A 144,179-nucleotide genomic window follows, 5' to 3' on the forward strand; every position below is an offset into this window, starting at 1 on the left:
GCGGCGAGGGTGCTCGGCGGCGGCACACGGATCCGGACGGGCTTGGTTTGCTGACTTGAGCGACTGCGCTGCGGGAAGGAATTGAGCTCGTGTTGAGATCTGTATTTCGTCGGATTTACCGTATTACCCCTAACCATTTCGTTTCTTTCTAAGCTCAGAGTGTTTGGATCGCTTGAAAACGTAATAGATTAGGCTATTTAGCTTAGATCTGACATTCTATATTTTTTTAACTCATAAATAAACCTATCTTAAATTAATAGGATGGAAGATAGAAATATATTCTATAAATCACTATGCTATAATTTTATTCTTCAACTTGTAGCACACTCTCCAACTTACTTTCCTACAATAGAAATATAACATATAAGTATGTCCCTTATACGTCTAATAATAAATATACAAATATATTCCATATATAACTATATTAGCTTAAATTTGCTTTCAAGTTCGGTCTTTTAGATTTTGGCTAGAGAATTCAATTTTCAAGTTCAAACTTGCTTTAATACTAGAGCAGACTAGCAACATGGCGTGGGGCAATATGGTCATTTTATTATGAGGTGGGTTATTAAAGTAAAACCAATTCGCTTTGGACCAACATTTTAGTCCATTGTTACTCTAGTTTTTTTTTTTTTTGAGCAAAAGTTGATATCTCTAGTTAGAAAAAGAGTAAAATGCACCTCGGGTCCATTAACATTTGGAGGGGTGTAATCTGGGTCCATCAACTTTCAAAGTACATTTTCGGGTCCCTAAATTTTTTATGTTGTGCATTGTCGGTCCATAACCGTTCGGTTGCTTGGTAATTTTTCATTAAACCCCTTCAATTCAATAACTCTATCTCAAAATAGCCCTCATTAGAACTGGAGCCGGCGTCGACGCCGGCAGCCACCGTCGCTCAGTGAGCGTTCGGGGCCAGCGACGCCGCCGTGTCAGGCGCCCAGGCCAACAACGCCACGGCGCTGCAGGCGAGCAGGCTAGTGCCCTTGCGGGGCCAGCCATGCCACCCCCCGCGTGAGTGAGCGGGCGGGTGGGCGGCGCGAAGCCACGTCGCCGCGGGGCGGGCGGGCAACCACACATCGCCGCTGAGCACACACATGGATGCCCCAAGCAGCGCCTCCATGTTCCGCTTGGCACTCTTCGTCACGTCGTCGTGTAGCGCTGCCTCGAGCACGTTCCGCATCGCCTCTGCCTCGCGCACCTCTGCTTCATGTTCTTCATCGTGTTCTGCGGCCACAACGTCACCCGATCACGAGTGTCCTCCTGACGGCTAGCACGGCAGTGCCGTGGCTGGCCTACGTGGCCGCCCGCCCACTTGTGTGGCGGTAGCGTGGCGCGGGCACCTGTCCGTTCACATGGCGTTGTTGGCCTGGCGCAGAGGCGTGGCTGGCCTATGTGACCACCTACACGCTCGCTGAGCGACAGCGTGGCTGCTGGCGCTGACGCCTGCTCCTGTTCTTCGTGAGGGTTATTTTGAGACAGAGTTATTGAAGTGAAGGGGTTCAATGAAAAATTACCAAGCACCCGAATGGTTAGAGACATGCAATGCACAACATAAAAAGTTTAGGGATCTAAAAATGTAATTTGAAAGCTAATGGACCCAGATGACACCCCTCCAAAGGTTAATGGACCTATAATGCATTTTACTCTTAAAAAATGTAAGCCTTGGTCAAGAAGGATTAAAACAGTTTCATATACATCTGCACCTGTATTGTTGACAAGAGTTAGCTTGCTCGGCAGCACTACTCGCAGCCCTATCACTGTGGCTTGTACTGTTCATGCTACAAATAAGCCGCAGCCGTAGGACTACAGTATCTTTTTCTCCACCTAGGATCCCATGAATAAGATTAGTTAACAATTTAGTTCATCTCGTTAGGGCTTGTTAAGTTAATTAATGTTCTAGTCCCGGTTGGCCTGTTAAGGAAACAACCTAAAAAATCTCTTCGCTCGTTTAGCTGTTGAGCCATCTTGTTACACCAGTAGAGAATAGATTTTTGATTTTTGGCTTTAGTCCTGGCCAAAATTTGGTCCGAGAGTAATCGGAGATTTAGTCCCGGTTGGAACCATTAATCAGAACTACAATCCCCTGCCCAACAAATAGTGTAGCAGGCTTTTGCAGCAGAGACCTTTAGTCCTGGTTTGTACCAAATCAGGAATAAAGGTCGTCTTTCAATGCCGGTTGGAACCACCAACCGGGACCAAAGATCCCGCTAGCCTTTTATCCCGGATTTTGGCTCCAACCGGGACTAGAGGTTGATCCATTAGTCCTAGTAGGCTCCATCAACCGGGACTAAAGATCCACACCTATATATACCCGCTTCCACTGTCCTCCAGCCCAAGACAAAGGTCAAATCTTTGGTCTTTCCTTGCGCGCGTGTGTTCATCTGTGTTCTTGCTTGGGGGAGCAAGTTCTTACTCTCGGCCGCCGGCTTCATCTCTTCAATCTTCTAAAGGTTAGCAACTTCATCATCTAATCTTTCATTGCTAATAATGTAGATCATCTCATGGTTTAATAATAAGCATAGAAATATGTGGTTTTTTAATTAGGAATAATAATGGTGGATTTTATTTTTATTTATATATCATTTCTACATAACCTTAAACATTTATAGTTTTCTAGATCTTTGTTAGCAATATTATTTCTTGGTGAGATTTAATAATCGTTAAAAAATTATGTGCAAAATGTTTAAGTTTACTCCATGCAACAAACATATAAAAAATAAATTATCAATATATATATATATATATATATATATTGTATATATATATATTGATAATTTATTTTTTATATGTTTGTTGCATGGAATATTTATACGGGGTTCTATATTTATTAGGATGTTTTTTCAGTTTTTTTGGTTACGATGAATGGCGGCGGACTTCCCTAGCCACAGGAACCAGGTTTCCACCCTGACAATCTTCCATTCGCGCCATCGCCAGATAGGGCCGTTCCGCGTCACCTAGACCCATCAATAGTATGGAATATTTTAAGTTTTGCGTGCTAATATAATTTTTGCATATATACATTCATTCATAACATGATTGTTGCATATATCACAGACTATAAAACTGGTCAAGTGGTTGGAATCAACATTATAGCTACTCGGGGTGTGGGACATCTTTGAGACGACGACAAGTGTGGCCGTGAATGATGAAGGAGTCGAGTTATGGGTGTGCAGTCTCGCCTTTGACATCCCCACTAGGTACAATAATGAGGTGCACTAGGACATCGTGCAGATTGGACGACAGTAGTCAACTAAGATAGGCACCTAGATCGATGTTGTGCTGCTTTCTTTGCAGGAAGTTGAGCGAATTGGCTACCGTATGCCTGAATTCTTATCCTTGAAGATAGAAGCTTTACGTCAGCATAGTCTGGATGTGCCACGAGTAAGTGAGAGGCATGCGATATTCAACCAAATGGATGTGTTACATCGTGTATGATATGAGAGTATTGTTTATTTATAATTATTATTATATGAGGGCTTCCTAATATTTTTTGTTTGTCCGCTTACAGATTTTGGTCTATGATTTCACCTATGCTATATGTGGCTTGCAACCCATTCTCACGCAAGCTATTAAGTGACTGGGGTACGCTTGGGACTTCGTGGAAGCGATGGGCCCGAGGATGACAGCTGGTATCTAGTATTGCGTGAGATTTAGGCAGAACCAGGCCATCGATAGTCCGTCAGTAGGCTACATCTATGGGATACCATGTCTTCGGTGTTGTGAGGCAATGGAGAGTGTTTTAGTGCGGGCCTTGCATTACATAGACAATGACCGTGGTTACACAATCTGAGACATACACTACTGGCAGTGGAGACAGGCTAGAGTTGCGGCCGGTTTGTAAGGTTCATGTGTTAATTAGGTTTATTCGTATTGTTATGTTTAATTAGGATTATTCGAACGGTTATGTACTTTAATTAGGTTTATTTGTATGGATATTTTAATTATGTTTGTATGCAAGTTAATTATGTTTCATTTGGTTTATTTGTATGGACATCATAATTATGTTTGTACGGATTGAAATTTAACTCGTGTAGGATTGAAATGCATATGCAAATAAAAAAATAGAGAAATAAAAACAAAAAGAATTAAAGGGTACTGCCAACCGGGATTAAAGGGTACTTTTAATCCTGGTTGTCGTTACAAACCAGGACTAAAAGTCCCCCACTGCTCCCACCTACCACAGCGGGCGATCACCACTCATCCCAACTACCACTGCCGTTGCTCACACTTATAAAAACCAGCCACTCCGGGTGCCATTCATCTCCCACGATGACATGGAGTGTTGTGTTGTACCCAATTCATCCGTTGTTGTTTGCCCAATTTCCTATCCACATATATGGCCTCTCTGTGGGAGAAATCCCTCCACATATAAATTTTATTACGCGTAGTCAGCAATGATGCACACAAGAGGTATTAGAAGAATGTTTTTGAAGATGGAGTAACGCCAAAGCCTGGAGAAGCTGGGTGTGACTTTCGTGCAACATAATTGTTGCATGGGTTGTCTTCTACGTTGATGGATCCATCAAATGTGATGTGCTCTGAAATGTTTGCAGAGTGTCTATCCATGCAAGGCATGAATGGGTTGTCCATAGGTTGATGATCCATCCAAGGCATGAATGTACTGTCTTCCGAGAGGCATGGGTTCATCAGAGCTCGCACAACCGCCCCCTTCATCTCCAAATAGGCGTAGTTCGTCATCCACCTCTGGTATCCTCTGACACCTATTTGACCATACTTTGGTGCTAGAAGAATGTTTTTGAGGTGGTTATTCTATAATGTGTTGGTACACTTTGATTGTAACATTGACCTACTCAGAGAAAGGTCTTTGTTATTGTATATGTAATTTTATTGTTAGGTCTTTGTTATCGTATATGTATCCCAAATATTTATTCTAAGGTTCTCTAAGATCTTTATTATTGCTTTTGATGTCACATGTGTCTCATAAACGATCTTGAATGGAGAAATGTCCAAAATAAAAGTTGTAGATCTTAAAAAGTTAAACAACTTTGTAGTTGACAACTTTTTCATTTGAAGTCATCTTGTCAAGGAAAACTTTGTTTGAATTTCTCAAATTTAAAATTTAAATTTTTAAAATGACCTCAAATGGAGAAATAACCAATACGAAAGTTGTAGATCTCGAAAAGTTATGCAACTTTGTAGTTGACAACTTTTTTATTTGAAATCATCTACTATTTTTAAATTCTGTTTGAAATTAATTTTTTTAAAGAAGTTTGATTTTCCTTTTTAATCTCTGGGTAAAACTTGTAACTAGTCTTTCTCCGTCATACTAACTTCAAATTTGATGATTTTTTTCTAAAATTTTCTAAAATCATGCTCTATAAATTTATTGTGTTCTTACAGGTTTCATTTTGGTCATCTTTTCATGTGAATTTGTTTTATCAATTCAAAATTTGATTCTAAAAAAATGGTAACTTCAAACAACATTTTGAAGTGGTAAATCAATTCAGTTGGGAAATTCATGAACATAAAAGTTGTAGAAATAATCAAGATCTACAACTTTTATTTTGGTCATTTCTTTATTCAACAAATTGGTAGTAAACATTGTTCCAATTTTACATATCTCTCATATAGTTTATGACTATATGAGAGATATGTAAAGTATGAACAATGTTTACTATCACTTGTTGGATGGAAAAATGTCCAAAATAAAAGTTCTAGATCTTGAAAAGTTATACAACTTTGTAGTTGACAACTTTTTGACTTGAAATCATTTTGTCAAGCAAATTTATGTATGAATTTTTTAAATTTGAAATTTGAATTTTTAAAATGTCCTCAAATAGAGAAATGACCAGAACGAAAGTTGTATATCTCAAAAAGTTATGCAACTTTATAGTTGATAACTTTGTCATTTGAGCTATATTTTTTTACTATGCAATTTTCAATTTTTAACATATTTATGTTAAAGGAAATATTTAAAACTATTGCATGGGTGGGAAATGAAACTGTCGTGTAGGCAACAGTTTCGCTGCATGCCAAAAATTAGCTTTAGTCCAGGGTTGGGCCAACAACCGGGATTAAAAGGCCTCCTTTAGTCCTGGGTTAGGAACCTTTAGTCCTGGGTTGGGCCACCAACCGGGACTAAAGGCCTTTTAGTCTGGTTGTTGGCCCAACCCAGTACTAAAGGGTACGAACCCTACATATACTCGTGTTCTCTCTTCTTCTTTCTCCTTTCAAGCGTTAGATCTGCCACTCCACCGCGCCGCCACCCCTGCCGTGGCCCCGTCCAACCACGCCCTCTTCTTTGGCTCTAGCCTCGCCCTCGTCCCTTGGCACCAACGCGCACGGCTCACCCTCTTCTCCGGCTTGCATGGTGGGACCTCATCCTCATCTCCCCAACGGTCGGCCGGCCTCGCCCTCGTCCTCGGCTCTGACACGTGCGGCTCACCCTTATCTCCGGCTCATGTGGTAGGCCCTCATCCTCATCTCCCCGACACACACGGCGGCGGCACCCTCGTCCTCGTCCTCCAATGACTGGCTGGCCTCGCCCTCGTCCTCAGCTCTAGCGCGTGCGGCTCGCCCTCATCCTCGGCTCCGGTGCGCATGGTGGTTCCCTCGCCCTCGACTCAATTCGGCCGCCATCCACCTCATCCTCATGACGCGCGCGCGCGGTGGCACCCTCATCCTCCACTACTAGAAATATCCACTTCTATGATGAAAATGATAATAACGAATCTGAAACCATCATAGAAGAGCGCTTTTTTGACGAATATTTCTATTTTGTCATAGATTGGTGGTGACAATCCTGCAACCCTCCCTTTCTATGACAAAATCAGGCATTATCACAAAAAACGTCATAGAAGAGCACTGGGTTTTGTCATAGATCACTCGTGTGACTCATCTACGATGATGTCTTTTAAAACTATGACGAACAGGGCTTCGTCAATGAACTAATTACACACTTGTGATGAACAATATTTGATCTGTAATGAATGGCTTCATCATAGATCTGATGGGTTATGAGGATGCTACGCTAGCCGGAAAACAAAAATTTTGACCTCATAAACTAGGATCTACTGCTAGTTATAGATCACGGGATTACCACTAGACGCGTAGGTGCAGCGGAAGTGACTCGATGTAGTCGAATGCATCGTAGCAGTGTCGTGCAGTTGCGAGGTCATCCGTCCATCCGTCCCCTTCATGTGGTTCGTCCTTGTGCTCCAGATGCAGCACCTCTGAGGTATCCACACGTACAGGGAGGAAGCATTGCGCCTCTGGACTGCTAGGTCCGTGAGGAGCAGCAGGCGTGGGCATAGGATGGGCGCGGCGGCTGCCAAAAGGCGTGGATTACTTAGCCCTATTGCCCACCCCACATATTTATAGGTGTCTCTAATGAGCTCCTGAGTTGGAGGCCCATTAGTAACCCTAAGCCTTGTCTAACTCAGATCCAATCCGAATTAGGCTTCCAGCCCCTTAAGCGTGCGACCCTATGGGTTCACGCACACATAGACATGGCCCGAGTACTACTACTCAGCCATTAGTTGATAGCAGCCTCTAGCAAGGCATGTCAACTCCTATGTGTACGCAAAGATCATATCAGATGAACCACCACAAACCATATACTTGTTATTCCCTTGCCTCACGATATTTGGTCCAACTCATAGGTTAACACTTAACCCAAGCACGGCGCATTTCTTGATCTAATCATTAGAGTGATCTAGTGATATCTCTCTCATATATAGAGAGGGGCAAATTCTATCTTGATTATCTATGTCTCATAGCATGTTTCCCGATAAACCCGAAAACCACCTTTATAACTACCCTGTTACGGAGTAGCGTTTGGTAGTCCCTAAGTAGGTCGTTTCACATCTTGAATACATACAACAATCTCAGGTCTAAGGACATAACGTACATGACGTGAATAGAGATAATAACGACATCTCACGTTGGGTCAGTCCAGCCCCATGTCATACATGTGCCCACATTATTAGTTTGACATCTCCATGTCTATGACTTGTGAAACATAGTCATCAACTAATAATGTGTTGATCCATTATTTATGTGTATCATCACACAAACTCTGACCAGGGACTACATTAGAATAACCATACAAGTAAAAGAGTTTCATAAACGATTCACATAATTGCTAATCGATATAGGTTATCTTTAATGGAAATTCAATGAACTCATAATATATCATGGATACAAGGCAATATAATCATCTCTATGATATCTCTAGGGCATACTCCCAACAAGATCTCCACATGGTATTTTCTCCATCCGACATGTACCTATGGGGCCTACAGTTACTCATCTGTGATGCTTGCAATTCATCATAAAAAGTCTCCACTTGATCATGTCTCCATGCGACGTGTACCTGTGAGACCCTTCTCCATCCGACGTGTACCTATGGGACCTATAGTTACTCATCCGTGACGCTTGCAATTCGTCATAGAAGTCTCTGCTCGGTCCTTTCTCCATCCGACGTGTACCTACGGGACCCTTCAGCATCCGACCTATGGGACCTGATGGCTTATGTGTCACGTGTACCTATGGAACCATTCTCCATCTCCATCTAACCTGTGGGACCCGACAGCCCATCTCCATCTAACCTATGGGACCCGACAGCTTGCGTGTCACTTGATGCTTGTAATTCATCATAAAAGTCTCCGATTGGTCCTCCTGCATCCGACCTATGGGACCCGATGGCTTACATGTCATGTGTACCTGTGGGACCTTACTCCATCTCCATCCGACCTATGGGACCCGACGGTTTGCGTGTCACTTGTACTATGTGTGTCGTCGGGGTTTAATTTCTCAAAAAAAAGATCTAATACCTGGGAGTCAAACACGAGATCTGGACCAAGGATTGGAGCATCTTTACCATTGCGCTAGACACCTGGCTATGCTGACATCTCTTTAGAGTCGCTATAGTATCCTATTGGATGTGTTATAGGTTGACCTAAATTGGATATATCCCTGCAAGTGGAAACAAATCTGTGCCCGCTGGACTGGCGGCGGCGGCGGAGGCAGAGGATCCTCGGTCTGTTGTGGTGGCTCAGGCATCCTTTTAGTGGCATGGTAGGGCTCTCCTGGTGGAGCGTGGTGGCATTGGCATCCATGTGATCAGGTGTGTGCCGCGGCAGAGGTGGCTTGCAGCCGAGCCGTGCCAGTTCATAGAACAAAGGTATGAGTACCTTCTTCTATGATTATAGCACTCCATTTTTTGTACATGATAAAGTAAAGAACACATAAAGAAAGGCTATTCTGTACGAATTTTATTTGAAATCAATGCTTTTGTCACACAAAAATAGAAAACCAGACTATCCCACAGTATGATATGAACAAATGCACAAATTAGTGCTCTCGAACATTGTATGCTTTGTTCTAATGCTAGTTTTGCCATTGTGCACCCAATGGTCGAAACTCTAACGGACTTTGCATACTTTTGCTGCAACAGATGGACAGATCCTGGATTTCTAATGGGAGACCATTCTCACTGACATTCATCATAGGAGTTGAAGAGTTCATGGATATGGTTAAACAAAAATACCCAGAGCAAAACATCCCTTGCCCGTGTACACATTGTCTTAACCAGGTGGTTAAAACTTGGCTGGAGGTGAAGGACGACTTACTTATAAATAGAATGTCACCCACATACACCACATGGATTCATCATGGGGAAGAGGGAGGAGGTACTGACATTATAGAGCCATCAGATGTGCATGGATCTCATCATGATGGTTGGATTGTGGAGGAGGAGCAGGAGGACCGCGATGATAACATATTACCATATTTTGATGATTTAGTTCAAAACCTGTTGACATCTAAAGAGCAGGCTAGAAGAGTCCCAAAGTTTGAAAGTGTGTTGGATGAGTTTAAGCAATCAGTTTCTTCTAGATCTACCTTCTCAAGATTCTCCTTCCTTGTCACGTTGCTCTATATCAAGTCCCACTATCGAGATAGCAACAACTATTTTGATACGCTATTGGTATTGCTGTCAGATGCATTCCCTAGTAGCAACATACCAAAATCATGTGAGGAGGATCACAAATATATTCGAGAATTGGGACAAGGTTATGAAAGTATCCATGTGTGCAAGAACAACTATGTGTTGTTTTCAGGTGATCGTGAGGAATTGCAAGCGTGCCCAAAATGCAAAGAGTCTAGATGGGAGGATGCATATGGTAGCAGGCAGGTTCCTCATAAGGTTTTGAGGCATTTTCCTCTAATACTGAGGTTGTAGAGGATCTTTGTTGCTCGAGGAACAGCAGCAGACGCCGAATGGCACGAGACTAAGTGAGAGAAGAATACCGGTGAAATGAGACATCTAACAGACGAGGAGGCATGGAAGGACTTTAATAGAAAGCATCCAACTTTTGCAGATGATCTAAGGAACTTGAGGTATAGCATTGTTGACCACAAGAAATCCCTGCATACACAGAATAGTGGTGTCATGACCGCCGTCACAAATGAAGGCCAATCAGTGGAATTTTATGGTGTCCTTAGAGAAGTTATTTAGTTGATGTATAACTCTAGCGTACGAAGCCATAGGACGGTGGTTGTTCTATGTTGTGACTGGTACAATCTAGATGGCACAACAAAGTCTATAGGCATTGACGATGATGGACATTATAGATTCATCAACATTAAATCATTCTAGTACAAGGATGACCCTTTCATTCTCATGACACAGGCAAGGAAGATTTTTTATCTACAGGACACCTCCTTGAGCAAAGATTAGCGGGTCGTGCAGAAGTTTGAACATAGGGATATGTATGACATGAATGAAACAGAGCCCATAGTACACCAAGATGATCACTGTTCTAACAACGAGCATGAAGTCCTGCTGAATGATGGTGATCAGGTTATGCACGAAGCTAGTCATGGTGGAGAAGGCACTATCATTCAAGCCAATTTAGAAAACCTTCTAAGAGATAAGAGGGAAGCAGTTGGCGTATTTGAAGGTAGCGAGGATGAAGATGATACTGGAAACCAGTATTGCAATGACAATAGTAACTGTGGTGGCAGAGATCACATGTCTGGAGATGACGATGACTTGTAGGAGATTTCATGTATAATCTTTGGGAGAACAAGTATTCTAAAATTGCACTTTGCTTTGGATTTCTAGCTTTGTATTCTGAACATATTCGGTATGCTCAGTTGTTATAAACTTGTGCTTCAGCAGACACATAGGCTTTGTCCACCGGGGTTAGTACTGCACTATGCAGACTATCTGTTGTGTACATGACTATTCCATTCAATTGCAACTAGTACTTATTATAGGTTCATATGCACTGCATAAGCCATTGACATAAAGCATTCCCTTCACACAGCATGCTTCAACCACTATGGCGAGATCATTAATCAGTTCAACTAGCATGCCAAGTACGTATACTGATACGTGTCTAGTTTACCAAACTGAGGAACAAAGCAACCCTTGCGCGGTTGCTAATAGTGAATTGGATACAGGAGGAAAGCCTCTGTAGTTATTTCACTCCAAAAATATAGTCACAATAGTCTAGAGGAAGACTAAAGAGTGAAGAGGAGTTGCTTTCGTAAGCAATTTCTCTTGGTTGGTTTTGCAGAGGCATACAACAGCTAGCTAGAGATGACTACACTTTTTATTATCCGATGAGAGATCAAATGTATAGCAATGAACTTTCTGGCGTGTGTAGTAAAAAAATGCAACAGCTATGCCTCCTCCATTGTGCATTAGATTGAGGCGACACTTATTCAGATGAACTCATCGCTGCATGGTTCTTGCAAATTTAACAAATTTTATCAAAGACATGAGTTGGGTTCACCACAGATCAACCACTGATACATTTTTTGTTCACCAAATCAAGGCACAAAGGTATCCTTACGCGGTTGGCAATAGTGAGAAGTGTCCAACCCAATTAGATGGACGATGCTCGAACCATCAAGTGCGCACAAAGATAATGGTAAATGTTACTTTGTGAACCGAAATGTTTGCACAAATGCACAGTGCCATCTGACCATAAGAGGAGAGCAGTGCCATCCCACTACTCAAAGGGCATCTAGCTATTACCTAGACATACTAGTTCTAGCTACAAATGATTAACATGACTTCACACGAGGCAGCATACTAGACCTCTCTACCATGGCGAACCGGCACAACGATACCAAATGTATGGCCATTGAACTTTCTGTCTAGACGAGACTTGTTCACATGAACACCTCACGGCATGGTTGTTGCAAGTTCAACAAATTTTATCAGATACATGCAAACAAGACGAGTTGGGTACACCACAGATACGTGCATAGTAGAATTTCAACACCTATGGCTACTCTGTTTTGCATTTAGGCCAGGCTTGCTCCTCTCAAAGAAACCTTGCGCGGTTGCCGAGAGCGAAGTGACAAGTTGGGTTCAACACAGATCAAAGCCACTCATGACTACTACTACCACTACTGATACATGTTTGGTTCACCAAACCAAGGCACAAAGCAACCCTTGCGCAGTTGGATTGAGATATGTCCAACCAGTTTAGGTTTACAATGCTCGGACCATCATGTGCGCACAAAGATAATGGTAAATGATACTTTGTGAACGAAAATGTTTGCACAAATGCACACATTACATACATAATAAGAGGATATCAGTGCTACTAGATAGAAAGATAAAGGCAAACCAGACTTCATATATATGTGGATTACAACAATGATACAAGTTTAGCCTACATAACCATGCCTTCATCTGCCATAATAATAAGAAGAGAGCAATGCTATCACACTACTCAAAGTCATCTAGCTACTACCTAGACATACTATTTCTAACTACAGATGATTCATATGACTTCATACTAATTCTAACGGCACCTAACAACAAACTTGTCCTACCTACATATGTTGACATGACTTGATACTACTAATGAGGAGTGCCATCTCACACCTCTACGCAAGTCATGCAACAAGGGCACCAATAGGTGCGAACAAAATCCAATGCCTACAAGGTAAATCAGCCTTGGTTGAAGCCAGCAAACCTTTGCCAGCACATGCGCCCTACTGTCTAGGGGGAATGTGCCCTCACCAGCACATGCACCCTGGCGTCGGCCTTACGATTGGGCAGACGGGGCACACTAGGCCGCCATATGGGCTGACACGCAAGAATAGATTTAGGCCTTGGAGAATAGGCATTGCGTAGCCATGCAGACGATCATCCTTCGAGTCCATCGTGACGTAACCCAGAGAGCCGTCAGACTCGAACTCAGTGTCGACCAAGATGTTGGCCATGGCCATAGCCTTGGCCAAGATGTCAGCCTCGCCATCACATCGTTGGCCTCGATGGATGGCAAGGGGTACCGCAACGCTACAGGTGACCCACCCACGTAGGCAGCAGATCCAGCGACAGTGAGCGGGACCGCACTAGGGCCGGCTGTGGCGAGCGAACAACCAGTGTTGATGGTGTTAGTGTCATTGTCGAGGGCAACAGGGAGAGCAGTAGCCTAGGAGATGGCATGAGTCTCGGCGATGGGAATGCCGATCTATGGGGACTAGACATCGCCGCTGCCTCCATCGACACCAACCCGGGGTGCACCATCGTCCCCGCCTTCGTCGAACCACTGGAGGAAGCGGGGACTACAGTAAGCCACCGACGGCCTTCATGGCAACTAGTGGGGTGGTGGAGGTGGGGGATGAGGAGAGGGCTTTTGCGCAATGGAAGGTGGAATGGTAAACAATATGAATTGGGGCAAGGCCAGGTTTTATGTATACATAGGGATGCTAGGGCTTCTAAGGCAAGATACTCCATAAAGATTTATTTATATAGAGGGATGTTAAGGCTTCTAAGGCAAGATACTCCATGAAGATTTATCTTTCTTGGTGGTGGGTGCCGTCGTGCTCCCTTGGGAATTACAACCGTATTACACCGGCGGTTGCAAAAATAGAGCATGTCTTCTCCATTTACGCTGATGAGATAGCGTGAGTATTGGCATGACAACATCAATTGTGCGGCTGGCGGACTTTCTAGTGTGCGCACTAAAATTTCATAGTTTGTGATCGACTACACTCACTCGTCATTTCATCCAATATTATTATTACTAGTAGTAGGATCGTGGTCACGTGACCGTGTTCTCCTTGGCTTTTAATATAATAATTCCTAAAAGAATGTAATGTTTTTCATAATCTATGACATGGGGCCGAGATTACATTTGCACAAATGCGTATGACACGTACACTATCCGACATGTTCAAATGTAAGGCGGCATGACTTGCGTGTGTAGTAGAATTTTCAACACCTATGGCTCATCTATTTTGCATTAGGCTAGGCTTGCTCCTCTTGAAGAAACCTTGCACGGTTGCCGAGAGTGAAGTGAATGCAGGATGAAAGTTGGATAGGAGTGAAAATTTAAGAGATTTTGACCACCATGACACGGTTGAGACTTGAAAGCCTGGTGCGGTTGTGATAGGTTTTCACTCCTATCCAAGTAGTCACAATAGTCAAGTGGCAGATAGAAGAGTGAAGAGGAGTTGCTTTGGTAAGCAATTTCTCTTTTGAAGAGACATGCAGCGGCTAGCTAGAGATGGGTACACTTACTATCCGACAAAAGATCCAATGGACAGCAGGGGACTTTCTAGCATGTGCAGTAAAAATGCAACATCTATGCCTCTTCTGTTATGCAGTAGATCGAGCCAAGACTTGTAGAGATGAACTCCTCGCTGCATGGCTGTTAGAAGTTCAACAATTTCTATCAGACACATGCAAATAAGATGAGTTGGGTTCACGACAGATCAAAGCCACTCATTTTGAACATGATCAGAGCGACTCATGACTACTACCACTACTTATACATGTTTGGTTCATCAAACCGAGGCACAAAGCAACCATTGCGCGTTTGGCAAGTGTGAGATGTGTTCGGCCCGGTTAGATTTACAATGCTTGGACTATCACGTGTTCAACGAGATAATGGTAAATGTGGGGGTATGGCCCCTGGTATCTACAAGACAAGACATGGGCCGCACCATCAGAGGTGGCCCGGCCCACAAGATCAAGGCGTGCACGGCGCTGCTCGGCGTGCACCATAAGCTATTGTATAGTACCAAATAGGATACTTTCCTTGTAACCCTGTCCCTCCAGACTATATAAGGAGAGGCAGGAGTCCCCTAGTGGAGACGATCTATCTACTACATCTCAATACAATACACCAAAGACACAGGACATAGGGTATTACGTCGATCAGACGGCTCGAACCTATCTAAATCGTTGTCTCTGCGCCTTGTGTCACCATCCGGTTCCTAATTACGTGCACTCCCACCAACAAATCTACCATCACAAGATATCCCTCGGTGGACTGCCAAAGATATTCTGTTGACAGTTGGCACGCCAGGTAGGGGTGTGCGCTTGACCCCTAGCGAACCAGATGGTGTACCTCAAGATCAACATCCTTCGCGATGACTCGGCTGATCGTGTCGACATCCTTCAACAACCACGGCGCATCTCTGAGCAGCACATGTCACCAACTCTAAGTGCTGCTATCTCTACAGCAACTGAACCAATCGGCTACTGGTGGCCAACGCCTGATAAGATCAAATCAGTGTTTCTGGTGGCGGGTGTCAGGCGTACTACTGGGTGCCCTCAAACGCATTTGGATTACTCATCATCAGCCACCACGATGGCACATGCAACGTGTACATTGGCACATGCACGCGTATGTTGGCCTCAAGCAGATAGAGGAAGATGCAAGCCACGCAAGCTATTAGGATGTGATTTGCATGTACGCATCTACTGCTTGTGAACTGACTCCAACACGAAGTGAGCTGCCCAGACAGCCAGTCGTCCAAACTCCGTTCATCTACTTGAATATTATGTCTCGCCGATTACACCGCGACCATCCCAATCTAAGCTCAACTTCATCAACGCCGACTAGACGCTCCGTCCAAAGCTAAGTCATGCTTTAATATTCTTCTAAATATTCTCCAATCTCCGTATATCGCCATAATGTTTCTCCGAACTGTTTTCTCCATATTTGCTCTCCAAACGATTTTTCGAACCCCCAAACAGTCATGTTGATGCTCGGATGCCTCCAGAGACGGCCCTGTCTTCGGCTCCTCCCTACACGTGCTATGGGCTCCGCACTCTGCGTTATGGGTGGTCTGCAGTGGCTCCTTGGTCACACCTGTTCCTCCTACACGTGCATGAGCTCCGCGCTCCGCGTTATGGTTAACGGGCTAGCTAGGGCTGGAGACTCCGCTACACACTAACTGTTCGGGCTGTTTATATTAAATATAAATATATCTTCACGCCAACTGATCATCGAACTACATACGCCGTTTCATCACCATTGTTGATTTTTCTCTAGAGTTCATTTATTTTTACATCATGTACTACCCGTTCTACATGTTTGTATTGCAGGATCATCGTCCAGGTGATCGGACCACCTGGTGCTCGGACTTCTCCACTGATCAATAGATCGGACCACTTGGTTCATGGACTCCGTCGCTGACTAGTTGATCGAACTGTTTACCAGTCGCTTCTACTCAATGCTCACATCGCCACTAACCAGTTGACTAGACTGTTCGTCGCTCATGCTTCTTCGCCAGCTACGCCGGTTACTCCTCGGCGCATGAATACTTCGTGCTCGAGGACTAAGTGGGCACACTTCACCGTATGGGCATCATCAGCTACGTCGGTGCTCGGACCTCGCCGCCTACGCCGAGGACTCCTCGGTGCTCGAACATCGCCAGCTTCACCGAGAACTCCTCGGTGCTCGGACATCGCCGCCTACACCGGGGACTCCTCGGTCTCGGTCATCGCCGGTGACGCTGGGGACTCCTCACTCCTAGGTGCTCGGTCATTGCCGGTGACGCTAGGAACTCCTCGCTCCTCGGTGCTCGGTCATCGCCAGCGACGCCAGGGACTCCTCGCTCCCCAGTGCTCGGTCATCGCCAGCGACGCCAGGGACTCCTCGCTCCTTGGTGCTCGATCATCGCCAGTGACACCGAGGACTCCTCGCTCCTCGGTGCTCGATCATCACCAACGACGTCGGGGACTCCTCGCTCCTCGGTGCTCAGTCATCGCCAGCGACGCCGGGGACTCCTCGCTCCTCGATGCTCGGTCATCACCAGCGACGCCGGGGACTCCTTGCTCCTCGGTGCTCGATCATCGCCAGTGATGCCAAGGACTCCTCGCTCCTCGGTGCTTGGTCATTGCCAGCGACGCCGGGGACTCCTCGCTCCTCAGTGCTCGGTCATCGTCAGCGACGCCTAGGACTCCTCGCTCCTCGGTGCTCGGACATCGCCAGCTTCGCCGAGGACTCCTCAATGCTCAGACATCGCCGCCTATGTCGGGGACTCCTTAGTGCTCGGTCATCACCGGCGATGCCAGGGACTCCTCGGTGCTCGGACATCACCAGCGACGCCAGGGACTCCTCGCTCCTCGGTCATCGCCAGCGACGCCGGGGACTCCCTTGTTGCTTAGATCTTGCTATGTCTCATCGGTGTGCTATTCAAGCTATTCCACGCTGTTCGGGTCAGGGTGTTGATCTTGGGCAGCATGTCCGGGGTCTTGATATGTGCATGTCAGATGATGTCGGCAAACTTTTAGACTTCTTTTTCTCTGACCCTACTACAAGATTCATTCTTCATCTTCCAGCAGGCTCGGGGACTAAGTGGGCACACTTCACCTTGCGGTGAATGTGCTTGTTCTTATCTTGAGGCTACGCCTGGGGACTGGCTGCCTGCTCGGCTGGTCTTCTACTTTCTGACCCTGGCACCATGCGACTACATCACCTACTGTTAGGCTCAGGGACTAGCTATGGGGGTATGGCCCCTGGTATCTACAAGACAAGATATGGGCCGCACCATCAGAGGTGGCCTGGCCCACAAGATCAAGGCATGCACGGCGCTGCTCGGCGTACACCGCAAGCTATTGTATAGTACCAAATAGGATACTTTCCTTGTAACCCTGTCCCTCCAAACTATATAAGGAGAGGTAGGGGTCCCCTAGTGGAGACAATCTATCTACTACATCTCAATACAATACACCAAAGACACAGGACGTAGGGTATTACATCGATCAGACGGCCCGAACCTGTCTAAATTGTTGTCTCTACGCCTTGTGTCACCATCCGATTCCTGATTACGCGCACCACCACCGACAAATCTACCATCACGGGATACCCCTCGGTGGACTACCGACGATATTCTGTCGACAGTAAATGTTCCTTTGTGAACGAAAATGTTTACACAAATGCGTACGACATGAATACTATCCGACACGTTCAAATATACGACGGTAGGACTTTCTAGTTGCCGAGACTTGCTCCTCACAAAGAAACCTTGCGCGATTGTTGAGAGCGAAGTGAATATAGGATGAAAGCTAGACAAGAGTGAATTGACCACCATGACATGGTTGAGACTTGAAAGCCTGGTGTAGTGGTGATAGGTCTTTTCACCCCACATGGGCTATTGCACTCCCTTAGGAACCTCAACCATTTGTACCACAGAAGGCGTGTTCGACTAGAGATGTAGGAGTATTGATGTTCCCAAGCGTACACTAATGAAAACAGAGCACGTCTTCTCCATTTACGTCGATGGTGTCATCATTCCTTACCTGAAGCGCGAACTTGGAAATATCTGCAACAAGTCATCGCCGAGAGGAATGGCAGCTATGGACGTGCAGGTTGACCACCTGATGAGGTGGGCGTCCAAGATTTCGCCCTAGAAAATGCTTGACCTCCTACAATGTGTTCCCTAGAAAAGATTGGTAGGGTGCTCTGTGTAGGTGGTTCTTCATGGTAGATTGCAACGACAAGATGGTGTTGCAGTATGAGCTCGCTTTCGGTGGGACCGATTGGTGGATGCCATTCATCGACAAGCTTGTTGTACCATGCTTGGCATCCTAGTTCGTTGCCATTAGTGTCATCCCATCGATGAAGAGTACGACGTGTTCGACATGCTCCTCACCAGGTGGAAGCCGGTTGTGTCGCCAGAGTCGATGATGAAGAAGGTCCTAAAGCGCTTCATGGAGAAATGGACTGATGGGCTATGCCGCTGGTTGTTCGATGCGTAACCCACAAAGGAGGAGGTCGTGGCCTAGTGGCAGGAGTGGATGCGGCTCCTGAAGCCGGATCTGCTTGCCATCGACAGTGAAATGCACAATGGCCTCCAACTGATCCACAAAACATATGAAATACCGTAGGTAACTTAGTAACTTATTAGTGTATTACTGTTCTAAATGATTGCACCTGTGTTAGGCATTGTAAATGTTAATCGTTGGCACAATGTGTATTACTCTTTTTTGAATGCACACGTGAGAAAGTCCGAAACTACGTGATTGTAACCCGCTGGACAATGACTGAATGCTTTCACCTGCGTCAGGCATTATATAAATGTTAATCGTTCACACAATGTGTACTACTCTTTTCTGAATGCACACGTGAGAAAGTCTGAAACTACATGATTGTAACATGCTAGACAATGACTGAATGCTTTCACCTGCATCAGGAATTGTATAAATGTTAATCGTTGGCACAATGTGTACTACACTTTTCTAAATGCACATGCGAGAAAGTCCGATACTATGTGATTGTAACGTGTTGGACAATATCTATTACTCTTTTTCTGCCTGCACCCGCTGCAACCTGTTGCTTGGAAATCCATAGCAATTAAATTTGTATTAAATTTTCATAAAACCTAGAGAGCCCAGTGTGCCTAGTTTAGCCATAAATCTATGAGAGAGGTAAGAGCGCGGTGGCCACTCTTCTCTGTCTTCTCTGTCTTCCGCTCAAAGCGAGTGAAGCCAACTAGTCCAGTAGAGTTGCAACATCTTGTAGTTCCAACTAGGTCACACACAAGGAGAACAAAGCTCTATGAGGGACTGGTCACGTGAAGATGATCTTAGCCATGCCGAAGAGGAGACTCCACCTCCCCACCAGCAGAATGACCAAACTTGCGAAGGTTGGTACTACCTTAGACATGTCTATAAGTCAAGTCACACTATTTGATATCCATGTTACTTTTCTAACAATCTGAATATATGAAAACTGTGTAGTACCATTGTAGAGAAGAGTGAGGAAGTTGAGACAAGCAACTAAGGGGGTTGGGCTTCACAAAACCACCCAATCAATGGGAACAAGGATGCCCATCTCGGTTGTTAAGGGAAACAGAAAGCCACATGATCCATTACAAGCTACCAAGTTTGCCTCAGAGGCAGGTGTAGTAGTCAGGTCTCATGTACCAATTTTCCCGCACTAGAAACATTACAAGCAATGGATCGAACTTATCAATGGATTTGTGGCCAAGCTATTTGTAAGTATGTATATCCTTTGTTGACATTCAACTCTGCCTTGAGCAACCTAGTAATGGATTTAATTTGCATTCACACTTCTGTAATTGAGGCTGGCCATTGATGACAATGATGAAGCAACAAAAGAAGCATACACGAGTGTATTATAGTATGTTGTACGATAGACACGGTACAGTTCAAGCGATCTTACTTCAACGACGTCCCTGCTAGTTAAGTTCAAGCGATATTACTTCAAAGACCTCTCATGTGTCTTGCATGAATGACACACAGTGGTGTGCACTTGTCCATATGTGGTTAAGTTCCGAGAACAAAGGGGATGTGTGAACTCATTTATTTCTTGTCTAGTCTTTATGTGGTCTACTTGTGATGCAGTCTAACACAATTGTGGCTATAGGCAGTCTAGGAGCAGAACAAGCAAAACCATGCAAAAGTTAAGTGCCACCAGGTTATAGGATCTCACTCCTATATTGCTCACCTACAAGCATATGTAAGTGATGGTTGTGTTACTCTTTTTATATCAAATACGCAATGCCTTTTGTGTCAACAGAAAGGCATGTGCAATTTTAACTGAAGGACAAAAATAGGAAGGACGTAGGACACAATCAAGAAGTGATCTTTGAAGAACATGATCAACCTCATTAAGATGTTGATGCAGTGGGAATCTTCAACAACTTGATGCTACAAGAGAAGCAGTGGTAAGTACCTTCATTTGCTTTCCTTCAAATCTATTGAAGCTATTGGCATAACAGAAGGAAAAGTAGGAGGAGCCTAAAGTGGCACCATCATTTTGAAGTTGCAATATTACAACAGTTAATATGTTACCTATGCATTGTGCTTATGAATCTCTGTCGGCAGTAGGCTAAGGAACACCTAAGCATTGCTTGTACTGAAATAATCTCTTGGTTCTACAATTTAAGTCCTCTTCCTAATATTTACTCCTTGATTTTCGTAGGAAGCTATGGAAACTATACGAGCAAAACCTGTTGCTGATGTTGTTTCTAAGGTCCTCTCCTAGACTAGCTGCAACACCTTTTCTTTGAAGAATGCTGGTATCAGGACAAACTACTCCAGACTTCGAAAACGACTTGCTGCTCATTAGGAAAGTTCAACTGTCCTCACCAAACAAGTGGATCAACTGAAAAGGAAGATAGAAAACACTGATAGTGAGTTTGAGAAGTTCAAGAAACAGCAACAGGAGAAGTACAATAAGCTCTGTGAGCATATCATGCTCTTAAGCGCTGATAACTCTCAGTCTTGTTGATGCAGTGAACATGTGGTTTGTTTGTTGTTTTAATGTGAATTTTTGACCGCTTGATATGTGAACTCTGTCAGTGGTTTGCTGCTGAGCTGAACTGCTGTTATTTGATTCAGGTTCAATATAATTATGCATGTAGTCATTTTGTGTAGCAGTGTAGATCTGAAATCATTTCCTCTGATGTAATGATTGGTGTACATGTGGTAGATTTGGCACAGGCATGTTGTTCAATAAGATCTAACACGTGGACGAACCAGTGAATGACACGTGTAACAACCATGATAGGGCACGTGGGCCAATACAAATAAAATACGCGGTACAAATCCATCCTACCACGTGATCGAATTAGAAAAAGAAACGTGGGTAGCTCAGGGTGCGACATGTGGTCCAATAAAATACTAACACGCGGACGTACAGCATCGAGACACGTGGTCGAGTAAAAGAAAGGCACACGGGGTATTGTGGTCACGCCACGTTGACCAATAAAAATACGACACTTGGTCCAATGAAGAAGTGATACGTGACCCAACCGTAATACGACACGTGTGCCAATAAAACACTGATATGTGGAACAACAGTGGCCGACACGTGGTCCATTAAGAACCTGAAACATACAAGAACCAGAGATTACCACATTGTCCAATAACAAGGTGACATATACCCAAACCATCTCCAATACAACCGGCTATAGCATGTACACGTGGAAAGCATCTCCAACGGAAGCAACCACCAGCGTGGCTACCCCTGCCACGCATGCCAAAGCAATTCTATGACGATCCATTTTCGTCATAGATCTATCCAATTCTATGACGATTTTCTAGAATCGTCGTAGAATTGCAAGAATGACGTGACTTTTATGATGAACCGTTTTACGTCATAGATTCGTCATAAAACTGAAATTAGAACGAATTTGACTCCTTCAGTGACGAAAGTTGATCGTCATAGAAGTAGATATTTCTAGTGGTGCTCGTTTCCGGTTGTGCCAGCCTCATCCTCGTCTCCCCGGCGTGCGCGGCGGCGCCCTCGTCCTCGTCTCCGGCCGACCTCGTCCTTGTCCTCCTCCCTGGCGCGCCCTCGTCCTCGTCTCTGGCCATCCTCATCCTCGTCTGCCGCTAGGTGATAATACTCGTTTTGCAACCCCTTCTCATCCCTTCATGTTGTGTGAAACCAAGCACTCACCCCTAACTTAAGCTAATTTGCTAACTATTTCTACTCGATCTGATTTGCTAACTATTTCTACTCGATCTGACTAGTATTTGCTTTATGATTTATTTTGATACAATTTGAGATATATATATATATATATATATATATATATATATATATATATATATATATATATATATATATATATGCGCGGAAAGATACTCACTTTGGTGATATTTATTTTGGTATATTGACTTTAGTATGATATATTATATATATATATATATATATATATATATATATATATATATATATATATATATATATATATATATATATGATATGCATTTGACTCCGCTATTTGTAGCGCTACGCTCTAAATACTGTATAGCGCGCCGGCGTCGCGAAGCCTCGGCTTCCGGCGATTTTTCCTCGCCGTTCGAACGGTTTTTTTCCTCATAAAGTAGAACCAAATATTTATTATAGTAACTAATCCTACCGTTGTCGGTTACCAACTGGAGGTCATGCATGTGCATGTGTCTACTGCCACGCGCTCTAATTAAAGCCTATAATTAAGGAAGTTGCCGGGTCTCCAAATCCCGCAACCGCAAATCTCTCTACTCCAAATCTCGCACACGACCGTAAATCCCTCTCGTCCAAACCATCGGACATGCTGACCACGTTTTCGCACCTGCAAATGTAAATTAGCCGTAAAAGCTGTGCATTCTGCAAAAGCACCGCGGCATGCAACCGTAGACACATGCAAAGATCCTCTCGCACAACCGCAAAACCAGTTTGTTTCTATTTTGGGGGTAAGTAACGTAGGGCCTGTTCGTTTAAACTTATTCGTCGACTTATTAGCTAGAATTTATAGTATTTTTCTCTCATAACAAATCAGCTATAACTGGTTGTTTTTCTATAATAACAAATCAGCTACAACCGGTTTATCAGCCGACTTTAATACCAGCCGAACAGGCTCAGCCTACGTGTCCCTGTATCCCTATAATCACGTGATTTTATTTAGTAGTATTTTTATATTACCATACACGTTTCATCAGTTACCATATATATGTTCTCTCCTATATATAATCACGTGATACTGTATTTACCACATGCATGTGTGTCTAACATTAATTAAAGCGTTTACCACAACTGTGAGCTCCTACAATTAAAGGATTTTTTTGAATCTGCAATTAAAGGAAATTAGTGATTAGTGATTTGTTTATTTCTAATAATGATGAATGCATTCGAACTAGTAGTAATTTCCTTCCTCTTGCGCGAGATACCTAAATCTCACAACCGTAAATTTCCTTTACTCTGCTGGTAGTAATTCCTCCCGTATAACCGTAAATCGTGCATTGAAAAAATGAATACAACTACGTTATTTAATTTTTCGTTAATTTATTTTTATTTGATTTGAATTACCGCTGATGTCTCCGTACCAGCAACTTGTACCGCTCTGCTCTCCGTGAAACTTGCACTCAGTCAAGATTCCCAACCGTAAACAATAGAAGCAATTTGTTTCCAAAACCGTAAGCAATTTGTTTTCCGGCGCAAAGTCTGGCGTGTCTGCGGTAAAGGCCTATAATCAAGGAAGCAAGTGATTTATTTCTTTCCCAAAATTCAGAAAAGTACATCGCCATTTAAGATTATTTATCAAATAATTTACCAAGAATTAAGGAGTAATTTACGGAATTAGTCTCTATACGTTCTTGTACTAGTAGTAATAAGAGCTTCTTTCTCAAGTAGTAATTTACAGAATTATTAGTGGCCATTACGTTCCCTATTAGTAGTAAGATTCTTTTGCACTCTAATTTGACGAAATCAAGCAGTTTGCACAAACCAAGCTATATTGGCAATGTAATTACACAAACCAGATCACATAATTTTAGCAGTAACTACAAAACATCACTTCCGCACAGAATCATATTACAAAATCACTTGCTCTTGGCAGTGATTTAAATGACAGGATGAGAGTAGCATCAAATCCATCCATGTATTCATCAACCGACGTCTGCCACAGCGTAGTGATTTCCCCTTCGAGCAGCCAGATCCATGAAACGGAGACCACAGCGGCTGCCGTACAAGCACATCAGATTCGGATCTGAAGCTTCTTCTCCTCCTAATGGAGACACTGGAAGTTCTTTTTCTCCATTTCCAAAGCTGAGAAAATTACCCCAAATATTACAAAACAATACAGCAAGTAGCCCGAGCCAAAAATCAACCATCTTGTTTTCTTGGAGTATAAAGTAGCAACTGCGACATTGTAGCTACTCTGTCCACACTACGTCCTCACAGACTGCGTGCATCACCAACATGGCTCCAGAATCTGGAAAAACAAAAGATAAAGATCAACTTTGATGTTTCCCAGCTTGTTAATAAAATTGATAATAATCATTACTGCTACAAGAGAAGAGTGGACAATTCTGGGCGCTAGTAGCTCTCATCCAGAGCACTAGTCATATAAAAAAAAAAAGAGGAAAGCTATCAAATTGCAAATACACTACAAGAATTGATCTAATTTACCTTGGATATTCACATAGGACTAACCTGACAATTCAGACCATGGTAATAATAATATAGTAATAATTTTCCTTATTGGAATTAGTATTTTGTTGATTTAGAGTACTACTTGTTTTGGAATAAAATCTTGTTTGATTGTACAATGTTCATGATGATTCTGTGATTTTAATTACTACTTGCTTTTGTGATTTTACTTCAAACTTTTGGTTGCAAAAGTCAAATATTTACCACTTGAGTGACCAATAAAAGTAATCTTTCGCATTCTGTACAAAAAAAGCTATCTAATTTAAAAATCAGCATTTTTATTATGGCAGACACCTCCAGTGTAGTAGTGCATATTACTACTTGGATCCAAAAATATTACTAGATAATCTTACTACCTGAGTAAACCGGAGAATCTAGCTGGCAGTTATAGACTACTGTGAGGTATCTAGGAGTAAAAAATGATGGTTTTATGGTTGCGCAATGGGTATTTACTCTCAAGGGGTTTGCTCCACACTAGGTCCTCACAGACCTGTACATGCATCAACATGGCTCCATACTACTAATGCTACTAATACAAAGTAATTAGCTCAAACACCATGTGTTATACTGGTAAGACAAATCCATCAATACTACTAATGCCATGTCTGAATACTACTAATACTAGTAATGCCATGTTTCCTATGAAGTTTTCGGTCACTACTAATACAACTAATTCAAAATAGTATTCAATATGCGAGAACGTGTCAGAGGTAAGTCTACTATGTTAAAAAAAATATACCACCAAAAGTGCTACTAACTTAATAAGCGTGTGCGTCTGCCACTCGTAAACAAATCATAAATCTATTACTACCAATTTTTACAGCTATCTTTCTGTATATAATCTAGGAGGTAATTGCAGGGCACATTTACGACTACTACTCTTCCTAATCATACCTTGTGATTGGTGTTCTACATTTTGGGCAATAGCAATTTGTGCTTGCGAATGCTGAGGGGCTGTGATGTGTATTATCTTCAGACTCCATGATACCATGCCCTGCATTGTGGAACAAGGAACAGCGTTGAAACTAAAAAGGTCTCAATATGATACAATGCATCATCATAATAACACAGTCGAAAATGCAGTATCAGCAGCCATACTACTAATACTACTAATACAAAGTGAAGAGACTGAATGGCATGTGTCATACTGGTAAGACAAATCCATCAATACTACTAATGCCATGTCTGAATACTACTAACAATACTACTGCCATGTTTTTCCTATGAAGTATTTGGTTCCTACTAAAACTACTAATACAAAGTAGTATTTCGTTATGTGAGAACATGTCAGCGGTAAGTCCACTATGTTAAAAAAAATACTACTATACCACCAGAACTACTGCTAACTTAAAAAGCGTTTGCGGCTAGTCCAAGATGGATCTGCAGTAAATAAGTGCAGTACCACCGGTGGTAGTAACATTTGCAGTAGTATGAACCAAAAAAAAAAAAGAGTACATCACATTAGTACCAGGCATAAGCTGGGTTTGGGTTGGGCTAAATTCATCCATTTGTCAAAGCTGAAGGAAAAACTAATAGAAGCAAAACTTGGAATTTCCCCTGAACCTGAAAACATTCATAGGAAAAAGAGATTAACAGTCAAAGAGATAAACAGTCACCAAGAAAATACAACGAATCAGCAAGAAAATACAGGTAGTATCATTTTCTTGTCATAGCAGTATATGCAAAGTAAAACTACCAGAAGCACTAGTTATAATACTACTAATATTACTGCTATGCTCAGTAGTACTAATATAGCTCCTTTCTCTAGAAGTAATTTTCTTATAATCTGGCAACTAGTCAGTAGTAAATCTCTAGCTTAAATGACTGGTACAATGTTACATTCCCATGCCACCTTCTAATTTACCCAGGTGGATTTCATGATAAAATTTTGGATAACAAATTAAGAGATAATTACTATGAACAGCTGCACCACCTTGAGCATGTGCAAGGAATTCAACTAATTAAAACCTGACGATTTCTGAAACTAACAAGAGACTCACTACTTTGCTGACGAATTAATCGATGATGATGTGGAGACATGCAGCTTCAGCCATGAAGTACAGACGCCTTGCAATGACCCCCATGGTAGTCACCATCAGTGGGAGGGCAGCTCCATGGCCGGAGAGAAAGGGAGGTGTCGCCATGGAGATTCGCCCAGATCCAACCGTCGGAGATCCACCCCTGGGGAGGGCGCTGCCGCGGGCAAGGTTGGGACAGCCAAGGGAGCGGCCGTGCGCGCAGATCGGGTGAGGCCGCGGCACCGCCGGTGGCTGTCGTGTGCACGGAGAGAGCCGCGGTGCCGCCGGATGCAGGTCCCCCTGCCGCCGCCATCACCGGAGGGAGGGGAGTGGAGGGGAGGGGGAGGGCGCAGCCGCCGGGATCTACCAGCCTCGCCCCCCGCCGGGCGAATGTATGGGGGAGGGGGGCGCAAAGGTACTCCCACAGGGCCGCCGCCAGTGGGGATGACGGGGTCGACGCTGCCGGTGGGGATGACGAGGTCGACGCCGCCGGTGGGGATGACGAGATCGACGCCGCCGGTGGGGATGACGAGATCGACGCCGCCGGTGGAGAGGCCGAGGGAACGCCGGTGGGTTGGGGTGTGGAGGGTGGCGCCGGGGAGAACCGTGGGGAAGCCGCCGCCAGCACCGTTTGTGTCGATGCATGGGGGGAGAGAGAATAAAGGAAAGAAAAAAAAATTAGGGCCCGGGTTCTGGCGGCTCTGGCGCCCGCATGTTAGTGTTGAGCCGCTTTTCTCTCTTCTCCTCTCCTCCTCTCCTCTCTCCTCTCTCGCTGATACAATCGGAGCCGGAGAAGTTCGTTTTTCTTGCTCTGCGGCTCCGGCTCCTGTAGGCATCTGTCGGCTATTGGGCGGCCAACACCGGCTACAGTGCAGGAGCCGGAGCCCGCGGAAGCCCGACCAAACGGGGCCTTAGGGTTAGACTGTCTCTGGTGACCGTGACCCAAAATATAAGACTCATTCGTCCTTTAAATAGTGCTACAGGCAAATGGTTCAATACCTATTTTTTGTCTTCTCCAACAACAAGACTCAAAAGACAACCATTTCTATAAATGTGTCTTCATGAGAGAGTATACTCAGATTTAGATTATGCCTCTTCCGACATCTAAATTGGATCTTCTATATAGATACTCTGTTTGAGACTATATATATTATGTTGGAGACCTATTTTGAGTTTGGGTTTTGCAATGGGTCTCCCGTTGAAAACAGCCTTAGGCTATCTCCAACAACAACATCCAAAATATAAGACTCATTTGTCCTTTGAATAGCGCTATAAGCAAAAATGTTTAATACATATTCGACATCTTCTCCAACAACAATATCAAAAAGAGAATCCTTTCTGCAAATAGGTTTATAGGAGAGAGGATGTCTATATTTGGGTTGTGCCTCTCAGACAACTCAAAATAGACCTTCCATATAGATACTGTGATGAAGACTGATTTTAAATCTGTTGCTACTCATTTTAGGTTTGATACCTTTCTCATTAGAGACGGTGTCAGATGGTTATATATTGGGGGTCCGACTTTTACGGTTAATATGATTAGAAGGTGTCAGTTGGTCATAATTATCGCCTGTTGAGTTAACCGTCAATTGGTTGGCCTGAAATTACTCTTGCGGCATTGACTATTACAACAGTTGGTCATAATTATCGCCTGTTGAGTTAACGGTCAATTGGCGTGAAATTACTCTTGCGGGATTGACTATTACTACCTTGAGCCTCGTTGGCTGCGTCCTCGTCGGAGCTGGGATCCTGAACAGCAGTTATAATGTATTTGGTGTGTGTATATATATATAGGGTCCAGTTAAATAGGGTTTATAAATGTGAATTTTGATATATAGACTTTAGTGATATGTATTTTGTTATATGAAAGAAATTGACTTTAGTAATATATATGAATTTTGATATATTGACTTTAGTGTTATACATTGTATATATATATGATATGTATGCATTGTGTAATATATAGGATCCAGTTATATGAATTTTGATATATAGGGTTTACAGAAGTGAATTTTGATATATAGACTTTAGTGCATGATATTTTAGTATATGAAATTTTTTGACATCAGTGATATATGAATTTTAGTGTATGAATTCATATATTGACTCTAGTGATATGAATTTTAATATGTTAATTTTAGTGACAAGAGATGGCTAGACATCTCCATCGTCCCAGGTTGGGGCTATACAATTACTCGTGGATTTGATCCACTGTTGTCGAATGTACCGTTCAATCACCCTAGCATAGTAAGCAACGATATATGTTTTCAATAAATCAATATATTTTAATTACGCTTGTACACAATATATTGTTCTGATATGTATATATGTGTTTCTAAAATGTACCGTAGGTAATTGACTCAATCATTTGGCTTATCTCGAATTTTGGGTTGAGGTTGTGGATGTTGAGAGCTTTGAGGTTGATAATGGTTGATTCATCCGATGTCGAGTTGACTTTTCCATCGCCGCTAGGAGGGGTAGAGGTGTTGTACAAATCTCGGAGGTGGGAGTAAAGGCACCTGATAAGGCTGTTGCACAAAAATATGCTGTCCTAGCATGTGTAAATAAGCTTGCGAATATTGGGTACACCCTGCCTACTTATTCCTCTGTGTCGATACAAGCTATGGATGCGGGCTCTTATCATGATGTTGCGAGCTTTTGTGCAAGGATGGCTCAAAAAACCCGGAATGATGTGGTAAGTTGAAGTCGAACTCATAGCTTGTATCCAGATTTGTTGTTATTGGAAAGCTTGGTTCTCATATCCATTTTTTCTGCTAACACTTAATTACAGGTTGAGGACTATGACTTAACCTATAAAGGTTGCAACTTTGAAGCCATTCTAAACCAAACAATGTATGCATTGGGTTATGATTAGAAATATGCAGATAAATGGCCAACACGCACTACAACAGGATTTCAGGAAAAAGTTGCTTGCGGCTAAGAGGGGATCATCTGACCCACCGACTTCTCAGCCACCGCTAACAGTCGTTAGTAGACCCTGTGCTCGTACTTTTAAAGCCAGGGAGAGTGCACTATTCAATGCCATAAATTACGTCAATACCATTTGTGGATACCACATCGGCGATCTACATTTCGCCGAGTTGAGAATACGAGAAAGTCAAAGGCATTTCTAGCCACTTTATGTTTGCATGAACTTTGAGATGTACTTGGACATCTAGTATATAATATTTTAAGTTGGACATCTAGTTTTTAATGACTTGTTTTAAATTATTGTAATATATAAGCTCTTACATGGTTAGTTTCGTCCTTATTTATGGATGACGTACAATAGTATAGCATATAATACGTGTACAAAAACTATTTGAAATGAAAACAAATTGAATGGAAAGAAACTGCAAAAGAAAAAAAAGAAAAAGAAAACAAAAAGAGTAATATTTAGTCCCGGTTGGTTATACCAACCGGGACTGGAGGTGCCCACCCTCGGGCTCAGCCTAGAGACCCCTTCAGTCCCGGTTGGTATAACCAACCGACACTAAATGGCGGGCTTTTAGTCCCAGATTGGCAGTCCCGGTTGGAAAATCGGGACTAGAGGGGGTTTCCCAATCGGGATTGCTACCCAGTCCTGCACTAGTGTTAACAGCTATCATCAGTGCATAAATTAGCAACTACTCCGTACTTACTTGTTCAAAAGCTCCGCCGACCCTGCCCAACCGCTATCTCCCACTGTCCGACAGGCGGCACCTCGCCGCCGTCTCGACCGCCACCACCGCTGTGTCATGGCCGTCGCCCCCTGTGCCCCTTTCCTTCTAAGCCCACCGGCATATATGAACCCTAACCTGTCGGAGATGGAGACGAGAGAGGGAGAGGAACCTATCGGAGATGAAGACGAGGGCTGCCGGAGATAGAGACGAGGGAGGGAGAGGAAGGCTGGTTGATGGGTTTACGGGTCCTGGGCCGTCTTACGCTTGGTCTCCAACGTGTGGGAATAGCTGCCGCGGGAATCGTCGGCGCGTGATTCCGGTCTGAGCGCTTGGACCGGAAGATTTCCACAAACTATGAGCACCAGATTGGTGGGCCTTGTTTCTTTCTAGCACGTGGCATCATGGGTTTGTTCGTGTTCGCACAAACTATAAGCACCAGATGTTGTATTACGAAGACTCGACACCAGTGGAGTGATACTAATGGTTCAAAGCTTCGTTAGACCATTACGGACCGAATCCCAACAACATTACCTTTAACATCCTTGCAAAACGAAGTCAAATGATGAAAGCTCTTCTAGTTTTTCAAATAAGAAAATTACCGTGCCACCACTGTCCACATGCTTCACTAAACTGGCAAACATAGGATATCAACAAAGAGGTCATAAATCTTCCAAAAAAAATAATGAACGATGCACTGATATATGTACATTTTTAATTGTACAAACAGGATTAATTTAATAATTGATTCATGTATTATTTACACAGAAACACAGCAAGCATAGACACCAAGCAGTCAAGTACTCATCATGTACACGAACAGCTTGCTGACACCTCGGGCAATGGATTTCTTATTAGCTGGCAAAATAATACATAACCACCCAATAAATGAAGGAAAGACTGGAACGCTATACACTGACCTGTAACTCTGATGCATCACAAAATGCATCCAGTTTATCTCTTATTCTGCTTGATTTACATGCCCCTCACTCGATCAGGGGTGGTAGTATCACTCTGTTCTATAGACTATATTTCTCTTCACATAGATGCAGGTCCAATATCTGAGCTTCTTTCTGCTGTTTATGTGCACTTCTACTGAGTATAATTTAATAATTAGTCCAAATCTCCAAGACATGCTTATCTGCTGTCTGCAGGTGGCATGTCAGTCAGCCCTTGGAGTACTCGTAAATTGCACCAGTATGATTGAAGCCGCATGATACATGGACTGCTCTTGCATTCTTGCCAAAGGGAACCATCATAGGTTCAAAATAGTCTACGTCGCTTCCATGTCCCTGCAAGTAGCAAGGCAGTTTGACCATATGACTGGCGTCCTGTGGGGATTATGCATGCTGCACATCATCGCCATCAAGTAGAAACGGTTGTGGCAGAAAGCAACTCACCAACTGTCCACCAGAAGAATGCCCCTCTTCAAAAAAAGTTCCATTGGCGCCTCCCCAACCCCATGTGTAAATGTCATCACCTGGATGTTTTGAGCTGCTCAGAGCACAAAGCGATAAAGTATAACTGAAAAAAAATCTATTGATAACTAAAACTACCAATACATAACACAGGCAATCTTGTCATCCATTCACCTTAAAAAGCTAGACCAAAAGAAAAAAAAATGAACTTCACTTAATACTCTGCCCCAAAAACCTTACATTATCCATATTGGCACAGTTTGGGCCACTACCCAGAACCCTGACAGAGCCTCCGATGTTTTTAATAAATTTACAGTCCTTTTCATACCTAGAACTATGAGTTCAGAAGATCCAATATCAATTTTTAAAGATACACAGTTAATCTGATTCAACCTGCAAATGACCTTTAGGACCTGTGGGGGGGGGGGGGGGGGGGGGGGGGGGGGGGGGGGGTTGGGATCCAAATCTTTGGGATACAGTTCAAATTTTGACCTAAATCCAAGAAATTCCTAGACCAGTTCCTTGCAGTATGTTTGTTAAAAGGTTAACACTCACCATAGTAGGCACATTGCTAATCTGACCCTCAGACAGACAAGTGTCAGATTATAGTGAACACAAAAGAATTCAACTCAAAAGTGTCACATCAAAGTATAGTCTAGTCTACTGTTCTATATTATTCTTGCTAGAACTTTTAAAACAACCTTTTTGACCTACAAGATACTATCAAAACAAACCATGTATGGAGCCCTTGATTGAGACAGCTGTTGTCAAGACTAAAAAAGGAGTTTCTGTTAGCATTTGCTACTAATTAGAACCAACATACTAGAGAAAAAGAAGCATAAATTATAATACCTGAAATTACAGCTGTGTGCTTCCAACCACAAGATACCTACAGAGGGCAAATGGTCAAGGACTCTCATGTCCAGCATACATTTTAGAGCTTAAATGTCCAACATACATCAAACAAGAACTGTCTTTAAGTGGTGCAATATATAAAAAAATGAGATAGGTGCCCAGAAGCACAAACCTTAGATACAGGAAGTTTAAATAGCGAGCTTTTCAAAATTTCTGGAGAGCGAACCATATCCGTACCTCTGGTTAGAGATAATCATGTAAGAATACAACTTCGGCATTGGATGCACACTGATATATGTAGGATACAAGATGATGTATGAAAGTTCTTGAAAAAGTCATAGATGAAATACCCCAGACCAAGGCAGCCATTTTCATTTGAACCCCAAGAATACAGATCACCGTTATCTGTAAATGTATCAGCGTATATGTTTCAAAATTGTATGACAAGTTAACAGCTGAAAATTTTGATAATTCCACATTAACAAAATACAAAACAAAGACTGCATCAAACACCAATACCTGTTACAACACAAGTATGGTAACCTCCACAAGCAACTTCTTCTGAAAATGGTATCTCTTCAACAATATTTGGTCTGAATGCTTCGTTTGATCTTCCAAATCCCTAAAATGTTTTGTTAAATCCAAGGAAATGAAGGGAGATAAAAAAGTATTTTAGTAAGGGAAGGGAAAAAACAAATGCCAAGGTGGCCTGATTGGATACCACCTTCTCAGTCTTCTCCCCAAATATGAACAAAGTACCTTTTTCTGCAATTTTGACAGGGGGAAATCATAAGATGGGTAATTGTGATTTGTACAATTTGAATATTGCTTTTCTGTATGCTTACCATCAATGCAAGCTGAGTGCAACATTCCTGCAGCTATCTTTTTAATCTAGCCAATGCATAAACAAATAGAAATAGAAGACAATCACTACATGACAATAAGAGAACCTTTTCTGATTAATAGGCATGTTCAGTTTCAAGTCAAAATACCTTGATACCATCAAAGTTTTTGATCAATCTTGGAGTATATTCACTGCACAAGTGAAGATATAGTTATCAATCTATTATCTTTCAAACAATTTAAAACCACATAGTACAAACATATCCAGAATCATCAGACCTATTTTACCCTAAGATATCCGACAGAAGCCTTCCAAGTTTCAAACTTCTATATCTATATGTCATCAGTCATTTTACTCAAAACTCACACTACAATACTACATAATCTAACAACCTTGTTCAGTTTAAGGAGCACAAACAATACCCATATATGCCACACCAATTCATTCGTCACAAGCTTTAACTGCTTAAGATATTTAGAAGGCCCATTCCCTCTTAAAATCATGCACATAGCTCTCTTGTGTACTTAGGCACGCCAGCTTGTAGTAGAAAATTTTCCATCTCTTATGGTTATGGATTTTCTTATCTTCTTAATAGATGACAATGAATTATTCCATGACATAGAGTACACACACAATTAAGGTCCAGCACAAATTTTTTACAGAGTAAGTTTTTACGAAATATATATTAACATACCTTGAGGTCAGAGAAAATCCCAGGATGATAGATTGACGGCCATGTCCGAGCCTACCAGAACCAGCAGCTCCCCAACTCAAGACTTCACCTTCCTCTTGAGAAGTAAATGATAGCAGAGATTCAGACTCTCGAAGGTAGAAATATTCAAATACAACTGGTATAAAGCACCAATTTCTTAGTCACCTGTAACAGCAATTGAATGCTCTGATCCCAGAGCAACCATTTTTACCCTGAAGTCAGTCAAACAATCAACCTTTGTTGGGGTAGAAACTACTTTACCTGCCCCTAAAGAAAGAAAAACTCCATCTCAGAAATAAAACTGCCAAAAGGATAATTGATGGAAAATTTTCCTTAGCACGATCTACCATAGTCCCTAGCAAAATCTTAATAGAAACATGATTATGCTGCGTGAAAAATAATATAAAGACATGTATAGTGAGTTGAAACAGTGGTCAAGTAATACCAAAGAGCTATGAAGCTATCTATTAGGATTTCCTAAACTAAAAAAGGCAGACCCAGTGCCGGAGGCTCCCACATGAGTGGGGTCTGGGGAAGGGATAAACCGAGATAAGCCTTTCCCCCGCAAAATATGCGGAGAGGCTGCTTCGAACCCACGACCTGGTGACTCAGTGAGACAGCTCTCACCACTGCACCAGGCCTGCCCTTCTCATACAGAAATTTTATTATGTTTTGTGGGATCAAGCACTCATCAATGTTAGTAAGTTGCTGTTGATAGTGTCAGAGTATAAGAGATACCAGAACAATTCAATTATGATATCACATTAATAGGTGGCATTAAGGAAATAAAGACCGGGCATGACACTATTACCTTTACCAAGGCCAAGCTGGCCACCTGAGTTTCTGCCCCAAACAAAGAGCTTACCATCTGCTGTTCAAGAAAGTCAAAACACAAAATTTTAGTGGAGATTGGTAATACAATTATTACAATGCAAATATGTGCAGCACAAATAAATTTGGGAAAGAAATAGAAGAGATGGTAATCACACTTCTTTTCTGTTATACTTATCCAGATATCAGTAAAACATTATTATGGTGTAATGCGTTGTATGCTGCAGTGCAGCATTCAGTGACAATAACCTTAAAAAAATAAATACATTTTACAGAGCATATCACAGCTCAATTAGCAAATGAGCAATAACATATTTCAATTAAGGTGCGATCGCACTTAGGTCTAGGGAGAGTGTACAAATCCATATGGCCCTTTTTGCTTGAAAGTGCAACCTACCCAATATGTATTTTGGTTTATCAAATCCGTTGTCAATATCTAGTAGAGTAACTGGGGCCATAATAAATATTATAATGAACTTATTACAGCACCATACCCACATGTAGCTTCCACGCGATAAATGGCAATATTCCTGAATCATGAAGACTCAGCACTAGATCAATATTCAAACAACTAGAAAGGCCAAAAAAGTTTATTTCCTCATCCCGTACTTGTGTGTTTAGGCCCACACAAACAAGAAGCAAGGAAGCACAAACTTCTACACCCGAGAAGCTTGAACTATCTGCTGCTCCATTAAAAATCTATAGTAACATAGAAGATGGCTCCCTCCATTCCGTCTGCTATCATCAGTTAATAAATTCACCTTATTATGGTGAATAAAATCAGGCACCTAGAGAATCTAATTATTTTCTATTACCGGTAACTGCACAAGAATGATGGTTGCCAGCTGAAACTTCTACAACTCTCTCGTGAAATCCAGAAACTTCAACAGGCCCCTACATGAAAAGGAAAAAAATAAATTATATACTGTAGACAAAGGAAGGACACAGTATGTGGAATAATCAGATTCATATGGTTCGTAGCTTATAGAAAAAAGCATCAAATTCATTCAAAGCACAGATAGGAAAACCAAAGCTAATTGAAGTTATACAGAAATAGAGTGTTAATAAATGTTGTGAATGACCAGTAATACCTGCTTTGCTTCTTAAGTCTGATGTATCTACCAACTGATGTAAATGACTAAACTTGACTCTGAAAAGTGCCAGTAAAATAATATTGTCTACTTCGAAGGGTATCCAAGCCCTCGCGGTAATACCAAATGTACTTTTTTACTGAAATGCACGATAAGTCCTAAGTAAATTGGTTAGCGTTGTATGAAATAGGAGACACGATTGTTCCCCCCAGTTAAATGTTAATGCATGCAGCTTTCAATTACTTAGCCAAGGTTTTTTCTTCCCTCAGCTAGGATCCATGCCAAAGCTCTGTGCTAATAGACAATGTGGAAGCAAACATCTGAAATACGATGGGCAAGAACGGTACCAGCGTATGTGTAACAGAGGATCCTATCCCGAGCTGCCCAAAGTCGTTCAGCCCTGTAGCAAACACTCGCCCACTTTCTGCATAAAAACAGAAGGGAGGGCCTCTGCCGCATTACGACACCACAATTCAAACAGAAATAAAGAAATGCTGATTGTTCACTTGCTTATGCTAATTTAGGCCGGAAGAGCAGGGTACAACTTTTATCACTCCGACTCAGAGCATATGGTCAAAATCAGCTCATTACATATCTAGCAATGTTATTATGGTAGGTAAACAAAATCATTTAACTGCGTGAACCAAGACAACGAATTAGCTCTAGGACTCTAGCATGATCTCCGCTCTCGTAGTACTAGACGGGCAGATGGTGATATTAAGTGAATGAAGATGAAAAGGTGGGGAAGGAAAGCGGGGCATACGGGTTAGAAAGAGGGTGTGCGCGCCGCCGCAGGCGAGGGAGGCGGGCGGGTCGGCGGCGCGGGCGAGGAAGAAGGGGCAGACCGTGGGGCTCCACCGCGACTCCAGCGCGCCCAGCCCCAGCCGCCCGTAGTCCCCGTTCCCCCACAGCGCCACCACCCGCTGCCGCCGCGGCGCCTTGGAGGCGGCTGCGTCCGACGAGAGCCACCGCAGCAGCGGCGGACACCGCCTCGTCGCTCGCCACATCGCGCTCGGGCCGGAGCGGAGAGAGGAAGGTGGAGCTCGCGGCGACGGCGAGCCCACGTCGGCGACACAGGACCCAAGACAGCGTTCTCTGGAAAAGACAGAGAGGCGGAGCGCAAACGGAGCGAGCCCAAGGTGTGATGGCCTGATGGGCTACAGTGGGCCGTAAGCGTTAGGATGATGCAAAGATCCCTGCGGTTTGGTGAATATTGGGCTTACAATGGTTTTTTTTTTTGTTTGGCCTTGCCCATGTATGGATGAGGTTTCGCTCAGAAAAAAAATGTATGGAGGAGGTTGAGGTGGCAGCTGTAGATTTATGTATTTGATGCTCCATTAGGCATGTCTCAATGGTTATTTCACGAGGTTTTATGCATATTAAATAGGGTGTAGTAAAAATGAAATCTTTGTATGTTTTTTTAAGGTGGAGAGTGAGGGGAAACGTTTCATCCCCACGAAAACGAGCGTGCACCGTTTCCAACTCCTTGGAAACCATATGAAAGCAGCGTTGAGGGAGAAAGTTTCATCGTCGTCGATCCTGTGCGCGCGCCTGGCCATCCTTCCCGCACCCCGCCCCAATCCATCCCTGCGCCCCGCCCCATCCTTCCTGCTCCTGCCATTCTTCTTCCCCAATCCTTCCCGCGCCTCCGCATGTGCTCGTTCCCTCCCGTGCAGAGTCGAGCCGAGCAGCTGGGGCGGAGATCCAGCGCCCATGGATCTAGCACCGGTTGAGAGCTCCGGGCGGCGCGCATCCCCTCGCCGGCTCCAGCCGGCTGGCCATCGCTCCCGTCGACCCCACTGTGGCCGCCTCTCCCATCGTGGCCGCCGCTGGTCCAGATGCAAGCACGGCGCGGCGCATCTCCGGGGGAGGAAGCAAGGTGCGTGGCCATGGAGGCTCAACCCGATAGTCTTCATCCAGTGGGGATCCTCATCGGCGCAGGTATCACAGGTTATTCCGCCGCCACCACCACAATCTGCTCTGCCATCGGCACAAGAAAGCACCAGATTTTGGCCCAGGTTTAGATGCTGAGTAGCGTGGGAGGACCCTCCGTGCTAGCTTTCTCCGTACTTTGATAACGTGTTCGTGCGTTGCTATGGGACAACTAAATCTTTTGTAATAAAAACATACGGATCGTATGATAAGATAATAGTACTGTTAAATTAAATACCGACGTTAAAGTGACATTTAATTCAAAAAGCAAAGCTCGTGAAATTAACACAGTCATGGAGAGCGCGACGTCGTAGACTCACAAACTCTACTATATAGATATTTTCCTAATATAGCTAAGATAATATTTTATATCGGCAGAAAGAATTCTCTGATATCTATTTCTTTCATGCGCCAATAAATCCATAAATAAGTTTCGCTGCATCTCCATATAATCCTGTACACACAGGTTCGAGTATATATGTAAATATTAGTGCCTGTCACATGGATAATACTACGTATCTTAAAAAATCTCTCATAAAATTTTAAAATAAAGTATGTTATACTCACTGTATAAATATGTGTGGCTTTAGAACTATTCCACACATACATATATTGTAGAATAAGGTATCCACTTGAGTGTCTATTCCAAGATGTTGAATTAGGTGTTATAATTTTTAATTTCGACATATTTTTTAGGTCAAAGCAACCAATGGTGATATTTTTCTTAGTGGTGCATAATTTTATGGTGCACCTCTTGACTATCTGAGTAAGGACAAGTTAGCACTGTAAAGGCTCAGAAAAGCTGTTAAGAAGGCTAAGGTTGAGTTTTCCTCTACTATGCATACTAAAACCTATGTCCCCATTTATCATTGCCGATATTTTTTATGCAAAGCAATTCAACATTACCATGATCAGATATAAGTTTGAATCTCTTGTGAGCAATCTCATAGAGGGACTCTTATCCTTTATGTGATCTGCCTCAAGGATATTGGCAGGACGATGGACCCATGTTAGAATATCGCACCAAAAAATGTCCACATTTTGTCTACGATTTATTTCTCATAAATACATGCGGGTACTATGATAACACTAACTACACCAAATGAAAGATTAGAGAAAATATGTATTGCCTCCAGAAGAATTTATTTATTAAGTTCTTTGGACTCTATAGGTAGTTTTGAAATATCAGTTTGCATGTCTTACCTTGTATCCTAATTCAAAATTTTGTAGTTTAATTAGAATATTTAGGTGATGATATATATATAATATTCAATACAAGAATAATCTATGCATGATCTTCTTGAAAGATTTTTGTAGTATAAAGACATCTTCGTTTTCATGCATGCCCATGCTAACACTACGGTAAAAATAAAAGAACAATATATCAATTAAAAAATAAAAACAAAACTCATGCTCAAAGTCAAAGAGATAAATTATGGATGCTTGAATTTTGTCATCCATTATCTACCGGCGTACCTATAAAATAGACTGAATAAACAATTAAACATAGATAGAAAACTAAATTAATGAAAGGATCATTGTAAGACATCAATTGTCTCATAGCTTCGGACAATATCATAAAGCTACTAAAAACTTTAACCTTGCTCTAACCTCAAACATTGTCCAGATAAATGGATTACAATGAAAGAAATAGATATCAGAAATTTCTTTCTGCCAATATAAAACATTATCTTAGCCGCATCACGGAAAGATCTATAAAGTAGAGTTTGTGAGCCTGCGACGTTGCGCACTCCGTGACTGTGTTAAATTCATAAACTTTGCTTTTTGGATTAAATGTCACTTTAACGTTGGTATTTAATTTTTACAGTATTGTTATCTTATTATGCGATCTGTGTGTTTTTAGTATAAATTGTTAGTTATCCCGTAGCAACGCACGAGCACGCTACCTAGTTTAATCCAAAAAGAAATGGTGTCTGGTATCTACTGTCGTGATGGACCATGGATTGGGGAACGGGGATATGGGGAAAGGATTCAAAATGAACAGACTCAAGGGCAATTTCAGCAAGAAACAGCAATCGAGGGCGATGGAATACGTGAGCGTGAAACCAAATGAAAGGAGAAAAAGCTATCCCTTTTGCAAATGCAAAGAGGGAAAGTAATTAAATATAGACAGATTTGGCAAGGTTCTGAGAAATGCAAAGATGTTTCTTTTGTCTTAATTCTCTTTTCTTCTGTGTTAATTCTCTTTCCTTTTGCTCGTTGCCATGTATGCTGGTGCATGCAAACATGCAATGTGTATATGGATAACACAATAATTTTCTACTTCCTATTTTGCTGTGATTCCTCTATCACGTGACATGCAATATTCAATCAAGGAGAATGACACGATCAAACAGTAATTAAGATTAACCTGTAATCAATGTGCATGCAGGAGATGTCGTGGGATCGCAGGCATAGGCAGACGGACGAACCAAAATAAATGTCGCACCAAAAAATATCCACACTTTGTTCATTTTAGTCGTAGGAGATTAGTTTGTCCATACTGATTAGTTCTTCTTCATACCCCCTTATTATCATAATTATTTCATACGTTTATGGATTGGGATAATGAGAGCTTAATCCAGTGCCTACTGCAGATTGTACCTTTAGTTCAATATTTGGGACAATGGGACTTAATCCAACGCTTACTCCGGATTGTATCTTTAATGATTTACAAATTTCGGTGTAAAAGAATTTGTAGATCGAAGTGTGAAATGAAATTTTAGCGTGAAAGCTACTGTGATAGCTATTGTTAGAAGTGAAAGTGGCAACATATTTGTATGGCACATTTGATCACCATACCATGCAACAATTTAGTATTGTGGCTAGTCTATGAAACTGTGAGATGAAACCATGCAACGAGAGAGGGGGTTTCGTTCCGCAAACCAAGTCTACAAAACTGAGGTGGCACCTTTGGAAACCATGAGATGAAACTCCTTATTGAGACTGGCCTTATGTGGTACACCTTATTCAAATTGCTTATATCCTATATCTTGATTCCTAATGCGTTTGGACCATTTTATTCCTTGTAATTAAATCTATGATTTAATACCCGTGTTTTGATGATTCTATATATGTGAGATCCACCTGTGTAATGGTAGTAATCCAGGCACTTCAATTTTACTACTACACCCTCCATTCCAAAGTTTTGGCTTTTCTAGATATTTTTTTACTATGTATATAGATATACGCTATGTTTAGATATATATTCCAAACAATGTAAGTCAAAACAACTTATAATTTAGAATGGAGGGGCGTATTTTTTAAGTCTTGATCATGACTGACTTTAGCATTGGCTAAATTTCAGTTTAGCTTAGTGGATGTTAAAACTAAACATACCATGTTTCCTTAAGGGTCAATTACCATAAAGGCGCATCGTGATACTTCTAAGATATACTAAACCAAGGGCATATTTAGATCACCTATGAATAGTGAATGATATTATTACAATCGAGAGTTCGGATAGTAGCAATGTAGTCTATTTTGATCCTTAGATTATATATTGTTGTTGAGTCGCTAAACACCAATAATCTCCTATTAGACAGGCGCTCGTAGGTCACGCCCGTCATAACAGATAGACTTATCATTGGTGTCTCATGGGTACCACACGTGTTGTCTAGAAATAGCCACGGTTGCGAGATATATGAGATGTTTTTTTAGAAAAGGAAATATATTAATATCCCAGCCTCTGCATCGACCAATGCATATAGCTGTAAGATACATGAGATGTTAAACCTAGAGTTTGATCCCCATATGTAGGACTTATGAGTACAACCATTGCTGCTATGTATTGCTTGGTTCTCAACCTGGGGAGACATTTGGAATTTCAAATTTTGATTTCTTAAACTATACAACTAAATATCAATTAGAATTGATTTCACATGATTTGTATTTTACCAATTTATTTGATAATCAAACAACATAGTCGAATTAGAACCATTTCCATTTCGTTATGTATTTTTTTCATTGGAACCCAGTTCAATTCATGCAATCCAAATCCGAAAACCAAATGGAGCCTATAGTGAGGTTATATGAAGTAGAATGTGGTCTATTTTAATTTTGGGTACTAGTAGTTTTATCTCTATGGTAAGTCAAAATTGTGTACTAGCAGCTCCGGTCAAGCAAACAGGATATGCGTTCTCAAAATTTTTAAACTGCACTCTAAACGCCGCCGACACTGCCATCCGGCCTTCCCAGGAATAAAAGAATGTGGCAAAACCAACAGTTTCTCCGATCCCTAGCCGCGTCGCGCGCCGAGACCGACGGCAACGCCGAGCACCTCACGTGACTTGATCACCGCCCGCCCACCGGGGTTGCATGCATCGCAGTCAGCCCCCGCGCGCACTCCTCGATCTCCTCACTCGTGAATCCCGGTCCACACTCACACGCCACACTCCTCTAGTCCCATGGCCGCGCCGGACGCCGCCGCTTCGGCGGCGAGCAAGAAGGGCGTGGCGCCACCGAGGCCAAGCAGCCGCGCGCGCGACGCGGTCGTGTTCGCGACCGGCGTGGCCGCGGCCGTGCTGGCGTTCCTGGGGCCGGCGTCGATCCTCGTGCCCGAGCGCACCGGCCTCGTCGCCTTCCCCGTCCCAGGCCCCGCGGACGGCCCGCGCACGTTCTACGACGACCCGGATCTCTCGTACGCGCTCGGCCGGCGCGTCACCGATTGGGACGCGAAGCGCGCGCAGTGGCTGCGGTCGCGCGGGCTCGGCGGCCGGAACGGCGGCGGTCCGGAGCGCGTGGTGATGGTGACCGGGTCGCAGCCGGAGCCGTGCAAGGGCGCCGGCGGCGACCACCTGCTGCTGCGGTTCCTCAAGAACAAGGTGGACTACTGCCGGCTCCACGGGATCGAGCTGCTGTACAACAACGCGCTGCTGGAGCCGTCCATGGTGGCGTTCTGGGCCAAGATCCCCATCGTGCGCGCCGCCATGCTGGCGCACCCGGAGGCGGAGTGGGTGTGGTGGGTGGACGCCGACGCCGTGCTCACCGACATGGACTTCTCGCTCCCGCTCGCCAGGTACCGCCCCTACAACCTGGTTCTGTACGGCTGGCCCGAGGAGGTGTACGAGAAGCGGTCGTGGGTGGGGCTCAACGCCGGCGTGTTCCTCATCCGCAACTGCCAGTGGTCGCTCGACTTCATGGACGAGTGGGCTAGCATGGGCCCGGCCTCGCCGGAGTACGCCCGGTGGGGGAAGACGCTCAGGGACACGCTCAGCAAGAAGTCCGACGACCAGTCGGCGCTCGCGTACCTCCTCCTCACGAACCGGGAGCGATGGGGCGACAAGACCTACCTCGGCATCGACTACTACTTCCAGGGCTACTTCGCGGAGATCGTCGGCAAACTCGACGCCATCGCGGCGCGGTACGTGGCGGCGGAGCGGAAGGGTGGCCCGGCCCTCCGGCGGAGGCACGCGGAGTGGGAGCACCTGCGGTACGCGGCGGCGCGGAACGCCGCCGTCAGGGCCGTCGTCCCGGGCCCCGACGGCGGCGGGCAGTCCGGGTGGCGCCGCCCGTTCGTCACGCACTTCACCGGGTGCAACCCTTGCGGCGGCAAGCGGAACAAGATCTACACCAGGGAGATCTCCGAGGACGGGATGCGCCGCGCGCTCGGGTTCGCCGACGACCAGGTGCTCCGCGCGTACGGCTTCCGCCACGCCGCACCGCTCAACGACAGCGTGCGCCCGCTGCCGTTCGACTACCCCGCCGCGCGCGCCCGCAACCATTGACGGCGACCGCGGCGAGGTGCATGGAGCGCTGCGGATTTCTACGCGAAAGTATAAAGGAATTGGGCCTTAGGTGTATCACGTTTTCTACCTCTTTGGATCGTTGATAATTGATACTTAAAAAACCTTTTTAGTTTGATCGACGAAAGCTAAACAACGATACTACAATAGAGTGTGTGTTTATCAACCTCGCTCCAGCACCCGTTTTCCTGTTTGTTCCATTGGCACTTGATTTGAGCTCTCTTCGTTTTTCTCAGCATTGGAGTGACGAGCTGTTATGGCAGTGGTCGGTCCCGTGCGTGAGTGTGTCGGCGGCTGGGGGCAGTGGCAGGCAACGAAGAACAGAACCCTGATTTCCCCCGTCTAATGAACTCTTCCCCTCAGGACTCAGCCGAGTTCCTTCTCTGTTCTTCCTAGATTCTTGCTACGTTTCCCTCTCAAACTCCATTTAGTTATCCAAGTTCGTTACTTTAGAGAAAAGCCACGGTAGTAAGACCTTCCACAGCGCACGCATGCAGCGGTGCTTCGACTGGACAGAAGTTTTGGCGCTCTTCTCTTTCCACACGTGCTGCAGCGAAGCTAGGCCTTGTTTAGATCACCTCCAAATTCCAAGTTTTTTCACCTTCTCTCCATCACATCAATTTTTGGACGTATGCATGGAGCATTAAATATAGGTAAAAAAAAACTAATTACACAATTTAGTTGTAAATCACGAGACGAATCTTTTGAGCCTAGTTAGTCCATGATCGGACAAAGTTTATCAAATACAAACGAAACGTGCTACAGTGTCCAGATTGTAAAAATTTGGCCCTGATGGTGCCGGCCTGTGCTAGGAAATTTGGGAGCAGCGAGCACAAACAAATACGTAATGCCCACTCTAATTTAGGACTCACTCCTCGATATTTTTTTCTAGAAAAATGTGCAATGTAAAAAATCCTCAGAAAAACATACATAGTAGTTTTTTTTGAAAAAAACAATGCACATCTATAGATTGCATTGTCAAAAAAAATTAAGATTCAAGCTTATTACTTTCTACTGTTCATGGGTTCACTGAAATTAAAACGAGTAAAACTACAAGCTAGCTGTACGTAAGAATGAAACAAAACATCACAGTAATGTGGCGAACACAAATAGTATGACATCACTCATGCTGTGGACAGCCTAATACGAGTGCAAATAGCCGAAGAAGACCCAACCATTTCCTGTGCAGCCGCCCACCTCGGATCGGCCGTCGGCGACACGTGCTCCCTATTGGACGTCTGAGAGCGAGTCTTCCTCTTCAGCTCTTCCGAGACCATCGATAACCAGCCACGCTTCTCCCATGAGATGCCACGAAACCCTTCTGAAACCTGCGTGCTCAGTCTCGCGTCTTGTCTAATCCACCGGCTAGTGCAATCTCAGGGTATTAATCAAGTTATCACTGCAATCAAAGAATAATAATAAGCAATTAATACTTACAGGCGCAAAACCTGCAATACGTACTTGTTTATATCTATGGCCAAGTCAGGAAAAAAAAAACATTTCGGACTTCGGAGTCAAGGGGGCAAAGGAGGTGCTCTTGCTAATAATTAACCTAGCTACACCCTGCAAGTCTGCAACAAAAACGAAACGTGTGGTGCCCTTGCGCATTTTGCGTGCACCGACGTGTGCAGGCAAACATAGAGTAACTGTACACTGGCCTCGGCGGGCGTGGATCTTCGAGCTACTAGCTAGTATGGATTACTCCCTTCTGTCTTGAAAAAATATTAATTTTTAGAGCTTGTGTAGGCCTGCTTGGCTTCACTCTTTTAGCTGTATTTTCAACTTCACTAGTCAAATAGAGACAACTCTACAAAATCTGCTCCAAAAAAAGATAGAGTTGAGGACCAACTCTAGATGTTTTGTGAATAACCTAAAGTTGTATTGTAGAAACTCCATCTTTTTTTATAGAGCTACTCCATATTAGAGTTGGTGGAGCAGTCCTAAACAAGCTCTTAAAGATTTCATATGGTTCCAATGATATAAATAGTAATTGGTAAAGCAAATTAGACCACATCATAGTACAAATAGTTTAAGCGAACAGAAAGCGCTGGTTGCTTGTTTGATTGTGGCAATGGTTTCGCTTCCTATCCCTATGAGAAGAAAATGATGAACTAGAAACCCTAGTGGAAGAAGGGAGTGATGAAAAATAAGTAGACGAGGGGGGGGGGGGGGGGGGGGGCGAAGAGGAGGAGGTTCAATGAAAACTATGGATTCAAGAGCTATGGCATCGTGAGAGAGGCGCGAGGCGTCCACAGTGCGCACTAGAGAGCAGGGCATGTGTCTAGTGATGGTTGATTTTTCTCACAATTAGCGAGAAAACGGCCAACGAGATCGAATAGTGTTGAGAGGGGAACGTTATGCATGTTCCATAGGCTCATAACAATTTCACATCATGATCCATTACAAATAGGCCTAACCAAACGGTAAACAATGGAATTAGATCACACCATTAACTGATAAGGTCCAAAAAGCCTCAACCAAACAACACTTTAGGGCCTGTTTGGATCACATCATGATCATAAATCAATTTTTTGTTAAGGCGATACTATATAAAAGAATATACTAGCATCTATATTTTAATGTTATATCTAACTATACTGATTTTGTATCATAAATATTTATCATTTTATAATAGACTTTAGTTAAACCTAAAAAAATTGACCTAGGATAACTCCATAAGTTGATTTATTCAGAGACAATGGAATAGCTTGATAGAACTTGTAGAGTGAACGACTCATGTATACATGGGCTTACGGCTTACCTACAGGCTAGAGCTTAGCAAGACCATTTAATTGTTGAGACATATGGTTTGTTTGGCAGCATGAATTGATCCTAATTCTAGCAAAAATAGCTATAATCACTGTCCAACAGGTCAGAAGAGAAATATTTCTCTTGAGAATCATTAGAATCATTTATCGTTTTTATGCCTACCAGGGAGAAACGACCGCCGCTAGCTAATTTCGCATGCTGTTTCTTGCCGGCCTCAACCGTATTTTTTAATTAATTCTTTTTAAGTGTAACAAGTTAAAATGAGTTGTATTTAGGTTGTTCTTAGCCCATAAAAACTTCTGAACTATTTTGAAGATTTTGTCATTTATATTTTTATGAAAATATACTTTTTGCGAATAATAATCTAGTATATTTTAACGAAACTAAAATATATAAATGGACATAGCTGAGGCCCACATGTGTCGGATACAGTGAGAAGGGGTACCCTAAGCAAGAACCAAAAAACGACTGTTTAGACTTCGTAAAAGTCGAAACCAGCTAAACACCGCTGGCCTCAGCCGATTCTCCGACTCGCCCGAGGCCCCCTCACCGCTGACCTCGGGCGATCCCCCACCAAAGGCCTCGGCCGACCCCTTCTCGTCGCAGGCCTCGGCCGGGCCGCCGACCCTCCGTCTCGCGCGAGGCGGGCTCGGCAGCACTCCGCTGCCTCTTCCTTCACCCGTTCCTCTGACAAAACGTCGTGTCGCATTAACTCAGCCAACTGCTGCCCCTGACATCGGCCGCATGCTCGGCACAGTACAACGGAATGGCCGACGGGACAGGAGGCAGGACTAGGCAGAGGTTACCCGCCACTGTGCTAACCACTATGCACATGGTTGACGCCCATGCCTCACTATGCTGCCAACTCCTGCTCCGAGAACAACGCAGCGTGGGGAGCCACGTCTGGGATACTGTGGCCTCGGAATCAGTACCCAGGACCAATAATTTCCTCCAAGGCCTCGGCAGTTTGCTTCAGGGGCTCGGCAGCCTGAGGATCCATGTCCGCCGAGCCCCCCACGATGGCTCGGCCTCGGTATCTGCAGAGCCACAGCTCCCTACGACGTCATCGCACGATGACCAGCACGTCGTCCGCCATGTCCTGCATCAAGCTGTACTGGAGCCCCACGACGCACAAGATCACCGGCGCGTCACTTCTGCACGACAAGGACGGGGCCACTCCATCGACCATACCACAACAGTGGCCGGCTACAGGGCTCGGACACGCCACCCCCATTTATAGAGCAGGAGGTCTCGACATCCTGACGCCAACTCCGCTTCGCGCGAGGCTCCCCAGGGAAGGCCTCGGCAAGGAACGCCGTCTCCGCCCCGCCCGAGGCTCTCCACGGAAGGCCTCGGCAGGAAGCACGTTCTCCGTATCGCGCGAGGCCTCTCGCGCGAGGCCTCGGCAAGGAGCCTGATCTCCGTCTCGCGCGAGGCCTCATTCTCTGTGTCGCTCGAGGCCGGCTTGTCCGTGGTCCGTCGCCCCCCACCTCGGTCGACCCTCCCGACAGCGCGTCACGTCTCATTAATACTTTCAACCACTCCCGCAATCTCAGCCGGACAGCGGCTCAACGTCACAGAATGGCCGACGTGACCCGAAGTCGCATCAGCGCCGTACCGGCTGGGACAGGGCACGGCGGGGGTTACCGGCAACTGTGTCCCAGCACTGTGTCCACGATCAGCGCCTGGGACAGAGTATGACGGGGGTTACCGGAAACTGTGTCCCAGCACTGTGTCCACGATCAGCGCCTGGGACAGGGTATGACGGGGGTTACCGGCCACTGTGTCCTAACGCTGCACCCACGACCCGCCGCCCGCTCAAAGCCTCGGCACTGTACACCGGGGCCTCGGCAATCTCGGGGTTCGTGCCTGCCGAGACCCCCCACCGCAGTACAAGCCTCGGCACCGACCAGGCCTCGGCCTCGCGCACAATCTGTCCATCAGGGCTTGCACGTTCGCCGCCACGTCTGCTCCGAGACATTCCCGGGGCTCCCACGACGCACAGGACCTGATGGGACAACCACGCCGCTCCAGTATTCCAAGGACGGATCGCTCCTACGGCCACGCCGCCACCGGAACGGGCCACAGGGTTTGGACGTGCCACTTCTATTGGCACGACGTCGCATAGTGATACATGTACTGCCTTCGTCCTCCCTTCAACTATAAAAGGAGAGGACTTGGGTCTCGTAGGGGGGGAAAGAAAAAAAGATGAACACGCCGATAGAACTACACACCTCTACGCTACTTGAGAACAACGCCTCAAGCAGCCCGCACCACCCTCACCGAGACCTGGGGCTAGCTCCCTCTCTCACCTAGCTTGTAACCCCCTACTACGAGCACTCCGGTGCAAGGAACATAAGATTGATCTCTCAGACTAGACGTAGGGCCTCGATTGCCTGAACCAGTATAAACCTTGTGTCTCTTTGCATCACCATCCGGGATTAGGGGCACGCAGCACAAATTCACTCGTCGGTTGAGGGACCCCCGGTTCCAAAACACCGACAGTTGGCGCGCCAGGTAGGGGCCGCTGCGTGTTAGCTTCATCGTCCCAGCAGGACCCGGATGGCAGACCCCATACGACCATTGCGTCTCGGCACCGTAGTTTGGTTTGGGAGCCTAGAGTTCATGTCTCTAGGGCATGAGTACGATATGGTGCTCCTCGCCCCTCGAGCCCCACTGTCCGACGATGAAGTCACGCCCCGGCAGCCCGGGCGTAGGCGGCGCCCAGGCGGCCGCTCTCGCCACGCTCGCCAGGCAAGACGCGAGGAAGGCCACCCCGACGCTACGCGAACCCGGGGCGACACGCCACTCCCCGCCGATATCCTGCGACCAGCTGTTGGTACGGGGTCCCTGGCTGGGGACCTGTTTGGCCTGAGCCTAGACAAAGGAAAATCGCCGGTGGCTCGCGGCGATGCCCAGTCGTCTAGCTCCACTCCACCACTCCCTGAAGAGTCGACCCCAGCGGGGCAGAATATGGAGACGGCACTGTCCCCATGCCCCTTTGGGTTGAGGAATGCCGCCGCCTCTTATGCCTACGCCTACACTGCCGCTCACGAGCACCCCTCGGAATGCCGCCAGCGCTTCGCTCTCGACCTGAGCACCCACTTCGACTCCTCAAACGAGGACGAGGCATGGCCCGGGGTGGATTTCTCCGAACTCCACAACCCTGGGGCTTTGCGCCAATTCTTGGCCGCAAGCGACTACTGCCTCGGTTATTCCGACTCCGACGATGAAGGGACTTACGATCCATCACGTGAGTGCTTCCACGTCGGGCTCAGGATGCCAAGGGCGGGCGAAGAGGACGAGAGGATAGGCAACCATTCCCCGCCCCAGGCAAGGGCGGGCGATGCCACGCCTCCGCGTCTCGTAGCCCCGGCGGCGCGAAACGAGAATCCCGTCCGTGGGGGGCATCGACGCCCAGACCTGGAGCAGCTCCACGAGCTTCAAGCCAAGGTCGAATAAGACCGACTCCTTCTACAACAGCTTCGGGACACTCTCGAGCAGGAGCAGCAAGGGCGCGGTGAGGGCGGAGGAGCCCGAGGGAGGGCCCGCGACGTCCATCACCGCATCAACGACAACGAGGGGGAGAGCCACCCCCAATCTTTAATCGGGCTAGCCAGAATGTCGCAGCGGCTACGATGCTGGTCCGAGCAATGCCCGAGCCCTCCACCACCGAGGGGCGACGGGTCCGCGAAGAGCTCCGCGACCTCCTCGAGACCACTGCGGTGCAGCAGGCCGAAAGTTCCGCCTCCCGCCGGCGCGGAGGCACTTTGGAGCAACCACCGGCGCGACCTCGTCGGGGCCAGGATGCCTCGGTCCGTCCCGAGCCCGCTCGTGCGCCGGCGGCCAATGGGGCCCCCTCGGTGCGTGATCGACCTGGAGACCAGCACGAGGCATAAGGCGACCACGAAGTAGTTGGCAGACGACGGCGCCGTGGCGACAGAGCCGCCCGGGGCTACCACCCACACCGAGGCAGTCGCTACGACAGTGAAGAGGACCGTAGTCCTTCTCCCGAGCCACCTGGCCCTTGGGTCTTTAGTAGAGCCATTCGCAACGCTCACTTCCCAGCCCAGTTCCGGCAACCTGCCAACCTCACAAAGTATAGCGGCGAGACGAACCCCGAGCTATGGCTAGCCGATTATCGCCTGGCTTGTTAGCTAGGCGGTGCGGAAGATGACCTGCTCATCATCCGCAACCTCCCTTTGTTCTTGTCAGACTCAACGTGAGCCTGGCTCGAACACCTTCCTCCCGCACAGATCCACGACTGGCGCGACTTGGTGAGGGTCTTCGTCGGGAATTTCCAGGGCACCTACGTGCGCCCCGGGAACTCCTGGGACCTCAAAGGTTGTCGCCAGAAGTCGGACGAATCTCTTTGAGATTTCATCCGGCGCTTCTCCAAGAAATGCACCGAGTTGCCCCACGTCGGTGACTCAGAAATCGTCCAAGCATTCCTCTCTGGCACCTTCTGCCGAGACCTGGTCCGAGAATTGGGCCGGAACGTACCAACCACAGCGGCCGCACTCCTCGACATCACCACCAACTTCGCCTTGGGTGAAGAGGCGGTTGGGGACATCTTCCCCAACAACGACGCCAAGGGGAAGCAGAAGGACGAGGCCCCCGAGGCCTCGCCCACCCGCGTTCCCAAGAGAAAGAAGAAGGGTCGCCCAGGGAAGCAGGAGGTCCTCGAGGCCGTCCATGTCGCCGCGGCAGATCGCAGGAATCCCCAAGGCCCCCGGGGCCCCGGGCTATTTGACGACATGCTGAAGAAGCCCTGTCCTTACCATCAAGGTCCGGTGAAGCATGCCCTCGAGGAGTGCACCATGCTCCGATGTTACTACGCCAGGCTTGGGCTCCCCGACGACGATGAGGCCAGGAAAAGGGGCACCGGCGAAAGGGACGGCGATAAAGATGATGGGTTCCCTGAGGTACACAACGCCTTCATGATCTTTGGCGGACCCTCGGCATGCCTCACGGCGCGCCAGCGAAAGAGGGAACGTCGGGAGGTCTTCTCGGTCAAGGTGGCCACCCCCCGGTACCTCGATTGGTCTCGGGAGGCAATCACCTTTGATCGGGATGACCACCCCGATTATGTTCCAAACCCCGGGCAGTACCCGCTTGTCGTCGACCCGATCGTCGGCAACACCCGGCTCACCAAAGTGCTCATGGACGGAGGCAGCGGCCTCAACATCCTCTACGTCAACACTCTGGAGCTCCTGGAGCTCGACCAGTCATGGCTCTGAGGCGGTTCCACACCCTTCCACGGCGTCATGCCTGGAAAGCGCACACGACCCCTCGGGCGCATCGACTTACCCGTCTACTTTGGCACTCCCTCCAACTACCGCAAGGAGGTCCTTACCTTCGAGGTGGTTGGATTCAAGGGCTCGGCGATGAAAGAGGGCATATCGGCCGAACCCAACGCAGGGCCCGAGGCCCCCTCTGCCACCGAGACCCCGCCAGCCGAGCCCGAGGCCATGGTGATTGACGTAGAGCCTCCCAAGGCCGACCAAGGAACGGACTGGCGAGTCCCTTTCCTTGATCGCCTCGTTCGAGGAGAGCTTCCTGCGGATAGAACCGAGGCCCGGCGACTTGCGCGACGAGCCAAGACTTACGTCCTCTGCGACGGCGAGTTGTATAGGCATAGCCCATCGGGTATTCTCCAACGATGCATCACCACCGAGGCTGGCCACTCCCTACTTTGGGACTTGCACGCGGGAATCTGCGGGCACCACGCGGCGCCTCGGGCGCTCGTGGGTAACGCCTTCCGCCAAGGTTTCTATTGGCCAACGGCGGTGGCCGACGCCACGAAGCTAGTACGCTCCTGCGAGGGATGCCAGTACTATGCTCGACAGACGCACCTCCCGGCCCAAGCCCTCCAAACCATCCCGATCACATGGCCATTCGCTGTGTGGGGGGCTGGACATGGTTGGGCCTCTGCAGAAGGCACCCGGGGGCTATACCCATCTGCTGGTAGCCATCGACAAATTCTCCAAATGGATCGAGGCTCGTCCGATCACTCAGATCAAATCCGAGCAAGCGGTGCTGTTCTTTACGGACATCATCCATAGGTTCGGGGTTCCTAACACCATCATCACTGACAATGGGACACAATTCACCGGTCGCAAGTTCCTAACGTTCTGCGACGACCACCACATCCGGGTGGCCTGGTCGGCCGTAGGACACCCAAGGACGAACGGCCAAGTAGAACGTGCCAACGGCATGATCCTACAAGGCCTTAAGTCAAGAATATTCAACCGGTTGAAGAAGTTTGGCAAGAAATGGCTTGACGAACTTCCGTCAGTCATCTGGAGCCTACGAAACACCCCGAGCCGAGCCACGGGATTCACACCGTTCTTCCTGGTCTATGGAGCCGAGGCCATCCTCCCCACTGACTTAGAATACGGTTCCCCAAGGCTACAGGCGTACAACGAGCAAAGCAACCGCACCGCCCGCGAAGACGCCCTCGACCAACTGGAGGAAGCCCGAGACGTCGCGCTGCTACACTCAGCCAGGTACCAGCAAGCCCTACGACGCTACCAAGCTCGACGCGTCCAAAGCCAAGACCTAAAGGTGGGCGACCTAGTGCTGAGACTGAGGCAGAGCAACAAGGGCCGCCACAAGCTGACCCCACCCTGGGAAGGGCCGTACATCGTCGCTCAAGTGCTGAAGCCCGGGACCTATAAGTTAGCCAACGAGAAGGGTGAAATCTTCACCAACGCTTGGAACATAGAACAGCTACGTCGTTTCTACCCTTAAATTTCCAAGCGTTGTTTACATTGTTTCTCGAAATACAATAAAGAAGCGTTCTTAGTTGTTATAATCTTTTGAGGAACCCCCCTTATAGACAAGTCGATTGTATAGAACCTAAGGATAGTACGATCGTCTCAAAAGCGAAAAGGCCGGCCGAGCCGTGAGAACGGCCTACGCCTCCGGGCTACGGCAGCTCCCTCACCACCTTTTCACCCAAAGGACAACGTAGGCTCCGAGGAAGTTCTGTACAGAGAGCTTGTCTATCAATAGGGGCTCGACATCACGATAGCGCTATAAGGGAGACTCGGCTCTGCCTCTGCAAAGCCGAGCCTCCCTCGGGGGCTAAAAAGGGGGAACCCCCTAAGTCCTGAACACCGTTTGTTAATGGTCTTTCAAAAAATTTCTACGCCAAACTCTCTCGCGCTCCGACGGGACCCACACAAGAAACCCAAAGACCAAAAGCTTGTCTCGAGGCCAAAGGGCCGGTCGAGTCGTGAGAACGGCCTACGCCTCTGGGCTACGGCGGCTCCCTCACCACCCTTCGCCGAAGGACAGCTTAGGTTCCGAGGGATTTCTTTGCGGGTTCCCAAGATCGAGACAGAGGGCACAGGCTCGGAAGTAGAACAGAAAACGGTTAAAAGACCCACGTACGCAAATACTTTAAAGGCATCGACGGCCACAAAAATGTCACGATACGGCAACTAACTCAATTCGGTTACATGGCCCCTTTTGGCCCAGGTCAAAGCTCAAGGATCGGCGGCCGATGCGGGAGGGACCACCTCTTCTTCAAATAGACCAGCCAGCGCTGTGCCAGGTGCCTCGGCCGCCTCCAACAGCTTCGCGACCTCTGCATCAGCTTCCTCATCATCTTCTGGCAACACGTAGCCGTCGCTGACAGCCTCGAGGTTGATAGCGTAGTGCGAGGAGATGACGGCCAGGGCGTGCTTGATGCCCGTGTGCAACACCCCCCGGAGCCTCTCGTGGACGTGGCCGCTCAACGCAATCAGGCGGCTCCCAAGGGAGCTGGCCGATTGGACCCCCTCGATGTCCAGGGCCTCGCAGGCAGTACGGACTACACTGCGCAGCGCCTCATGCTCCCGGACCTCAACATCCAGCGCCGCTTGCGCTGCGATGGAGGCCTCAGCCGCCTGGGAGGCCTCTTTCTCCAGATCTACGTCGCAACGAGGGGTCAGGAGTCAAACGCGAACCAGAACAAAAAGAACAAAGAGCACGATTCGGCGGAACTTACCCCCGGCCTTGCTCTTCCAGTCTAAGGCCTCGACCCGAGAGGCCTCGGCCGCCTTGGTAGCCTCGGCCAAGGCGACTTTCGTCAGCTGATGCTTGCTCTGCTCCGCACCCAGTTGCCCGGCTATGGCCTTGGCAGAGGCCATCGCTTCTTGGGCCCGAGACCTGAAGGCGTCTCGCTCCTCCTCCAGTTCCTTGATCTTCGCTACCAGAGGGGCAGACTGCTCCTTAGCCGTGGCCAACTCGGCCTAAATGTCAGCACAACGAAGGCGGAGGTCCTCCACTTCTGCACTCCGCGCCGACAAAAGCCCCTGAGCATCGGGAGCAGGCCCTTCTGCCGCCGGAGCTGGTCCCAGATATCCCTCTCCCTTCATAGGAATACCGATTTCCCAAGGGATCGGGTCTCGAGCTCCTAAAGAGGGCAAAACAAAAAACGCACGTCAAACATTGCGAGGGGGCTCGGAGAGAAAACAACGCGGCACGGGAGAGGAAAGTACTTACCTGGGTGACACCGGGCAAGTCCCGTCCCATAATAGTCATCGCTGTCTGCAGCGACCCGCACTGCCAGTTAGCGGTACTGCTCGAGGGTATCCCACCCGCCCCCCCTCTGCGATATCTTCAAGGGCGAACATAGGCTCCCCCTTGGGATCAGCCCGGTTCCACCAGAAAACACGAGGGAAGTTCCACCCACGGGGGCTCGGGCCATAGCCGGGCAAGGGCCGAACTCCCCTCGGCGGGATCTGGGACTGGCTGCTCCGCGGTACTGGCCCGCCTCGACGTCCGCCGCCTCCTTCCCCTTGGGAGGAATCATCAGACGAGATTGTCTGAACCAGGGGTGGCGCCAAAACTTGCTCCGTCTCCACCTCCATCGCCTCGGCCTCGACGGATCCAGGGGCTCTGGCCTCCGCCATCTCTACCTCAATTGCCCCGGCGTCCACCGCCCTGACTTTGGAGGTCTCGGGGGCTCCGGCCTCACCCTCAATGGCCTCGGCAATGGTGGACGCCCCAGCCTCCTTCGCCCCAAGACTCATGACATCGCAAGGCGTGGGCTCCTCCTCCTCCTCCACTCGCTCCACGGCCGCCTCGGCACCCTCTTCCTGGGCAGCCGCCTCCTCCGAAACAGCCCCCGCCCGACACCGCGCCACGCTGCACGCCAGCCTGCGCCTCCGCTGCCTGATGGGCGGAGGAGCTAACGTTCACCTTGAGCGCCTTACGAGGCGCCAAGGCAGGATCTTCCACCAGATGCTTCTGGCTGGAAGCAAAGACACTCCCAAGGTCAGCATGCGACCAAGGGGCAAACAAGAAGTACTACGGACTCCACCAGAAAAGATGCTTACCGTGAACGGGGATGCAGCCGCTTCGACACCGCCAGCCTCCTCTGCAACGGCGGCGGTGGTGGCAGCAGCGCGGCCTCGGTGTCCACCGGTGCCAGCTGGCCTCTGTCGGACCCCAGCACCTCCTCGACCCTTCACGGAGACGACGGGGTCGCCCCCACCGTCGCTCGCTCCACCTCCACCGTCGAACCCATCGGGCTGACGGCACGCTCCTCCGACACCCGCGCCTCGGGCATGTCGGCCTTGGCCCTGGGACGGGCCACCACCGGCCCTAGGACACCTCCTCCTCCTAGGAGCGTCAGGCTCCTTGCCGGCGCCCTGGGCACCATCTCCCTAATGTCGGGGAGGTGTTCCAGGCAGGCCGTTCCCACCTCGCCCTCGCCGCCGTCGCCCGAAGAATCCAACACCGACGGCGAGGGAGACGGCTCCAACGGGAGACCGTCGAGCTTCTGACGCCGGCGACGGGCGTCCAGCTTTTCACGCGCGAGGAGCTCCTTCGTGCGCTTCGCCTCCTTGGCATCTTTCTTCTTCTTCTCCTCCTCGGCGCGCGCCCTGTTCACGGCTCGCAGCCGGGCGTCCTCGGGAACGGGCGGCGGGGAGTCTCGCACGTCTCTTATCCCCCTACGGGAACGACGAAGTAAGACAACAGACAAAAAAGGCGGAAAACAAGAAGGCCGCGAAAGCATCGGCAACATCCAACTCACCAGTGAAATGTACCCCCGCGACGGGCGCATCGGGAACGGCATCAAATCGTCGATCTTCGGCTTCCCGTCTACCACCTCTCTCACCCGACGCAGGGTCTCGTCGTCGGTAAGGGCGAAGGCGGACATCTTGATACCGGCAATCGGGTCGCTCGGGGTCATCTCGAACAGCCGCCGCCACCGGGCCATCAGTGGCAACACCCTCCGGCGGTGAAAGGCCGCCACAACCACGACCGCCGAAAGGCCGCGGTCATGCAGCTTCCCCAAGGCCCGCAAGAGCGGCTCCAGCCTAGGCTGATCAACCTTGATGACGCCGTATCCCCACTTCTCTGGTTGACTCTCTACAACCCGCCCGGTATAAGGAGGAAGTCCTCCGTCGTCATTGCGGAGGTAGAACCAGCCGTCGTACCAACGACGGTTGGACGATGACAGCTGGGCCGGGATGTAGAGGGACTGCCGGTCTTGGCGCATGTGAAGGGTGCAGCCGCCGGCCCTCTGCACCTTCCGAGCCCCCCTCGTTCCCCCGGCTTGGTGGTGAACGTCGCTCAGAACAGGTGGAGCCACAACTCCCAGTGGGGAGCGATCCCCAAGTACCCCTCACAGACGACGACGAAGATGGCCGCCTGCGCGATGGAGTTGGGGCTGAAATTGTGAAGCTCCACGCCGTAGTAGTGCGGGAGCGCCCGCATGAACTTATCCACCGGCGACCCGAGGCCTCGCTCGTGGAAGACGACGAAGCTCACCACGTAGCCGTCGCGCGGCCTCGGCTCCGACTCGTTCCCCGGAGCAATCCACTCCGGCTCGTCAGGGTCGGTGATCGAGCGAAGAAGACCGGCCTCCACGAGCGACTGTAGCTTCTCCTCGGTGACGTCAGACCGCTCCTAGGGATCTGCCGGGAGGATGACGGGACCACCAGCCATTGCGTGGTGGAGGTCGCTGCTACGGCGGTAATCTCTCTCTCTCTTTCTTTCAGTCTCTCGCTCTCGCCTTTCTCCTCCCCGGCGCTCTATGCTCTTAGCAACGGCACAGAGGCAGCGAAAGCGAATGCGGAAAAGGTAAGAAGGGGGAGGGCGAGGCTCTTTGCGTATTTATGCAGGGACGAGACGAAACCACCGGGCGACGAAATCGGGGAAGTTTCCCCAAAAAATCCGGCGCGGTTATCCAGATCCGGTCTTATCGCCCACGCGCCCACTCTCTCCTCATTAATCGCGCGTGCAGGTACGTCCCGTCGGCTGACGCCACGTCGTGTCCGACCACAGCAGCAGCAGGCGCCGTTTCGCCTCCCCGAAAAAGCCGCCTCAAAAGACGCGCCTGCCGTTATTAGCCGTAGGGAGAGAAATAACCCCCCCCCCCCCCGATTCCTTTCAGGCAAAGGAACTGGGCACCGAGCCCGCTACGGTCTAGGGGTTCGAAGGCTGGGCCCTTAGGGGTTTCGACAGCCGCCCCAGGGCAACAGAGTCAGGGGCGACTACGGGCGAGCCTATATGAGGCTGAGGCCCAAGCAAGCGAAACGCTTGGGACGCCCCGTGTCGTGTCCGAGACCGGTAGGGAGGTCTCCGAATGGGATCCCACCATAGGGAGGCACCGAGCCACCGAGGCCCAGCGAACGGCCTCGGCACCCACTAGAGAAACCCTCCGGTACTCTTGGAGCGCATCTCTGGACCGCTAGCCGACCCCCAGCGAACGGGGTACGGGCCTCCACTCGGACTTACCCGATAACAGCTCACCGGAAATGCCATCGCTCCTGCCCACCGAGGGTAGCGCGGCACATTCCACCCCTCCTTCCGAGCGAAAAGGAAGCGCGAGGGTCGAATAAAAAGTCAGGAGAATCCCCGACGGCCCTCTTGCTCCACGCAGAGGCTAAGGGACTCTTCCTACAAACCATTGCCGAGGCCCAGCGACTTAGGGTCGCACACGAGGGGGCTCGGCAAAACAAACCCTCCTTCCGAGCGAAAAGGAAGCGCGAGGGTCGTTCAAAAAGCCAGAAGATCTCCTGACGGCCCTCTTGCTCCGTGCAGAGGCTAGGGAGCTTCTTCTGCAAAAGACGCCGAGACCCCGCGACCTAGGCTCGCACCCGAGGGGGGCTCGGCGGACAGACCCTCATGCGCGAGGGGCGAACCAAAAGCCAGGAGGACCTCTGACCGCTCTCTCACTCCGTGCGAGAGACTCGGGGGCTCCTCCTGCAACTTTGCCGAGACCCAGCGGCTCAGGCTCGCACACGAGTGGGCTCGACAAACAGCCCCCCGTCCGAGCGAAAAGGACGTGTGGGGGACGGACAAAAAAGTCAAGAGGACCCCTGACCACCCTCTCGCTCCGTGCGAAGGCTCGGGGGCTCTTCCTGCACCCAAGATAAGGACAAGCGACCCGAGCCTGTTACGGTCCAGGGGTTCAAAGGCTGGGCCCCCAAGGGTTTCGACAGCTGCCCCAGGGCAAAAGAGTCAGGGACGACTACGGGCGAGCCTATACAAGCGCGCCCTGTGTCGTGTTCGAGACCGGTAGGGAGGTCTCCGAATGGGATCCCACCATAGGGAGGCACCGAGCCACCGAGGCCCAGTGAACGGCCTTGGCACCCACTAGAGAAACCCACCGGTACTCTTGGAGCGCGTCTCCGGACCGCTAGCCGACCCCCAGCGAACGGGGTACGGGCCTCCACTCGGACTTACCCGATAACAGCTCACCGGAAATGCCGTCGCTTGCGCCCACCGAGGGTAGCACGGCATCTTCCACCCCTCCTTTCGAGCGAAAAGGAAGCACGAGGGTCGTACAAAAAGCCGGGGGAACCCCTGACGGCCCTCTCGCTCCAGGCGGAGGCTAAGGGGCTCTTTCCGCAGCATCGTCGAGGCCCTGCGATCCGAACTCGCACCCACGGGCCCGGCGAACATGATGAAAACCCCTCACTCGAGAGAGAAAAAAGCCCCTAAAGAAGTGAAATCACTCCTCCAGGGCCTCGGGGGCTACACCCGGCGGGTGCGCTCGCGCGCACCCACCGAAACCTCAAGTACAAAACACCATCCCAATAGGAACTATCAAGAGCCAATTCTCGTCAAAACCTCAGGGGGAGTGCCTCCACTCCCCCCAAGGCTCGGGGGCTACTATCGGATACAGTGAGAAGGGGTACCCTAAGCAAGAACCAAAAAACGACTACTTAGACTTCGTAAAAGTCGAAACCAGCTAAACACCGCTGGCCTCAGCCGATTCTCCGACTCGCCCGAGGCCCCCTCACCGCTGACCTCGGGCGATCCCCCACCAAAGGCCTCGGCCGACCCCTTCTCGTCGTAGGCCTCGGCTGGGCCGCCGACCCTCCGTCTCGCGCGAGGCGGGCTCGGCAGCACTCCGCTGCCTCTTCCTTCACCCGTCCCTCTGACAAAACGTCGTGTCGCATTAACTCAGCCAACTGCTGCCCCTGACATCGGCCGCATGCTCGGCACAGTACAGCGGAATGGCCGACGGGACAGGAGGCAGGACTAGGCAGAGGTTACCCGCCACTGTGCTAACCACTATGCACATGGTTGACGCCCATGTCTCACTATGCTGCCAACTCCTGCTCCGAGAACAACGCAGCGTGGGGAGCCACGTCTGGGATACTGTGGCCTCGGAATCAGTACCCAGGACCAATAATTCCCTCCAAGGCCTCGGCAGTTTGCTTCAGGGGCTCGGCAGCCTGAGGATCCATGTCCGCCGAGCCCCCCACGATGGCTCGGCCTCGGCATCTGCAGAGCCACAGCTCCCTATGACGTCATCGCACGATGACCAGCACGTCGCCCGCCATGTCCTGCATCAAGCTGTACTGGAGCCCCACGACGCACAAGATCACCGGCGCGTCACTTCTGCACGACAAGGACGGGGCCACTCCATCGACCATACCACAATAGTGGCCGGCTACAGGGCTCGGACACGCCACCCCCATTTATAGAGCAGGAGGTCTCGGCATCCTGACGCCAACTCCGCTTCGCGCGAGGCTCCCCAGGGAAGGCCTTGGCAAGGAACGCCGTCTCCGCCCCGCCCGAGGCTCTCCACGGAAGGCCTCGGCAGGAAGCACGTTCTCCGTATCGCGTGAGGCCTCTCGCGCGAGGCCTCGGCAAGGAGCCTGATCTTCGTCTCGTGCGAGGCCTCATTCTCTGTGTTGCTCGAGGCCGGCTTGTCCGTGGTCCGTCGCCCCCCACCTCGGTCGACCCTCCCGACAGCGCGTCACGTCTCATTAATACTTTCAACCACTGCCGCAATCTCAGCCGGACAGCGGCTCAACGTCACAGAATGGCCGACGCGACCCGAAGTCGCATCAGCGCCGTACCGACTGGGACAGGGCACGGCGGGGGTTACCGGCAACTGTGTCCCAGCACTGTGTCCACGATCAGCGCCTGGGACAGAGTATGACGGGGGTTACCGGAAACTATGTCCCAGCACTGTGTCCACGATCAGCGCCTGGGACAGGGTATGACGGGGGTTACCGGCCAATGTGTCCTAATGCTGCACCCACGACCCGCCGCCCGCTCAAAGCCTCGGCACTGTACACCGGGGCCTCGGCAATCTCGGGGTTCATGCCTGCCGAGACCCCCCACCGCAGTACAAGCCTTGGCACCGACCAGGCCTCGGCCTCGCGCACAATCTGTCCACCAGGGCTTGCACGTTCGCCGCCACGTCCGCTCCGAGACATTCCCGGGGCTCCCACGACGCACAGGACCTGATGGGACAACCACGCCGCTCCAGTATTCCAAGGACGGATCGCTCCTACGGCCACGCCGCCACCGGAACGGGCCACAGGGTTCGGACGTGCCACTTCTATTGGCATGACGTCGCATAGTGATACATGTACTGCCTTCGTCCTCCCTTCAACTATAAAAGGAGAGGACTTGGGTCTCGTAGGGGGGGAAGAAAAAAAGACGAACACGCCGATAGAACTACACACCTCTACGCTGCTTGAGAACAACGCCTCAAGCAGCCCGCACCACCCTCGCCGAGACCTGGGGCTAGCTCCCTCTCTCACCTAGCTTGTAACCCCCTACTACGAGCACTCCGGTGCAAGGAACATAAGATCGATCTCTCAGACTGGACGTATGGCCTCGATTGCCTGAACCAGTATAAACCTTGTGTCTCTTTGCATCACCATCCGGGATTAGGGGCACGCAGCACAAATTCACTCGTCGGTTAAGGGACCCCCGGTTCCAAAACACCGACAACATGATTGCCTATAGTTACTGGTAAGGTAAAGATAGAGCAAACTAGAGGGGAGTACTTGTCTTATGGTCGCATAAATCTATGTACTGTACAGTGGAATTTTAACGGAACTAATAATTTCTGCATTTTTTTAGAGGTGCATTTGCAAGCTCTAAATAGAAAGTACGTTGGAGGGAGTACTGGCTTGATTTTTTTTTTGTACTGTGTTAAAAATAAAAAGGATACTTCCAAGCATTTTGTCGGCAGAGATGAGAGATCGAGTGCCATATGATACACAGTACTGTACGAGGCTACGAGCCTCAACGGCTCTGTGGATAATTATTAGAATTAAATTAAAAAAACAGGCGCCAGCTAAAATAGCAGTCCCCTTATTCAAATCTATAAACACGATACAGTCGAGGCCCAAATAGGCCCAGTTCCTTTACCTCTCATCTCGCCGCTTGTGAATTGTGATCAATCGTTGCGCGCGTGCGCAGCAGGCTAGTCGAACGGCAGCACCCGCACGCTGTCGTTGAGCGGGGCGGCGTGGCGGAACCCGTACGCGCGGAGCACCTGGTCGTCCGCGAACGCCAGCGCGCGGCGCATCCCGTCGTCGCAGCTCTCCCTGGAGTACATCGGGTTCCGACCGCCGCTGCAGGGCTGGCAGCCCACGAAGTGCGTGATGAGCGGCCGCCGCCACCCCTTCTCCCCGCCACCGGCGGGCCCCGGGACGACGCCACTCACGGCCGCGTTCCGGGCCGCCGCGTACCGCAGGTGCTCCCGCTCCGCGTGCCGCCGCCGGAGCCCCGGCGTGGGCGTGCGCCGCTCGACGGCCTCGTACCGCGCAGCGACGCCGTCGAGGCGGTCCACGACCTCCTTCCAGTAGCCCTGGAAGAAGTACTCCGTCTCGATGAAGGTCTTCTTCCCCAGCCTCGCCCAGCCGTTGAGGAGCAGGTAGACGAGCGCGGACTGGTCGCACGCCACGTCGGAGTCCTTGTCGCTTAGCGTGTCCCTGAACACCTTCCCCCACCGGGCGTGCTCTTCCGGGTAGGCGGGGCCCATGCGCGCCCACTCGTCCATGAAGTCGAGCGACCACTGGCAGTTGCGGATGAGGAACACGCCGGCGTTGAGCCCCAGCCACGACTTCCTCACGAAGAACTTGTTGGGCCAGCCGTACACGACGAAGTTGCGGCCGGCGTACTTGGCGAGCGGGAGGGAGAAGTCCATGTCGGTGAAGACGGCGTCGGAGTCCACCCACCAGACCCACTCCGCCTCCGGGTGGGCGAGCATGGCGGCGCGCACGATGGGGATCTTGGCCCAGTAGCCCCGCATGGCAGGGTGCAGGACCTCCCTGTTGTACAGCAGCTCGATCCCGTGGAGGCGGCAGTAGTCGAGCTTGTTCTTGAGGAACCGCAGCATGAGGTGGTCGCCCGCGTCGCCGGGGCACGGCTCCGGCTGCGAGCCCGACACCATCACCACGCGCTCCGGCGCGTTCCGGCGGCCGAGTCCGCGCGAGCGCAGCCACTCCGCGCGCTTGGCGTCCCACCCGGTGAGGCGCCGCCCCGACGCCACGGCGTACGACACCTCCGGATCGTCGTAGAACGTGCGCGGCCCGTCCTCCGGGCCGGGCACAGGGACGGGCAGGGTGACCAGGCCTCCGCGCCCGCCGGGGTCGAGGAACAACGCCGTACCAACGAACGCGAGCAGGGCCGCCGCGATGCCGGCCGCGAACACGAGCACGTCGCGCGCGCGGCCCGCCGTTAGCCCCTGCGGCGTCGCGGTGCCGTGGTGCTTGCTCCGCGCCGAAGCGGAGACGCGGAAAGAAGCGGCCTCCGACGCGCCGGCCATTCGGTGTTACCTACCGTTCGGCGTTCGCGCGGCGTGCGGCTAGCTCGCTTCGGTCGGCTCGTCGCCGATTGTGCGCTTGGGGTGCCGACTGCGGACGTGTTTGTAGCCCCGCCTGTGCCCTTAGATTAGGGAGTTGGAGCGATCACGTGGTGAGGCCGAGAAGGGAGGGGTCAAGGAATCCGCGAAACAGGCTGGGGTCATATTATTTTCCTTTTATTCAGAGGCTCGTAGCCTCGTAGAACTGTGTATAATATATGGCACTTGAGAGTCGAGATCTCTCATCTCTGCCGACAAAATGCTTGGAAGCACACCCTTTATATTTAACACAAAGTCCAAACGGTAAATTCTCAAGATTGGTCAAATCAAGCCAGAAGCCAGTAATACAGTTTGGATGTATTTAGAGCTTGCAAATGCACCTCTAAAAAATGCAGAAATTATTAGTTTGGCTAAAATTTCACTGTATATAGATTTATACAACCACAAGTCAAGTACAACGCTCTAGTTTGCTCTATCTTTACTGTACCAATAACTATAAGCAATATTGTAGGCCTCAGCTATGTACTTTCTAGCTAACCCGTAAAGAAAAGACGCCATTAAACAATAACTTTTATAGCGGTATTTGGTTATTTGCGAATAGTATTGGTATCTCCCCAATGGAATTACTCTTTTAGGACAGTCTCAATGAGGCATTTATAGTAGTTTCTATTTATCTTAATTATCTTAACAACTCAGTAATTTGTTGATGTGACAGTAGATTTATTATGGAGATAGAAGAAAAAACTGAGAAACGGTTTCTTCCAAACGAAAGGGAGTCGACTCTCGTACCGATGCGCTAAGAAACGATGGAATCAGCGATGGGGAGACTCGACTCGTTTCTTCCTCCTCTCACCCGGATCCCTTGCGCGCCGCCGCCAATTTCCCTAGCGCGCTCTTGTTTCCTCTCCGTTCTCTCGTCCGCCCCTGGTTCGCTCTGGCGGACGCGGAGAGCCCCGCGGTGCCGGACGCAGAGAGCCCTGCAGTGGCGGATGCTCGGGGCGGGCGCGGCGAGCCTCGAGCGCGGCGGCGGACACAGAGAGCCGCGCGGTGGCGGATGCTCGCGGTGGTGGATGCGGGGAGCATCGCGGCGGCGGGCGCGGAGGGCCTCACGCCGGGAAACGCTTGGCGGGGTCGACCTCGTGCGGGAGCGCGCCACGGATGGTGAGATCGAGCATCAGCATGTTGTGTCGTCCTCGTCGGCCGCACTGCTTCTCAGGCGGACTCCGCGGCGGATGCTCGGTCCGGCGGCTGCTCCGCAAGCCTCTCCAGGAAGCAGCAGCGTCACGGCGTCGCTGGCAAGCTCGTCCCGGTCGACGGACACGTACGATGACCACGCTGCCGGCCTCGAAGAGCGCCGCGCCGGCTCCACGGGTGGTTCGTCAAGTTGAGGGACGTCACCCGCACTGTCCATGGACGCGTCCGTCGAGGGCAGGAGGCACAGCAGCCACGGCACGGGCGTTGGCCTCCATGAGGCCTTCCTGCAGTGCACTCCGTCGTCGAACCCATGCATGTTGGCATTTGTTGGCCTGTTATGTTGGCAGGAGGCACAGCAGTCACTGCACGACGTCGGCAACGTCTCTGTTCTGAGCCATGCCACCGCGTCCGCCCGGTGTCTCCGCCCACCGAGCTCGCGCATGGCCGTCTGGCGCCGCCGCCTGCGGAGCTTGCGGCCGCGTCGCCTGTACCCGGACCGCAGCTTGGCCGCGCTGTGCAACATAGATGGTGCCGTGCAACCTGATGATGCCACCTTATTATGAACTTTAGTTATTTTGTTGCTTGCGCAACCTGATGATGAAACCTGATGTCGCAACCTATTTTCTTTTATTTTTTTGGGTATGATTCATATATGATTCTGCAAACTATATGTGCAGTCCAAGCAGTGTACTATATGTTTGATCTGATCGGTACAAAGCAATCAGGCTATATGGTTGCTTGCCACGGTTGATCTATTGCATTTTTGTGTTGCATTTGCATTTAAGTTATCTCTTGCATAAAAATTATTGTAGAAACCATGTATTGGAAAAGGATAGTTTCTACAGCACATTAATTTCTCTATTTCTATCTTGAAAACTGCCAGAAGAAACTATCCACTGGCACTGCCCTTTAGCCTGTTCGCTTGCTCGTATCTGGCTTATAAGCCATGGCTTATCAGTCAACGAATAATATTTTTCTCTCACACCAAATCAGTCAACAGTACTTTCAGCCATGGTTTATAAGTCAAACCAGCCCAAACGAACAGGGCGCTTATATAGTGGGACAGAAAGAGTAGTTCGAAGCAGTAGATATAAAGTGAAAACAGGGAAACACAGGCTAATTATGGTGCATATGTCTCATTAGCTAGCGTGCCTCGCTCCTCACAAACCAGGACCGCTAGGGCGACAAGACCTACCTCGGGATCGACTACTACTTCCAGGGCTACTTCACGGAGATCGTCGGCAAGCTCGACGCCGTCGCGGCGCGGTACGAGGCCGCGGAGCGGAAGGGGGAGCCGGCCCTTCAGCGCTGGCACGCGGCGACGCGGAACACCACCGTGAGGGCCGTCGTCCGCGCTCCCGACGGCGACGGGCAGTCCGAGTGGCGCCCCCCTTTCGTCACGCACTTCACCGGGTGCAACCCTTGCGGCAGCAAGCGGAACGCGATCTACACCAGGGAGATCTGCGACGACAGGATGCGCCGCGTGCTCGGGTTCGCCGACGACCAGGTGCTCCGCGTGTACGGGTTCCGCCACGCTGCACCGCTCAACGAGTACGCGATCTACACCAGGGAGATCAGCGACGTCTGGGTGCACCACGTCCTGGCGTCTGTAGGGGCATGGTGGATACGTGGCTTTTTTACATAGTGACAGCGTGCGCCCGCTGCCGTTCGACTACCCCACCACGTGCGCGCGCAGCCATTGACGGCGAGATGCATGGAGCTGTGGATTTCTACGCGACGTATAAAAGAATTGGGCCTTTTGTATCACGTTTTCTGCCTCTTTGCATCGTTGATAAATGATACTTTATAAAACCCTTTTAGTTCGATCGACGAAAACTAAACAACAATACTAGTCTCTATCTCTATCTCTACCCCTATAATGCACCACTTTAAATTATTCTATAGTCACCAAACAAATCCCACCTCTACAGTCATGATCTAAACTACGTTCACCCCACAAAATATACACAGAAAAAAATAACATTAAAAAACATGCGCACCAAATTTACATATTCTCTCTTTAATCAACCACATCCGACGGCCCATATTCTTTCATCTCCCACCTCCACCCCCGCCCTCCCGCGATCTCCCACGCCCATACGGTTGCAGGTCAGCCTCGCGTTGATTTCGGTTGCCCCGACGCCTTCTCCTCTCCCACACGCACGACTCACGGGCGTCGGCGATCCTCTCCCCAAGGGGCCACCAGGGCGACGGCCACCAGGGCAAGCCGGCCGCCGGCCCCAACGCCTCTGCCGGCGGAAGCAGCTGTGTCGCCCCTTCCGCGCCCCGCCGACACCGCCTCCGTCGAGGGGCTCGAGGCCACGGCCACATCACGCGACCCCAGGGACGCGCGGGCCGCCGCCCTCGCCGGACGAGGCCGCGCGGGGTCGCCAACGAGCGAGACGAGACCGCGGCGGGGCGAGCCGCCTCTGGGCTAGGCGAGGCCACGGCGGGGCGCGCGGTGGGCGGGGTTCCGATCTGGCCCTCGCCTCGCCGGAGGAGCTAAACGGCGCCGGGGGCAGCCACCACCAGCACCAGCGGGCGAGAGTGAAGGACGGTGTGCGGCGTGCGGCGCCCCGGCGCGGGGCTGCTGGCGAGGGCGAAGACCGACGTGCGGCTGCGGGCGACGCGCCTCGCGCTCGATTCAGTTCACCTCTTCAATCGCGGCGACGCTGGTCGAGCAATGCAGCCCTTCGCTACGTCTTCATTTGGCCCTTCGCCGGCGAGAACTCGCACCAGGGATTCTGGCCCCGTCTCTTCCCTTCATGCTATGCGAAACCGTGCACCCAAACTCCAATAGAAACTATCTGTGTCCGGATATGACCCAATTATGTCATAAATGTATTATGCCTGCTAACTTACTTCGCTTTTTTTTGTTTCAAATTATCGGTGTGCATGTGTACGCCCCTCCCCTATACTGGAACCACTGCTTGCCCATCCGCATCACCAGGCATTTCAGAAGGAAGGCTGTATGCAGGCTTGTAACTTTCGGTTAAGCTCATCAAGGCTTCCTTGGTTAGAGCCATAGCTGCTTCCTGCTGGATCCCCGGACGCCATGGATAGTAGCTACTTTTTGGGTGAGCTGGATGCGCTCTGGTTTTTTAGATGTTTTTTTGTTCTGTTGATCCTATGGTGATGGATATTATCCATGCCTTGCAGAAGTAGAGCGGCTGATTCAGGCAAAATGTTTACTTGGAGGGAGCGAGCAGCTAACGCAGCGGAATGAAACCTGAACGTTGAAGACGGTAACTCAGGTAAGTGATTTCAGTTCAGTTAGGGCCTAGCGTCCTGCAGTTGCAGTCTGTTTGATCTGATTACTTCAATTTGTAGGTAATTTATTCTAAATTTTTTGATTCATCAAGCCACATATGGACAAGAACCGAGAGGCCTGTAGGCCGTAGGTTGCAGGTAATTTGTTCTAAAATTAGTCATTCCAGATTACCGTGATAGGGTTCTAATTTTCTAAATTTCTAATTCAATATTTTTTTTAACATATTAGATGTTGCATAAGAAACAGTTATCTGGTGCTCAGAATAGGAAAAAAAATTGATCTCGATACTATTCTTGAAGATTTTGCATCAAGAAATGCCCGAAGGCTGTTTTTTACAAAGCACTGAAGCGCTATAGTTTTATTTGAGGTAATAATCATAATAGTTATTTTACTGTTCTTTTAGCTTCTTCGATGTACTGTCGTTTTTTTTCATGAACTAAATATATGTTGCAAGTTAACTTTTATTAATAAGTTAACTCTTATTAAACGCACGTGCACTGTTTTGCCTAATGTTTTACTAGAAATAACTGTTTGCTAGGAAGTTCTCTGATCTTTTCATGTTTAAATGGTGGAATTTTCATTCCTTTTTTCTTTGAGAAGGGATATTTTTGTTCCTAAAGATGCACATAGGCCTGCTACTGTGCTTCAAAGTGCAGAATGCAGATCAGCCCCCACTCTAGAGTCCTAGACATGGCCCTGCCATTGACTGCAATTTCTTAAAACATAGAGCTGGCCTGCTTATTTTGGCCTCTATTATCTAGGTAGAGAAGAAGAATGCCAGAAAGTGTGCTATCTCTTGATGTCAACTTTCATAGATCAAGACATTTAGTTACGATGATTAATTTGTGTTGTAACTTGGAAAACTTACTCTTTAAACTTTGATTGGTACAATAATAACTTTATTGTGTCATGAACAGTCTTTTCTCTCTTTACAATGCTTGGTCAAGAACTGTCGATGAATTGCTCAATTGTGGTTCCAGCTCTTTGACTGTGTTGTGTGAACAATCAATTCAACTTTGTATCATTTTTTAATTGCTTGATTTCTACCACCAAATATCACTGTAGCATTAGCACGAGCTCCCGCTACGTACGTTGAATTGCTTGATTTGTATCAATTCAACTTTGATTGGTACGTACGTTGCGCCGGCTGCCACTCCTCGCCCGCGGACGGGAAGGTTAATTTTTTTTCCTCATTTCTCTGATCGCGTTTGTCTCTGTTCCTTCTCTGCCAGGTGCTGCAATCGTAGAGCTTGGAGCTCTCACAGTACCTGCCGGTCCTACTCAAGCTCGTCGTGCTGGTATATGCCGTGCTGTGCCTGGGCGAGCTCCTGCACAGATGGTCATCGGGCGGCCTCTGCTCGCTCTCCCTGTGGTGCGCCTGAGTAGCAAGCAGCAAAGCCAGGAGCAACGCTGCAGTGCAGTGCAGTACTGGGCGCCAACAGGAGGCTGATGATGCAAATGCAGAGTTCTTCTGCTGCTGCACCAAGCAAAGCACTGCTATTATCAGGCTCCACGAAGCAGGTGTATTTGCTTTTTGTTTGCTCAGCCTCTGTAGTTCAATGATGCGATTTTGATTTTTGAGCGCCTTTTTGCGTGAAAGATTTATTTGTTTTTTTCACGTGGTGGATTTAGGGACTGCATGGATGACGAGTCGCTGCTCAACCAGAAGGGACTGGAGATGATTCTAGAAGCTGCAAAGTGCATGTTTCATATCCTTTGTGGAAATGCAAGATGGGATTTGTTGCCTGTGATGACCCCAAAAAAATAAGACTTGGATTGATGGACTTACTATCATTAACAACATAACCTTTTCTTGACTCAAAAGTGCTAAATTAACATGCTTCTAGAAAAATCCTTGTTAAACTGACCACCTGCTGCTTATTTATATTTTTTTGAATGACCAGAGCATGTTTATGGAAAATTTGTTATATTTTCAGCATTTCAAAAGCTAAGATTTTTAAGTATTAAAAAAAGATCAAAGCATTAGCTAGCTTTAGTGGTATGTTTCTGTTATATTGATTCATTTTGTTTTCCATTATCATGCTAAATTGATTTTCCTTCAGGAAATATAAATCTATGAAGGCTACTCTTCAGTAAGAAATGACGATATGAAAACATGGTAGCTTTATATACTCAACGCTATCATGTGAATGAATCTGTAAGCATGCGCTTATAATCTGCAGTACAAAACCAAATGTTACAAGAATTTTTTCGAAAGGACGGCAAAAGCTTTGCCGTAATTTTTATTAGTAGAGAAAAATGAAAACAAAGGTCGGCCTAGTTTTTGAAGTGGAAACCGGGCCAAAAAACCACAAACACCACGGATTAGATGAGGTGCTCCAGCACCACCCTCAAACTACAGTACAACTGTCGACCAGCTAACCACTCAGCTCTACTAACCACTCAAGTAAACGACTAACCACTCGCTCCAAAGAACCCAACTAAGCTGAACACAACCCAACTAACAACTTGACTAGCACAACTTACACGGCCACCAGCCACCAGCAGAACTATCACAACTAACCGAGTAGGCAACGTCCTACTGGTGAAGCTGCTCCGAAAAAAACTCTTTCCATGTGAGCTCCCAACTTGGCAGCTAGCTTCCTGGATGTGGCTTCTCATTCAAGTGACCAGTGAAGCAACTGTTATAGTGACCCTGGCCGATCCATTTTTCTTCTTAGCGCGATCCATTTTTCTTCTTCTTAGCGCATCCCACCTCAATCAAGACTGTAAGGGCCTCCATCTTCTCTTTAGTCAAAGGACGATCGAAGTGTTGAGCATAAAAATCAAAAAGAACTTCCTTATCCTGCGACGAATCAGGAGTCGCTTCACCTAATTTTTTTGCTAAAAGATCTTGGGCTAATTGAGTAGTACTTCTACCAGGAGTTTTTTTGTGCTTTTCAGCAAGTCTGGAACTCTTTCTGTTGGTGTCAATAGGTTGTGACTGCGAGGCTAACGCAACAGAGTCTCGCTCGTGAATGTGATTGTTAGGTGTGGCTGGTTCAGTGGACAAAACAGAGGGAGTACAGAGGATAGGAGGTGGCACCGGCTTAGAGATCATGCTAAAGAACTCGTCAAGAGCTAATACCTCTGTAGTCTGGTGTGTAGTTGTGGAGGTTGTTGTAGTAGGGATGTCTGGGGATTCTTCTAAGTTCGGATCCATCACTGCAACATGATCCAAAACAGGGCCATCTTGCTGGTCGGGTGCAGTGAGCTCCCTATTTTCATCCAACATTGCACTTAGTTGGTGTGTATTGACCATGTTCGGATGCCGAGGAAGGCTGTGATCTCCTGAAGCAAAGAACGAGCATTGAAACTCTAGCAACATCGGATCAACAGCCCAAATCGATTGACACTCAAACTTTGATGGGACAACACCACGTTGGAGAAGAAAACTATCGTCGGCGATAGAAACAACCTCCTCGCCTAGCACTGTGCAAAGAGGATCAGCAAAGGAGACTGATTTCCTGCACGTTTTAGCATCCACTTGCCTGCTGCGGCATGAAGATGTGCCCCCCTGATCGTTGCGGGCAATCCAACGACTGGAGCTGTAGCAGTCTTGCCCCATTCCCCCGCAATGCGAGGATCGGCACCAGTTAGCCAGGCCATGATGGCGCTGCCCCCCGCGCCACCCACGGTCCTTGTAATCTTCAACTTGAAGGTGGGGAGGTTGTTGCCCCCTATTGTGCCCGTGCTGATTGTCATTACTGTGGATGATCGAGGAGCAAGGTGGGGGGCTGGATTTACAAACAACATACTCTTCCCGAGAAGAAGCAACACTGAGATCCTCCCCTTCCATCAGAGCCTGAAGATAAGTCTTCTGTAGAGATTGTTTGGAGAGACAGGGGGAGGCTTTTGCACGCACAGTCCAAGAGGGAGATCCACGGGGGGCCTTGGTAGAGGCAACTGGAAGAGCAGAACAACTCCGAAGGGAAGGGCATTGTCTTGATTCGTGGCCTGGCTCTAGGCAGCGCCAGCATCGGGTGCTCCTTCTGCAATCCAACACTCTATGATCTGTGGCTAGGCAGTTAAGGCACCTTCCCTTAACGTGTTTCAGAAATTTTTTTCTCCTCTCCCATCGATCAATTTCAATAGGTGGCTGCGTTGAATGCACAGAGAGTTTGCCTTTAATCTCTTCCCAACGACCTCTGTCATCTATCCTCGAAATGTAGAAGGGGCGACGCTCCTTGGGGGTCTTCGTGACAGTCCTAGGCTCCTGTAATGGAAAGGAGCAGAAATGTTCCTCTGGGATGCCAGAATTTTTAGCCGCTGGGGTGTGATTTGTATCATCAATTTGAATTCCTCCAATGCAATCTGCAGCACGCTGTTGCTGCCCTTCTTTGGCGTGCCCAGTAGTCCACCGGCCCCTGCAGGGGTGAGAAGCCAGGGAGTTTTGAGGCGATGAAAGCTCAGCCTCAATCTTTTCTTTTCCTTTATGCTCTCTGGTGGAGCGCTTCTGAAGGATCTCCTTTTGGGCTTCAATCTTACGAATTTGATCACTGAAATTTCTTTCTGACCGTCGAAGGAGGTCTTCAAGTTGGGGATCTGGTGGGTTATTGTGCCCCCCCTGCAGGTTGTCAGTTGACAAATCGAAGAACCGCTGCAAGTCTCGGACGATGCTAGGGAGAACCTCTTGACCCGTCGGAGAATGCAAACCGAATCGCTCTGTCGCTGGGTCTATCGCTGCTTCTGCACATTGGATTGAGCCTGCTTCCTCCCGTGCCTCTGAAGGTGGAGATTTGGCAAGGCACCTACCAGAAGGTAGAACAGGGGATGACTCACGCGGAACTGCTTGAGGTTGTAGGTCGTCGCTTGAGGGAGGCATGCTCTCTTCAATAGCTCCCTGTTTACTTGCCGGAAGGTGGTTGAGCTCCTGTGGCGCCCCTTGGGGCAGGGATGCCAGCGGCCGCTGTGTGGCGTCGTTGGCTTCGAGGCCGGTGGAACTTGAATGAGGACCGGACTGCAACCCATCAATGCGTAGATCGGTCGATGGGGAGGGTGGATCTGGTGGTTGATGGAGAGGGGAGGCTGTGGATGGAGCGGATCTGGGCGATTTTGATTCCGCCACGGGGAGGACAAGGGAGGGGAGGAGCGGGTCGGGGGGCGGGTCGGTGTCGGGGTCCTCCATAACACAACAAACTAAGAGTAGAGATTTATGATCTTACACGGTGTTGCGGGATGAAGTTAACACTAGCGAAATAGCTAGTGAATCAAGGGCGCGGGGAGCAGAGGTTGCCGGAGCCGGTGTCGACAACGAGCGCAAGCGTAAGAAAAACAATTTCCGGAAGCTCCAAATGTTACAAGAATGATCTGGTAACATTGAAACAAAGGTAAGCATGCACTTTATTAATGAATTTGTAAGTTTATTGGACCCAAATATGAAGAAGGTTTTGATTTGCTCCATATTTGGGAATGGAAGGAGGCTTCAGAATTTGTCCAAGCTAATCACACCAGTTGCTTGGTGATTAGTGTAGGAGAGCAGCCAATTCGACTAAAGTGATGTACTAATATTTTTTTAGTGTAGGGCATCTCACTTTCAACAGAGTTATAATGCTTATTATTTTGTTAGCTGAGTTATTATGCTTCTTGTTGATTTGTGTTTCTAAATGGCACCGTAGCGTTAGCACGGGCAATATACTAAGTACAATAGAGTGAGTGTGTTCTATTCGCACCGGCGCTTTGAGCCCTCTTCGTTTTTCTCAGCATTGGAGTGACGAGCTTCCACACCGCACGGCCGCACGCATGCAGTGGTGCTTCAACTAAACAGAAGTTTTGGCGCTCTTCTACACTGCAGCTAGCTAGTGGTGCCTGTGCTAGGAAATCTGGGAGCAGCACAAAGAAATACATCGGTGCCCACTCTAATTCAGGACCCACTCCTACACCTCTCCTTTAGAGCGTGGGAATTTTTCCAGAAAAAAAGTTCAGTACAAACTATCTCTTCGATGGTATTGTAAAAAGCCCTCAGAAAAAAACATACACAGTAGTTTAAAAAATAAAACGATGCGCGTCTGTAGCACATCTATATATAGATGTGACATTGTCAAAAAATTCAAGGTTCGAGCTTATTTTCTACCTTTCATGGGTCTCACTGGAAATTAAAATGAGTAAAACTACAAGCAGTAGCCTGTAGGTAAGAAGATTGAAACAAAACATTACACTGAGGTGTCGAACACAAATAGTTTTAGACATCACACATGCTGCGGACAGCCTCGGCCTCCGCTAGTGGAACGCCACAGCAACATTAAGGTAATCGTGGCCAACAACGGCCAGAGCATCCCTTGTCGGGTCATGTTCTGCCGGACACCCTTCTCCATCGATGCGAAGCTTTCTGGGCGGACCACTTCCCACTTCCCACTTCCCCTGGCCAGAGATAACGTCATGCTGGGGACACAATGGCTCGCGTTGTTGGCCCAATCCTAATAGATTTCGGCACCCTCACCATGTCTAGCGTTAGGATCACCGCGTTAGCTGGTGCGGCTTGGTGCGTCCGCCTAGCCCGGCCGGCTTTACAGGCCTGCACTAGCGACAACCTCCTGGAGGCCCTGCTCGCCGAGTTCTCCACCATCTTCGCTGAGCCACATACCCTGCCACCTCCTCGCTCCTGTGACAACAACATCACTTTGGTGTCGGGCTCACAGCGGGTGGACGTATGGCCATACCGATACCCAGCAATCAAATTACAAGGATGGGTTGGAGCGCTAGTGTGCCGCCATGCAAGGATGCAGAACTATTAGAGTATGGGTTTTCGACACTTTGGACAAAAATAAATTTTACTAGTGGCTTGTAGTGGTTCTTGGAGATGTCTAGTATATATGCGTGACTAATTCTCCGTATTAGAAGTGGAGGCCATGTACGTAGGCACCAATCAGTGACACCCATAAGTAATGGTTATAACTAGTGCTTCATTTATATTATATGCATCTCGTTCACTTTTTTATTACCCATGTCTTAGAAATGATGTCCATCACTAGGAGAATTGGATCAAAAGCTGCGGCGACATTAATCCATGATTGGAATGCTCAATGCCAATATTGGGAACCATCTACAAGTGTGTCAAGTATTGCTCGCCAATTTCTCATGACATAATTGCATGTAAAAGGACTATATATAAATACTTCACCAGACATACGTTACTCAACACAAGACATCTCAATGTTTATTATTACATATATATATTGAGTAGGACACTACTCAATATATTCATCAGACACACGTGCACATATGAAATCAATCACAAAATGATCGAACTTCAGATGTCACACTCGCACGCATTATTCAATTGATGCTTGCCTTTCATATATCAAGGCATAAAAAAGTATAAAGGTAACCTTTTCTAGGCAACCTAGCCAATACGCGGAGGCCCTTCTGGCGGATCAACAAGAACGAATTTCTCATCTTGTTCGTCTATGCCGTAGAACATAATTGCTCGTACAACTCCTTGATGCCCCGCAGGTACTTGATTTTGGATGCCCATAGGTAAGGCAAGCACATAAGCTACATCATTCCGGTCTGCCTTGATTTGTTCCGCTGCATCATCAAGGGCCCAGGCAACCATCTCGGGCCACCGTGTCTTCGGGCCAGCGGGACCAGGAGCAAGGGCAGCCATGATCACGTACTATCATTAGCTTTTCTCTCTTTTGAAACTGTTATAATACCAATAAGAATCAATAATCGAGCGACATTGACAGAATCCAATCGAAACATAACATGTTGTTTTGAACTAATGCTATCATACTTTCATACTAAGCAGATGTACTAATCGAATGCACTACGTAACAATCGAGCAGCAAGCAGTCTACTAAAATGTTAAAAGAAAATTTTTTGAAAGCAATAACTAACAAAGAAATACATGACAACCTCCGGCGAAGAAGAAGAATGCACTAGCCTATGGTGATGATAAGTGCTCTATGTCTTTTGAATTGTAGCTTGATGAAAACAATGCATCCAGGCTGCACGCTTTGACAATAACCATGCATGTAGTCACGACCATCGTCATGTACATGTAAGCACAAACGTCATAATAATGCATCATGTACATGTAAGCACAAACGTCATAATAATGCATGCAGTCTGCCAATAACCTGTAAGCACAAACGTGTAGTATGTACGTGAATTATGTTTCTTGCAGAGCTGCCAGATATAATGCTTTAATTTAATGATTGAAATTTTACAGTAAATTCATCCTAGCTCAAAAAATTATGTTTCTTGCACCCAAAACATACTATTACTAATTAGACGCTCCAATGTTAATTCTCACAAGATGCGTGAGAAAAAAAAAAAATTCTAAAAATTGTCACAATAATCAGAAATATCTAGACTTTAATTTGGTAGACTCTAACCATCATTATCAACAATAGCCACTGGATATGTTTTGTTTTATATAAAATAGCCATCTCTATGCTTATGAAAAATACATAAAATTACCCCTAAATTTGTATACAAACCAGATGATTGCCCATATATTGTAACAAAAAGAATAAAAAATTATAAGATGTAGTTTAATTTGATAAGTCAAACTTAAGAGGGCTGCAACATGGAGCTTCCGTAATTTGGCTTAGAATATTTATGTTGAGGAGAGAGAATATGTAATAATTGAGAGATGGACCAAGCCTTGACCTGATCATGTGCCACCCAACGCGATCCCTCTGGAAAAAAACGACACAAATTTTCAGTGCATTAGATCGGGTTCTGGTTATGAATTATGATTTTTGACATAGGATCCCACCCATCTCCAAAAAATATGACCCACGGTAGAAAACACACAAAAAGCTCGAGAAATATCCCAACCCACCAATGCATCTGATCATGCTCGAGCTAATGATTTTGACCCCATATTTTTTCTAAGTAAACCTTCAATCCCGATTGGTGGCTCTAATTGGGACTAGAAGATGACCTGTTTTCCCGGTTAGAGCCACCAACCGGGACTAGACGTCCTAGGCTATATATCATAACTTTCTTTGTTCCTCTCCCAGCCCGAGCTATTTCAACCTCTCTGCTTGCTCTCTGTTCGTGCTTGTGGAATGAGTTCATGGTTGCAGGATTTGTGAAGACTTCATTCCTCCATCCATTCTACCGTTCTAAAGGTTAGCAACTTGATCCTCTCATGTTTCAGTACTAGCATGACTCATTTCTTGGTTTGGAAATAGATAAATTTGTGGTTTTTAGATTGAGAATAATGGTGGAATTTTTTGATTTATACCCATTTGGGCTCAAACTCACTAGAAAGTTTCCATATGTACAAGAAGAAAGCTTATAGTCGTTTATGAAAACAAGTATCCACCTTCCATTGCTAGTATATATCGCTCATTTCATGGTTTATTAGAAATAGAGAAATTTGAGGGATTTTTAGATTAGAAATAATGGTGGATTTTTTTATTCATACCCCATTTGAGCTCAAACTCACTTGATAGTTTGCATAAGGAGAAGAAAAAAACTTATAGTAGTTGATCAAAATGAGTATCTACCTTTCATTGCTAGTATATAGCTCATTTCATCTACCCTACTAATGCACCGTCATTTTTTTTGCTAAACCCACTGCATAACACCCCCACTGAGATAGCTACTCATCTATCCATCCAAAAAATTGTACCCAGGAAAACATCAACTTAGAAATGAATTGTCTAGATTGCTTCTATGTCTTCTCTCCCCCTACTCACTCAAATTGAATGGTCAGGTCATGTGTATCATCCTCCTCATCCTCCCATGCCGAAGGGAACCTAGCCACGTTCACGGTGTGACTTCGTCCCTACGCCAGCACTCTGGATTCGATTCCCACCTCCATGTTGTTTTCCTCTTTTTCAAGAAAAAGCTCAATACGAAGCGGGGTCAGGAGATGGCGGCAGCGCCTCCACGCCATCAAAGGAGGGGAAGTAGCGGGCGTGAGATGATGTGGTAGCGAGGAGGTCGGGCGGCCTAGATCTGCCATCGCCCCGCCTAGATGGTGGCCGAGCACCGCCTCTAGACCCACACCGCCGCCACCGGGGACGAGTCTGCCTCCCTCCACGAGCACCTCATCAACGCAGAGGCCAACGCTGTCGCATCCCACCTGCACCACATAGCCATTGCGCTGGCCCGTCTCCTGGCGCCGCTCCTTTTTTCTGTCTCTTCAGTGCTCATCGCCGTCATCGTCGCTGCCGCCTTGCGCCAGTCCCTGCGGTGGTAGCAGGGGCGGCTGGCCGGCTTGCCCCCATGCTGGGCAAGTGGCCCATGGCCCACCGACACCCGCGCCTAAGCCCCTTTCACGCTCGACCCGCTAGGGTGGTAGCCAGCCAGCCAGCTAACCATGGTGGCCTGGATCTGTGTTGACTGTCACGACCCAAAAATCGTGACAATTTTTCACAAACACATTGAGCATAAAAATGCATCTAAAAATTCCAAAAATAAAAAACCTTGTATGTTACTTGTAAATCATGTGCATTTTTAGAAATTTGACTTGTGCTTAGACTAACCAAAACCGAGCATGACTTGTTTTGGCGGACCATCCGTTATCACCACCGGACCGTCTGTCGAGACAACTCACAGACTTAGAATAATTTTAGCCAACTCGTGCACTGATCATGTGGGCCCACATGTGGGCCCAACTCACAGACTTAGAATAATTTTAGCCAACATGTGGGCCCAACTGTTGTCCGTTGCCCCTGGTGGACTGTCCATCAAATCGGTCGACACATGTCCCATGCAATTTGTTGAGATGTCACATTCATGCCCCACTTGGGCCCACATGTAGGTCTCTCCCCCTCACACCAGAACATCAGCCCTCTCCACTCTCCCACCCTCATTCCCCACGCCCAAACATCAGAGGAGAGAGATAGAGAGAAGAGACGAGGAGAAGAAGGGAGAAGAGAGGAGGGAAGAGGAAGGAAGGCCACCACCGCACCCACCAGCTGCTGGGAGTCATCACCGGCGAGCTCCAACACTCACCACGTCGTTGGAGATGGGGAGGAGGCCCAAGCTTCATCTTCTTCAAGCTCAAGCCATGGTGAAGCCCAAAGCCCAATCTCCCTCCATGAAGCGCCTCTGACCAAACTGTTGCAGTTGGAGTACCCTAAGGCCATGTTGACAAGCCCCAAGCCTTCTTCCTCGTCATCCCCATCTCTAACCCCAATCCCATTGAGCTCCCTAACCCCTCCCATGGTGGTTTCACCATTGACAAGGTCAAGCTCATCACAGCCTATGCCTAGCACATCCAACACTTGAAACACCTTCCTCACATCAATAGAAAGCCATAGGAACAAACCGCACTTGATTTGGAGCCCGGATGCCCCGGGAATCATCTCCAACATTTTTGCACAACTGTTGTTCGTCATTTTGGCTGATAGTCCGTCATTTTGGCAGAGAGTCCGCTGATTTATAGCCAAACCCTAAAGCAGCCTTGATTTGACGGAAGGTTCCATCGTTTTGGCGGAGTGTCCGGTAAATTATAAAAACAGCACAACCCAAACTTGCAAAATTCATAGAAAATTCATTTTAAATCCAAAAATTGCGAAACAAGTTTTGTTGTGCTACTTAGAATATTCTCTATCATTTAAATATAAATTTGGCACCAAAAAGTATATTTCAGTTTTGACTAAAATAATGCATTTTTAAATTATAAAATGCATATTTTATTCCCTAGGTCTCCAAAAATCATGAAATTTGTTTTATTAGTCTTCTTTAAGCATGCGCTGGTTATGAAACATGTTTTATGAATCATCTCATTGCATTCATGCACTAAAGAATATATTTTATGCTTCACATACTAACTCAAAACTAGAAACATATTACTTTTTGCACAATGAGCATATGCCCTTGCTCAAATGGACTCCTAAGCATCTTGGCAACACACTAACAGTATCTCACACACATGCAAACACTCTAGAGTAAGTTTTGGATTTTGAGATGCATGAACAATTCAATGATAGTCATTTGACGGAGGGTCCGCTGCACATGGCGGAGGTTTTGTCACAACTGAAGCCACTACTTATCACTTAGGCAGAGTATGGTATAATTTAGCGGAGTGTCCGCCACAATCCGCGGAGTATCCGCTGAATTATAAAGTCAATATCCAGAGAACCCGAGCGTACCCAAATTCCATCAGAGAGTCCGCCAATCTGCACGGAGCGTCCATCAATCACAGACTCACCGAAAATGCCTAAGTCCTAAATCACCGGAACGTTCCACGAAACATTCCATGGGTAACGGAGAGTCCGTCACCCATGACGGAGAGTCCATGAAGTTAGACCATCATAGATTTCACTAAGTCCCTGAGTTAGCGGATTGTCCGACAGTTACACCGAACAGTCCGATAACCAAACCGATAGCACATATGCACTATGCCACCTACACATGGTATATATAATTAAGCTCTAATCAATCAACATCAATTCATATTATGTCATGTCAATTACTCTTATGCAAGCATTTTACTCATCAAGCATCATATTTATTTATTGCACCTTGCACTCACACAGGGGTTGAGCAACACACCAAATTTCATATAATGTCTTGCATGCATAACCATAAGTATCTCATACATGTCCGTACATATAGGTACGTGATATTGGAGAGATGTCAAGTAATGTTACAAGCTCCTTGCTCTTCCAATAGGCAGGGGTATGGTGGTTTGTCCCATTCTCTGTGTGGGTGGAGTTGTACCCTCTACGCAGAGTTTATTTGAAAGCCTGAAGTCCTTCGAAATGAAACCGGTTGTTCTTTCTTCTATACCCATTGTAGTGTTGATGATGAAACTCGATTATGAGAGGAATTATAATGTTAATCACTTTACTTATATTACTCATTACTACTTGTTATGAACTTATAATTGCTAAATAATTTAATTATGATTCATGGGCATGGCATATTTTAATAAACGCCATGCTTTTATGAAAATGTACAAATGCCTATTAATCCCTTTGCATCCACCAAATATATATGTTGGAATTAAGTCCTACGAGTACGCAATGTACTCACGGTGTTGTCATTATGTTGTTTTGTAGGTAAAGGGCATTGGCGGCCATTTCACCCCGTCGTTGGTGGCAAAGTGGGTGAATGGTCGGAGCCGTCCAAGCTATGGTAGTGACGCCCATGGGCAAGGCGACTACCTGTTACTAGCGAGAGTGTATATGGTTTTGTACTTGTGTTTGGTAAGATAGTAGTTGGTTCTCACTATATATAATTGAGTTGAATCAATGTCTTCTCTAATGTTGTATAATTAATGTGTTAAATGTGGCAAGACTTGTAATATATGTTTTCCACTGAGTTATGTGCTCCAATGATGAGATGTAATCTTGAGTTGTGGAGGCTATCGTGGTATGATACTCAACCGGAATTCCTGGTATTGGAGATGTGGATTGTATCTCCAGGGGAGTCACCGATGTTGGTTTGCTTAAATTGAGTTGATCAAGTGGATGACCCTAGATTTAGGTAAATTAACGCGGCGGGTCCCTAGAGAGCGGGTATCGGAGATAATGGCTGTCTGTCATACACTTTAGCCACGTGTTCATTGAACAACTTAACATAGGAATACATGAGCATCAGAAGCTTAACTAAAAGATAAGGTCATAGGTAGTTAGATAGATGAAAAAACTAAAATATGAAATATTTCACCTAGTACCTTAATGGAATTGTAACTTAGCTAATAGTTCCACTCTTTTCTTGTGCTTAATTAATTTTGTTAAGTTACTCTTTAACTCATCTTGTCTCTTGTGAATAATGGGTTCGTATAGGAAACATACCCCAACCCATAGCCTCTCTAACCTTGGTGTCTTATCTAATCCATACTCTGATGTTCATTTTGCATCTTAACTCACTCTTGGTCCACTTTTCTCTGAGACCATCCCTTTCTCTTACCCATAGGATGTGAAGAGGATAGATAGTTGTTTAAACTTTAAGGACCGTGGCTTCGCGCACTACTAGGAATATCCACTTCTATGACAAAAATCTTAATGACGAATCCAAAACTATCATAGAAGATCTCTTTCTAGAACAAATATTTACGTTTCATCATGATAAGTGCTAACAATCCTCTAGCCCTCATTATCTATGATCAAACTAGGCATCTTCACACAAAAACTTCATAGAACAGCACAGGGTTCATCACAAAAAACCCTCGCGTGACTGTTCCTACTCATCTATGACGATCCTCTTTAGAACCATGGCAACTAGGGCTTCGTCATTGAACTAATTACACATCTATGATGAAGTTTTCGATCTGTAACGAATGGCACTTCGTCATAAATGTCCACACGGTTCTTTCTCCATCTGACATGTACCTATGGGACCAGCAATTACTCATCCATGACGCTTGCAATTCATCATAAAGTCTCCGCTCGGTCCTTTCTCCATCCAATGTGTACCTTGGGACCCTTCTCCATCTGACGTGTAACTATGGGACCTGTAGTTAGTCATCCGTGATGCTTGCAATTCATCATAAAAGTCTCCGCTCGGTCCTTTCTCCATCCGACGTGTACTTGCGGGAACCTTCTACATCTAACCTGTGGGACCCGATGGCTTACGTGTCAGGTGTACCTTTGGGACCGTTCTCCATCTCCATCCGACCTATGGGACCCAATGGCTTGCGTGTCACTTAACACTTTCAATTCATCATAAAAGTCTCCACTCTGTCCTTTCTCCATCCGACGTGTACCTGTGGGACCCTTCTGCATCAGACCTATGGGACCTGATGGTTTATGTTGGGGGAGGCTTGCCTGGCATAGCTCCTACCCTGACACTCGACCTCATGCTGGCCTGTCTAACCAACCTCGCTGTGGGTACTCATCCCCACCATGAGGGTTTCTATTTATTTTGATTCTACCCGTGTGTGCAGGTGTCGTGTGTGAAGGCCCACCTCACTGAGGGATCAAGGCAAGCGAAGCACTGATCGGTAGCGAATGGAGGACCCTCACCTGGAATGCATGAAGGTTTGACGCTGGCCATGGAAAGCAATCGGTCGAGCGGTGATGGTGGCCCCACTGAGGCAATTAGGGCTCGGAGTGGTCGACCAAGGGTAGGAGATTACCGCCATACCATTGGTCGTTGTTCAACAATCACCTCTTTGAGTGCAACCCTTGTGTAATTTTTCTGCAACCCTAGGTATGATCTATAAATACCCAGGGCGCTCATGTAAGAAAATGGGCTCTTCTTTTATGAACAATTCAATGGGTATTTAATCCGCATTTACGCATCATCTTGTGCACCATCACCCCGCTCGCTCCCTCTCATTCCCTCACTCACCACCCTATGGGAAACCCTCGACCTCTCCCCATGTGATTCTTAGTGAGGGTGAGAGGTCAGGAGTGACCCCACAGTAGGAGCCGACCATGGGGACCCCATCGTACCACAAGTATTGAACCAATGGCTATCGGAACATGGAGAACCAGCAACAATAGCAACAGGGATCCTTCACCCTCGCGTAGGGCAGAAATAGTCACCGGGACCTCCACGGACGGAGGCAGGGGTGCCACCTTGCCCTAGACCACTATGCGGCTGACAGAAGTCTCAAACGATCTTGAGAGCCCCCCTCTAGCCATGGACAAGGCCAACCCTCAGCCCAACCCACCTAGGGTTGACGAGACTAGCATGGTACATCAAGATGATGATGAAGACATAGAGGAAAGGGGCCTCGAGGCCTTGAACTAGATGCACGAAGAAATCCAAGAAAAGAGACGCAAAGTTGAAGCTCATCAAAGGTAGGCGCGCTTGCGCACCATCAGACAGAAGGTGGACAAAGCCAAGGAGGAGCTCAGGAGGATGGATGAATACTTGGTTTCCCTCAAAGAGGATCCAAACCATGAGCCTGAGTTGGACAACCATCCACCACACCCTCCACCTCCACTCCACCCAAACCCTCCACCTCCACCACCACCCCCTCACTTCCACCAGATCTACCCAAAATTCACTACTAGGAATATCCACTTCTATGACGAATAGCTTTCGTCACTGAAGGAGCAAAATTTGTCATAATTTCAGTTCTATGATGAATTTATGATGAAAAATGGGTCGTCATAGAAGTCGCGTCATACTTGAATTTTTATGATGAGTTTTGCAAATCGTCATAGAAGTGGCTTGATCTGTGATGAAAACAGAACGTCATAGAACTGTTTTGGCATGCATGGCAGGGGGGCTGCCACGCTGGTGGGTGCTTCTGTTGGAGATGCTTTCCACGTGTACATGCTATAGCCAGTTGCATTGGAGATGGTTCGGGTACATGTCACCTTCTTATTGCACAACATGGCCATCTCTGGTTCTTGCATGTTTCAGGTTCTTACTGGACCACTTGTCGGGTTCCTGCTGTTCCACATGTCAGTTTTTATGGGCACACGTGTCGTGTTGCGGTTGGATCATGTGTCACTTCTTCATTGGACCATGTGGCGTATTATTATTGATCCACGTGGCCATTTCTTATTTGACCACGCGTCACAACACTGTCCGTCCATGTTTTGCATTTTTATTCGGCCGCGTGGCTTGACAACATCCTTCCATGTGTCAGATTTTTAATAGCCCATGTGTCGTGCTCTTGCTATTTCACATCTCATGCACTGGTTCCTCCACGTGTCGATTTTTATTTGATCACGTAGCCTATTCTGGTTCTACCACGTGGAGTACAAAGTAATTCGAGATCATCACTACTGCATAGATTGACTACATAACAATTCAGCCTAGCAATCAAACTACCACAATTAACAGTTCACACGTCTACAGCGAACCACTGACAGAGCATCACAACATCAAACCATCATATGTGTCCACACAACAGACCATAAATGTTCACCGCATGTTGGTAAAAATTAATACACACAGAATAATCCGCAAGCGCACGGATATTATACCAATCTAGTACTTCACTGGGAGTACCTAGTTTTATATCAAACTCAAGGAAATGTGTGTGAGAATAACCAAATCTAACTTATCTCAACTTCACAATCAAGGCTAGATAATTGGAGCGTAGAGAAGACTACTGAGGTCTTCAAGTTCAAACTTCGATAAGCTTTGTCTTCTATTGTTCAATTCTGGGGATAATACTAGAGAAAACATAGACATAATATGTTTCCTATAGAAATATTATCATGCTAGTCCTATTAATGGGAGGTGGACTACAAAGGATTCAATGAGGCTATAAAAGTCACTGTTGATGTTTATTAACATGTCACTTGTTTTAAGTACTGAGCCAATTTTTATAAACCTGTACCTCCTAGCTTTACTAGGTTGTCATCCCTAGTGATGATGCCAGAGTTATGTGTAGGTACTACATAGTATTACTAGAATAACACTAAGTAGTTCTTATTAATGCAAGTGACTAGAGAGAATATATAAGCGCACAGATAATATACCATTGTAGCATTTTACCCGGGAGTATTCTAGGTATCGTTATTTATATTTTTACCATTGGGAAGGTCTAGCATGGACATGTATTGATAACTTATACTAGTGAAGGAGAAATAAACCATAGCCAATACTCTACTCACCATAGGGATAAGTCATAGGATAAGATATGCATAAAAAATAAGTATTAATAGTGCTAAATCACTTAGAGTACTCCTTTCTATAGCATTAGCATGGCTAGGTAGAGTATTAGAGGAATAATTCCTAAGTCATTCTTAATTATAAGTCATAGCATACATTAGATTAGTGCAATTACACCTAGTAACCATTGCTAAGATCATCATCATATCTACACAAAAGGGATATTACTAAGGAAGATTGAGGGCAGAGCTCGTTCTACCTTCGTAATCGGACCCTACGTGCACCTATATTCGGGGAGTGGACTACAAAGGACTCAATGGGAGTGTCACATCTATGATCTACCACATGACCCACAATATAGGGTGTATCCATAGGTAAACAATGTATAAGCACCATGCTTACACAATGTATGACCACCCACCAATGGATCCCTAGAGTGAGCGCTATATGAACTTGTGCATAAACATGATAAGAATCTAACTATACTAAGCATATAATCAAAGTAGATGATGAACATCATAACGAAGAACATGAATAAGATGAATACTGATATTGTCATAACAGTTGCAACCAGCATATAAAAATAATGGAGAAACAAGAGAGAGAGGGGTACAAAGTTTATACCAGACCACACTCTTGACAAGATTGGGAATCCAAGTGAAGTCCTACTTGCCTCCCTCTAGATCTATTCTAACTAGCTATGCTATGGAGGAGGAGGAGCTCTAAGAAGATTAGGGTTTCTATCTTCTAATGACTTGATGACTTATGAGAATGGGGGGAGGTAGGGGCTAGATTATATAGTCCTGAGGGTCCAATGTGAGCCCTTGGATCAAACTGACTTAAGCAACGGTGTAGATGCATCCTAGAAGGTGGTGGAGAACCGACATAACAACAAGGAGGCTGATAGGTGGGCCTAGGGCCCGGGCGGCCTGTAGGTGGGGCCGAGCGACCCAACTTGGCAGCCTCTCGGCCTCCACTTCAACGTGGAGTCCTCCCGTATCTTCTAGAGTCTTCTGGTGTCTGTTTCACAGTGGATAAGAGCAATTCAATCTGACATGTAGGTCCACCTTGATGGTTTTCTGATTAAACCCTACTAGAAACACAGATTCACCAAAACTTATGGAATTTGTTAGTTTATACCCTTAAACCTTCATTGGTGATTATATTTATGCCCTTATGCATGTTTATTTGACGGTTTATAATAGTTGTTAACTACCATCAACAACTCCCCCAAGCTTACCTTTTGCTAGTCCCTTAGCAAAGCTAAACTTAACTAGGAGTATTAGGATTTTGAAAACATTGAAGCAACTCCTCAAAACTACACATGCGTTCAAACAAGAATTCTCCTCCGGATTAGAATAAACCGATCTGACTTTCAAACTTACCCATATTACCTTCAACCATGGGGCTTCTCAGCCATCACTTAGGTCTTGAGCAATTGAAAGATAGAACGATCAAGTCAAGCACTATGTCTCAAGTTCTTTGCTCAACCATTATTCCAGAGTTTTTATAGTTTTTCAAAATAAAACTCAGAGCTTCCTATTGTATGACACTCTCAAGTCTCTCAATATATGTGGAATTTGTGGATCCTTACCTAGGCAATAATGGTGTTATGCCTTTCTTCCTACAACTAAGGTTTATGTGGAGCTCACAGGTAGGGAGAAACATAAAAGATCATACTTGCAATACATATATTGTAAAGTCAAATAATGGATCCAAAGAGAGTTGAGTCATACAATCAAATCAAGATGTGCATGTGTATGGATGTATATGGTGGATATATATGGTGGCTAACCTGATTCTACTATGCTCCTTGAAAGCATATCTCTCTTTTGAAACTTGAAAACATCTTTGCAAGAAAACGGTGGCTATCTTATTCATCTCACTTTTTTTCAAGCGGGCATCTGAGTACCCATTGTTTTAATAATTCAGACACTTGTCCATTTTTTCCATCTCTCTCTTTTTTCTTTCTTTTTTTTATAAATAACTTTTGCATAGCCCCATGCTTCTTTCTGCAACAAACATTTGAGAGATAGCAACAAGAACTTGGAACATTTATTTGATGGATATTCTATCAAAACTATTTTTTGGTGTTTACTCCTAGTGTAGAAGTAAAACTTTTTTTGGGTGGATCTAGATGGAATGGCATGTTTCTGCGCCTAGCCTCAGTGTAGGAGTAGTGCATATGTGTATCGTGTGTATGTGATCTTAATTTTAAGAGCATAACAAACCTCTCATAAGGCATCAACAAAGCTTGACTAAACTCAATGCAAAACAAGCAGCATATATGAGTGGAAGTTTTTTCTATTCTAAATATCATATATGGCTCTGGTAGGAATTCAAACTTTAACATACAGGAGCTCATCATGTAATATTTTAATGTTTTTCCAAAAGATAAATCTCCAGAACTCTAGTATCACTAGGAACAATATAAACAGTAGCTCAGGCCTTCTCATATCATATCCATCAATTACCTAGACTTAGATCAAGCATATGCTACCCACGAGTTTCAAGTTCAGAGTAAATTCTTATATGAAAACAGTCGTATCCAAAACTTGGGAGAATTCAAGGCTGAAAACTAGGTACTTGAAAGGAATTATGATAGAGCAACTAATCATCATTTCCATTGCAAGAGATCATCGTTAGAGCTCATTTTATTTAACTCCTAAAAATAGAAAACTAGACACATACTTATATTTTGCTTTCATTTTCAAGATCACACCTTACTATTATATATATATATATATATAACAAAGATAACCTTTTATTTGTTTTTTGTTTGTTATGCATCTTTTTATGACTCTAGCAACTATATAGAAAACTTAAAAATAGTAAAATTAAAAAGGGAAAGAAATACTTAGCTAGATACATGGGGGATGCTCCTCCCCCAAGATGGATGTTGTTGTGGTCTTTCTTCAAATCTCTCTCATCCTTCCAGAAGTTGATTTCCATGTGTAGCAGGTGTAGCAGCGGCTCGAGAAAATTTTCTTCAGATGGATGGTGTTACTCTAGATCATCCTGCAAAATACTCCAACAAGAACACCAAAATTCGTGGCATAGATTAAAATAAGGGGTTAGCGGTTAGCCATTCAGAGATTTGTTATCCTTGTGGGTTTTAGACAGATTTCCTAATTGATAAAGTTCTTAGCAGGATGTCTATTTAATGTATTTTTAGATTTTCTTATTTATATAATGCAGAAAGGAAATATGCATGCATGATATTTTTATTTTTATGCCACCATAGTGAATATTTCCTTAGGCTTTTATACCCGAGATTTATTCACATGGGGCTTTAGGATTTATGATGCAATGATGTAATGCAATAATGAAAAACTTTTTATTATTTTTCTTTTTTAAATGCAATGCTAATGCGGGAAAATAAATATGCTAAGAGTGAAAATAATTCATGTAGTGCTAAAAAGTTAATATGGATAACTACCGATATTACCACATGGCTAGGGTTTGGATTTTTAAGTCCTCCGGACATGACTTGGATGGAGAAGAGTCCTTTACTTATTGGGTGCACCATCCGGTCTCGACGATGGAGACTCTGATGATTGTGCCACTTGTGACCCTGGTGATGATGTTACCTTTTCCTTCCACACCTACTTAGTCTATGAATTTGACTTTGGTGGAGCGGGTTCATCCTTCACAACTCCTTCAGGTTCCTTATCTTCTTTCCATTCATTCTTTGGAGATTGATTCTTTTGGTTTCGGGATGATCGATGTCTCCTCCTAGAGCGAGACTTCTTCAGCTACTCATAAGTAGTATAACTATTAAAATAACAGTGTACCTTTTCTCCAAGGAATTAGTAGTGGACTTGTCCGGATCCAACGTAGATGATCGCGTTGGTGGTGTTGAGGAACAGTCTTCCAAGGATGATGGGTCTATCGTCTTCTTCTTCACCCATGTCTAGAACCATGAAGTTGATAGAGGCATAGTGATCATGTATTCTTACCATAATATCTTTTGCTATCCCCTCTAGGAATAGGATTGATTGGTCCGCCATATGTAATAGCATATATGTAGGGAACAAAGGTTCGTTACCGAATAAATATTCATATGTTACCTTTGACATTATGTTGACCCCCGATCCAATGTCACAGAAGGTCTTGTGGAAAATTCTTTGTCCAATGGCACACTCGATCGTTGGTACGCCTAGATCATCCTTCTTAGCAAGGAATGGTGAAGTGAGGAGGTGGTCGTACTCTGATTGGAGTGTGTTGATCATGTTGACTGTCTCTTCTTGTGGCCACTTGGCTTTGTTCTTCCTCCTTCTCCTGTTCTTCTTCTTATTGGTCACTGTTGTCACTTCAAGTAGGTATGGCATCTGGGATGTCCTGAAGAATGGTGTATATGATTCTTGAACGAAAACTACTCCTTTCTATCCTTGATTGTGAAACAGATCTTGGCACTATCCGCATAGATGATGGCCTTAGTGGTGCTTAGGAAATGTCAGCCCAAGATGATGGGTGCCCTTACATCTCCTCCTATTTCCAAAACCTCAAAGTCTATGGAACATATGATTGTCCCACTCGAATGATGGCATCTTCAAGAATTCCCTTGGGGTAACAAAGTGACTGATCTACAAGCTACAAACCCATATTTGTGTACAAGAAAGCATCTCTATTAATTCGATCATAGATTACCTTAGGCATGATATTGACACTTTCTTTGAAGTCACAAATAGCTTCTTGAAAAATGTGAGGTCCAATAACGATGGGGATGATAGGTCTTGTCGTGGAACCGACCAATTTATAAGAGCACAAGTACAAAAACAATCGCCGGAACGATCAAATTCTCGAACTTGAGCCCATATAAACCCGGTAGTCAACCGAAATCTCGAAGGATTTCAAACCAACTTGCATACAACCAAGATCACAGTAATCCAACATAACATATCGTACGTTACAACATTTCGTAGACATTTGCAAATAGATTACACCATCACAGAGTCATCGTTATTACAAAACAAGTCTTGTAAAACATGCGGAAGCAAATAGTTTAACTCACACACCGAGTTCAAATACACATACTGGTTTGCTGATCACAGACCGCAAAAGCATTCAGATAAGAGAAAGGAGATCATGCCCATGATCTAGTCCTCATCACCCGCCGGGTGGAGACAATACTTGCAGAATCCCTGATATAGGAGGTCATCTGCAACAAGAGGGAATAAACCCTGAGTATGGAAATGTACTCAGCTAGACTTACCCGTCGAAAACCAAACAAATGACACCAAGGATTATGCATAGCTTAATTTAATGTAGTGGAGCTGGCTGACGCTTTCTTTTTGCAGAAAAGCATAAGTAATAATGATCAACTCTTAACCTGAACTAGCAGTAACTTTTTAGCCATTAATCTGTCATCTATATTAGCACCTGTACTAAGCAATCATTTTATTAGGGTGCAAACATTAATAACCATATCAGGTATTCATTGTGGCAACCTTATCATCATCCATTTAACCATATTGTTAAGTTAATTGAATCTATGTTGCCGCTGCTCACTCAAGTTCTCACTATCCGGGAGAGACGACGATTCGAATTGATTCCTATCAGCTGGAGGGGTATTCCTAAACACAAACCCTGCTTCCCCCGTCAGGGTCGCAACAAGTCACCTTTGGTATAATTAAGGAGTCGCGGGTCCGAACAGATCGGCATTCTCAGAGAACCACTCTGCCAAGGTTGTTCGGGACTCTAACCCGCCTTGGACTTATGCCAATGGCTCTCCGCACATCCTTACTACCTCCAGAGTGCCGCCACTACTCGCGTTCCCGGCCTGAATCGAGCTACTAGGCTTCGCGGTCGGAATGACTTATCCAGCCAGCTAAGTGTTAGGCTGCGTTCAACATGACATGAGGATGTACAGCGTATCGGTCCTTAAACGACTCAGACAGAGTCACTATGTTCAAACCTACACAAGACCCCGCCCGGTCTTAATTCATTATTCACATGGTTCTTTTCCACGATAGCAAATATAGCCAACCGTGATCCACCTCATCCTAAAGCTCGCAGGTGACAGGAAATCACCTGACTTCTACCGCACTAAGCATGGCTAAGCATTTAACCCGTTCCTGAACTTAAATAGGATTCCAGTGCGACATCTGGACAAGGAAGGATATATAATGCAGCAATTGGTTTCAACCAATTCCTATACTTAATGCATCATCAACAATAAAAGATACTCAATGTATTTGTAAAACATGGGAGGCTTAATATGCTCCGGGGCTTGCCTTTTAGGAACGAGGAAGGCTGGTGGTCAGGGCACTCAGGCAATTCCTCCGCGGCGACTGCTTCGTCGGCTTCCTGCACCTCAGGTTCCTCCTCCTGGTTGGCTCCCTCGAACTCCAGCAACGTCACTCCCTCCGGCACACCTATTGCATGAATGCGCAAGATAAATATCATGGATGCACATGAACAAATGTCGGGGATGCTCGGGGAATGCACATGTTCGCTGTAGCTTGCATATTCCAACTTAAGCCCTATTCAAATCACTTTACTTACCAAGTTTATACAACCTAATGTATAATTGCTCATCTTCAGTTAATGACCTAGCACCTGCACCTAAGCATATTCTCAAGTTAGGCTAACCCCTAAACAATCAATGAGAACATTGCAACCACATACACTCAAGCAATTGTATTTCAGCAAAATGAATACTATGTAGCGGTGCAGTAAACTAGCCATAACTGGAGATTTATAATTCCAAATGACATGCAACAAGACAATCTGGAAAGCTTATGAAATTGTATGCAATTCATTTTCAGACCTCGAAGCATGATTCAAACCTTTGCCAGTTCGAATTCATAAATCAACAGAATTCTATCCTCACAAGGCAGAGAATAAGCAAAAACTGCAACCTAACTTTAAACAGCTGTCGTTTCTAAACTACTAGGCCAAATGCCCTCAAATTTTGACAGGAGCTAGCTACCTAATTTATCTACAACTCTTGTATTCATCTCATTCACAGAAAACTAAAATATCATGGGGAACTTTCCAAAGTCCCCAGATTTGTCCAGAGGGACATGATGCAAACAAATAACTATTAACTTATGATATAAACACTTAATTGGACAAAACCAACTTTACTGACATATGACACATATCACAAGAACACCAGAAAGTAGGGTGTCCATCACCAAAACATTTATTTTAATACATTTCTTAATTTATTTAATTAATTAGGGGAAATAGTAAACATATATGAAAACTGCCCCATTAATTCTACAAAAATTACAGTAGACACTACATACCCTAAGTCGACTACCATAAAAATTTCACACCATTTCAGTAAGTACAACAGCCTACACAAAAATGGTAAGGCAAAACGGCTTAAAATGGCATAATTAGGAAACCCTAGTGAAAAGTGTCAAGCAACAGATTTCATATTTTTCCTAGCATCTATAAGGTACCAAGATACTACCCACCAAGTTTTATGGCCATAGGATTCATAAATAATTTACTAAAATTCACCCAAGTATCTACCAATGATAAAAGGAAAATCTATAACTCAAAAACTACACATGCAATTACTCTCAAATTTTAACCAGAGCTTCTACTATACAAGACTAGCTTACCCACAAAATTTCATAATTTTTGGATCACAGAAACTCAAGATATGATTTAAACAAATTTGCATGCATTCAAAAACACTTTTCAAGTTCCTATTTAATTCATCCAAAATTTCTACATAATGTGTTCAAGACATATTTTTCTTAAATACTAGACCTAACTGTGAGTCTAACAAAATTGTAAGTACTCAATTTGGATCTACTAATTAGGAGTTACAAAATTTACAAAACAGCACTAAAAACTGGAATTTTTGAACTATCTTCACAAACTCAGTCACTGACGTGTGGGACCCGGCCGTCAGCCGGACCCACTGGTCAGCGACAGCGAAGCAGGGGAGGCGGCTGCGACGTGCGGAAGGCGGCGTAGCTCGTCGGCGGTGAGGTCTCCGGTGAGACCAAGGCCACCGTCGTGCTCACCATGACGAGGCGGACCCGTTGGTGCCTTGGGTTTGGTCTCTACTGGCCTCAACCTATAGCGGCGACGCGCACGGCGGACGGCGGCAAGGCCACGGTGGAACTCCGGCGACGGCAAGCCTACATTGCCCCACCCAAGCACGGTACGAGCTACACGGTTTCACGGCAAAGCTATCCGAGAATATAAAGGGGAAAGGGGAAACTTCTAGTGCGCCGGCCGCGGTGAGCTCGATCTCCGGTGAGGTCAAGTCATGGCGGCGACGGTTCCGGCGATTATGCCATCAACTCAGCTCGAGAGGCTCTACCAGAGGGTGGACGAGGTAGAGGAGATGTCGGGGAAGCGGTGGGTGAGACGGAGCGAGGTGAGACGCGGCGGCGAGCGCGTGGGGGCTCGACGGAGCTCCCGGCGGCAATGGCGACGGCTGCGCTTCGGCTGCTGCTGCGAGCTGGAGAAATGAAGGAGGCAGAGCGCGTGCAGTCAAGTGGAGAGGTAGTAGGGTGTCGTCCATTTCAATCTGGCCAGCACATGGCGCGGTCAGGCCAAGTCGAGCACGTGGCGGCCACGCGGCGGCCGTCTTCTGTTGCCGGTCGGCCATGACCGGTCTAAAGTTTTTGATTCAGTAGCCCAATGAACCGACTGACAGGCGATATTTGGTGGTGATTAACTTCTAACCCGTGTTGATCTAGCTCATGTCTTAGTTAACAAAGATGGAGATCTACATGTGGTCTACAACTTTCACAATTGGAGATCGAGCTGGTTCGGCTTGGTTTGCAGACTACAGAGCTCTCAACTAGGGTACATGAAACTGAAACTCAATTTTCATACTTAGAAATTTTCTAAGTGTTGAATCCAACCTCAAATCTGACTTGTGGGTCCTTTTGGAGCATGTTGTGCACTTTTTCATGACTTGGCTTCTAAACAAAGTTTGTTCCTTATTAAATTTGCTACAACTTTATTTTAGGTTGCTCAGACATGCAAACATCCTAAGCCACAATTTTTAAATAGTCAAACAAAAGGGTTCAGGGGTCAAATTTGGTCAAACCATGACTTGGAAACCTAATTAGTCAAAGTGACCAACATGAACAATGTTCCAAAAGACATTCTATGTGTAACTAAGTTACTTACAAGCATTTCTAGCCACACCATGCATTGGTCACACAAGAATCAATCAAGGTATGTACTGAAACAATGAAAAACACAAGAAATGTTGCAAATGTTTCATAGTCATGTTTCACATGTTGCATGATCTTGTTGCATAGTATTAACTAATCTTGTTTCACTAAGTGAGTGGCACATGTTGCACTCAAGTGTTGCACACTTTACATTTCATAAAAGAGACAACACACATGAAATATACAACATGTTGCAATGTTTTGAAATCATGTTTCATGTGATATAAGTTCACGAAGGGATGCATGATGCTCATGTTCATGAAATGCAGTGCAAATGTGGAAGCTAAACACTAGGGGTGTTACAGGTCTTCCTAGATCGCTCTTCTTCTCAGGCAAGGTATAATCTATCCACCTTCCCATCGATGGCTCCATGAGTAGTAAGCTGCATTGTGAATATCGACAAGATTTGTAGTTTCTAGATCTTCCAGTTGCCTCAGAATCTTACCTTTGTCGGATGGAGGAACAGTAGCCGCCAGCTGAGCTATTTGTGATTCTATCATTTTATTAAAGCTGTGCTGGTTCTTAATAGCAGAAGCAGAGCTATCCATTCTATTATTTATGTTTTCTAGAATTTTATCATTGGTAGCTACCTTCTTAGACAATCCTTCCATAAGTCTAGATTGGCCAGCAATTAATTATCTCAAGGGTGGTTGATTGAAATTATTAAAATTATTACCTTGATAGTGACCTTGGTAGTTTGGCCTCTATTGCTGGTTCCATCCTTGATTCTACTGAGGATGAGAGTAATTGTTGTTGACAAAGTTTACGTCTTCATGGGTCTCAGGACAACTATTCCCTAAATACCCAGTGCTTCCACATAGTTCACATGCCATGCGAGAATCATGAATGTGCATGACTTCTTGCTTCTCATTGGCTCGGTCTTCAAGCTTCTTCATCAATAGGTCCATCTTGGCAGACAACATGTCTACTTCCTTGAGTTGATGTATACCTCCACCTCTTTTGTAGGGTTGAGTAAGTTCTTCATTCCAACCTTGATTGGAGGCCATCTTCTCCACAAGAGCTATTGCATCTAGTATGGTGAGTGACAGGAATGCACCTCTAGTAGCAGCATCCATTGTCTCACGGGAACTATTGGTCAGCCCATGATAGAAAGTCTGCATGAGTAGCCAATTCTCCATCCCATGATAAGGACACTCCAGAATGTAATCTTGGAAGCATTCCCGTGCCTCAGGGATAGATTCATCATGTTGTTGCTGAAAACTTGAAATTCTCCGACGCAGGGCATTGGTCTTGCCTATGGGAAAGAATTTTGCTAGAAAGGCAGTGGAGCAGTTATCCCATATAGTATTTCTATCTTCATTGGCGTAGAACCATTGCTTTGCCTTTCCCAAAAGTGAGAATGGGAAAAGGCGAAGTAGTATGGCATCCTAGATTACTCCTTTGATGGTGAAGGTGTTGTAGATCTCTAGGAAGTGTTGGAGATGTGCACATGCATCTTCATGTGCCTTTCCACAAAACTGGTTTGCTTGCACCATGTTGATGAGAGCTGGCTTAAGCTTAAATCCATTATCTCTGACATTGACTGTCGGTCCAGTACGGATGTTGGTCGTAGTTGGAGCAGAGAATTCACGAGAAGTCCTGTTAGCCGTGGCTTCAAATTCTACTGTTAAGCTTTGCCTTATATCATTGTCTTCTGACTTTAACATTGAGACTTTCTTGAGCTTAGCTCTAGTCCTCCTGATTAATGCTTCTGGATCTTCAATATAGTTTGTTGGAAGGTCAAAACCAGTCATACATTACCCTGCATAAGATACACAAGTAGACAAAATAAGGGTAAGCCTGTTTGAGCAGAGGTTAATGGTTTATCTCGATCACATGAATAAGTTTATCAATACTTCCTATGCTAGTTACCTTCCCCGACAACGGTGCCAAAAATGCTTGTTGGTGTTTATTAACGTGTCACTTGTTTTAAGTACTTAGCCACCTTTTATAAACCTATACCTCCTAGCTTTACTAGGTTGTCATCCCTAGTGATAATGCCAGAGTTATGTGTAGGTACTACATAGTATTATTAGAATAACACTAAGCAGTTCTTATTAATGCAAGTGACTAGAGAGAATATATATATGAATCTATGAATACAAAGTATCCACAAGCGCACAGATAATATACCATTGTAGCATTTTACCCGGGAGTATTCTAGGTATCATTATTTATATTTTTACCACCGGGAAGGTCTAGCATGGACATTTATTGATAAATTATACTAGGGAAGGAGAAATAAACCATAGCCAATACTCTACTCATAACAGGGATAAGTGATAGGATAAGATATGTATAAAAAAATAAGTATTAACAGTGCTAAATCACTCAGAGCACTCATTTCTATAGCATTAGAATGGTCAGGTAGAGTATTAGAGGAATAATTCCTAAGTCATTCTTAATTACAAGTCATAGCATACACTAGATTAGTGCAATTACACCTAGTAATCATTGCTAAGATCATCATCATATCTACACAAAAGCGATATTACTATGGAAGATTGAGGTCAGAGCTCGTTCTACCTTCATAATCGGACCCTATGTGCACCTATATTCGGGGAGTGCACTACAAAGGACTCAACAGGATTATCACATCCGTGATCTACCACATGACCCATAATATAGGGTGTATCCATTGGTAAACAATGTATAAGCACCACGCTTACACAATGTCGACCACACACCCATGGATCCCTAGAGTGAGCGCTATATGAACTTGTGCATAAACATGATAAGAATCTAACTATACTAAGCATATAATCAAAGTAGACAATGAACATCATAATGAAGAACATGAATAAGATGAATATTGATATTGTCATAATAATTGCAACTAGCATATAAAAATAATGGAGAAACAAGAGAGAGGGGGGTACAACGTTTATTCCAGACCACAGTCTTGATAAGATTGGGAATCCAAGCAAAGTCCTGCTTGCCTCCCTCTAGATCTATTCTAACTAGTTATGCTATGGAGGAGGAGGAGCTCTGAGAAGATTAGGGTTTCTGTCTTCTAATGACTTGATGACTTATGAGACTGGGGGAGGTAGGGGCTGGATTATATAGTCCAGAGGGTCCAACATGAGCCCTTGGATCAAACTGACTTAAGCAATGGCGTAGATGCATCCTAGGAGGCGGTGGGGAACCAACATAACAAAGAGGAGGCTGACAGGTGGGTCTTGGGTCCGGGCGGCCTGTAGGTGGGTCCATGCGGCCCCACTTATCAGCCTCTTTGCCTCTGCTTCAGCATGGAGTCCTCTTGAGTCTTCTAGAGGCTTCTGGTGTCCGTTTCGTGGTGGATAAGTGCAATTAAATCTGACATGAAGGTCCACCTCGATGGTTTTTTGATTAAACCCGACTGGAAACATATATTCACCAAAACTTGTGGAATTTGTTAGTTTAAACCCTTAAACCTTCATTGATGATTATATTTATGCCCTTATGCTTGTTTATTTGATGGTTTATAATGGTTGTTAACTACCATCAATAGTCACCCTCACGAGCTACCACCGATCTAGAAAATGGGGTACATCTACGAGTAACCGAGTCTAAGCACCACACTTACACTACAAATACTACTTTAACCTAGGAGCAACAAGGATTAAAGTACTTAAAAGAGAGTCGCAAACCTAAAGAACAACATAAACAAGATGCTTACTTGAATTAGAAGTCGATTAATAGAGAAATCTCATAAGCAAGCTCAAGAAGAACTTGATTCCGCCAGGTACAAGCTATAGAGAGAGCACCGATAGGCCGAGACTCCTCTAGAACTCTTCCCTCACACTCTATCTCTCTATTTCTAGAACTAGACTAGATCCTATAGAGGACTAATCTTCTCTTGATTGCTAGCTCTGATCCTGGTGGACATATGAATTAGGGTTCCTAGCTTCTCAGCTCCTAGGATCAAATGAGCATTGCCTCAGGGGGGTATAGGCTGGGTTATATAGCCCTAGGATCAAACCGACTTAAGCAACGGCCTAGATGCATCTTCAAAGGCAGTGGGAAACTGACGTAGGAAGCTGGCTAATAGGTGGGCCCACTAGGGGCTGAGCGACCCCACATGTCAGCCACTTGGGCTCCGCTTCAATGACGTGGCTTCTAGATCCTTCTAGAGTCTTCCCACGTAGATACCACGTCAAGGTTCTATATTTTCCTTTGACGATTAGGTCCTCCTTGGTGGTTTTCTGATTAAATCCTGCTAGAAAGACAGATTCAGCAAAACTCATGGAATTTTTTAGTTTAAACCGCTAAGCCTACTTTAGTGATTCATTTATACCGTTATGCATGTTTAATTGACGAATAAAATATGTATGATAACTACCATCAACAACTCCCCCACACTTAGGCTTTTACTCATCCTTGATAAAAGGTTGGATTACTCAAGACATAACCTTAGGACAAGACATCAACATAAAACCATTCCTAGTTATGCATGTACCGCATGATTCAAAGTGTCTACCATGAAACTTTGGGCAATTGAAGAATGGAATAGCTTGAAATAGATCACCATATTTTGTCAATCAAGTCAATTGGAGAAACATTTTAAGATTTTTGAAAATAAAACATAGCTTACCTTCTCCTTTTGTAGTACTCTCAAATCACTTTATATATGTGGTATTTTTGGATCCTCACCAAAGCATTGATGATTTTGCCTTCTTTTTGCCTACTTCTAAAAGCTTATGTGGAGCTCAGGTAGGGATGAATATTAAAACATACTTGCATTGCATATACTATAATGTCAAAACAAGGATCCAAAGAGAAAGATGTCATACTCTTAGATCAAGATGTGCATGTGTGTGGATATGTATATATGGTGGCTAACCTCATTCTACTATGCTCCTTAAAACATATCTCTCTTGATTGAAACTTGGGAAACACGTTGCAAGGAAACATGGGCTATCTCATTCATCTCTTTTTCTCTCTTCTTTTTTTAGGTGGGCATCTGAGTGCCCATTGTTTTCAATATCTTGGACACTTGTCCATTTTGTTTCAATACCTTTTCTTTGAATAACTTTTGCATAGCCACATGCCTCTTTTCTATAATTGAAACTTTTCAAGAAAGACATTTACAAGAACTTGGAGCATTTATCCTATCAAACATATTTTTGTGTCTATTCCCAGTGTAGGAGTAGAACATTTTTGGGTGGATGAAAAACATGGTGTTGCGTACCCCTAGTGTAGGAGCAGCAGATATATGTGGAGTGTACGTGATCTTGATCTTGGGAGCATGATAAGTTTCTCAACAAGGGTCACAAGGCTTGACCAAACTCAATACAATGACAAGTAGTATATGTAGAAGGTTTTTCTAATCTATGTATAGCTCTAGTAGGACATTGCTTACCACAAAGGAGAGGTATAGCTATTCTTTTTAACTTTTTGAAATAAAATTTTCTAATAACGAGACATCAAGAATCGAGTTCTCATTATTCTACTATATCTCATTCTACAACAACTTAAGCAACATGGGGTCCCTAATAATAAGTTCCCAATAGTAGCATGACTTATAAGAAAAGTATTATGTGAGTATACGCTTAAGTCATGACTGAAATAATCTTTTCTTAGGTTTTATAGTTGTTTATTTAATGGATTTTTAATTTGGTTTGAAACAGAAAGTGAAACATATAAAAATGGAGTGTATTGGGCTCATACCTGACCGTGGACAAAGCACGAGGCGAGGCGGTGCTGTGGTGGGCCAGGCGGCCCATGTAGGAGGCCAGGCGACCCATTCTCAGGCCTGTCTCGGTCCAACTTTGGCGAGCGCGGTTCTTGGTCCATTGCTTCCCAAATTTCATGATCTTTGTGATTGGATCTTGTCTTTGTTGTCGCGGTGTGTCTCCCCCACACTTATTTTCCTGTATACCTTTATGCACAACATGTGGAGACAAACACATATCGGAAAAAATAGCGAGCATATAAGATTTCATTAATATAAGGCACTTTATTACACAAGCACACATTAAGCACACACTTTTTTCTGACCTAACACAAACTTTAATATCCTAACCATCTGAGCTAAGCGACAAACCTTAACATTAAACACAATCACACTTAACCTAACACTTGTGCCTTATTAATCGATCTATCACCCAATTCTGCTTCTTATCCCCAATACAACAAGAAAGGATAGTGATTTCGCTTTTTAAATTCTTTCACAGGAGATGTTCTAATTCCATCATTCTTGCATGGTTTCAAGTCTTAGTGAGGAGATTGATCTTCTCTTGAAGGGTTGTGATAGTCTGAGTAAGAAGATCAATTCTCTTCTCTAGGGCTGCCACTGTCATCCTTTAATGCTTCTCTTCTCTCTCTAGTGGAGCTGGTGTAGATCTCTTTGGCATCACCTTCGGTGGAATGATCTTGATTTGTCCAGGTGCAGCCCGAACACCATTAAAAGATACTCAGGGTATGGCCGTAGTGTACTTGTCACAAGTGACCTCCCCGAACTTGTTGGTCTTCACACTCATCAGCGTCTCATTGGGCCTCGAGGGAAGGAGATTGGTATCCTTTGGCACTTGGATCATTGGGCCCTTCATCTGCTATGGCTTGTCCTTCATGAGTAGACGCTCTTGCAACGGAGGGAGTGCTGGTTGATGAACTTGGGCATAGTAGGATTGCTCATTGCTTCTTCTTGGAGGAACCAGAGCTACATGCCTGGGAGGAACAATGGCTAGGGGTAGAGGTTCTCCTATTGGTATGATGGCTAGAGACTCATCTATAGGCAGTGGATTCCTTGGGTTGGTCCCAAAGGGGATGATTTGCTTATTAGCCATGGGAACTAGGAGAGGAGAGCTTTGCTAATGTAGGAGAGGGAAAGCTCTGATGGGATGGCTCTGGAGGAGGCAGAGGCTCATTTATATAGGGGGAGAAACTTGCGGTAGGGGTCAAGATCTATCCATATGGGGTCTCATAACAAAGAAAATAGTTTGCGTCGAAGATCTATGGGATTACGGCAAGAGAATATCACGGGATCAAGAGAGAGTTGACTAGAGGCGAGAGGAGACCCTACTAGGCCAGGTGGCCTAGGGGTGGGGCCGATTGGCCCACTTTGGGCCCCTCACATGGGCTTCTTTCTCTCGGTGATTACTAACCCTTATCTAATTCCAAAAAGTATATTTTCATGTTATGAAATGTTACGGAGGATGGCAGTGGTGTAATGTAGCACCCAGTTTTACAAACAAATCTCATACTCAACAAATCTCACATATAGCTACAAATAAGGGTAATATCAAAAGACAATGCTCAATATATAATGTACTTAGTATAAAGAATATAACCTTGTATAGCAATCAGCGGAAAGACAACTCCGATCTTCGGGTGAAGACTCCAAATCCATAGGGACAACTGACTGGTTGATCACAAGCCTAATTCCTCCAAATCTCTAGCAATCTGGTACCCATCAAGGATTTTCTAAAGATTTAAAAAGTAAAGTAAGCGTAAGTACATGTCGTACTCAACAAATATAACATGGGGTTCATGACGCTCAAAAGGCTGACACTGGTTTAACTGTGATTAGCTTTTAATGAGTCATGATTTTAGCAATTGGGAGACAACAAGTTGATTCATAGCCCATAAACACATGATCAGGTAAGCATGAATAATGAATAGCATAAACAGTAATCATTAGTGAGCATCTTTATCATCAGTATCATTGGTGTTCATCATCTATTCCGTAAATGTTCTAAGGCCACTCGTGACCGTGAGCACAGCTGATATACCAGTTTTACACTCTGCAGAGGTTGTACACTTTCACTATGAGTCATGATTTATCCTTTCACCCGAGGTGATCAGCCTCTTGACCCACTACCAAGGAAGGTCGGTAGGGTTCACTATGAAGCCTTTCAAAGGTTCATCTAACAAGTTAGGGCCATTAGATTCACTCGGCAAACAGATATAGGAACCCCCCTGTCGAATGGCACAATTCCATCACGGCTATACACATAAGAGTAGAGGTTGTCCTATACCCGATTCGGCAAGCCATTCTTATGCCAATAAAGGTAACCACTAACAAGCTAGAAAAGATCCTCATACTAAGCTAAAGCCAGAGCCATGTAGCCCTCACAGTTGTACTGTAAGTCCTGGATGATCACTTACAGATAAGTCCTTAGGGAGAGGAATCTAGAGCACCATAAAATAGCCCAATGCTCTAGCCCCCTTGTTCCATTTTGCTAAAAAGCATCTTTTAATGTTTATAGCATATTCCATTAGTCAAGTTACAAGATCATGGTTGTAGTTGAGCACTAGCATCATACTACCCAATGCAATACCCCATAGGTATGAAGGCACAAGGTACAAAGTACTCTGAAATCCTTAGTGGTAATCAAGGTAGACACATGTAGTATGAATTAAATAATTAAAGGTGTATAGGATAACAAGGAAGATCCCATGCTATACTTGCCTTAAAACACCGATCCTTCGGTAAGCTTTAATCTTCAATGTTCTTCTTCTTCTTCTTCTTGATCACCACGTATAACTCACCGACTGGACAAGATTATAAAGCAACACACAAGCATCCATGCAATCATACATGAAGCAAATAATAGATCTAAATTAAAACAGTACACCAAACATAAAATCAAGATGAAAAGTTTGTAAAACGAATCTACGTCTCGCTACGAACACACAGACGCAAAAAGCACACTAATCAGAGCTACAGTTGAAAAGATACAACTACTGAGAGATCTACTCGTAAAACTATTAACTTCATGTGTTTTAATCATATAAAAATATATATAAGATATTTTATAGGTAATATAAATTAAGTCAAGTTTAAGTTTGAATTATAATACTAAGTAAAACAAATCATATTTTATTTATAAAACCCAATTGCATAATAATTATTCAAATTAGAGTTTAAACCATGAAATTTTAGAAATAATAATATGGTAAACACTATTACTAACGCATAGATCTCATCGCTATGAATCTAACGCAACTTGAATGGGCTAAAACAGAGTTAAAACATAGAAGATATGATTTAAACAAGATTTTCTTTAAAATAATAGATTAAATCTAATCTCGAATTTTAAAAGTTGAAAACATACTTAACAGTAGGATGAACATGTAGATTATAAAATTACGAACCTAACGCAAGTTGAACGGATCAAATCAGAGTTAAAACGGAGAAGTTATGGCTAAAATAAAATCAGTGGCAAATCTATAAATAAGTAAAAAAGTATTTTGGATCTAAACCAAAGAAACTATGCTTTCCGAAAGAGGAAAACATAATCTGTGATTACGCTTCGGACTATGGATTCTATTATTGAAAAACACAGGGACTCTTTTGCAATATTGGTTGGCAAAGGGGTATCCTCCGATTGAGGCCGTTGGATCTAGATCGAACAGTCTGGATTAGAACCGAGAGAGGAATTGTGTGGGGGGGGGGGGACAGCTGGAACAGTGGCCGACGACGGTGATTTCATCGGCGTGGTTTGATTGCTCACCGGAGCTGTTGGACAAAGCGCCTAGGGCTCTAATTCAACTTGGATTTTGGCATGGGAGCTAGAGAGGGCTAAGGCGAATGTGACTAGACGATCAATTGCAGCTATCAGCGAATGGAGACGGCGGGCGACGACCTATGGTGGCGGCGGAGCAGCTACGGCGCGGGAAGACAAAGACAGCATGATAGAGAGAGGGGAAACAGGGTGGTACGGGTTAGAGAGCTCGGCTAGAAGCTCTAGGACGTGCTTACCATGACGGAGGGACAACTAATTGGCTCGGCGACGTCGGCTCTTCTCGGCGGATTCGAAGGGGTGGCGCTGGGGTTCCTGGCAGCGCGGCTGGTGCTCCTAGGCCTTGGTGGGGGATGGTACAGTGGTGGAGGTTCTCTATTTAAGGGCCGTCCAGCTTGATAGGCACGGCAATGGAAGGAGACATGGGCGGGGCGGACACGGCCTCTGTGCGAGTCTATTTCGATGACGAGCAGAGGTAGGAGGCAGAGCTGACGAGCGGGCCTGGGCGGTCAGTGAGACAAGGCAGGGGGAACCGGGCTATCAGTGAACCAAGGAGAGAAGGCCGTGCAGGCGTAGCTGTCGCTGAACGGGTCTCGCTGAACTAGGCCTGCGGAGCTAGCTGTGCCACGAGGTCAGGGAAAGGAAGCTGGGCTACGCGGAGCTGAACGGGCCGGCGCAGTGGAGAGAGGGAGATAATGGGGTTTACTTTTTTATTTCTTTTCTTTTCTTATTTCAAATCCAATTCAAATATGAACCAAACCAAATTTGAATAGAGTTTCAAACACACTTTTCAACTTAATAAGAAATTTTGGTAAGTTCTCAAAAATAAATTTTACCACTTTTTAAATCCTCTTGTTTTCTAATTCTCTTTTTCCTTCTTTTCCTTCACTTCAAAGCCATTTTTAATTTCATTTGCAAAAGCAATTTTAACCATTTTAATTTTTCAATCAAAACCACTCAATCAAATACATCAAATGTAAGGGCATGTATGCACAAACATGTTGCTAAACCTTATGATGAATTTTAATTTAATGAAAAAAATTATTTTCCTATATTTTATGAGCACAAAATTCAGAAATAAATCATTTTATACCTATTTTCAAAAGATGCAAATTTTAGGGTGTTACAATTCTACCCCCCTTAATATGAATCTCGTCCTTGAGATTCGAAAGACGTCGGCTAGGAGATAAAGATACTTCGTCTTTGGATTCTTCTTTACTTCCTCGCGTAGTTCCATCATGTTGATAAGGATACTGCTTTACTTTGGATACCTGTTAACGTTACTCCAAATAACTTATCAATCTGATTCCAAGATTCTAATAGGTACCTTGAACAATTCTCAGGTAACTCCAATCACTAGGCCACCTTTCCTTTTTAGTCTATAATATCAGTTCTTTTTCTTAAATATTCACCTTCCAACGAAGCCTGGGCGAGCAGACAAACTGGCCGAGGAGTTGAACGGTGAGTACTCCTTGTTCGGAGTTAATGCTGAAGTAGTTTCCTTGCTTGATGGAACTTTGTAATACTTGTAGACTACTATCGGAGGGTCAAGGCATAGTTCGATGTGCTGGAGCAGGATGCCCAAACCCAGAGAGACAAGTTTGATGCCATAGTTGCTAGAGTCAAACCAGTGCTCGACTATGTCGACCTGGAGGTGGCTCCTCAACCCGACGGTAGGCCGCCGCGCCCGGACATCGTCATCGAAAGGTGCTAGACAGTGTGGGAGAGCTTCAAGAGCTTCAACCGCAACGCCGTTGTTACTCGCATTACTCATGCCCTTGCGGTGGTTCAGTCCCACTATCAATCCGTTGACCTTCAGGCGATGGGGGCCGGATTCGCCGAAGGGCTGAGCGAGGTGGAGACCTAGCAGCTGGAGGAAGAAGTGGAGGATGCAGTGAAAAAGCTGGTCAGTGACATTGACCTATTTGGTGAGACGAGCGGCGATGGTGAAGCTTGGTGATCTGCTTAGAGATTATCATCTGTAATATCTAGATAGTGTAGTTAGAACGCGCGAAAGCGCAAAAAACACTTATATATGTGATAAATATTATAAGGTGCATGTGTATGCAGATTGCTTGTATTTCGGTGAAAAAATCTTTGTAGTTTTAACCATAACGCAATTATACGTAGTATAAGTAGCATCCAAGCAGTTGGTTCGCTACTGACCCCCATGGCCTCGGCTAGCCCATAGTCCATAACGTTGACCGCGGAGCCCGTGCACGTGTAGGAGGAACAGGCATGACCAAGGAACCGCAACCGACCACCCATAACCCAGAGTACAGAGCCCGTGGCACGTGTAGGGTGAGATCAAAGATTGGGTCTTCTTCATAGAGAACAGAGCAGAACATGTGCTGCTCAGTGGTTGTCAAAATAACTTGGAGATATACGTAATATAAGTGGCGTCCAAGCAATTAGTTCTGTGCTGAGCTCTTGGCCCTGGCTAGTCCATAGTCCATAACATCGAGCACGAAGCCCATAGATGTGTAGGATGAACAGGCGTAACCATGGAACTACAGCCGACCACCCACAACGCAGAGCACAGAGCCCATGGCATGTGTAGGGAGAGATCGGAGACTGGGTCTTCTCCGAAGAGAACAGAAAAGAACATATGCTACTCGCTGATCGGTGAAATATCTTGGAGATTTGGAGCAAAATGTTTGGCGATTTGGAGAAACATGTTTGGCGAGATACGTTGGCGATTTGGAGAAAACATGTTCGGCAATTTGGAGAAAACATGTTCGGCGATTTGTAGAAAACATGTTCAGCGACTTGGAGAAAACATGTTCAGCGATTTGGAGAAAACGTGTTTGGCGACTTGGAGGAAACGTGTTCGGTGACTTGGAGAAAACATGTTCGGCGCTATTATGGCAATTTCGTATTGGAGTTCATTATGGAGTAGCATAGAGCTCGGCGACCGTAAGCGGAGATTAAACCACAATGGAGAAAAAGTGGAGACAAGTTATGGAGACCAAAACTTTATTCATCATAAAGTGGAGAGTACATATCTAGGGTGTTCAAGGATAGAAACGTATGAGGTGCTCAATGTGCCATGAGTTGGGGATATCAATTCTATCTAAGTCACATAGGCGATAAGACCCTGGTCGGGTAACCTTTTTTACGACATAAGGCCCTTCCCAGGGGGAGGAGAGCTTGTGCATCCCTTCAGTTTTTTGTTTTCTATGGAGAATGAGGTCACCGACAGCAAATGAGCGACCTTTGATGTTGCGGTTGTAGTACCTCCGCAAGCCTTCTAGATATTTGGCTATGTGGACACAAGTGATTAGGCATTCTTCCTCAGCCCTGTCGACATCCTCTGTCCGAACAGCTGTGGCTTGCTCTTCATCATAATTTTCCACCCTAGGTGCTCGAAAGGCAATATCCGCTGGTAGTATGGCTTCTGAGCCATAGACCAAGAAATATGGAGATACATCGGTGCTACGACTGGCTTGAGTGCGCAGTACCTAGGCTATAGCTGGTAGCTCCTTGAGCCATCTACCCATATGCTTTTCTTCTTTCTAATATAGCTTCTTTTTTAGAGTATCAAGGATCATGCCGTTCGCCCGTTCGACCTGGCCATTGGCTCTAGGATGGGCAACAGAGATGTACTTGATGGAGATGCACTGGTCTGTGTAGAAGTCCCAAAAGTGATGGCCGGTAAATGTAGTTCTGAGGTCGGTGATGATGTTGTTCGGGAGACCAAATCTGTGGATGATGTCTTCGAAGAGCTCGACTGCTTTCTTTGCAGTAGCCGAGACGAGCGGTTTATACTCGATCCACTTGGAGAACTTGTCAATGGCGACGTATACATACCAGAAACCACCTGGTGCTGGCTTGAAAGGCCCAATCATATCCAGTCCCCAGCATGCGAAGGGCTAGGAAGCTAGGATGGTTTGCAGCTCTTGTGCCGACACGTGTATTTGCTTGGCAAAAAATTGGCATCCTTCACAACATCGGACGAGGTCTTCTACATCGGAGATGGCCGTGGGCCAGTAGAAACCATCTCGGAAAGACTTGTCGACCAATGTTCTCAAGGCTGCATGGTTGTCATAGGAACCAGAGTGAATTTTGAGAAGTAGCTTCACTCCGTTTTCTTAGGTGATGCATTTTTGTAGTATCCCTTCCTGGGCACTTTTCCTCATCAAGTTGTCATCCACCAGCACGTAATGCTTGCTTTGACGAATTAGGCATTCAGTTTTAGTCTTATTAGCAGGTACTTTAGTGCTGGAGAGGTACTTGATGAACTATTTCCTCCAATCGGCGGCCGATGAAAGTACCATAAGTACCAACTGCTCGATGGGAAGAACTTCCTGAAATTCCTTATCTTCCATAATGGATGGCGCCAGAAGATCTTGAATGAAGACCCTGGTGGAATCACAGCGCAAGAGGAGCCTAACTTGGATAGGTGATCGGCGAGCTGATTTTGATCACGTACCACGTGGTGTTACTCGATACCATAGAACTTCCCTTCAAGCTTCCTGATTTTGATGCAATATGCATCCATCTTCTCGCTGGAGCAAGACCAGTCTTTGTTAAGCTGGTTGATGACTAGCGTGGAGTTCCCATATACCATGAGGCATTTGACACCGAGCTTGATGGCTATACGGAGTCTGTGGAGACATGCTTCATATTCGATGGTGTTGTTGGAGGCCAGAAAGTGTATCCGGAGAACGTATCGGAGTTTATCCTTGGTCGGCATAATGAACAGGATGCCCACACTAGCACCGTTGATGTTAAGGGCGCCGTCAAAGTACATCACCTAGTGCTTGGGGTAGGTGGTGGCGATGGGCTCTTGGATCTCGGTCCATTCGGTGATGAAATCAGCGAGCGCCTAAGACTTGATGGTAGGCCTACTTCTGAATTCAATGGAGCAAGTGTCAAGCTCGATAGCCCAATTGATGATACGGCCATTGGTCTCTTTGTTGCGGAGGATGTCCCCTAGAGGGAACTCGGTGACCACGGCGATCTTGTAATACTCGAAGTAGTGACGGAGCTTGCATGACATGATCAGGACAACATACAACGGCTTCTGGACCTGAGGATAATGAGTATTGGGCTCATTAAGAACCTTGCTGATGAAATATACTAGATGTTGCACCTTATAGACATGCCCGGCCTCCTTGCGTTTGACCACAACTGCTATGCTGACGACACGAGAAGTAGCGCAATGTAGAGCAGGAGGGTTTCATCTGGCAATGGCGCCATCATGATCGAAGGCTTTGTTAGGAATGACTTGAGCTGCTCGAAAGCCGTGTCTACCTCCTCTAACCAGGAAAAGCACTCGGAGGCCGTGAGGAGTTTGAAGAAAGGTAGCCCTTTTTCATCGAGACGCGATATGAAGTGGCTTAAGGCAGCCATGCAGCCTGTAAGCTTCTGTGTATCCTTGATGCATGTTGGCCATTTCATGTTGGTGATGGCAGAGACCTTGTCAGGATTGGGCTCGATGCCTCGTGCACTGACAATGTAGCCTAGGAGTATACCGGATGGAACTCTATAGATGCACTTTAAAGGGTTCAGCTTCCATCGATACCTTTTTAGGTTGGTGAACGTTTCTTTGAGGTCGATGATAAGATCATCGGTGGTCTTGGACTTGACGACCACATCATCGATGTAAGCTTCGATGGTGTGGCCAATCTATTGATCGAGGCACATCTGGATAGCCCTTTAATAAGTCGCCCTAGCGTTCTTGAGTCCGAAGGACATGGTAGTGTAGCAATACGCACAGAAGGGTCTGATGAATGACATCTTGATCTGGTCTTCTTCCTTGAGGGAGATCTAGTGATAGCTGGAGTAACAGTCGAGGAAGGAGAGCAGTTCGCAGCCGGTGGTGGAGTCTACAACCTCGTCTATCGAAGGCAAACCGAAGGTGTCTTTAGGGCAGTGTTTGTTAAGATCAGTGTAATCAACGCACATTCTCCATTCTTTATTCTTTTTTCGAACAAGAAAAGGGTTTGCTAACCACTCAGGATGATACACTTCTTTTATAAATTCGGCAACTAAGAGCCATTTTATTTCTACCCTAATAGCCTCCTTCTGGTCTGGCACGAATCGGTGGAGTTTCTGCTTGATTGGTTTAGCAGTCGGCGAGACATTTAAGGAGTGCTCAATCTTCTCTTATGGTACCCCGGGCATGTCTACAGGTTTCCAAGCAAAAACGTCGACGTTGGCACATAGGAAGGAGATGAGCGCGCTTTCCTATTTGGGGTCAAGGTGAGCCCCAATCTTCATGGTCTTGGAGGGGTCGTCGAGGCTGAGGCCGACCTCCTTTATTTCCTTGGACTTGGTGGAGGCGCGGGGAGGCTCTAGCTCTGGGATCTCCATGCCATCGATGGGCAATGTCTTGGCTTCAGTGACCACACTGGCCATCTAGATGGAGAGGTTGGTGGCTTCGATGAGGGCGAGACTCTCTGCCTCGTAGGCATAGGCGATGGAGAGGTTGTCCCGTAGGGCCAGAACTCCTATAGGCGAAGTCATCTTCAGCACCAGATACACGTAGTGCGGTACAACCATGAACTTGGCTAGAGTTGGCCAACCAAGTATGGCGTGGTTAGCGGTGTTGAAGTTGGCAATGTAGAAGTTGATGTGCTCGACGCGGTAGTTGCTTGCCATGCTAAACTATACTGGTAGGGTGATCTCTCCAAGTGGTTTAGAGGCCCTGCCAGGTACCACACCCCAAAAACAGGAGTCGGAGGGTGTGAGATCTGCTAATCCGAGGCCCAACTCCTTTAGGGCTCCGGCGAAGAGGAGATTTAGAGCGCCCCCACCATCGATGAGCACTTTTCTAAAAAGCACCTTTTGGACGGTTGCATCGAGGACAAGTGGGAAACGCCCTGTGTAGGGAATGTCCGCCCACTGGTTAGCCCTGCTAAAGGTGATGGGGACCTCAGACCATGGGCAAAAGCTGGGGTTGGCGGCGGCGTCCTCCATAGTGACGGCGAGCACCCGACGTGAGGCAAGCTTTCGTTCTCTTCTACTCTCGGTGGAGGCGAGGCCCCCAAAGATTGTGGCGACCACCTTGTCATGGTCCGAGAAGGCATTGTCATTGCCCCTAGGTGGTCGATGACCTCTGGCTCTATCGTTGGCGTTGTCGTCTAGCTTTTTGTCCTAGAACTCCTTAGCCAAACCGAGGTAGTTCTTCATCTTGTGCTTGGCATTCTTATGGAGAGGGCATGGGTTGTCGAGGATAGTCTTATACTGCTTGTCGTAGTTACGCTTGGAGCGAGGTTCATTGACGGTAGCGACAATGTGGTCTAGCCGGCTGCCACGATTTTGACTAGTCTTGGGTCCTTCTGGCCATTCACGACCGCTGTCACGATGGTAACTATGGTCATCATGGTGGCGGTCATTATGGCGGCGGTCGTCGGGGCGGTCGTCGTAGCGGTATGTTGGGCGATGAGTGCCTGCATCCTCATTGAAGCGCACCTTGGCTTCCTCAGCGTCGGCATACTGGTTGGTGGATGTGATCATCTCATCGATCCTAGTGGGTGGCATGTGGTTGAACTTGGAGCGAAGCTCGCGGTGATGGAGTCCTCGAATGAAGGCGGTGATGACCCCAACTTCCGTGATGTTTGGAATAGAATTCCTCATCTCGGAAAAGCATCATATGTAACTGCGGAGGAGCTCGGATGGCTTCTGGTTGATGCGGTTGAGATCATGCTTGGTTCCCGATCGCGTACATGTAGCCATATAATTGTCGGTGAAGACTTTTTCAGCTGTTCCTAGGATCCAATGGAGTCTAGGGCAAGGCTAGTGAACTAGTTCATGACGGTTGGTGCGAGCATGACAGGAAGATAGTTCACCATGACACTGGTGTCTCCCCCAGTGGTGCGAACAGCACTGGCATAAGCCTATAACCACTGTGTTGGATTCATCCTCCCCTCATAGGGCTCGACCCTAGTGATTTTGAAACCACAGGGCCACTAAAGTGTTTAGAGCACCCTTGTGAATGCCAGGGGTCCCTCGGGGTTGTCGGCACCATCGTCTATAGTGTTGCCACCGGCGAGTGGCTCAAGAGCTGAGTTCGGGTTACCGTACTATTGCTCGTACTCCTGGCGGTGCCGTACTTCATCTTTATGGTGACCGAAGAGGTGTTCATCGATATGTCGTCGTGCATCTCAAAGATTGTTGAGGTGCACCTGGATGTCCTGGTCATGTTGGTGGTGATGTTCGGCGTGGTTGCCCCTAGCTCTGCCCTAGAGGGGTTGCCTATCGTCATAGCGCTGGTCAGTGAGGCAACTTTAGCGGCGATCGATTCTTCTAGCAACTGGTCGGCGAATCAAAGTGGAGTATGAAGGTCTCTGATCCTAGCGGATCTCATTGACTTGGCAGTGCGCCGCTTTAAGCATGGCGGTGACCTTAGCGAGCTCAGACGTCTGCGGGAGGCAGGCGAGCTCATTGGCAGCCACTGCCAGATTGGCGCTTGGAGTCTTGAAGACGTCGTGGCCATCAACGCGGAGAAACTCTTCATTGAGGTTGCGTTGGAGTGGTACTCCTTGCGAGTCAAGCTGCTGCTCGGCCCTTGCAAGGACATTCTCATTTGCTTGGCATTGTGCATGGTTGATGTTCTGGTTCTCACGAGCGACGCGTTCCTCCTCGGTCTCGCCATTCCAAGGGCGGCTATCGACGCTGACATTGAAGATCATGCCACCCCAGAAAGGAGGGAGAGGAGGTTGCTCGGTGAAGGTTTCAGCGAGGGTCTCCATAGAGCCTTGGCACTTGGAGTCTAGATTCTCCTCTGGGGTGGTCTGGAGGGATGCTCCAGAGCATCGGCTGACGTGGAGCATGTTGACAGACGGCGGAGGCTGGTCGGTGATCTGGTCGGCGAGAGGATGGATGTCTCCCACCTAGTCGGCGAATTTGGAAGGCGGCGACGGTGTTGGCGAGCATGAAGGGTAGAGCCGCAACTCCTAGAGTCTTCCAAGCAGCCTTCGACATACCTAGATCGGTGGGTGGTCGGCATTGGACTAGAGTGTCTAGAGCCAATTTAGCGATGGAGAGGCAATCGGTGAGCTTCAGACCAACCCGATCGACAGATGCGATTAGATCATCATTGTTAATCTACCTCCTCTGGTAGCGAGGAAGCGAGCGGTGAGTCGTCAATGAAGGTGACCTCAGCAGTGGTTGTAAGATCAGATCTATAGTCATAGGTGCAGGGGTGATCGACACAGAAACAATCTACACCGGCTTGAGGAGCTCTCTGACTCCGTCAACGTTGATGATCCATGAGATCGATCTGACCGTGAAGATCTAGCGGGGCTGTGGGAGGGACAAAGAGCCGGTGAAAAAAGCCATCTTGTTCGATAGGGAAATAACATGCAATCCCCTACCTGGCGCGCCAACTGTCGATAGAATATCGTCGGCAGTCCTCTGAGGGGTATCCCATGAAGGTAGATTGATCGGCAGAGGAGCGTGAGATCAAGCACAAGAAGGCAACAGAGACACACGAGTTAGATAGGTTCAGGCCATCAGTATGATGTAATACCCTACTCCTATGGTCTGTTGGTTTGTACTAGCTATCGTATGATATTGCATGAGTTTAGAGGGGGTCCCTACCCACCTTATATAGTCCGGGGAGTAGGGTTACAAGTTGGTTAGATCTAAGAGATAACCGGAAAGTAATAACTGATTACAAGAATCTTGGAATCATACATATCCTAACAGATCTCATAGTATCTCCAGAATATCTTCCAGATGTCTTGTGAGAGGCACCGAGCATAGTTGTGCCCCGCAAGGTTTCATCTTGTGGGCTAGGCCGCCCCTGGGGGCACAGCTCATGTGGTCTGCCATGGGTATCTGGGGTCATACCCCCCCACAGCATGCGAGTGGTGCAGTGCACCACACGTGCGTGGGCGTGTGCTGACACGGCGTTGTGGACCGAGTCCACAGTCCATGGTGGACCGGCTACATGATGAACTGTTGTGTTTTAATCTTAGATGTCCAGATAGATCCGACGGCGAGGGATGCATAGGACGACCTCCGCTGGCTGCACAGTGGCTCCGGTGAGCCCGCCATGGCTGGCAGCGATCCATGTGCCATGGCACACACCGGTACGGTGTTCCAGACCTCCCCAGAGCAAACCTAATGCATGGAAACTATGAATGCATCTATGCAAATCAATTACGACCAAAAGGTATGGCAGGGGAAGCACGTCGGGACGATGGCCCCACGGTGGCGCCATGGCCAACATGGTGGGAGCTTGCTGATACAGTGCTCTAAGGCATCATTCAATGAATTGGGGGCACAGGAAGGTGGAGAAGCTCACTGTGAGGTCAAAGGAAGTAGTCGCAACGTCCGAGAGGGCTCCGAAGGTGCGGGTCAACGGCAATGGTGACTGGAGAGAGAAAAAAGGGGTGTGGGTGAGGGTGAATCTGAGCAATCCATAACCAAAACCAAGAAGTGAGGGCACCTACGGCTGCGTTGGGTCACGACGGATCTTCGAGGCGTGTTGTCGACGTGGATTAGGCACCGGAGCAGGTGGACGACAGCGGCAGTGCGCAAGTTCGAGCGGCGAACAGAGAAAGGAGAGAGGGAGGGGGTCTAGCTTGGGGTTTTATAGGTAGGTGGGTGCTGTTGTAGATGGAAGGGGAGCACACGGGGCTATAGAATTGTGAGATTGCAAGCCTTCCATGTGGGTGCGGTGGTCCAGTGGCTTGCCGTGCATGGCGTGTGCCATCGCCGGCGGTGAAGAAAGGAAATTGAAGACGAGCACTGATGAGCGGGTCCCGGTCGCTAGAGAAAGGGAGGAAGCGGCGTGCGAGCGTGGGTGCACGGTGAAGGCTGAAGCGGGCCACGGCGCTGAGCTTGGCCGTGCGGGCGAGCAGCAGGCGCGAGCATAGGCGCCAAAGTAGGCCGCAAGCAGCGGGCCGCGAGCGGGAATGCAGGAAGGAAAAGAAGGGAGGGGTGGCTAGGCCGCCAGCAGGCCGAGCGTAGGAAGGGGAGGAAGAAGAGGCTGGGCCATGCCTGGGTTGGGCTAGAAAGAGAGAGAAAAGTGTTTTTTTCCAAAATTAAATCCTTTTCTATTTCTATAGCTTTGAAAGTTGATCAAATTCAAATGAAATTTGAATCCAACCTCAAACAATCTAGCCCTACACTCAACCAAAAATAGCATGCTTCAGCATGAATGCAAAAAACATGTTTTTATACCTTATAGTTAATTTTATTTAACCAAAATTATTATTTGGCCTAGGTTAGAAATACATAGAAAATCAAATAAATGCTCAAGTTAATTACTAATTTGCAAATGATATTTTAGGGTGTTACAAACCTATCCCCCTTAACATGAATCTCATCCTCGAGATTTAGATGGTTCAAAAAGATTAGGATAGTCAGATTTTAGATCATCTTCTCTTTCTCAAGTTGCCTCATCCATAGAGTGTCTGTTCCACTAAACCTTACACATTCTTATTAGCCTGCTTCTGGTGATTCTCTCTGCTGTTTCTAAGATTCTCACTAGATATTCTTTGTATGATAGATCCTCTTGGATATCCAGTTCTTCCAAAGGTAATTGTTCCTTAGGTACTCTCAAACGTTTCTTAAGCTGCGATACATGGAAGACATCATGAACACCTGAGAGTTGTTTTGGTAATTCCAGCTGGTAAGCAACTTCTCCTCTCCTGTTGATGATCTTGAAGGGTCCCACATACCTGGGTGACAACTTTCCCTTGGTATGAAACCTCTTAACTCCTCTCATAGGTGAAACTTTGAGATAAACAAAGTCACCAATCTCAAACACCAAATCCCTTCTTCTCATGTCAGCATAGCTTTTCTGTCAAGACTGTGCAATCTTCAAGTTTTGCCTTATTGTTTGTACTTGTTTCTCCGCTAGTTGCAAAACTTCTGGTCCAAAGACTTGACTTTCCCCCATTTGATTCCAAAATAGTGGTGTCCTACACTTTCTACCATACAACACCTCAAACGGTGCCATCTTAAGACTTTTCTGGTAGCTATTATTATAAGAGAATTTGGCATAGGGCAAACTTTTATCCCAACTTGTTTCGTACTATAGAGCACAAGCTCTCAGCATATCCTCTAAAATCTAATTTTTCCTCTTTGTCTGCCCAACTATCTGAGGATGATAAGTTGAGCTAAAGTTCAACTTTGTATCCATGGACTTATGCAATTTTTGCCAAAAATGGGATGTGAACTGTGTACCCCTATCTGAAATAATCTTCTTTGGTACTCCATGTAAACATACAATCCTCTCCATGTATAGCTCTGCCAACTTTGCACCAGAATAAGTTGTCTTGATAGGAATGAAATGTGCTACTTTTGTCAAACGGTCTACAATTACCTAGATAGAGTCATATTCCCTCTGTGTACGGGGTAATCCCACTATGAAATCCATTCCAACTTCTTCCCATTTCCACTCGGGTATCTTCATAGGTTGTAATAAACCAGCTGGCCTCTGATGCTCTGCCTTTACTCTTTGGCACGTATCACATATGGCCACATGTTTAGCTATATCTCTTTTTAGTCCATACCACCAATATCTCTCTTTAAGATAAAGATACATTTTAGTACTCCCTGGGTGTATGGAATAGGCCGAGTCATGAGCTTCCCTCAAAATAGACTCTCTAATAGACTTCACTTCTGGCACACAAATCCTTTTACCAAACCACACTATTCCTTGATGATCCATGTGGAATCCTAGGGCTTTACCAATCAATATACGTTCATCAATATCTTTAATCCTCTCATCATTCATCTGTCCCTTACGAATCTCTTGTTCTAGAGTAGGTTCTACCTCTAACTCCATGGTGTTAGCCACAATACCCAAATTCAGGTATTCGAACTCCTCACACAACTCTCTAGGTAGCTGAGTTGTATAGGCCATGTTCACATAACTCCTCCTACAAAAAGCATATGATACAACATTAGCCTTTCCCGGGTGATAGTGTATCTCCAAATCATAATCCTTGATTAACTCTAACCATCTGCGCTGCCTCAAATTTAGATCCAACTGTGTGAATATATACTTCAAACTCTTATGATCTGTATAAATCTCACACTTATGACCAATTAGGTAATGCCTCCAAATTTTGAGAGCATGTACCATGGCTACTAACTCTAGATCATGAGTTGGATAATTTAACTCATGTTTTCTCAATAGTCTGGATGCATAGGCAACAACTCTACCCTCTTGCATAAGAACATAGCCTAGACCTTGCCGTGAGGCATCACAATAGATAGAGAAGCTTTTGGTAAGATCAGGTAAGATAAGCACTGGGGCAGAAGTTAGTCTCTTCTTCAATTCCTCAAAACTATCCTAACATTGCTTAGACCATACAAAATTGGCATTCTTCTCTAACAGAGTAGTCATAGGTTTGGCTAACTTAGAAAATCCCTCAATGAATCTCCTATAGTACCCATCCATACCAAGGAAACTCTGAATCTCACTGACATCCTGAGGTGGCTTCCAACTCAACACATCTCTAACCTTCTTGGGATCTACTGCTACTCCTCCATTAGAGATTATGTGACCAAGGAAAGATACTTCTTTTAGCCAAAACTCACATTTCCTAAACTTACTCTAAGCTTCTACAATACTAACCTCAAATGTCCATCATGTTCTTCCTCATTCTTAGAGTAGACTAATATATCATCAATGAACACCATGACAAACTTGTCAAGGTACTCCATGAATACTTTGTTCATCAAATACATGAAGTAAGCAGGTGCGTTGGTCAGACCGAAGGACATGACTGTGAACTCATATAGTCCATATCGGGTCATAAAAGCAGTTTTAGGAATGTCAGAATGTCTTATTCTTAGCTGATGGTATCCAGATCAGAGGTCGATCTTGGAAAACACACAAGCTCCTTTCAACTAGTCAAATAGGTCATCGATTCTAGGCAGTGGATACTTGTTCTTAATTGTAACCTCATTAAGTGGTCTATAATCTATGCATATTCTTTGTGTACCATCTTTCTTCTTTACAAATAATACTGGTGCACCCCAAGGTGAAGAACTAGGTTGGACCTAACCCTTATCTAGCAATTCCCTTATTTGTTTCTTAAGTTCTGCTAATTCATTCACTCCCATTCTATAAGGTCTCTTAGCTATGGGTGCAGTTCTAGGTAAAAGTTCAATTATAAACTCAATATCTCATTTAGGTGGCATACCTGGTGACTCCTTAGGGAAGACATCTGGATACTCGTTTACTATCCGTATATCCTCTATGGTTGTGCCTTCCAATTGATTAACCCGACAGATTTCCATGGCTGACTGTGTTGCCACATACTCAACTTTCTCTTTAGATGGAGTGGTTAGATTCATGGAACTATTCCCACAATTAATGACTGCCTTCCGGGACCTCAACCAATCCATACCCAAGATAACATCAATTCCAGATGAGTCTATGACTACAATGTTGGCTTGAAATTCTACCCCCCTTATGTTGAGACTAGCAGCTAAGCATATCCAATTTGCTTTCATTTCCCCTCCAGGTGAGTTTACTAACATGGGTTTCTTCATAACACATACAAGAATACCATGCTTCTTTATGAAAGTATATGCTATGAAGGAATGCGAAGCACCAGAATTGAAAAGTACCATAGCTAAGTTTGAGTTGACCGAAAACATACTGATCACCACATCGGGTGCCTCCTGAGCTGTTTCTATAGTCACATGGTTGACTTTTCCTTGAACATAATTCTACTACATGTTAGCCGTCCTCTTGGGGCATCTGTTGGAGTAATGTCCTGGTTCTCCACAATTGAAGCATCTGTTATCATTAACTGCATTTGGCGCCTTTGGTGCGCCATTCTTCTACAGAGCATTGGGGACATTATTCCTCATAGGAACATTGTTGACTTGCTACTAGTGCTGAGCTGGTGCCTTATACTACTGCTGCTGCTGTGCACGCTGTGGTTGCTGGTTGTGATTGACTAGACTGGACTGACCCTAGTAGCGCTGCTGTGGTTGAGTCTATTGAGGATTGGCACGGAAGCGAGAGTTGCTCCTGGATTGCTGTCCCTGGAACTTCCTCTTCTTGTCCTCTATTTGGCGGTGCTTGTTCTCAATAACCAATGCCTTGTCCACTAGCTGCTAGAAACTGGCAAAGGTATGAGACAACAGCTGGTACTAGAGACCATTATTCAGACCTTCCATGAATAGCTCCTACCTCTTCTCATCATCATCCACCTTAGTAGGTGCATACCATGACAATTGTATGAACTTGTCACGATACTCTGTAATAGTCATGCTCCCCTACTTGAGAGCCAAGAATTCCTTCTTCTTCAGCTTCATCAATCCAGCAGGCACATGATGAGAGCAGAAGGCACCGCGAAACTCTTGCCAGGTGATGGGATTAGCTTTGGTACGTCCAAAGCAGAAGGAGTCCCACCAATCAAGTGCAGCTCCTTGCAGCTGTCCGGAAGCATACAAAACCTTCTCCTTATCATCGCACTGAGCAATCTCAAGTTGCCTCTCAATAGCACGTAGCTAGTCATCGGCTTGTAGTGGGTCAGTGGAGTGTTTAAAGACAGGTGGATGTCCTTTCATAAACTCTCCCCTCTTATCTCTAACTTGAGGGTGTGCATTCCAATTCCCATGCCCCATATTCTGCATGTTCAAAGCCATCTCCTGAAGCAACCGGGTTTGCATCATCATCAGCTGCTCCATAGTGACAGGAGGTGGTGGTGGTAGGTCCTCGCCTCCCTGGTTGTTCCTCCTGGTGTTCACCATCTGTAGATACATCATATAAGTCTCATATGTCCATAATATACAACCTTTAAGAGATTATGGTCTATTAAGAGTAGGTATCACAAGATCAAGACAAGAGATATATGCAGGGTATACAAGAAGATAATTGTTTTGAATTTTTCCGGCGAGTTGGACAAACAGCAGAGCAGTAAAATGAGAATATCTAACTCTCTGTCTATCATCTGAATGCAAATTTTACCTTTCTGGAAAGCTTATGAAATTATATACAACTTTCATTTAGAACACTTTTTCAGATTCTGACGTTTAATCAGGCAAAAACAGATGACAAGCAGTACTGTTCTAGAATTCTGACAGCACAGAAACCTCAACTTACAACAGCTGTATCTCACAATTCATGATAGGTATTGAGGTGATTCTAGAGCCAAAAGAAAGATGTATAAGTCTACTTATCTCCATAAAATTTTCATGGCCATTGAACATCTAGAACATGAGATATGAACTGATAAAGATGGACTGCTCAAAATGATACAGAATGGACAGCAAAGATAAAAAAAACCCAACTATTTATTCATATCATCCTTAAGCCTTAACCTTATACTAAATGACCGTGGACATGTCCACAAGTCATCACAATCATTCCAAAAATCCAAATCAAACATTGTTCATCATGACAATCATCCAACCATTCAATGACAATTGTTCAACCATTAAAAGAAAAAGAAACTGACACTCTCTCGCGCATCTACGTGTGTTTATTACATATTTTGGGAAATCCTCCTAGGGGTCGATATTGGTGATGGTGTTGGGGTCTCCAAATTCTCCTCTGTTCCTCAGGGGTGACTGAGCAGGAACACCTAGCGCTTCCACATCAGGACCTCCCTGATGTTGCTTCAATGTAGCATTCTCACGGGCAAGCTGCAGGTATGCCTTCCCCATGACATCTAGCTAGTCCAAGGCCTAATCCAAGTTGGTGTTGGTCTGTGCCAAGCTCATCAAGGTAGGCCTAAGCCTAGGGTTTGTCTCTCCAAGTGGTGCAGCGATGTTGCAAGTAGACTGGCCGCTCCGACGGCGGGGAAGATAATGATCCTCCTCCCATGCAATGTCGTCAAAGTGGCGGTCGCGGTTGACCACCAACGCCTATCGAGTAGCATCCCAGGTGGTGGCTACATGTGTGAGCCATACAGTGATGGTGCAGTGGATGTAGCATACCTGAGTCCCTTCACGGATGTACACTTCTATCTCCCAGAAGCCGGTGTAGTTGGGGTGGGTCCAATGCTCCGTCCTGTACTAAACAGTGCACTTGGTGTGGTAGCGGTGTACGAGTGAGAGAAGCTTGGGGTGGTAGTAGGCATCGCCCTCCAAATTGTAGTGGATCTCCACGGTCCACCCTTGAGCCAGCAGTGCATCATGGTCATCATTTCCACCGTCTCCTCCATCCCCGTCACCATCACCACCACCATCTCCATTACCATTAGAATCATCTCCATCATCAGGATCACCAGCTCCCTCCTGACCACCCTGACCATTTTCTTCCATGGGCTCCTCCCTAGATTCTTCTATCTCTATGGGCTCCTCAAACATGGGCCCCTCTTCCATCTCTTCATCCATGGGCTCATCTTCCATCACGTCCTCCAGAGGTTCCTCCATAGGCATCACCATAGGCGGCTCCTCCTCCATGCTCCTCAGAGCCTCCACCAGATGTGCAGGAATGCACTTGCCAAATGTGAACCTTGTCCTCCTGGTGGGCATCACAATGGTCCTCTGGTGGGGTGTCAGCTTGGTGCGGGCCATCTATAAGATTGAAAAGGTTGAGTATTAGAATAAGATAATTTTTGCAACAGATAAAGGATAGAATATAAGCAAAACATTTTATAGCAAATTAAAGGTAGCAAAATAAAGTTAATGTGATCCTAAAAATGTCCATTTCTAACTAGGTTCATCAGCCTACAGTCAGTTATAACTCTGATACCAATCTGTTGCACCCAATTTTGCATAGCAAAATCAAGTACTCATATATGTGCACCCAGGATGTCCAAACACACATATACCAATAAATTGTAATAGCATCAAAATAAAGTACTTATTACATCGCATATTTCATCATAATGTTAATACATAGTTTTGCTCATTGGCAACATTATTACACACACAGCAGAATAACTAGACCCAATCTGCCACAGGGACTCCAACTGGTGAACATCTCCCTAGAAGTCCTGGACATCCTCCGAAAACTCTTCATACATGTTATCTATTACCCATCCAGGATTTTCATTGAATGTAAAGCAAGTGTAAGCGCACCATGCTTAGCAAGTATATCAAAAGGATCTATGAGGCTCAAAGGCTAGACACGGTTTGACTACAGTTCGCAATTTTAGTTGATCAAGTTTTAGCATCCTGAATCACTACTTTAGTGAACAATCCCAATTCCCAAGTGATAATAGTGTATAATCAAGTTTATATCAATTCCCATCCATCCACAGTAACCACTAATCATGAAGGATCCAGATCGCTCGTATCCGTGAGCACGACTATTATAACAGGTCAAATATTTCTACAAAAATTGTACAACTTTACCCACCAAGCCGTGATTCCTAATGCCGGGGTTTGCTAAGCCCACAACACCTCTGCCTAGGAACTGTGGTAGGGTTTCACTATGTAACCCTTAGCTAGTCACACTAACAAGTCATAGCTGCTAAGGTTTCAGCCGTCTAGCCGTATGTGGCCCTCCCCTAGGAGTGGCATACGTGGTCGCGGCATGGTACACACACCCTAGCATATAAGTAAACATACCAACTAGTGCCCCCCTCTTGCCCTTACGGAAAGCTATAAACGAGCTAGTACAATCTAGTTAATAGGTTAAAGTTAGAGCCATATGACACTCGAGGTTGTACGAAACCTCCTAGGTGGCCGCTTCAGGATTAAGTCCTTATGGAGAGGCACTAGAGTACTCAACCCCGTACTCTAGCCCCCTAATTGTTGCTAAAAAGCTCCATTTTATCACATTGCATAATGCATTTAGTCATGTTTAACAATTATTTTATGTTAAGCGCTGCAGCCTCTATCCAAAATGCATACCCAAACCCTAGGTAACAAGGATATGTGGTACAAGTAATAATCAAGGTAAAGTCCTTAAAGGTATTTCAAATTAGACACATGCATGAATATGAATTGTAAAGTTCATAGGTACAAGGGGCCTTTGCTACACTTGCCTTCCTCAAAGTTATCCTCTGGGTACCACTGATCCTCCTGCTGGTCCTCAGTTACCACGAACTGCTCACCCTCTAAACGTGTTTTAATTCACCAATCAAGCATCCAATCCAATCATTACATGCATACAAATAGACTTCTATTAGAATAGTACACCAAACAGTAAAAACATAGATTGAAAAGCTTATAAATCTATTCTACGTACTGCTATGAACACGTGAGCGAAAGAATTACTCAAATCGGACTTAAAACGCAAAAGTTATGCATGAAATAAGGTTTAATGGCATTTCTATAAATAAACTGAACTCAAATTTGAAGTTAAACTAATAAAATATGAATTTAAATGATTTATGGATGGTGCGCACTAATACCGAAAACTATAGGGTCTAAATGAATAAAAACATGACTGAAATGTATTTCTTTTGAATTGGACTGGACTGCGGGTGTATTCTCTGGAAACCAGGGGGCTATTCTGCAAAACATGCGTGGCTGACCATGGGTTGACTGCAGCTGCTGACTGGGCCACCACGTGTTAGCGTGCGAGTGGTGCGGTGCACCACGTGTGCGTGGGCATGTGCTAACGCGGCGCTGTGGACCGAGTGCACAGTCCACGGTGGACCGAGTCCACGGTCCGCGGTGGACCGGTTACACGCTGAACCGGTATGTTTTAATCTCAGCTGTCCAGATAGATCCAACGGTGAGGGATGCATGGGATGACCTCCGCCGGCTGCACAGTGGCTCTGGCGTGCCCGCCATGGCCGGCGGCGAGCCATGCGCCATGGCACACGCCGGTACGGCGTTCCAGACCTCCCTAGAGCAAACTGAATGCACGAAAACGATGAGCGCATCTATGCGAATCCATTACGACCGAAAGGTATGGTAGAGGAAGCACATTGGGACGACGGCCCCATGGTGGCGCCATGACCGACATGGCGGGAGCTTGCCGATACGGTGCTCTAGGGCATCATTCAATGAATTGGGGGCATAGGAAGGTGGAGAAGCTCATCGCGAGGTCGAAGGAAGTAGTCGCGGTGTCCAGGAGGGCTCCGAAGGTATGGGTCGATGGCGGCGGTGACTGGAGAGAGAAAAGGGGCACGGGTGAGTGTGAATCCGAGCAATCCACAACCAAAACCAAGAAGTGAGGGCACCTACGGCTGCGTCGGGTCATAGCGGATCTCCAAGGTGCGTCAATGACTGGATTGGGCACTGGAGCAGGTGTACAACGGTGGTAGTGCGTGAGTTCGAGCGGCGAATGGAGAAAGGAGAGAGGGAGGGGGTCCGGCTTGGGGTTTTGTAGGCGGGTGGGTGCTGTAGTAGATGGAAGGGGAGCATGTGGAGCTGCGGAATCATGAGATTGCGAGCCTTCCTTGCGGGCGTGGTGCCTCGGCGACTTGCTGTGCATGGCATGTGCCATCGCCGGCCGTGAGGAAAGGAAAGTGAAGACGGGCGCTGACGAGTGGGTCCCAGTCGCTAGAGAAAGGGAGGAAGCGGCGTGCGGGCATGGGTGCACGGTGAAGGCTGAAGTGGGCCACAGCGCCGAGCTAGGCTGTGTGGGCGAGCAGCAGGCGCGCGCGTAGGCACTGAAGCATGCTGAAAGCAGCGGGCCACGAGCGGGGAGGCGGGAAGGAAAAGAAGGGAGAGGTGACTGGGCGACCAGCAGGCTGAGTGCGGGAAGGGGAGGAAGAAGAGGCTGGGCCACGCCTAGGGTTGGGCTGGAAAGAGAGAGAAAAGAGTTTTTTTTCCAAAATCAAATCCTTTTCTATTTCTACAGCTTTGAAAGTTGATCAAATTCAAATGAAATTTGAATCCAACCTCAAACAATCTAGCCCTACACTCATCCAAAAATAGTATGCTTCGGCATGAATGCAACAAACATGTTTTTATATCTTATAGTTAATTTTATTTAACCAAAATTATTATTTGGCCTAGGTTAGAAATACATAGAAAATCAAATAAATTCTCAAGTTAATTACTAATTTGCAAATGATATTTAGGGTGTTACAGCATGACAAGAGGATGAGAAAGGAGTACAACATATGAGACAAGATGCTCATGAACAGTTCAAGATGCAAACTTAGTCAAGCAAGGGAGGCTTCAAGCAGAAAGAAAAAATCACCACAAGTCATCTACCCTTCAACACATGGTTTCATCATACTCCAATGATGAAGGTAACATCTTAAGGTAAGTGGTCATTATTTAAAAAAGCTTTCCTTTAATCTTGCTATTCACATAAATAAAGAAACAAACATATTTGAGTACAACTTTGCTTGATCCAACCTAATTAACTCAACATGTTTTGTTCCTTAAGTTCGTTCATAGCACCACTTTTTTGATCTCATAGTCTTAACCAAATGAGCTAAAACGTTGCATATTTTATCCTTGGAAGATAGTCATAATCATGTAAGGTTTGATACATTATAGATAGTCCTTCCATAGGTTAAGCAACTCCACTCTTTTTGACAAGTGTATTCAAATACCACATTAATACTCATCCTTCTGATCTTATCACCCATGTTGTAAGAATGAATGCACATAATGTCAACCATAATATGATTCGATGTGCCTAAGGCAAGAGAAAAAAATAAATAAAGTTTTGGTTATGTTGGTGTTTTTCCACCAACAGAGCCTATGCACTTGATCTCTACCTTGTCTTTATGAGAAGAACACACTTCGAGCAAAGTGTGGGGCAGTCGATCTCCCAAATTCTACAAGTGAAAGTTCTGAACTGGCAATAATGATGCACACAAGATGTCACCTGTTTCTACTACTGATGGTTGACTTCGAAATGCTAAACAAGGAGGAGGAACAAGTCAAGAAAGGATGAACCTGTCAAATCAAAATCAAATTCAAAACCAATATGGGTTTGACAGAAGAAGGTGGCACCACCAATGATGGATATGATATGAAAAGGTCTGAGCTGTTGTTTATCTTGTTCCAAGTAACACTAAAGTTCTAGAGATTTATCTTTTGAAAAATATAAAAATGCTACATGATGAGTTCTTGTATGACAAAACTTGAATTCCCACCAGAGCCATACATGTTATTTAGACTAGGAAAACTTCTACTTATATGCTGCTTGTTTGGCATTGAGTTTTGTCACACTTTGTTGACCCTTATGAGAGATGTGTCATGCTCTTAAAATCAAGATCATGTACACACCACCCAAATATGCATTACTCCCACTGGGAGTAGGCGCAAAAACATGCTTTCCATTTAGATCCACCCAAAAATGTTTTACTCCTACACTGGGAGTAAACACCAAAAATATGTTTTATAGGCTTTCCACCAAATAAATGCTCCAAGTTCTTGTTGCTATCTCTCAAAAGTTCTATTGTAGAAAAGAGGCATGGGCTATGCAAAAGTTCTTCAAGAAAAAAGAGAGTTGAGAAAAAATGGACAATTGTCTAAGATATGGAAAAACAATGTGTACTTAGATGCCTGCCTGAAAAAAGAGAGAGAGATGAATAAGATAGCCCATGTTCTCTCGCAAAAAAATATTTCCAAGTTTCAAAAGAGAAAGATGTTTTCAAGGAGTAAAGTAGAATTAGGATAGCCAACATACATATGCACCATATACCCACACACATGCATATCTTGATTTGATTGTATGACTCATTTCTTTTTGGGTTCGTTGTTTGACTTTATAATATATGCATTGCAAGTATGCTCTAGCTTTCTCCATACCTATGAACTCCACATAAGCCTTAGTGGTAGGAAGAGAAAAAAAGGCATAACATCATTACTACCTTTGGTGAGGATCCACAAAAACCACATATATTGAGAGACTTGAGAGTGTCATACAATGGAATCTCTGAGTTTTATTTTGAAAACTTACAAAAACTCCTGAACAATGGTTGAACAAAGAACTTGAGACATAGTGCTTGACTTGATCATTCTATCTTCCAATTGCTCAAGACCCAAGTTAAGGCTAAGAAGCCCCATGGTTGAAGGTAATATGGGTAAGTTTGAAAGTCAGATCAGTTTGGAGGAGAATTCTTATTTGAATACATGTGTACTTTTGAGGTGTGAAAGCATTGTAGCAACTCCTGATCCATTGTTCAAGTTTAGCTTTGCTCAGGGACTAGCAAAGGTTAAATGTGGGGGAGCTTATTGACGGTCGTTAACATCAATCATAAACCGTCAACATATCCTGCATATGTATAAATTCCATCACCAAACATAGGTCTAGGGGGTTTAAACAAATAAATTCCATAAGTTTTGGTGAATTTGTGTTTTCCACAGGGTTTAATCAGAAAACCGCTAAGGAGGACCTAATCGTCAAAGGAAATCACAAAATTCTACCGCGGTATCAACATGGGAATACTCTAGAAGGGTCTAGAAGGCGAATCACTGAAGTGGGGCTTGACCCACTACCATGTGGGGCCAAAATCTATGTTTGTAGGAGGATTTATCTAGAAAACCATCAAGGTGGACCCAATCGTCAGATTGAATCACATTTATCCACGATGGTACTAACTTGGAAAGACTCTAGAACACTCTAGAAGACTCTCCACCGAAGATCGAGCTAAGAGGCTACAAAGTGGGGCCAGCCTACTAGCCCCACCAGTCAGCGTCTCCTTCGTATGTCGGTTATCAACCACCTCCTAGGTTCAATCTACGCCGTTGTTTTAAGTCAGTTTGATCTAAGAGCTCAGAATTGATGGTTCCCCCTATATATAGCAGCCCCTACCCCCTCCCAAAAACGATCTTGAAACCCTAATTCATATCTCTCATTCAGATCAACACACCAGAAGGATTAGGTCTAGAACTCTCCAATGCAGTGGATTAGTAGCTCAGGAGTGAGGGTCGAGTTGGGCTCATACTCAAGTTTCGGATCTAGTCTTGGAGGCTCAGCAAAGCCTTGTATCTTCACTTCTACATCTTGTAAGACTTATTATCAATTTATCATATTCCCATCTACATGGCTATGCTTACTTTGAATATATATCTCTCTTAGTTAAAGGTTATCATTACTTTTGTGTATGGGTTCATAGAGCGCTTAGCCTGCTAGTTTACCAGTTGGGCTAAATAGCTGAGCCTCGTGTAAGCATGGTGCTTATACGATGCTTTGCCTATGAGTGCATCCTGTTCCCTGGCCGTGTGGTAGCAGCGGGAGGTGACAGCCCTATCTATCCTCTGTAGTCCACCCCATATGAACAGGTTCTTAAATTGTAGTACCGTATTCGTGTTAGTAGACTTATCTTTTGCAGTGCCCTATCATCTAGCGGTGTCTCGAAGTGCACAAGAGTAGAGTTAGTCTTAGTTATAGTTGGGTATACTTTGACCATGTAATAAGAACATCATAGGAATCTACCTCACCCGTTGTTCTCCCAAGTTGACTAGTTAATTATCTTTATTGACTTATCCCCTGAGTGTCATTATACATAATTACTATCATTACATATTAGCCCTACTCTAGCTATGTTGGTATGTTGATTAGTAGTTACCCCTTTGTTATTCAATAATCTTTACTCCATTGTTTCTCTATGGTAAAAATATAAATAACAATACCTGAAATACTCCCAGTAAAATGCTACAATGGTATTCTGTGCGCTTGTGGAATCCTTCATATTCTATTTGTGTTAATAAATACCAACACTTTATATTCAAAGGATTTAGATATGGGAATCTATACTTGGTTGATTTCAATGCTACAGAAGCTCGATTGACAACATGTTTGCTCACTAAGTCTAGCATGGGTTGGTTGTAGCATAGAAGGCTTGGTCATGTTGGAATAAAATAATTGAACAAATTGATTAAGCATGACTTAGTAAGAGGCTTGAAAGATGTCACATTTGAGAAGGATAAGCTATGTAGTGCATGTTAAGCCAAAAAGCATGTTGGTAACACACATCCTAAGAAGAGCATGATGAGCACATCTAAGGCATTTGATTTGTTGCACATTGTTGGTATATATTAACGCACATAGAATAATCCGCAAGCGCATAGATACCAAAGTAGCACTTCACCAAAAAGTATTCCAAAATATCGAACTCAAGGAAACGTGTGTGAGAATAACTAAGTCTAACTTAACCCGGAGTAGCAACAAGACTTAAGATAACAGGAGCATAAAGGAGATTGCAAAGGTCTTCTAGTTCTAACTTCGGTAAGCTATGTCTTCTATTGTTCAATTCTAGGGATATTACTAAGGAAAACACAGGCAAAGTATGTTTCCTATAGTAACAAGGAGCTACAAGGATTAAAGTACTCAAAAGAGTCGCAAACCTGAAGAACAATATAAACAATGATACTTACTTGAATTAGAAGTTGATTAAGAAATCTCAGAAACAAGCTCAAGAAGAACTTGCTTCCACCAGGGTACAAGCCGTAGAGAGAGGAATGATAGGTTGGAACTCCTCCAAACTCTTCCCTCACACTCTATCTCTCTGTTTCTAATATAAGACTAGATCCTAACTTGGAGGACTAATCTTCTCTTTATTGCTAGCTATAATCCTGATGGAGAGAATCTAAATTGTGGCTCTGGTTTCTAGGGTTTCAGGATCTGTCTGGAGGAGGCAGTACAGACAGGTATATATAGAGGCCTTCAAGCATCCTGGACCCTCGGATCAAACCGACTTAAAAGAATGGCATAGATGCAATCCTTAAGGCGGTGGAGAACCGACGTAGCGAGGAGGTGCTGCTAGGTGGGGCCCATAGGCTAGCCATCCTATAGGTGGGCTAGCCAGCCCCACATGTTAGTGGCACATGCTCTGCTTTGATGATTTGTCTTCTGGAGTCTTCTAGTGTCTTCCCGCGTAGGTACCGTTGCGGATAAACGTGATTTCCTTTGACGAATAGGTCCTCCTTGATGGTTTTCTGATTAAATCCTGCTGGAAACACAGATTCACCAAAACTCATGAAAATTGTTAGTTTAAACCCCTAAGTCTATGTTGATGATCCATTTTAGTCATTTATGCAAGGTATACTGACGGTTTATAATTGACATTAACTACCGTCAACAACTCCCCCACACTTAGGCTTTTACTCGTCCTCGATAAAAGGATGGATTACTTAAGACATAACTTTGGGACAAGACATCAGCATAAAACCATTCCCAGTCATGCATGTACTGTGGGTTTCAAAAGTGTCTACCAGGAAACTTTGGGCGGTGGAAGAACGGAACAGCTTGAAACAGATCACCATCTTCTTTCAGTCAAGTCAATTGGAGAAACATTTTAATTAAGATTTTTTAATACATAGCTTACCTTCTCCTTTCATGGCACTCTCAAATCACTCAATATAAGTGGTATTTTTGGATCCTTACAAAGGCATTGATAACTTTGCCTTCTTTTTACCTACCTCTAAAAGCTTATGTGGAGCTTAGGTAGGAATAAATATGAGAACTTACTTGCATTGCATATATCGTAAAGTCAAAACAAGGATCTGAGAAGAAAAAATATCATACTCTTAGATCAAGATGTGCATGTGCATGGATGTATATGGTGGCTAACCTAATTCTATTATGCTCCTTGAAACATATCTCTCTTGTTTGAAACATTGAAACACTTTTGCAAGAAAACATGGGCTATCTTATTCATGTTTCTTCTTTTTTTAGGCGGGCATCTGAGTACCTATTATTTTCAATATCTCAGACACTTGTCCATTTTTTCAATACTTTCTTTTTCTTTTGTGAATAACTTTTGCATAGCCCATGCCTCTTCTTTCTGCAATTGAAACTTTTCAAGAGAGATAATATCAAGAACTTGTAGCATTTATCCTAACAAACTTAGTTTTGTGTCTATTCCCAATATAGGAGTAGAACATTTTTGGGTGGATGGAAACATGTTTTTGCGTACTCCTAGTGTAGGAGCAGCAGATATATGTGGAGTGTACGTGATCTTGATCTTAAGAGCATGATAAATTTCTCAACAAGGATCACAAGGTTTGACCAAACTCAATGTAGTAACAAGTAGTATATGTAGAAGGTTTTCCTCGTCCATCATATTTGGCTTTGGTGGGACATTACTTACCACAAAGGAGAGGTGTAGCTATTCATTTTACTTTTGAAATAAAATTCTCCAATGATGAGACATCAAGAATCAAGTTATCATTATTCTACTATATCTCATTCCTCAACAAATTAAGTAACATGGGGTCACTAAAAATAAGTTCCCAACAGTAGCAAGACTTCCAAGAAAAGTATTATGTGAATCTATCCTTCAAGTCATGACTGAAATAATCTTTCCTCAAGTTCTAAAGTTGTTTTATTAAAGAATTTTCAATTCGGTTCGAAACAGAAAGCGAGATGGGTGAAAATAGAACATATGGGACTCAAACCTGACCGTGGATGAAGTGTGAGGTGAGGCGAAGCTAGGCTAGGCTAGCTAGCCCATGTAGGAGACCGAACGGCTTGCCCCGGAGCCCATTTCGGTCCAACTTTGGCGAGCGTGGTATTTGGTCCATTTCTTTCTAAATTTTGTGATTTTCGCAATCGAATCTCATTGCGTTGTCGCAGTGTGCTTCCCCCACACTTGTTTCCTATTTACCTTTATGCACAACATGTGGAGACAAACACATATATAAAAGAATAGAGAGCAGATAATGGCAAAAGAATTCCATTGATATCATATAAGGCACTTTATTACACTTGCAACCTAAACTTTAACTGACTAACACAATCTTTAACTAAAATGACCTAATCAAATGATCTAAACAAATGACCTAAGCATGCCTTATCAATCAACCTAACTCTCAATTCTTAAATTTGTCCTTATTGACAACATAACGGCATAAGATAGTAACTTCATGCTCTAAGTCTAAGTGATGGGTATGCTCTTTGTCAATCCTATGCTGTAAAGCATGGATGACTTGAGTAAGGGCTTGGATCTTGTCAATCTAAAGCGTGACGGTCATCCGTTGATGCTTCTCCTCACTCTCTTGGGTAGTGGGTAGTGCCCTCTTCTTCTTCTCCTTTGTCAGACAATCTTGACTTGCTCAGGCATAGCACAAACTCCATCTATGGCCACACGTGGTGTGACTGACTTGTACTTCGCATAGGTGACATCCCCAAACTTGTTGGTCTTCACCCCCATTAGCACCTCATTCGCCCTTGGAGGAAGGAGGTTGATCTCCTTTGGCACCTTGATCTTCGGTGCCTCCAGCTGGCGTGGCTTGCCTTGAACAAGTTGACACGAAGGTGGTGAAGCGATTGTAGGATGATGGATAGCTTGGGTGAAGTAGGATTGGCTAGGGACAAGAGTCATCTCTCATGGCAGGATGATGCTCAGCGGTATGTCATCTTCAACTCCATTGGAGACGATCTCTCTACCGGCCATTGGAGCTTGGAAGGATGAAAGCTTTGTTGCTGCTAGAGATGAGAGGCTTTTTGGAATGGCTATGGAGGCAGGCAGGGGCTTGTTTATGTAGGGGGGAAAATTTGCAGCAGGGGTCAAGATCTATCCATTAGAAGTCTCGTAACGAGGAAAAACCGAATGGCTCGAAAAATTGGATATCCTCACGACAATACTCTGGAAGGTTCACGATCCAATCGAGCGAGGGCGAGGAGATAGACAGGTGGGCCGGCCCCACATGTCACCACGATAGTTTCTAATGTTTATCTAATCCCAAAAAATATATTACCACGTTACAAATCATAAGGTGGAGGGCAGAGGTCTAAATCTATGGCAAAATAATAAAATCTACATCATCCAAATCCTTAGGTAGTTTTTCTGGTTCTAGAAATATCTTGAGATGGTGACCATTGACCTTGAATAACATACCTTCATCATTTTGAAGTGTTATCACTCCATGCGACGAGGTGCTTATAACCTAGAATGGTCCTTCCCATTTGCTCTAAAGTTTTCCATGCCCGAGTAATTTCACCCTAGAATTAAAAAGTAATACCTTATCTCCTAGGGCAAACTCTTTCTTCTTGATCCTCTTATTATGCCATCTCTTTGTTCTCTCCTTGTATATCTTGGAGTTATGATATGCTTTTTCACGCCATTCATCGAGCTCCGAGAGTTGCATCTTCCTCCTGGTTCCTGCAGCTTCCAAGTCCATATTCCATCGTTTGTTAGCCTAGTGTCCTTGAATTCTAGCTCAAAAGGTAGATGACAGGTCTTCCCGTAGACGAGTTAGTATGGTGACATTCCAAGAGGTGTTTTATAGGCCGTTCTGTAGGCCCATAGTGCATCGGGTAGTCTATCCTTCCATGTAGTCCCATCTCATTGACCGTCTTCTGCAGAATGTTCTTGATTTGTTTGTTCGATATTTCTGCTAGGCCACTTGTCTGAGGGTGATACGGAGTAGCGATGTTGTGATGGATCCCATATTTTGACAAGTACTTGTGAAAGTTCTTATCAATGAAGTGAGTGCCTCCATCACTAATCACCATTCTTGGAACTCCAAATCGTGGAAATATTATTTCTTCAAACATCTTCTTAGAGTTCTTAGCATTAGCAGCTCTACATGGCATGGCTTCAGCCCACTTGGAGACATAGTCAACTACCACTAAGATGTACTCATGATTCTTCGACTTTGGAAACGGTCCCATGTAATCAATTCCCCAGACATCGAAGAGTTTGACCTGGAGGTTGTTGGTGAGTGGCATGGCATCTCTTGAATTGATGTTCCCATGCCTATGACATGATCCACACCTTCGGATGAAGTCCCTCGTGTCTTCATACATGGTTGGCCAAAAGAATCCACTTTGCTAGATCTTTGAATGAGTGCGAAATGCACCATAATGCCCTCTGTATAGTGATGAGTGGCATCATTCTATGATCTTGATGCCTTCTTCTGCCGGTACACACCTCCTGAGTAGGCCATCAGAGCAAACTCTAAAGAGGTATGGCTCATCCCATATGTGGAGATGACTTTTGTAGATGAGTTTCCTTTTATTCTCCCCTGGTGGTACATAACTTACAACCATAAAATTAACAATATTTGCATACTAGGGATCGGATTTTGTGATCTTGAAGAGCTTGTCGTCCCATAGAGAATCATTGATGGGTAGTTCCTATGAATTTTCAAACTGCATTCTGGACAAGTGATCGGCAATAGAATTTTCTACTCCCGTTTTATCTTTTATTTCTAAGTCAAATTCTTGGAGTAGCAAAATCCATCGTATGAGTATAGGTTTAGCATCTTTCTTAGTGAGCAGGTATTTCAAAGCAGCATTATCAGTATAAACAATCACCTTAGCTCCTACTAAGTAAGATCTATACTTGTCTATAGCAAAAACAACAGCCAAGAGTTCTTTTTCAGTTGTTGCATAATTAAGTTGAGGACCTATCAGAGTTTTGCTAGCATAAGCAATTGCATGATGCGTCTTATCTTTTGTTTGACCCAAAACTATCCCAATAGCATAATCACTTGCATCACACATAATTTCAAAAGGTAGCGACCAATTAGGAGGTTGGATGATTGGTGCAGAGATGAGTGATTTTTTAAGAATTTCAAAAGATTTTAAGCATGCATCATCAAATTCAAAGGGAACATCCTTGGCCAAAAGATTTGTAAGTGATCTAGCAATATGTGAAAAATCTTTTATGAAGCGGCGGTAAAACCCTACATGACCAAGAAAACTGTGGATCCCTCTGATATTTACAAGAGGAGGTAATTGTATAATTACTTCAATTTTAGCTTTATCTACCTCGATCCCTCATTTGGACACCAAGTGTCCAAGCACTATGCCTTCTCAAACCATGAAATGACATTTTTCCTAATTAAGGACTAAGTGCTTTTCCCCACATCTTTGCAAAACCTTGTCTAAATTTTCAAGACAATCATCAAAAGTTTTTCCATAAATAGAAAAGTCATCCATGAAAACTTCCATGATTTCTTCAATCATGTCAAAAAATATAGACATCATGCATCTTTGAAAAGAAGCTAGAGCATTGCATAGTCCAAAAGACATTCTACGATAAGCATAAGTTCCATATGGACATATAAAGGTAGTTTTGCTTTGGTCATCAAGATGGATCGGTATGTGGTGATAACCTGAATACCCATCAAGGAAATAGAAGAAAGAGTGATTTGCCAGTCACTTCAACATTTCATCAATGAAGGGCAATAGAAAATGATCTTTCTTTGTTGCCTTGTTAAGTTTTCGATAGTCTATACACATCCACCATCCTGTGATGGTTCTTTGGGGGATTAATTCATTCTTTTTGTTTTTAACAACAGTCATGCCTCCATTTTTAGGCACAACTTGCATAGGGCTTACCCACTCACTGTACAGAACGGGATAGATGATCCCAGCATGGAAGAGTTTCAAAACCTCTTTCTTAACAACCTCTCTCATCGCATTATTAAGCCGATGTTGTGGCTCCCTAGAAGGTATAGAATCTAGGTCTGTAGGGATGCGATAGGGGCAAAGAGCAGGGCTAATTCCCTTAAGGTCTTGGAGTGAGTAGCCAAAAGTAGAGCGATGCTTTTCTAAGACAGTTAGCAAGCGGAGGGATTCTTCCTAGGAGAGTTTATCACTTATGATCACAGGAGAATCCTGATCATTATTAAGAAAAGCATATCTAAGACCAGAAGGCAGGGGTTTAAGCTCAATAGAGGGCTTAGGTGGTTCCAGCAATTCATCTAAGGGTTTGGGTTCTAAGGGATTTTTGCCTTCCTCTTCGATGAAGAACTGGGCATCATCTTCAAGGTTGGGTTCGATCAAGTATTCAAGAGATGCAACCTTAACCTCATCCATTGGGTCTTGCTCGAGAATCGGCTCAGTCTCAGCATTTAGAGAATGAGTAATGGGTACAAAAAGTTTGAAGTTCTTTCCGAGGCTTATTTTCAATTTTCTTATTTGTCCTTCTTGGATAAGTCTTTCAATTGGTTGTCCTATCAACAAGTCGAACTCCAAGATATCAGAGATATAAAAGTTCAAATGAACCATGGTTCCTTTTGCCTAGATAGGGAGGACATAAAGTAGTCAAGCCAATAGTGAACTTGCAAAGAAGAACATATACCACCACCGCCTTGGAACTGGTGGTTACCAGTGTGCGATTCCCAAATGGAGGGCAGAAGAAGCTACATGGAAGGCGGCAGGGTTACTGGTGTTGTTGGAGGATGTACCCGAAAGGGTAGGAGACTGGCTTTGTCCGCGCAAACCACAAAAAAGTGAGGCTGGTTTGTCGTGGCCCGATCCAATGACCAATGAAGCAGCCAAGAACATTTTGGCCGTGGTAGCTAAGCAAAAGGAAGGATCATTCAAGCCATCAAGAAAGAGGGACACCCTTAGTGTTGGTCTGAGTAACCCAGAGCACCCTGGTCGTGTGCGAGGCGTCTTGTCCCGGCTAGGATAGGAGAAAGGATTTCCTGAGCATGCCGAGATGTATAGAAAATGCAACCGCTACAAGGAAGCTATGAGAGATTATTTTAAGGAGGAGGCTAAGCAAGAAATGAAACAGATGTTGGTTGAAATCATGGCCAATCCTAATTCTGAGATAAGGCAACAATTGGATAGTGTAATGTCAAGTCAACAAGTGTCGACAATGCAGCTACCACAGATGATCACACAGACGCCATAGATGTAGATGGTCATCACACAACCCTCGGATTCTCCAATAGTTCCAAGCAGTATCGGATCTATGGCAAATAGGGAGCACTATGTAGTTGATGACATCGTCGCACTGATAGCTTGCTCCCTAGTTATATCGTATGGTATCACCAATATCCGTACGATAGAAGTTGCCATCGGTATTGTGATCCTAGGCCATGACTATCACAACAAGAAAATGCCAGAGGAGTACTACAGGGTAGAAGTGTTGACAGTCGTGGAAGGACATAGGGATGACTTCCTAGACATCCCTACTCCTGACGGTGTCGCGAAACTTGGTCAAGCTATCAACGAGTTCATCTTATGGCCTCGACGGGACATTAGGTTGAATGATCCTATTCCATCAATGCCATTTTTCAGAGTGGACAATGAAGGAGGGTTCTCACATGCAGCCTCGCCGCCATCTCATACCCCTTTAGAGCCTAAACCTAACCCAACATCTCCAAACCCACCATCTCGTAACGCACCACCATCACCAGAACCTAACCCACCACCAGCGTTTAGCCTCCACACCATCTCAGAGCCTCTACCTAACCCACCATAATCAACAACCTTGAATCCACCATCATCCCCAAGCAAGAAGGATGCCTCATCGGAACCTAAAGGCCATGTAGCTAAAGGAAACCCTAAGTCTGTGCCAAAAATGGTTACACCCATCGGTGAGACATCGTCACCGGTGGTCATGAAGAAGTGGATGACCAGATTGACAAGGAGACCAGTCACACATGGCAGTGAAAAAGCTGCCAAGTCCACCTCCGACAAGATCACCATACGAAAGCCAATGAGAGAGGATTACGATAATATCCTCACCGATAAATATGTGCTAGGTAGGCCTCTACTCTAGTGGTGCGAACTCCGTTGTGTTTCACATGCGATGAAGAGGTTCCATGACTGGTATATGAGAGCATCTTTGGTTGGGATCAATGCCTTCAGCGCGGTTGTACCACCACTAACTTTTATGAGTGGCTCTAGCAAGGTTATGGTTGACTTCGAGGACATTTGGTTGATGTTTCGCGTTCGCAAACTCGACGTCCAGCTCGTGACCGTGTGGTGCCTGTAAGTGTCGCTCATACATAATTATGTTTTAATACTAATATAATGTTAGGGCATATGAAGTATCTGATAAAGTCGTGCGCTTTACAGAATGCAACAAGCCGACCAGGAGATGTGGTTCACTGAGGATCCATTTTTTCATGAGGGAAAAGGGGTTGGGTATCTCAACCCATTAAGAATAAGCGAGAACGAGCACACAGTTGTTATGGGTCCTGATCACGACAAGTTTGTGGGCAAGAGCGAGGCTGAAATAGCAAAAAATAGAGTGAAGGAGCAACACAAGCAGAAAACTGCAGTGGCCACCTACATAGGAAACATGTTTCTTCAATACCAAGACAGGAGAATTATATGTGCACCATACATGTTCAAGTATGTGTTGGTCGCAAACTCCCTTAATAATTTTTATTTGCAAAGTTCTTACTGTCTTAACACATGGCTTCATTGAATCCGTGTAGGAACCATTGAGTTTGTATGGACATTTGGCTCTACAATGCACGGATTTTGGTCCTTGACTCCACAGATTTCCCACAGAGTAGTTATAAAAAATTCATCGATATTTTACAACAATAGGTCAAGATTTGCATGCGTGCTTTTCCATATTTCTATAGTATCTACGAGAGTTTGGATATGACTTGTTGAATTCATTCGAGCGCTGCAGGGCATACAAGTTCTATAAGTTCAAGGGTGGATGGTACGATTTAAAAAAAAGCCAAAAAACCACTACATGTGGGGAGTAACTATCAGGTACATTTTAAATAAGCATACATATATTTGTCTTCTATGTTTGTACACGTAGCAACTATGTAGTAACTAATTGCCAACTCTTATATATATAGTGCCACAAGCAACCACCAGGATCGGTGCACTGTGGGTACTATGTGTGCGAGTTTCTCAGAGAAAACACGAGATGCACCAACAACCCTAGCAAAGTAAGTAATAGTCATATGTCAAGTTTTGTCACTACTTATGCCTTCTATGTATTGGTTAGTTGTAAATTATGATGACTTATTATATTTTGCAGGTATACAAGTGCGATCCCACGAGTATGCGCCTCCAGAATCAAGAGCTCATGAACATTTGCGAGGACTTTAGTCGGTTCATCACGAAAGAAATAATTCACTTCGATGGGAAGTATTTTGATCGAGAGTCAGAATTAGCTCGACCACAGTATCGAGATCTCGTAGATATTGCCAGGCTAGAGCTAAACCACGAGGATTATTAGAGGAGTATGTCATGGGACCGAGCTAGCTATGAGTGGAAGAAACTTTGTTTTATGTATACATTATTAGCTTGTGATGGCTTTGGTAGACTGCAACAAATATTGCTCTTTTGGTGCATGCAAATATAATTTTCTATGATTTCTATTTAGATTTGTTTCAATTTGTATACAATATTCATTGGCGGGAAATATATGGTGGGAAATAAAAACAATTCACTGACAGGAAATATATGGCACCAAATTTTGAATTTTTAAAAACAATTCACTAGCGATTTTGCTAATAAACCGCCTCTGAAAAAATTATTCCAGAGACAGCAGATTTAGGTCAACCACCTATGCTAAAAAAATTACACTGGCGGCTAACTTAAAAGAACCGCCAGTGAAAATGCTTTACCACTTGCGGATGCTTTACTTCAACCGCCAGTGTAAATACTATTATCACTGCCAGTTGTTTTAGAGGAACCGTCAATACAAAGTTATTAACACTGGCGCATCTTATCTAACCGCTTGTAGTATTGATGATTTGTACTAGCCTTTCACACTAGCGGTGGAATCAGATGCTAGTAGAAATGGCTCTGGAACCGCCAGTACTGAGCTCCAGTCTGCTAGTGACTTAGGTATATACTATATTTATCTAGATACATAGTAAAAGTAACGTATATATGGAAACTGCAAAATGTTTTATAATTCAAAACGGATAGAGTAGATGATGATATTTCATGCACGTTGCTATGGAGATGTTGTACCACTATATTGTATTGGAAGGATTCATAGTGAGAAGAGAAATCATGAAAAGAAATCTTGTATATCTAAATTGATGACCCCACACAGTCTACCATGTTAGACCTCTCGTGTGACAAAAAAAACACATGTACGCACTTATAGCATTTGGGGTCCCCAGACTAAACTATAGTCACTGTCACGTCAGATGTTTGAACACTAATTTAAACTATTAAACATAGACTAATTACAAAACTAATTGCACAAATAGAGACTAATTTGCGAGACGAATCTATCAAGCCTAATTAGTCTGGGGTTGATCATGCCCAGCGGCATACCTAAGGCATGTAGCCAGATTGGCACGTGATGGAAGGAGATGTCCTCCACCCTCTTCCTTCCATCAAAGTCTACCATCACTATCAGACTATCAGATCCTTTCCGAAAACCCCTGGACCATCCTCCAACGCCCTTCGCTTTCCTGCCGGCTGGTGGAAGGTGAACAGAAAGTGGTTCGATCCGAGGTCTTTGTAGTCCATACGGTGGATCGGGCACCATATATTCCCCAGCACCTTAGCCAACCCATCCATGTTTATCGACCGATCCGCTAACACCTTCTCGATCTCTTGTGGTTTCGCCAATCATGATGCACCAGCATTTCCCGCCGACACCCTGATGCTTTTCTTCTCAGCCTCCGAAAGCTTCATCTTTTCCATCATTCCCTTGACATTCTCCATCTTCCTTTCGCCCGCCTTGAATCACCCACCCTCCCTAGCAGGATCTACCCTGAGGTGGGATAAACCCTAACAAGGCTTAGTTGCGGCATGCCTACTAGTCACTACTGCCGCCAGGTTTTTTAGGGGCGGCTTATAAGCATTTGTAGGGCCTGTTTTGCCAGCCGCCCCTACCACAGCATTGCTATTGTAGGGGCGGCTCAAGATTTATAGGGGCGTAGCAAAAAAATAGTAAAAAAATTAACCCAAGGAGGCCCCCACCGGTCAACGACCCGCGCGAAAATTGCTCACTTCGCGGCCGGCGGGATTCGAACTTGCAACCCTCCTCTACAACTGCACCTCACACTCACTTGTGTCTATATTGGATTTTGGTTCCCCACATATTATCCTAAACCAAGTTTAAATTGTTTGTTTATGGCCATAAACGAATTCAAATAAAAAAGTTGTCAACTATAAAGTTGTATAACTTTTTGAGATCTACAACTTTCATTTTGGTAGTTTCTCCATCCGAGGTCGTTTACAAAATTTGAATTTCAAATTTGAGAAATTCTTGACAAGATGATTTCAAATTAAAAAGTTGTCAACTACAAAGTTTTATAACTCTTTGAGATCTACAACTTTCGTTTTATTGGTTTCTCATTCCGAGGTCATTTGAAAAAAAATTCAAATTTGAGAAATTCAAACGTAGTTTTCCTTGACAAAATGATCTCAAACGAAAAAGTTGTCAACTACAAAGTTCTTTAACTTTTCCAGATCTACAACTTTCATTTTGGTTGTTTCTCTATCCGAGGTCATTAGAAAAAAATTAAATTTGAAATTTGAGAAATTCAAACGTAGTTTTCCATGACAAAATGATCTCAAATGAAAAACTTGTCAATTACAAAGTTGTATGACTTTTCGAGATCTACAGTTTTCATTTTGGTCATTTTTATGTGACTTTGTTTAAATAATTCAAAATTTGAATTTTAAAAAATGTCAACTTCAAACAATATTTTGAAAGAGTAAATGATTTCAGCTGAAAAAGTCATTAACAACAAAGTTGTAAAACTCATCAAGATCTACAACTTTTATTTTGGTCATTTGTTCATCTGACAAAATGGTAGCAACATTGTTCACAATTTTATATATCACTCATATGGTTTCATAAACTATAAGAGAGATGTAAATTTTGTGAACAATGTTACTATCACTTTATCGGATGAAGAAATGATAAAAATAAAACTTGTAGATCTTGATGAGTTCTATAACTTTTATGTTCATGACTTTTTCAGCTGAAAACATTTACTGCTTCAAAATATTGTTTGAAGTTGCTATTTTTTTAAATTCAAAATTTTAATTGATAAAACAAAGTCACATGAAAAGTTGACTAAAATATTAGCTGCAAGAACACAATAAATTGATAGAGCATGATTTTAGAAAACTATAGGAAAAAATCATCAAATTTGAAGTTAGTATGAGAGAAAAAGACTAATTACAAGTTTTAGACAGAGATTAAAAAGAGAAATCAGAGTTCCTTAACAATTTAAAATTTTAACTTCCAACAGCATTTTGATGTAGTAAATTATTTCAAGTGAAAAAGTTGTAAACAACAAAGTTCTATAACTTTTCGAGATCTATAATTTTTATTTTGGTTATTTCTCCATTCGAGGTCGTTCGAAAAAAATCAAATTTTAGTATTTAATTTTTACTATTCGACGTCTATTTATAGGGGGGCTCAATATAGAGCCGCCCCTACAAATCGAGCCATTTGTAGGGGTGACTCATAACACCAGCAGCCTCTACAAATGGATTTATAAGGGCGGCTCATTTGGGCACCATTTGTAGAGGCGGCTCGATATAGAGCCGCCCCTAAAAAATGGGCATTGCTACGAGTTCTTTCTATAGTAGTGAGTTACAGAGGAGGTTCGGCTCCTGATTGGACACGAGTGAAGATTAGGATGTGGACTCAAATTTAGATTGTAGGGAATGATCCAAACAGGAACCCTACCGACCGCACTGTACCCCTCTCGAGTCGCCAAAGGCACCGAGAACTCGAAGCTCCTAAAATTCTACTCTCACATAGGAATGAGCTAGAATGAATCTAAAAATAGCAGCTTTTCACAACTTCACCTCATACTTATGGGCCTAGTGTCAGTGAAACCAGATTTGACAGAGCACGGAGGTAATCCCGACCTACACGACACATAGAATGTCTTTAAGCCTCCGCATGATAAAGCCCATAACACCCGTTTGAGCAACCTATCAGCAGCCACACGCTTCGCTAGCTTCTTCCTATTGTCGAAACACGATACAATAGTCTACCCTTTGTGCCTGATAGGGTTTTAATCTTACCTATCTATTTTCTCATATGCCATGGCTGCTTCGAAGCTAAAAACAAAATACTACTTTTAACACATGAGAGTCTAAAAAATTGGGACGGGAAACCTCACAGCTAATGGCCTCGTTCGTGTGCTCTTAAACCCGGCTTGATCTGTTTTTTTTTTATTCAAAACAGTGTTTTTCTCTCACAAATTCCTCCAGATTTCTCCAATTTCCTCCAAGCGAACGGGGCCAATCTGGCCTTAGATATTCCGTTGGTTTCTTTTTTTTTAATGTATGTTATTGTGTTGAATTAATGAGACTTTTATTTATTATAACACATCGTTTTATCGGGATATTCTGTGTTGTGCTCGCTCGTCCAAACTTTTGACACAAAATGGATGGATGGATGGAGGAATCCAGAAAAATATCCGAAAAGCTCCTGCCACCAGTTCTTGATTCGTGCAAGTCGGCAAGCCGAGAGAGCCTCGAACATTCTCTTCGCTGCCACTCCCGTCCTTTCTCAGGCGTCACTGACCAGCAGGCCCCAAGGGCTCGGCCCCCTCCTCCGCTTCGCTTCGCTTCCGCCTTCCGGTGACAAGCGAGTGACCGATCTACTCCGCCGACCCACCACCCACCGCACCACGCGAGCCGCGAGCGAGATCTCTCGCCTCCCTCCTATGGAACTCCGCCGCCTCGCGGTGTTCGCGGCCGCCCTCGCCGCCGGGTGGTGGGCCCGCGGCGCGGAGGCGTCGATCCACACCTACGACCGGGAGCCCTTCCGCGAGGTGGGCAACGCCTTTCTCCTCTCCGGCGGCAGCGAGGGCATCGTCGCCGACGGGGCAGACGCCGCTGCCCCGCCATCCTCCTTCATCAAGTGAGGACCCTCTCTCTCTCTCTCCACCCCACGCCCGCCTCCCCCCTCCCTCCCTCCTTGTCTTCGGATGGCTGGAGAACGCAGTGTTTGGCCGAAGTTTTCTAGAAGCTGGTTTGATGCTACAGCTAAGGGAACGGTGGAGTTAGAGCGCGCCAGTGGAAATGGGAACTGGTTGCTGGAGCTGACGCTGCTCTGCTTGCTTGGTGCCACATTTGGTGGAAAGGTTATGCTCCTGGGTAGTGATCAGTATGTGATTGGTAGTGATCAGTATGTGATTCGTTGTGGAATGTGC

At 45.6% G+C, this 144,179-nt stretch overlaps 4 protein-coding genes, 1 long non-coding RNA gene, 1 other non-coding gene and 1 pseudogene across 11 annotated transcripts in view; 5 read left to right on the forward strand and 2 right to left on the reverse strand.

Annotated features, from left to right (window-relative positions):
* Window positions 1-31,674: 31,674 nt before the first annotated feature.
* On the reverse strand, window positions 31,675-37,730 carry LOC136486891 (ultraviolet-B receptor UVR8-like). Of its 6 annotated transcripts, none has more exons than XM_066483956.1 (15): window positions 37,361-37,730; window positions 36,945-37,021; window positions 36,322-36,400; window positions 35,487-35,543; window positions 34,841-34,936; window positions 34,658-34,751; window positions 34,112-34,154; window positions 33,965-34,010; window positions 33,844-33,884; window positions 33,639-33,741; window positions 33,470-33,524; window positions 33,292-33,358; window positions 33,117-33,153; window positions 32,247-32,326; window positions 31,675-32,138 (listed from the first exon to the last, which is right to left on the reverse strand). In XM_066483956.1, exons 1-15 carry the CDS (start codon window positions 37,602-37,604, stop codon window positions 32,013-32,015), a joined length of 1,245 nt encoding a protein of 414 aa, XP_066340053.1. In that variant the 5' UTR covers window positions 37,605-37,730; the 3' UTR covers window positions 31,675-32,012. The 6 variants fall into 6 exon arrangements, with proteins under 6 accessions (XP_066340053.1, XP_066340051.1, XP_066340054.1 ...); XM_066483954.1 differs by having other exon boundaries at window positions 34,841-34,942; XM_066483957.1 differs by having other exon boundaries at window positions 34,841-34,861; window positions 35,487-35,546.
* Window positions 37,731-42,857: 5,127 nt separating this feature from the next.
* LOC136485167 (probable glycosyltransferase 6) lies at window positions 42,858-44,441 on the forward strand. Its single transcript, XM_066482104.1, has one exon. The coding sequence runs from the start codon at window positions 42,936-42,938 to the stop codon at window positions 44,253-44,255; it is 1,320 nt and encodes a 439-aa protein (XP_066338201.1). The 5' UTR covers window positions 42,858-42,935; the 3' UTR covers window positions 44,256-44,441.
* An 18,283-nt stretch (window positions 44,442-62,724) lies between these two features.
* Window positions 62,725-64,071, reverse strand: LOC136489111 (probable glycosyltransferase 6). The gene has a single exon (XM_066485834.1). It carries the CDS (start codon window positions 64,069-64,071, stop codon window positions 62,725-62,727), a length of 1,347 nt encoding a protein of 448 aa, XP_066341931.1.
* A 3,326-nt stretch (window positions 64,072-67,397) lies between these two features.
* On the forward strand, window positions 67,398-70,396 carry LOC136485168 (uncharacterized). The gene is made up of 6 exons (XR_010766339.1): window positions 67,398-68,378; window positions 68,461-68,555; window positions 68,632-68,709; window positions 68,801-68,939; window positions 69,805-70,093; window positions 70,205-70,396. It is a non-coding gene; the product is annotated as an uncharacterized lncRNA (long non-coding RNA).
* A 25,913-nt stretch (window positions 70,397-96,309) lies between these two features.
* Window positions 96,310-96,416, forward strand: LOC136490370 (small nucleolar RNA R71). Its single transcript, XR_010767660.1, has one exon. It is a non-coding gene; the product is annotated as a small nucleolar RNA R71 (small nucleolar RNA).
* Window positions 96,417-136,939: 40,523 nt separating this feature from the next.
* Window positions 136,940-138,612, forward strand: LOC136489112 (uncharacterized; annotated as a pseudogene).
* Window positions 138,613-143,487: 4,875 nt separating this feature from the next.
* LOC136486892 (uncharacterized) overlaps window positions 143,488-144,179 on the forward strand; it is a 4,675-nt gene continuing 3,983 nt past the window's right edge. Inside the window, exon 1 of the mRNA XM_066483959.1 lies at window positions 143,488-143,887. Coding sequence (XP_066340056.1) covers window positions 143,691-143,887 — 197 coding nt within the window. The 5' untranslated portion in view covers window positions 143,488-143,690. The remainder of the gene's footprint in view (window positions 143,888-144,179) is intronic.

The sequence above is a fragment of the Miscanthus floridulus genome, chromosome 10, assembly GCF_019320115.1.
Source record: "Miscanthus floridulus cultivar M001 chromosome 10, ASM1932011v1, whole genome shotgun sequence".
NCBI classification, from domain to species: Eukaryota; Viridiplantae; Streptophyta; class Magnoliopsida; order Poales; family Poaceae; genus Miscanthus; species Miscanthus floridulus.

Bases quoted from the DNA above. Each gene is read 5' to 3' on its own strand.
- LOC136486891 (XM_066483953.1), bottom strand. From the start codon at position 37,604: ATGTGGCGAGCGACGAGGCGGTGTCCGCCGCTGCTGCGGTGGCTCTCG. The intron at 33,525-33,638 runs GTATTGGTGTTT...ATACATTTACAG, and splicing joins CCATACTTGTGTTGTAACAG to ATAACGGTGATCTGTATTCT. The intron at 32,327-33,116 runs GTATTATAATTT...CAAAACATCCAG, and splicing joins GCACACAGCTGTAATTTCAG to GTGATGACATTTACACATGG.
- LOC136485167 (XM_066482104.1), top strand. From the start codon at position 42,936: ATGGCCGCGCCGGACGCCGCCGCTTCGGCGGCGAGCAAGAAGGGCGTG.
- LOC136489111 (XM_066485834.1), bottom strand. From the start codon at position 64,071: ATGGCCGGCGCGTCGGAGGCCGCTTCTTTCCGCGTCTCCGCTTCGGCG.